A 115542-nucleotide genomic window follows, 5' to 3' on the forward strand; every position below is an offset into this window, starting at 1 on the left:
TTTAGACACTAGAGACAGAACAAAGTGAAACAGCTACGTATCCTTTTCCCCCCCAAGAACATCATATTTTACTATAGCTCCTATAGGTTAATTATCAAACTGAAGGTGTCCTTTGAGGCTTAACTTTATGATATAGTAGAAAATGTTAAAAGAAAAAAAAGTTCCTACTGACTCATTAGATGTAATTTCGCTTCTAATGAAGCTTTATAAAACAAAGTCCATTTCAGCTGGTCTCCAGTCTAATAAACTGATCTGGCTGCACCTTAAGAAATTTAATTTCTGAACTTTCTAGCAGCAAACAGCCCTGGCATTATGAACCATCCAAACCAAATGCTTATTCTTGCATTCTAAACATCATGATGCTCACATTTCCATGCACCAGATACATGTTTCATACTTGAAACATGACACAAGTTTAGGTGTTTACTAGAGTATATCTGTCATATCTTCACATTTACAGGTTCTGATTCTTATTCACAAACTAAGCTTTTAATTTTTTTGTTGTTGTTAATACCAAATCATTCCTGTAGAATTTAAATTCATGGCTCTTACTGGAATGTCCTTCCCCAAGATCTAGTTTCTTTTCAGAGTGCAGGTTTGTTTCCACTTCACTGAAATGCTACTAATAATATTCTGAAAGCAAATCCCCAGTGATAGAGTTCCAAGCTGATATTCTGCTACCTTACTAAGAAGAGTCTAGGAAAAGGAATAGCTCTGTCAGCGGCAATTTAGGTTCCAAGTGTTTCTTAGAATTTTGGTGAATCCCTTTTGTTTCAGAAGAAGTTCCTTCTTGTGGTCTAACCCCAGCCAGCAACCCACACAGCTGCTTGCTCACAACCCCATGGTGGGATGGGGGAGAGAATCAGAAGAGTAAAACTTGTGGGTTGAGATAAAGACAGTTTAATAGGTAAAGCAAAAGCCAAACGCACAAGCAAAGCAAAATAAGGGATCCGTTCACTCCTCCCCATGGCAGGCAGGTGTGCAGCCATCCCCAGGACAGCCAGGCTCCATCGCGCCTAAGGGTTACTTGGGAAGACAGACACCATCACTCCAAACATATCCCCTCTTCCTTTTTCTTCCCCCAGCTTTTTACTGCTGAGGATGACGTCCCATGGTGTGGAATATCCCTTTGCCAGTTGTCCCCGCTGTGCCCCCCGAGCCCAATCATCAGTGGGCAGTGTGAGTGGCAGAAAAGCCCTTGGCTCAGGGTAAGCACCTCTCAGCGACATCAGAAATATCCCTGACTTATCAGCACTGTTTCCAGCACAAACCCAAACCACAGCCCCAAACTGGCTACTAGGGAGAAAATTATCCCAGGCACAACCAGCACACTCTGGAATCACTTTGTGCAGCAAGCATAAGCATTATTTCTCAAACGACTTTATGTACTATTGCAAAGTGACATTCATTGTTCCATGCAAATATATTAAGACTATATTAAGCACTAATGTGGAAAAACTGTCAGGAATACAAAATAACTTCTTTTCAAACTTCTCATAGACAAAAAAGATTTTTTTTTTTTTTTACAAAAGCTAGCTCAATACAGTAAACATATGTGAGAATCTTTGGTTCTCATATATATCGATATTGCACACACTGTGTAACAGAAATATAGGCAATCTTGGAAATTAACACAAAGGTTTCTTTCCTAATTAACATTTTAAACAACTGTATAACCAACAGCAAACTACTGCTAGATATTTCTAAGTAAGTATATTTAATATTTTTTAAAGAGTATTTATAATAATATCTTGATGCTCTAGGTTTTTTATTTTAACATTGCATGGATTTCATTCTGATTCCTGGTGTCATATCACAACTCCAATTTCTTCAGCTCAGCCAGCGGCAAGTGCTTAGGTCTTGAAAAAACCCACAAATCACATCATGAGTGGAGGTACGGATCACTAAGCTCGCTTTTCTTACGCATCTGTTGAAAATGCGGTGTGCAAACCTCCCAGGATTCCACAACTTGCAGGTGGAAAGTCACCAATATTAAGAAGGTATCTGCTCTGTTATTGCTTCCTTTTCTTATTTAGCTTGGCCGGATAAGTAGTTACGGCTCAAACTGGCCTAAGCAAATCTGGCAAACCCAGGCCTCTGTCGCACACGTTTGCTGACAGAGGAGGGTCACTCCGGATATAAATTCCTGGATTTCTAAGCAAGCACCCAGCATCCTTTTTAAGATAATAATTTTGGCTTAGAAGCCACCTTGCTGGGACATCTCACCAAGTAATATGAGTAAAAGCATTTTTTTCCAAAGCCTATACATACGCTGGGGGGATTTGATACTTTAACAACAGCGTACAGCACTCATCAACAAGAAACTGGAAGGGCTTTTAGGAAGAAAGTCTGTATCACCAGGACTTCTCTGCACCCCTGTAAACATTCCGAATAAGGCTACGCTGGCTGCCCTTCGCACCCCAGGCAGCTCATTCCAAAGAAACTTGGCTGCTGTGCTTCTCCACTCCCAGCGCAACAGATTCTCACCACAACCACCAAATTTTGTAGTCAACAGTCACCACCTGCAAAACATAAGTTTGCCCAAACAAATCTGTACAGAACAGAAATCTGTGGTCTCGAGGCTGGGACCTCCACTGCCCGGATGGGCTTCTCCCAGTACTGCCAGTGGAATTCCCCACTGGTGCAGGGATCTGTCAAATGGAACGTTTGTTGCAGGACACGGGCCAAAGTGTAACACCTGAACAATGCCAGCTTGCTTTCCATTACTCTTTGAAGTCCAAAACAATTGGCACTGATACTTTTTTTTTTTTAGCACAATAAGGATCTTTCCTCCCTGAAGTTACTAAATATATACTGCTGGTGTCACAATAGCACAGATCTGCCAGTGCTTCCTTTGAAATCTCTTGCTTCATAAATTTGACTTGACAAAGAAAAGCATTAAGTGAAACGTAACCTCTCTCAGAAGAAATAATACCAATTGTGATTTGTTTTTACTGAACACATATCTGCTGAAAAAATAAATCAAGTGAGGAAGTTATTTGTTCCCATTTTATCTTCCAATAGCTTCATCACCAGGGATTCTAAGTGCATTTGCTGGCTGGTGGGTTTTTTGGTTTGTTTGTTTTCCTCACAACTGCAGATAACTCCACAGAATGTCATCTGGTAAATACTATTCAGAACATAACCTCTTTACAGCCATGGTCTCCACATTCTCCTTTTAAAAATTGTCTAATTACAGTGTAGTCTATTTTGTTCTATTTGATAATCTACCCTCTAAATCTACACAATAAGCCTTTCTGCACTATATACTCAATAAAAATCAATGCATTTTGAGTGCATATTTACAAAATAAGCGGTAAAGTCTTCTTCAAAATTCCCTCCTAAGTCAAGCAATTACTTTAAGCTACATGCAAATACAGCTTAAGATCTGAAGCAGATCTATTAACATTTTGCTTCTCCAAAAGTTTCTGAAGGCCTTAACATGCACTTATGCAACCCAATGTTTAAACTACCTGCAATTATCTGGGAGAGTCAGCTAACGATCGGAGCACAGACCCAGCGGACAGGATGGCTGGATTCCATTATTGCGAACTCTGTCACTGACACTCATGACCTTGAGCAAGTTAGTTAACCTCACCTCGCTTTGCTAATCTATGAAGGCACATATTCTGCAAAGTATTTAAGTAGGCGGATAGTCACGTTTAAACTGGCAGAACAACTCTGACACTTTGCAAGGCCCAGGCTAAAATATGCTACTGTTTACCTCTTTACAGGGTGATCAGACATGTAACCCATAACTGTCTTCAGGATGCTGTAAAATGAAATAGTCTCAGAGCATTACCTATTAGCATAGATGACTACAGCATGCGTAAATCTTGCTGATACTGACAGCAAAACTTATTAGAACCACATTATTTTTTTCCTTTATTTTTTCAAATGCTGAAAAGGTGACAGTAACAAAAAAATTATTCAAATGCAACTAAGAGACATGCAAAAGCAGGGCAAAATTAAATAACAGCTGTGCATTGCTTCTGATCCATTCTACTACATGGTTCAGAAGAACCCCACAGAAGACTTTCAAGGGCACATCTCCTTTAGTCTTTATTTTCTGACTTTCAGGTTGTGTTCAATGCACTGAACTGGCTGGTCTTTAAACGTGTATTCTGCTCATTAGCGCTACGTCGCTTTTTTTCCCGTCTCAGAGCAGCTCCAAACACTTGGCTCAAACGCCAAGATGCCACAGACCGAGGAAAACACTTTTTCCCCGGAGAACCGGGGCAAGACGGGCGTTCCGACCTCCCTCTCGGAGCGCACCTACCGAAGGCAGAGAAACAGCGATAACTGCAACACGCTTAATTGATCCTCTTTGTTCTCCGGCACGGAGCAGCAGATAAAGGCTGAGGCACCCGCGCTCTAACGGCCTCTCCGCAGCCCGGCCCGATAACGCAGCCGGTCCCTCCGCCCCGGGGGCAGCTCGGAGCGCGGTCAAGCGAGCCCCGGCCCCGCGGCTGAGAGGGCCCGGGCCGGGCAGGCGGCGCCGCCGGGGCCTCGGAGCGCGGCCACCGCCCCGCTGTTCCTCACGGCCCCGCCGAAGGGACAGGCCACGGGGGCCGGGCCCCGCCAGCGCTCCCGCCCGGGCCGGCAGAGCGAGGGCTGCCGGGGGAGAGCCCCGCGCTCCCCGCCGGCGGGGAGGGGCGGCCCGTCCCGCCAGGGCCCGTCGCTGCCCGCCCCGGGAACTGGGGTGTCCCGCCGCTCCTCCCCGCTATCCCGTCCCCGCCGGCCCGGGGCTGTCGCGCGGCGCCCCCCGCCCCGCACTCACCGCTCGGGGCCGCTGGGTGCGGGCTCGCGCGGCGCCCCCTTTGTCCGCCCCCCCCGCCTGCTCCCGTCACTGCAGGTAGCGTCGTCGCTATGGCTGCCGGGATCGCGGCGGACTCGCTCCTTCCCTCCCTCCCGCCATAGCCGCACGTCACGGGGCCCCGCCCCCCGCGCCGCCATGTCGGGCCGAGGCAGCGCTGAGGTGAGCGGTGTTCGGCTCTCGGCTGCCCCTGCAACCGGCTGGCCTGTCCCGGCCGGTAGCGCGGGGCCGGGCCGCTCCTCGGGGCATCACCGGCGCTGTGTGGGGGGCGTGAGGAGCAGCAAAGCCAGGGGAGGCCCAGTGGCGGGAATCTCAGGAGGTCGCAGCGGCCCGCGGCTTCTCTCCTACGGGAAGTCGTTTTTTATTAAGAACTCTACCTCATCTGATTGTTTCTGAGGCCTGGTCCCTTCCCGAAAGGGTTCCTGGTCCCCCTCTCTGCTTTCGTTGCCCTTGAGGCTGCTCCGTTTCCTGGGCCCCAACCCAGCTTCAGCTTCGCTTCAGCCGCGGCCCTGGAGCCCCAGCCCCGACCGGCCTCCGGTGACTGACTCGGCTGAAGGGTCAGGGTGTCTCACCTGCTCCCAATGCAGAATGAAACTGGTAACAAGTAGAGTGTAACATTCATGGTCATCTAATCACACAGTAGCATAGATGAAATAGTGTATGGTGTCTCGGTAGACTGTTCCTATTGTTACCTTTGTTCTGTATTCCTCTTTTAATCGAAGTAATAGTGAATTTAAACTTATTTTATGCAATAGCTACCTTTTTTTCTTTTTTCTGACTAGGGCCTTTAAGCCCAGTATAATAATAATTTTAAAAAGTGGCAGCGTAATCACCACCTAAGATCATTCCCAACTTGAAGATTATTAATGCAGCAAAATGTTTTTGTTGCAAGTCAAGTGGATAATTAAGATTTACATTAAGTCATCCAGTCAGCAGGATTGCAAAACCTTTTTCCTATTACCAGGCTTTACCCACCAGTGAAATGAAGACACTTCCATGGTGAAACAAACACAGCAGGCATTAGTATTTCACAATAACATCATGAAACAATTCAGAACAGGAAGCAGGAAGTAACATATTTTGTCTATTTTAGATTGTGGAAGACATTAAAGAAGTTTTTAAAAACCCTTCTTTTTGTAATTTAGCCAAGATGTGTGTTAGCGCTCATCTTTTTCCAAATACTTCCTTCTTCAGGTCTCCTAGTTGTTAGTAGTTCATCAACAGTTTCAGTCTTATAGCCACAAATTACATATTACACTTTAGTTATTGTATATAGAAATAATAATCCTGTCAGAGTTTCCAAAAATGTATGCAGTGAAAACTGGTAAAATATATTTTGTTTCTTGACAGGTGTCAATCAGCTCATAGAGTTTAATGCTTATGTTCAAAAATAAACTGCAGTTCTTGTTTTTAAGCAGACTATCAGACTTAAACCTTCAGGATACATTAGAAAGTTATGTTTTTATTGAGTATTAATCAAATGTAGGATGTTCCTGATTTTGGAAATCTGTTTAAGGAGAAACAGAAGACATAAACATGCTTCAGAGATATTAATCATAAAGAGAATGATCAGATTAGAAAAGATAGAATTTTAAATGGCTGGACTTAGAAGCACATTAATTAGCCAAGCTGATATTTTCCAGTTAATCCGTCTCATTTACAAAGCAAGCTCAGGATCTGTAAAAGTGGGGTTTAGATCTCCTTTTAGAAGTTTCCCAGAATTCAACTTTGTTTTTTCTATCACACGTTTAGTAACATTTACATCCACTGGCCACCTGTTAACAACCAGAAATAGTGTTGGTCTTGTTCCTCTTCCACCCATCTATTGCTGCAGCTTATTTACAGGTTATTTGGTTATTTTAAAAGCCCTGTGTTAACTCCTTAACTCCAGTTAAGTGTGAAAACTATTGTATGCATACAAGCAGGAGTCAGTGCTCTTCCCTCCTTGTCACTTGTGCCTGATGCTTCAGAGCGCCTGAACCCCTTGTCACTGACAATTGTGCAACAATATGCCCTTGAGAGAGATCATGCCCCATCCCAGACATTATTAAAGGTACATACGTGCCATCACTATTTACCCAGCACTGACATGTGCAAAAATATTACAGAGCTGCTTGATAAATCCCCTGGTGCCTAGCTTTTTGGTTCAGGATGTGCTCAAAGCCTGGTTTGGCACAGTCCCTCTGCCTTTGCCAGCGAGGCTCTGTGCTTTAAGTGGACGAAAAAATACGGAGGGGATGTCTATGAGTGTGCCCATGTGCCGTGAGCTGTGGGTAGACTGCTCATCTGCAGTGTGGGAGATGGAGACTACGGTCATGTGTGGCAGTAACCAGAATTATCTCAGATCTGTGGGAAGTTCTCTATCATTGGGTTATTGTTTCTTTTGCTTTTTCCTTCTCAGGCTACTTTATTTTGTCTGAATAATTAATCACTTCTGGGATCAGAGGCAGATTGCGATTGCAGTCCTTGTTATGATGGTGATAGAGCATGGAAAAGATGAGAGGAAAAAATGTGGGTGAAGAAGACAGAAATGCAGATGCAAAGAAGCAAAGACATAAGATGCAGTAGAGAATCTGCAACAAGTTTGTCAGGTCACTTTAAGTGTAATCTGAGGTGTAAAAAAATTCTGTTCCTATAGCTAATGTTTGGCTCTCTGATTTTTTACCTACCTTGGAAACCACTGCGAGTTACCTAAAAGTATTGGCTGGACTTCTGTTACATAAAATACTGCCTCCTTGCAGCACGAAACCTGAGACTGGAGACTGCTGATGCAGAATGCTCCTGAATGACTCTGTCGTGGTTTTGGTTGCTGTGGTGATTATCCATCTGTTTAAATACTTTATATGGGAGATTGTCAACTCGTTTATCATGTAGAAGATTTCCTTAAGTTGTGGGAAACACAGCATTATGCTGGATTCTTTTGATTTTCACACTTGACTAGCAAAAAATTCCCCTTTATCTGCCATGGCATAAGGACATTGTGCGATATTTAGATACAGAGGGCACAGCACTCGTGTTCTGGGTTCACTGCTAGCCCAGTCTGCCTGTAACACGTTTGACAGAGGATGACTGTGAACACTTTATGAGGGGGTCTCCTTTAATGAATCCTCAGTCTGAAGCAGTCACACAAATTGTATTTTAATGAAGTCTAATAGGAAAAGAACTAGTGTGCAGACAGGAGAGAGCTAAACATTTTCTATATCTGAGTCTTAACTATAGCTATTAATGCATTTAATTCCTAATAGTGAATATTCTTAATGTGATCTTTTGAGGTTTTTGACAGCTGCCTACTCCATGACACAACATGGCAGATCCTCTCTGACTTTGAAGGAACTCAGGAAATGGAGTGATGTATCTGCATTTCCATTCACACCCATGCTGTGTTGTTTTTATCTTGTCCCTCTGTAGAAAATTATTTGAGTTTTCTTCCTGATTAATACCAATTCATAAAAAGTCTTCATAAAAGATGGTTTTTTAATTTTAAAACAAAATACTGCATTCAAAATACCACCTTAAAGCAGCGTACATGTTCTGAATTACAGTAGAAACAAGAATTGCTCAGCCTAAACTGTCCAAGCTGTTCTTGTAACTTTAATTCACCAGTAAAAGTTGTTTTGTTTTGGTGTTGTGGGGTTTTTTTTGTCTTTTGTTTTGGTTTGGTTTTGGTTTTGTTTTGTGGGGGACTTGCTTATGTGGCAGCTTTTCAAATTTTCCCCCCCCCAGTGGTAGCACGCTGTATTCCCATTTTGTGTCACTAGGGACTTAAACGTACCAGCGTGTATTTTTTTGTGTCAGAGGTTAGGCTGTTTGCTTTTATGACTAATAACTGGACCTTGAGAGCCACATATCTGAGCACCGTTGAGGAAATATCTAGACCTCTGTTAAAGTGTAATCCCTTTCGGGGCATGTCTATACAGGAGAGGAAAGGCAGCTCGGAGCTCTCTCTGCCCATGTTCCACACTGGCTGGAGGCAAGCCAGTTCTACCCTGGAAGTCCATTAGCTCGGCTCTCTGCCTGTGGTAATGGGTCCCTGAGATGTGCCTGTGGACACGGTGAACACAGCGTGCCAGTGAGCCACGTTCGCTGCAGAACAGATAAAATTATTTTTTGCCTAAAACGCAGAGGTTTCTAAAATACAGGGCAGGTTTCATGCATGCTCATTCTTGATCAGTGTAAGATCTAAGAAATCATTCAAGTCCCTCTCAGGCCTTGTACGGACTGAATTTTGCCTAAAGTATGCTTGTGTTGCACTTCAGACAGGTATCAGTGTCCACTTCCTTGTGCTTGGTGTCTTACGGTTCTTCAAGTGGGAGCTCCTGATGCGTGCTCTGCTCCGTGAAGCTGTATGAAAGAAGCCATAATTGAGTCTTAGACACCATGGTATTTATAATCATTTAGAAACCTCAGAGAGAGGAAACATTTAGAGTTTTAGAGACAGTCATCATCTTTATGAAGTGTAGGATCTATTTCTGCTTTGTCTGTAAGACCCTGCTGAGAATCTCCATTGTCCTGCTCGTTGGAAAGCTGCAAACCCAGCATGGGCTCTGCTTTTTGCAAGGATGTGCACATACATCTCCTATAAATAAGCAGTTGTGGTTGTTTCATTAGACCTCTAATAACATCTCTATTTCATTTTCCTTCCAAAGATGTTTACTTCGGTGTTGACACATATTTATAACGTCATCTCAAAAGTAAGAGGCCATCTTGCCAGATTTACAGCTATTATAAAATATGATGCTATCTGCATATAAATGGACAGTAGGAGCCTTACAGACATTTCCCCTATTATTACTGCCTAAGGAAGCAATAAAAATTTAACATTTACCATTGGGAAACACCTGCAGAGATTAAATTAAAACTAGATTATATGCTTATCAGTTAAATGTTACAAAAGCAAACTCTTTGGAGATGAACATAAAAATCATTGTTATCAAAATCTTATTAAAAGCTTCACTTAATATAACCCATTTTGCACCTCCACTGCTCAAGCGTTCTACATGTGCAACTTATTAAGTCTTTGTGCAGCCATACAGAGGAGAGGCAGGGCAGCCTCACTGACAGCTTTGCTGTCGTGTTAGCAAATGCCTATACTGATATCTGGATTTGTCTTTAAATCTGACCACAAGTACCATTTGTCCTTCTCCTTCTGGTCCTGGCCCCTCTCTGAAGGGCTCTCCACACCGCACGCTGTTTCTTGAGCATGGCGTCAAGGCATCCTCCAGGCTCCCTCATGGAATTCTGCTGGGAATCGCTCTGGAACCCACTTGTCCTTCCTGTGGAACTCACTCCTAATGGCCAATAGGACAAAGACAAAGGATTTAGAAAAGGCTAGAAGTTGAGAACAAGAAACTGTTTGTTGCTGCTTAGCAGATGGTCTTGTGCCGAGTTTGTGCAGCCTTTGGTGAACATCCTGCAGAAAAGAGGGATCTGGGAGGCAAATGTGCCAGAGTTGATCTCTGACCTGAAAATTCAAAAAGCTTCTGAATTTGGGCTTTGTTACCCCCAACAAGTGGGAAGTTTACAGTGCAGATAATCTACGTGTGCTGACTTACACACCATCAGCACAGAACCAGCCTGTACTAGATTTGCACACACAGTAGTGGAGTTTATTTCTCCGCCTGGTATTACAGTGACTCCTTTGACACAAGGCATTAGAAACAATCTGCCTTGAGCATATTCTGAGCTGTGTATGGGACGGTACAACTCAGCAGCAGCCACATCCTGAATTACTTACATGGAGGCCAAAAAAACCCTTTGATTGTGGAGATCCTACTGAGTTTAGTGGATCTGGAGAGTGTAACACTAACAAGAGATTGAGATCATTGATGAAATGATTGTAAAATAACTTGATTCATGTAGTTTACCAGAAGCCAGATTCAGAGGGGGATTAGGGAGTATCAGACCCCACTTTCACAAGCATTTATCCTGAAGACAAATTTGATGTAGGCATCTCCTGGTGATTTTTTCCAACCTCATGCCATCTCTGTTGTGTTGGCATGGATTCTAACATTTAGTTAGGTGAATCAGAGGCATGGGGGGAATCCAACCTAAAAACCCCCAATCATTTAGGTTTATAAAAACAGACAAAATAGAGCATAGACCAGTGGGTGGGGGATGCAGAGCTAAATCCTAGCTGAAGGTTAGGGGAGTAGAAATAGCTGGGGTTTGCTTTGCAGGGAATTAAAAATGCCTGTGCAACCATGGACTAACATTCTAAGTAATTGCTGGCCCAGCTGATTTTCACTGAAATAGGTTAGGGAGTGTTCAAACAAGTATATCCAGATCAGAGGGGTGGTAACCTATTGTAGGGTGATGCTCACCAGCCTCTGGGCAGACTGGGGGAGGACTCTGCTGTCAACACAGCTGGATTTGGGAGGAGACACGTGTCCACAGGCAGACTCTCAGCACTGTCACAGCCTAAACCAGTCTTGCTGTACCCCTCCCTTGCCTTCCCATGTGCCTGAAGGGGCGAGTTGTACATCAGCATTTTCATAACGAGCTTTCCTTTGAGAAGAGGTAATGGACATACCTAGTAACTTCAGCAGAAGCCATGGGTGCATCCGAATACTGGGTGTAAGCCTGAGTTCTGTCATTTTATTTGGATAAATTACAGTATTTAACTTGGAAGGGCCTGCTCATGTCTCAGCTTTTGGGCTCTGAGCAGTATGAATTACCGACAAGGAGATTTAAGATTTCATTTTTCAAAAATGACGCACATATTTGTATGTACATACCTGTATCCAAGATGTAGAAACTACTTAACTGTAGCCTGAATTTTCCATAGTCGTTATGCTAAGTAATTTACTTCTGCTGCCGCTAGAGGTATAACATTCACTTGAGCAAATACCAAAGGAAACATTTAGTTGGAAGCCTTGCCCATATTAATATTTCATTTTTCAAATAATATTTTTGATCTGGGTTTTTTTGGAGGCCTCAGCCTACTGCCTATTCCTGTTGGGCAGTGTTTCTTTTATTGAACTAGAGCTGACTACTCATGAGATGAAATGCCACTTTGTGATTAAAGGGTACAGAATTGAGTGCTCATTTAAACTGCATAAAAAGCTAAATTATAGTATCAGTCATCGTATCAATCATCTGTGACTGCCTCATGTGCCAGCTTGTACCAACACAATTGTAAGTCTCATTTTGCATTGCTTGTTGTTCTGGTGCAAATATACATTTATTCTGAAATGCAAATGTGACAAAATTTATTTTAAATTAATTTCCTTTTTTTTTTTTGGTGTGATGGCCAGCTCTCAGGTATAACCTCCTTTTTGAAACTCATGAAAACATCAGGGTGGACAAGGATAACCATGAAGCTCCCATAGCTCAGCTTGAGCTGCAAAGCTCTTCATGGAGAGCGAGCCACAGAACAGCCACACTGCCACATTCTCCTTGCGGGGCTGCATCCACCTCACTCCAAAGAGAAATGGGAAAAAAACCCAAACAAACAGGAAGTTTCATGATGAACGCTGGGGACAGAGATCCCTTTCACTGGTTTTGTGAAGTTGAGTTTGTTATCTGGGCTAAAATTGCAGCATTCAGGAAATAAAGGCATGATGGATAGATTGAAATGTCTGGTTTGATTTAGAATCTAATGCACTACGGTATGGTATATGCCGTATTTATAGGCACTATGCTACATGTCACCATACTGAGAAATTATTTTGAAAATACTGAAATGAGGCACCAGATGCTCTCAGAATTTTTGCTTTTCCCCTAAAATGCAATTTTCACAAAATTACTGATCTCTTGAAGAATTAATTAGAGTAAAAGTGGGCTTTTGATGGGAAACATGTTTCCAGTGTAAGTGGAGCACAAATCCTCATAAAACTTCTGGTGTTGTGCAACATTTGGGTTGCTCCTTTTTCCAGCACAATGCTACAGACAACATATATACAGCACTTGGTGTATTCTTATTTTTAGTTTCTTTGTACTTGTAGTACTGATAAGTTCACTAGAGTCTTATTACACTCACAGTAAATTTTTGACTAGGAGAAACAATGTAGAGTTGGGATACTTTGGATTATATTAGGATAAAAGTCAATAAAGTAATATCGCTGAAATTATAGCAAGCAAGAAAAAATCAGATCCACTGAATTTATTGAAAACAACATCAGTGCTATCCGACCTTGCTTCTGCCCTATACACAGTCATTAGCAAGACTGTGCCATTTATTTACAGCTTCCCACTATTGCACACACCATCTTAGCCAGTAAATTCAATTGCAGAAGTATTTTGAGTGCAGTTCACTGGAGCAGTTGTGTTTAGAATAATGTTACCAACATGCCATCTCCCAAAAATCAAGAAAATGGGTGGTACCCCTTTATGGTTTGTCCACAATTTTGATAACTCTTCCCAATGATACAGTTTAAGGTCAAGTTGGCCTTTATGGTTTTCACAGGTAAGGCAACAGTTACATAGAAGGGGGGAATGAGCAACAACAAAAGAAGGAGGCTGGGATCATATAATCTGAAAACTGGAACCGCCTGCATTGATACTTTACTATTTCAGTAAGGGAGGCAACACCGGCAGTTACTGCTCATGACTGGAAGAGAGGAAATAGAGGTTCTGATCTCATTTCTGCCTTGTATTCCCTGTATTTCCCTGTGTAAGGCATTTAAGACCAGACTAGAAGTGTCACCTAATTTAAATTAAAAAGGCTGAAAGTATGTGTTTAAAAATAAATAAATGAAAAAGAACTTTTAACAAATATTCAAAATTATGCCTACTGGTGAAGAAAAGGAGGCACACAGCAGTCAAGGTGTTTTTCAGTGACAAAAGTGCTTTTGGCTCCTACAGATTTGACTTTGATTTCTCCGTCAGTGAATGAGAATAAAACACACCACATGAAGCATGTTGGATGTGAGTTAGTTTTTATGACTATTAACAGTTGGGATTAATATTTGTCACTAAACCAAAATATTGGCAAGTGTGCAAGTAATACGAAAGCGTCACTGTTCCTCAGTCTTGCTGGTTGTTTATGCTCCCCTCTTTGGTTTTTGCTGAGATACAAAAGCTTTGATTTTCACACAAAGTAATAAGTTTAATCATTATTAGAGCTGCATAACATGCCAATAACTGGAGGCTTTTACTTTGTTATGATCCTATGATCTGGGCTCTTCCAGAGAGGTTCTTCCAATCCGGCAATCCTGGGATTTAACTGGGATTTAATTCTGGTCCCCTTGAGGGAGCAGCAAATAGTCCCTAGACTTTGAGGCCAGAAATTCATGCTTTCTTCACTAAGTTCTCTGAAAATTGCCGTGTATGTTTGTCCCTCCCTCCCAAGATTTAAAAGGCAGGGAAATCTGTTGGAGAAGCATCAGGTTGGCCTTGATGCCACTGAGTTTTTGTTCAGGTGCTTTATTTGAGGCCTGCCTACTTCTGATTTTAACCATTCTACAAATACCTTCAGAACTAACAGTGGAGAGTATCCACATATGTAAATCTGTGGGGTTTGCTAAGGCAGTTTGTTTATAGTTTTCATGGAGCTTGGCAGCAACGTTTTCAGAGGGAGGACTGAGTTTCTCTGTATGTTTGTCATCCTAGTTCTTGGTTCAGGATTTTCCCCACTATTGTCTGTTAAAATGCGCTTTATGGCCTATGTGACACAGTGGCTGATGCTGAAATCCTCCAATGTTCTTTTGGAAATGCAACAGAAGCAATTTCCAGCCCATGTCACAGGAAATTTGCATGTTCCCGTGAATAAAAATTAAGATGAAAACAGGGTGTGTGGGAAGACCTGGTTGTGACAGAATCATTCCCGGCTGCTTTCTTGGTTGGAGAGCAATCATAAAATGAGGATTTTTACCAAGCTGGTTTAGATCCTCGTAAGTGGATTTTGGCAGGAGGCAGGACGTGGCCACTGCCAGCTGCCTTGCTGAGTTATGTGTATGTTCCATACCTCTGTAAAACTAATAATTAGTCTACGATGAGAAAATAAATCTCAGTAGGAAAGAACAGTTAGCAAAACCCGAAAGTCCATTGTCTGCAAGCAGTTACATTTCTTAGATGGGCTTGCCTTATTTTAATGACGGGGTGAAAAGCTCCATTTTGAGAGAAAAGACATAATGTAGACTTTGTTTTAGGAAATTAGATAGCACTCTTTGCCTATCAACTGGGAAAGGAGCAGCTGAATATAACGCTTGTGCACAGGCAGCCCTGTATAGGATTTCCCAGAAAGCTTTGAAAAAGATAAGCTTATTGGTTTGTACTTTGACAAAGAGTTGCACTGACTACAAGAGTTGCTGTGTTACAGTTGCAGCAAGAGCAGCAGTTTCCTGTGCCATTGCTGCAGCGCTGCACTGCCAGGTTTTCTTGCCCTCCCTGCTTGCCACGTCACCAGCTCCCAGTAGCCAGGGGTGCTATGGATGTGCTGGGCCTGGATCTTAGAAGCAAAGGGTCCACGGGAGAACTTTCTGATTCTTTCCAAGCGAGCTGCAGCTCTGCAAGATGGGAAGTAAGAGCCCAGCTTGATAACAGATATGCTTTGTTGCTTTCATTTTGAAAATAGTAAACGAGTAAGAAAAATATTGTGGTTGTACCTAGTACACAGCAAGGCTTTAAATTTGAGTTTACTTACTTTCTAAGCTCCCCACTTATCCCTTCTGGGACCAGAGGTTTGCAAACGTGGCTATGGGAGGGTTGCAGGGGTAATTGGCTTGCAGCCTGGGGACTGCATTTAATTAGCAAGGAATGCACAGGCCATGGCTGCATTCCCTGTAGGAGCTGCAACCCACATAGCTACAGGTGCTGCCCTGCTCTGTCTTCAGGCCCAGGGAGGGCTCTTCATGCAGCAATGATATATGTTGCCTATAGAAAATAATATGTTTGGATATCACTATCAGAACAAAGGTGTATTTTCTGTTTATTATTTATACTGCTAGTGATGCAGGCAGTATCCTTGGATTTGGGGTCCTGCTGCAGGACCTTATTACAGATGAATCCCTGGTTATCTAAACCTTGGTGGATTCACATTTTTTTCTGCCTGTTTGATTAACTATTTCAGTGCAGCTGGGCCTGACTCTAGACTAGCATCAGCTGCTGAGCTTACTGAGCTCCTCTGGACTTTCAAGTGATTGATACCTCTGAGAATTAAGCTCAAAGTGCACCAGGTTAAACTGCCTAAAGCTAAAATACCCCCAGTCAAAGCTCATTAACTGAAATGCCTGTGTTTCACTGAAATTCTCTTTAGAAGGGCAAGGCTAGTTTTTTTTTTGTTGCTACTGTTCTGGAATGTTGTGCCTTGATACACTGAGATGTGCTATGTTGTTATGATTTGTAAAGTTGTTGGGTTTTGGTTTTGTTTGCTTGTCTTTTTAAATAGTTTGATAGGTAAATAACTTCTTTATTACTAATTTTTAAATCAAAAAAGTTAACGTATTTTTATGCTCATTTTAGTTTTATCAGGTGGCTGTGGTTGCCAGGGTCGTGGTTAGGTAAGCTCCTGTTATCCTGTTATGTGTATCAAAATGTAATTTATGGTTTCAGTTTATTTATTTATCCAGTTTGTGTGATTGTGGCTCTTGCTAAAGAACAACAGGAGCCCTATTAGAATTAGGCTTCTCTCTGTGCTTGTTTTCCTTCTGACCTGCACTTGTTTCCAAGACTACTTTTCAAAGTTTGGTTGGTTGGGTTTTTTTGTGTGTTTGGTTGTTGGTTTTCTCCCCCTCCCGCCACTTTGTTTCTGTATATCCACTCTCCTCCCATTTTCATTTCTCTCCTGTGTTCCTCGGTGTCTGAGCACCCAGGAGAGCTGAGCATTTGGAGAGGGCCAAAGGGGCTGTGAGCTCTTGGTAGGGAACTCCTAAGCGTTGGCACTGAGATACAAACCCTTGAAGGGCACAGTCTAGTATCAGGGTGTCTCTTCCCAGAAGAACCACATTAGCAGGGGTGTCAAACAACTTAAGAATCCCCTGCCTTAGTGGAAATATTCTGCTTGCCTTATAGTGTTTGTTTAATGTGCTCCAAAGGTGAGAATACCAGTGATATGGAAACTCTGAGTCATCAGTAGCTGATCACAGGCATTTGTGGTCATCTCTGTTGAATTTTCAATCCTGTTTCCTTTCTTGTAAGTGAGATCTGTGCTCAGCACGGATCACCCACCCCATCCTATTCCCTTTCCCTTCCCTGCTGCTTTCTCCTTTTTAGATTTGCTGCTGGATGGTGAAATGAAGGAGCAGGAGGTGTTGGGAGGGACGGGGGTGGTGGGAGAGGACAGGGCTGCTAGGGGTGAGGGACGAGCGGCCAGGCCTTGGCTCAGGGATGCTGCAGTGTGTGTTGTGCAAGGCCAGAACAGCGCTGGGGTGATGAATGAGCATGTTGTGACATGGGAGAGAGCTGGCACAAACTCCTAGTTCAGTTGGATTTTCCTTGCAAACACAATGGGTTTAGCTGAATAGGGAATAGTTGAAGTTTGAAAATGTTTTTTTACTCTGTTCTGAAATTGTTTGGAAGAGAACTGGCATTAGTATAGCTTGGCTTTTTTTTTTTTTTCTTTTCTAAGGCTGGGCATAATCATAATTGGAAATTCTTTCCTTTTATAAATGCTGCATATAAAATATTTTATTGCTGTTACTATTTTAGAAAATGAAGCTGAGTAACTTCTGGGTGGAGTTTCTGTTTTTTGTTTTTAGTTTGTTTTTCCTTGCTGTTTGAGGTAAATTGTTACTTTCAGTTGGCTACAGAGAGCAGTTGTTTGTTTGCCTTGTCTGTCTTCTTTTTTTGTAGCTAGTACCAAATCGTTATTGGGGACTTATGACCAAGAATGGAGGACAGCTGCATTTTCTGTCCTTTGAATATAAGATTCAAAGACTACAATTAATTTTTTCCTTGTTTTAACCTGAGATTTACCCTTCACTAGTTACCGCAATATTGTGTCTCCGCACAATTATAAGTGTGGTTGCTGTAGGGGAAAATGGAGGGGAGGGTTGGATTGTGAAGATCTGCCAGAAGCATCTCCTGCCCTGGGAAGCAGCCTGCTGAAAGACGGAGAATTGCTGAGCAGGAGAACACAGAGAACGTTCACTGCTCGTTACTGATGTGCAACACTCGGCCTTGTAGCTGAGTGCTGAGCAATGGGAACTGCCCGGCTGTTTCCCAGAACCGCCAGCAGCAGATGCTTAGCAGTGAAGAAAAAGGCCACATGCCGAATCATCTTGACTTGGTGTCTCCTCACAGCTTTGGGAAATCAACTGGGTAAGGGTTTGAGCCCCAAAAGTTTTGTCTAAGCTACTGTGTTTATTTGCTGTTGATCACACTGGCCCCCATCAATTCATTTAATGCCTTTAAAAATCCATTTTCTGACTGCCGCAATGCAATTATGGGCGGTATGAAAGAATACTTGCTTTTGGGTGTGTTTGTTTTAAACCTATTGCTTAATGACTTTGTTGGATGCCCCTTCAGCTTTTGTATCGTAAGTGAACAATTATTCTGTATTTACCTTCTCTATTCAGCATTTTATAGACTATCATTTCCCTCTACAGTCATCTTTTTTTTTCCCAACCTGAAGAGCTCTTGTCTATTTAATTTCTTCTTGTAGTGAAGCTGTTCTGTATCTCAAAAAAGATAAATGTGGGCTTTTTATTACTCCTTTTTTCCTCTCAGACAAAAGTGTCAAGCAAACCTTATACAGGAATGCCAGAGTTAAAAGATTCTTTGGTGCCAATATAATTAGCTTTCAGCTCTTGGAAATTGCCAAAAGCTGCTGAAAGGAAGTGAAAACTTTGGGCTTTTAACCCTCTCCAGTTTGAGGTCGCATTCATTCCCAAAACTAGGTAAGAGCACGCAGCAAGTAAACAGAAGTGTCTGGATTTGAAGTTCTCCTTTGCGGCCAAAAAACCTTCAAACTTAATACAGAGAAATGGAGTGAGTGCAAGGAAGTGACGAAATCGAGACCCAAGCGATCAGGAAGTTCAGTAACTCAGTCTGTATTGAGCAAGGTCAGCAGTGCTGAACAGGAACAAAGACACCAACTCCAGCGGGAGCTTGGTATTTTTCTTTACTGCTTAGTCCAGAACAAGCACAATATCTTCTATTAAGTGTAAATCTTCAGAGACAGAGGAGTAAAAGGGAGAGCATGTTTTTATTTTAAGTATGTGTTCCTATCTGGCATAAATACCCAGTTTGAGAGAGGCAAATGTCTTCAGATACAGGCGCAAGCATCTGTGGGGAGCACCTTGCTGCCCTTCCAGTCCAGCAAAGTCACGCAGCTCTTCTACCTCGTGCCCTTTTTTCCTCTCCTGTCATATGCAAGCTGACTCTTCAAGAGTCTTGCTTGCTGTTGTGTCTCAGTTCTCTGGATTTCCCATCTGGTCTGTGCTGCACTGCACTATCAGCTCCTGCCATCTCCTTTGTTTTTATGCCACTACACAGAGAGCTGGTCTTGCAAGATGAGGTTGTGTCCCTGCCTACGCTCTTCCTGGAAACTTGTTTCTTCAGAACACCTATGAGATACCTCAGGAAATGAGTCTTTGCTTCCTCTTCCTCATTGTTTATCATTAAAAAAAATACATATATTGAAGAATGAAAGGATCTTTGTTTAATTCTCCTGTGCACTTGCTTTTTGCCGAGTTTACTTCTAACCCCAACAGTGCTGCTTGGGCCTTTCACGCCTCTCCTGCCGTGCTGTCTTGTTACCACCCACTCATTAGATCATGTCTGAAATTAGCTTGCGAGAGCTACAGGGCAGGGTTGATTATCTTGCCTCTTTCATGAGGGCTTGGGACAGTTCTGAGTGATTTTGAAAGAATAGTAAAACCAACAAAATAAGCCCTTGTGCAGCTGGGGAAACCAAAGCAGGAAGGTCAGGTACCCATGGAAGGTGCTGGTGAAGGTCTGTGGCAGAGCCAGCGAGAGAGTTCATGTGGCACCACAGCTTGAGCTCCGCTTCTGTAACTGTCCTCTTGAACATTCATTGGCGTGAAATATTGGATTCCTTTGGGGTAGAATATATATATATACACACACATATATTTTGCAAGGAATGCTTGTGGTAAAATGGAAAACTTCTATTGCACAGTGTTGTCTGTAGTAGCTTTGGGGTTTTTTGACAAATAATAATAAATGTACTGATGCTGTGAAAGAATTCAGTTTCAGTCAGGTGATGATGATTATCTGTTAAGGTGATGTCAGAAATGTTAATATTAATTCCTAAGTAATACATCAGATTTCCGGTTTGGGACCACAAACTCAATTTTAGGTGCTCTGAGCACAGAGTTAACATCCCCCAGTGTATTGTCCCTCAATATCCTGGAGACTGTCCCTAACTTTTTATTTTTGAGACACAAGTTGCCATGCCAGCGGGGAGCAGCGGGTGTTCCCGCTGGAGTGAAATGATGCTGAGGGATAAAAAGTGACTTGCAGAATGGAAATCGGAGACTGATGGGGTCTACACAGGGGCTGAAGCTCCCTGAGGCTCGCAGCAGGGTCTGCTCTGCTTTGGGTCAGGTAAAAGCAGAATGTGGAGTGCAGGGTCAGGTCAGGTAAACTTTCTCTGTGGGAGACACTTTGAACTCTGTAAGGGAGAATTTCTGTTACAGGCGGGACATGTATATAGTAAAAAAAAAATCATAACTATGTCCTGTAATGAAACAGCCAAGCGTGGCTTTCCCTTTATGATGAATCCTGTTGGTTCTGAGCAGGTCCCCAGTCTACATGTGTATTCCTTGTCATAAAATGAATGCTGATATGTAATAGATGAAGCAATGTTCACTTCTCAGTTGGCAGCGCAAATCTATGTACTGTAGCCTAGGAAAATGACTTTTCCTAATCAGACCCTGTTGGCTCCAGTCTATTTAAAAATGTGTGGTTTTAGGTGTCAGCTCTGGTAATGACACACTGTGTTTATGACACACTTCCTCTCAGAAACCCAGGCAGAAGGATGTAGTTTTCCTCAGAAGCAGCAATTTTTTTAGTCTGTCTTTACATTTTACTTTGTAGAACGTAATAAAACCCAAATCCTGCTACATTACACATTCATCTAATTCACATTGTTGCTTTCCACATGGGTAATACTCTATTTTTTTATTTTTTTTTATAATGCCTTTCATCCAAAGATCCCAAGCTGATTTGGCTGGATTCCCAGGTACAGCTTAGCAACACTTCGCATAAGACCAGTAAAAGGAAGTAACAGGGAATTTCACGCGGTTCTTGGCTGCCTGTCAATTCAAACGCATCTACAGGTCGGAGCATCCCCAGCCCGTGAGCCCCGCGGCTGTGACTGCCTGGCACACATGTCTCCTGTCTCAGCCAGAAATCCCACTCGCGTTCCATCCTCCTTCCCCCAAGAACAAGCTCTGCTGTCTCCCAGCATTTATAAGAGAGAGATGATAAATCTTTATATGGGGAGTACTTGATGAGGCATTACAGGGTCTTGGAGCTGGGGGATCCACCCCATTAATCTGCAGTTTGATCACAAACATGCATGAAACCAGAGCACACACTTTCAGTTTTGTATCTCCCTGCACAGGTATGTGCATGCTTTTAATTTCTTTTTCTCATCTTCACATTTAGAGTAATTCACTTCTCCAGTCTGCGAAATTTACTAAGAGGGTTTCAGTTTCTTTTTCAGTAGCCAGAATGTTTTTCAAACTTTTATTCTGAATGTTGTCTCTTCTTTGGACACACTCTTGGACTTTGAAACCAGCTCACATATGCCTGTCTGAAAATTTGTTCCAGCTTGGTTTGCTGTTCAAAGTGCTGCATATTATGTCTCCTCTGAGACATTTTGTCAGGATTTTGCTTATCTACCATTATTGCAAAATGATCCACCATCTTAGGCAACCAATCACTTCCTCATCCCCTTTTCATTGGTCTTTAAATCAAAATGGAAATTAAATGGTTATGCAGGCTGCAGTGATCTGGCTTTCACCTTTGGACCACAGGCAGTATTAGCTGTGCTCGCATAAAAACCTTGCAGAAAGAGGAGAGGTACTCAGTACCGCGCACAGCAAAGGGTTAACCCACGTGTTGGGGAGAGGGGGAGAAAATCATGATGGTCAGACTCTGCCCCTTTGCTAATAGGCCTCTTTTTCTGAAGTGCATGGAAGACAGATGAAAATCTCAGAGTTGCCCTGAATTATTTTCCTCAGCATACAGCTTTGTCTTTTTGTGGTTAAATATGACAGCTATAGTGCAGTATTTATGCACAGTCAATAAATCAGCAGCAAACGTGCTGCAGTCAGGGCATGTGTCTGTAGTTTGTTCCTTATACTTCAGCTGAAAATGGAATTTTTGGATTCACTGAAGCCTGTGAAAACACATTCAGGTGTGTGTCTCCATGGGAGCCTTACACAAAGTCTGACGGCCCACCGTATGTGGGATTTGTACCTCAGCTTCCATTACCGCCTCCAATCTGCAAAGCCAGACTTCTGAAAGGCAAGTTTTGGATCAGACTCCTAAACGCTTCCTTGTCTTTAGTGGAACGATTGCAGAAAAGACATGGAACAAGTGAAAGGGACAGAAATCTTCAAGGAGTGAGTTACAATTTTGTGGAAGTTTCTAGTGTAGTTACAAAATAGCAAACAAACCCCAAAACAAATGACCAAAAACTCCTCACCCAAACAAACAAAAAACCCAAAGTGCTGCTGAGCATTATCCTGGAAAATACTGGTTTGCTTTTTCTGCTTTTTTTTCGGAAGAGGTTGTATGACACCAGCAGAGGCAGGCTGGCCTTTTCTAGTGTCTGGCTGAAGAGCAGCTAACTGCTGACGGGTGAGAATATTTAGCCCTGATACAACACATGATACCAAAGGATTTGGTTTTCCTTGGCTTCTGCCATCTTTAATATAATTCTCTATTCTCGCTGTACTGTATAGTTACTGGAGCTGTGAAGGAGAATTTATAATTTAGCACCGTTTCTTACCTTTCATGCTGGAGTTGAGCTGTGCAGAAATACTTTATAGGAGAATCTGTCTTCCTGGAAGGGAGAATATAGATGGGCTAAGAGCTAAACACTTCTGAATTCTCACTGTGGTACTGAAAAATTGCATCTTGTGTGGTACTAAGCAAGTCCCTTAGCTCTGGTGGCAGCCGCTTTTCTGTATGATGGGGATGATGCCTCCCAGCTCATGGGATGGATTAATCAGTATTTTTGTAGTGATGTACCAGTGTGGGCATTTCTGCTCTGCCTTGAAGCCTTTTAAATCAAGCAGGAAAGTCACCAGGGCAGCTGTATTACAAGACCAAGGCAGGGAGCCACAGAAGCAGAGGGCGGTTTGAAGGGTTTAGCTGTTGATCCAGATTTTAAGTAGATTTGTTTTTTTCTGGCTAAGGTATCAAGTGTGCTCCAAATTCAGATGGCTTATTGGTACCAAAAATGGCCTCCTTCAGTGCCTAAAGTAGCATGGCTAGTGTCTCACAGGTGTATTATTTGTTCAGGTCAGAAAGCACCTAAGTGAGAGGGGAAAAAAACCCAACCCCTCACTCCCCCCCAAACCAAACAGATGAAGCAATACAAAAGTGTTGAGAAGGAAGACTGTTAGAGCTAAAATCTTGTTAGAGGCAACATCTTGGATGTTAAACTGTGTTAGGACAAGGAACAGAAAAATAATAACTTATCAGCCCAATAGGGGAAAAATACCGCTGATTTATTTGGTCAGAAATTGACTGAAATGATTCTTCCAGAATTATGTTCCTTTTTACTGGGGGACAGGATATCTACACAGGAACTATTTGAAAATATTTAATTACAGGAGAGTTTAATCTGCAGTAGTTGTTCTGATTAACTTCCCATAGAGACAATTTCTTTAACTGTTGCAGTTGAGGAAATGTAGATTAATGTAATTTCAATTAAAAACCAAGAAAACTTTCAGTTTTATAGATGTGGCAAACATCTGCTGCCATAGCTGCCAGGTGGGCAGCACTGCAAACAGAAACTGTATGGAGGGGCAGTAAAGAACCACTCACTTGAGCTGCATTTATGCACATTAGCGACCATGGTATCTGTTATTTTCAGGAATAAAAAAATCTTATTAAACTAAATAAATGTTTTGCATTGTGCCCAGAAAATGCTGACTTCAGCTCTTGTGATGTCCAGCAGGAGGAGGGTCCAAAAGCCAAAATCCTCAACAGAGAGGTAGAGTGTGTGAACCTTGCCTGCTGTTGCTGCCCTTGGAAAGGTCAACCTTGGAAACTGGAAACGAGAGTTTCATCTTGACCTTTAAATACTCAGTTCGGTTGTAAGAGAAGTAGCTTTTAGGTGTCTGGAGTGAAAAAAAAAAAATAAAGGTGAGGGTATGAGCTTGTAATTGTTTAGCATTTCGTATAGTCTGGCTTGAGGACACTTCAGGACACGGAGCCCCTAGGTTGCCAGTTGGAATTGGTTGAGGTCAGCTGGAGTCAAAAGTTAGTGTCTGACCTCATCAGGTTGGTGTGAGAGAAATGCATAGGTGGCCTCATCAAGTTCTTGGTGTGGGGACCTCGTGGTATCAGCTGGCATCTTCTACCAACATTTAGTTTCCATTCAGTCCTTAGAAAATCCATTCCTCTCCAGGAGCTGCCTTTGCAGACTAACATGAAGCGGGACAAAAATATGGCATCTGCATTTTTCTCTTATCTATAGAGATTTAAATCACATTTATTTCAGTCTGGCTCCATTCATGTGTACTGATCACTTGCATGAAAAATATTTGTCTCTTTATTCCTCCTGGCATTTCTGCTATGACTGCTAAGATCCAGAAAACTTGATCACAGTTGCACTTGCATATACACAACTTATGGAGAGGGCCTGGATAACCGAGAGTCTCCAACTTTGGCAGTATTTGTTTCCAAAATGAGCTGTTTTCAACCATGAATTTATCAGTGTATGGTTCACTAAAATTAAATACATTCATCATTTAATCTGAAAAATGGTTGCAGAAGCTGAAATTTTTGAAAAAGCAAACCCCTTTCTAAAACCAATTTGCCACTGTCCTGTATTCAGATGTTGGTTTGTGTTTTTGTTGTTGTTGGGTTTTTTTTTTTGTGACAAAAGGGACAAATACATCCCTGAATTAAATAGATTTACATCTTGGAATATTTTGATGGAGATGGGTAATGATATCTTTACAAACATTCATATTTTGTAGTGCTTTGTAACAGGGATTTTAGAACTCACCTGTGGTGGTGTGAAACAACAGTATTGTCCAAATGCTTCACAGAAACAGTGAAAACTGAAACCAACTCTTTGCCTATTGTTCAAATGAAAGGCAAAAAAAGCTGCAAAAAAGCGCCTTTGAATTTAAGTGTTGGAAAATAGTATCAGTTACTTTAAACAATTATTTTAAAACGAAGATTCATGTTGACAGTGCTGCTTTTGTGTTTTTTGGACTCGATCCTGGAAGCAAGCAAGCATTTACGAGCAGACATAGCACTAAGTACTTCCCCAGTCTCATAGCACTGCTCCAGTTACAGTGGGCAGTAGCTGCTGGGGCCTGTGTGTGCATGGCCCAGCACAGCTGCTCCAGGCCTGAGCCTTTGGGTTTTTTTCCTCAGAGCAGGACACCTTCATCCCTTCTTTTCAAGCTGAGACTTTTTTTCTTTCTTCACCAGTAGGAACTAATGCAGGGTTTCACGTGTTTTCACATTTGCCACAGGTAATTTGTAGCCACACTGCCTTCACCCATATACGTGTGAGCACGCTGGGATGGTATGTGACACCTGCACCCCACTCTGCTGTTGGAAAATGGCCGTTACCTGACTGGAAAACCACCGCACATGCAGGGCTGAGCATTTAGTACTCAAGCGAAACCTCTGAAGACCAGAAATGGAACGACTGTATCGCCGGGGGGTTAGCAGAGCTGCTTTGCTCGGTTCCCCAGGGCCAGCCTATTGCTCCTCTCAGTTCCCCCAGGGCTCCCCGGCCGTCTCCGGCCGTGCGGGTACTGCGGCCGGGCTGCGGACAGGGTAGGCCGCGGCGGGCAGGTGTGAGGCAGCGACTCGGCCTGGGGGCGCCTGCGCGCCCCGCTGCCGTGTGGTGACTCAGCCGCGGGCAGCGGCTGCAGCGGCGGGACCGGCACCGTGAGGCGGCCCCTGTGCCGAGGGGCGGGGAACCCCGCGGAGGGGCGGAGCGGGGCGACAGGTGCGGCGCGCGCGCGGAGGGGTCCGGCAGCGGCACCTCCCGCGTCCCCCCCCTCCACCATGAATATGCAAATATGGGTATAATTGGCAGCCAATGGCGTGCGCGCTGGTCACATGGTGCTGGTGGAAGCTCAGGGAAGAGAAGTTGAGTCTCGGCGAACACAGGCAGCTCAGTAACCAGCCGCAGCGGCCGGAGCGGGCGGCCGGGCAGGGGAGTGAGTGAGCCGCTCCCCCACCCTCCCTCCTCCCCGCAGGGTGCCCGGCGGGCCGGGGCTCTGCCTGGACCATGCCGATCCTCCTCTTCCTCATAGACACGTCCGCCTCCATGAACCAGCGGGCGTATCTAGGCACCAGCTACCTAGACATCGCCAAGGGCGCTGTGGAGATCTTCATGAAGGTGAGTGCGGGGCCCGGGGGGACCGCCGCCCCGCCCGCCCCCTTCGCCCGCTCACGCCGCTTCTCTCCGCTCTTTCCACAGCTGCGGGCCCGGGACCCGGCCAGCCGCGGCGACAGGTACATGCTGGTTACCTTCGACGAGCCGCCCTACTGCATCAAGGTAATAACCCCCCTGCGGCCGCCCCGGGCCCCCCGCGGCCGCCCCGGCTACGCCGCGGGGCCGCCCTTGCCGTGGTGGCGGCGCAGCCCCGTCTGGCCCGGCGGCGGCAGCAGCAGCCTGTGAAGATGGCGGACATTTTGCTTTTGTATGGAGGAGAGAGACTGAGGGCGCTGCTGAGATGGAGGAGGGGGGAGGAGGAGGAGACGGACGGGAGCGTGATTCACCGCCCCGGCGTGCCGAGGGGGGCGGGCGGCCGGCTGCGCTCCGCCTCCCGGCCCGTTGGTCGCCCGCCTCTCGTGAGGCGGTGGCTCCGGCGGGGGCTGCGCCTCGGCCTCAGCCCTGAGGCGAGGGTCCCGGCGCCTCTCGCTGCCGTTTTACCCCCCGTCAGCGGAGGTCGTGTCTCGGACGGGCTGCGGGGACACGGGGTTGGGGCGGGAGGCAGCGCCCTCCCCGCGCCTGTGGGACCCCGGTCCGGCAGCGGGGGCAGGGGAGTCCCCGGCAGCCTCCCCGCCGCCCCCAGCACGGCTGTGTTTTTTGGGACGGAGGTGCCAAGAGCTGTTAACCGCCTCTGCGAGGCAAGAAGCAGCAGCAAGTGTGGGTGTTGGGGGTTCCCCCCCACTCCTTTCTCCGTCTGTGCACTGTAGCCCGCACAGGTTTTGAGGAAGGTGCCGGTAATTGCGATTTGGGTAGTCATCTACATACAGGGCTGTGGTGAGCTGGACGTGGAAGTCTGCCCGGCTGCCTTTTCTTGTCCCTCTTTTCACGTGCTTCAAGGTTCATGCAAGTAGGACCATGCCATTTATCACGTCAGCTGCACCACGAGGTTATGGAAGGAGGAAGAGAAATCGGGGCTCTGTGTCCCTTAAACTGTAGCCTTCGACCTGCTGATAGAAAGGTCTAATTTAATTGAAAATGTTTAAATACAGCAGAAAACATCATTGCTATGGGAGTATTAGAATCCTCCTGAATAGTCCTGGATTAGGAAGGTATTTGCAATGACTAATATAGTAGCTATCATAACTCTTGGGGCTTAGACCCATACTATAAAGGCCAAAGAAGTTCATATAAAAATTTGTTGCTGGTCATCCCAGAGAAAAAGAGCCCTCTCTAGATCCCAAAACACAAACTTTTTGAAAAGAAGTTGTAAAAATAATTGTGCTCACTGATGCTGTCTGCTCACAGCTTTGATAATGAAGAAACCTAATTATCAAGAGCTGTTAATCTTGACTCCTTTCATCAGCTATATGTTTACATAGCTAAAAAGTACAGCCTGCTTTGTGAAATGAGAGCAGTGATTTAGTGAGTCAATATTTTTGTTGGTTATTGCACCTTTCTCTTTTCTCGGAAGAAGGGGCAAAAGTCGTCCTGTTTCAGTGAATTGAAACCATCCTTTTTGAGTTACAGAAACCCATCCGTGTTTGTTGCTGGATGCAAAAAACAGGGCTTTGTTATGCCCCTGTTAACTGTAGATTTATTATGTTAAATGTTTTTCCTCCTAGTTGTGTGTCAGGTATTTTACAAGTAGACCTTTTAAGTTTGAGGAAGAAACCTCTCCACTGCAGTAGTAGTGAACATACTGGTGATTTAATAAAAAAATTACTTCCCTGCTGGAGATTTGTGTGGTAATGCTGCAGGTTATTGCCACATATATAGTCGGATTTGATGAAGAAGATCCTTATGTTTAATGAGCATCTTGTGTACCTCCTAATGTGCTAATGAGCGTCTGATGTGTTCCCAGTTTTAGTAAACAGTAATTGAAATAAATGGGACTGTGTGATACCCATCGTACTATTGAGTTGTGTTTGACATACAATAAATAGCCAAGGGGAGAAAAAAAAAGGTATTATTTTTCATGTTATGTGCTAATATATGTTTTTAGAAATGTATTTTTCTACCTTTAGCATTCTGATTTTTAGATTGGACCTTTAAACAATTTTAAAACATTTTTTCAAAGCTTAGTAACTTACGTAGGAGCAGGTTGCAGATCAAATAAATACATGTTTATAATAATTACGATCACAACTTCAGTTTAACTACTACATAAAGAATTCATGGCATAAATTAATATGGTTAGGCTGTCATCCTGTCTTTTACTTGAGTAGAGAAAACATCACAGCAACAACATGATTCTTCTACCATCTGAAGACATTTATCAAGACCTTTTACTGGTACTTATGATGCCACTGTTGTGTTTTCTAACAACCATAGTTATGCCAGGAGAGCTTTCTGGTCTAGGCCAGATTCCGTACATCTTACAAAGCATGCTTGTATAAGAAATAAAATGTAGTTTCTTTGCTAGTGCTGCTGTAGTTAGATACTTTATATCTTTTCATTTAGAGAAGGAGAAACAGAAGTTTACAAGTAGATGTATTTCGCAAGTCTGCTTTCTGAGTATGCGCAGTAGTGGTAGGTTTTGGTTAGTGGGTGCTCTGTCTTGTTTTCTTTGATTTACACTAATTAAATTCTATAATCTCACAGGTAGTTCTTAACATTACCAGTGAAGCAATTCAGGTAAATGGTCTTGTGGAGTTGAGACCACCCAGGAGGTAGAGGCATTAGGGGAACTTCAGCTTGGAGCAGGGGTGACTGAGATGAGCACGTCTGGTTTGTTTGTTTCAGAATTTGTTTACATGTAGCCTTAGAGTATTTTAAAATCAACAGCACTGGTTCACTGTTGATGAACAGAGTATATCTCAAGAAAACATCACACATACAGTGATATTCTGCTAAGTGAAAAGATCCTGGTATTGCACAAATTATTTGCTAAAATCTGTGTGAGATGATGTTTTTGGAACTGTCTTCAGTATAGTTTTTGAAATAATTTACAAGATGTGTGGCTCCTCTCCCTGTTGCTTCTGTTTTTAATTGCTCATAGCTCTGTGCTGCTTTTAAAAATGGGATTATTTAATCTCAGAGTTCCAGTGTGGCTCTGCAATGGCATGTGTCTGAAGAGGAGGCAGGGTGCTGTCCTGGGAGAGGGACAGCAGGAACCTCAGCTCCTCTCCCACAGAAAACGCCTTTGGAACCTTGTCAGCTGCTTGCTCCTGTTCCTTACGTAATGTATAGCTGGTGATTTGTGACAATAATTATGATGCAGCTGTTTACAACTCTTCGCTTCTAAAATATTCTCCAATAAGAGACAAATATTTAATATCTTAAAAGCATGTTATGAAATGTATAGACCTGTGGTTGTCTGATGATGTGATCCTGTGTAGGTCGATGGAACGATACCTGTAAGTTCTGTTGAACGTTGTGTCAGACTCTCATTTTATTGACTAGGAGGGGAAAACCAGAATGTTACTTCATGAAGAAAGAATGTTCAAGCTTATGTTTATAGTGTGCTTTTCCTCTGCTGTTTTTAGATTAAAATTGTAATAGGATGCTGTCAAGTGGGTCTGTCTCAGGTTAGTGGCATGTTAGCAACACTGAAGTGAGTCAGTCCATTCTGATTTGGGGTATTTGGCACAGTTGGGAAGCTGATGATACCTGTAGTATAAAACCCCTTTGTAACCAGCAGCACGTGGCAGTTGTCTTATTACAATTAAAACGCTAGTGCTTAGATCTAGGTATTGAAGGAATTTACTCTCTCATTTGACCTGCTATGTCTTTGTTTTGAAGCCATTATATTAACAGGTTGTTAGAACTTGGGCCTTGCTCCATCCCAATCTGTGCTTTGACCTGGTGTTGCAGTACCTCCAAGACTTGTGCTTTTATGTGTTTTTTCCTGAAGCAGTGGTGCTAGAGTAAGAATATGGGGAGAGGGGAGCAGCCCTCTCACCTGTCCCCTTCTCCCAAGCATTTCCTTTGCAGTTATGCAGAAAAGAGAGAGGAAGGTTTCTGCAAGACCTACCTGGATTTCTCTGTACATGGAGCTCATAGCAAAGTCTCTGCCTTAAAAAAAAAAGGCAAAGTTTAACTCTTTTTTTTTTTTTTTTTTTTTTTTTTTGTCTTTTCCATTCTTGATTTTTGGTAAGCCTCACATTCCGCAGTTTGTGGTCTACTTGTGGATTTATTCAGGCCCAGACAAAAAAAAAAAAAAGGTGGTTTTAGGTGAAGTTATTGATTAACTGGACTGCTGTATTCCCTTGTGGCTGCTGTCTGGCTGCTGGCAGTGATGTGACCTTTCATAAGTGCTTGAGGAATATTATTTGTGATAGGGTCATAGAAACATGGCTTTTGTTTTATGTACGTGTGAGCCTCTGTAGTATGACCTTCATGAATGATCAGGTTACAAGAACTTAAGTTTACTCTGCTCAATCTGAAATGTGTATTTTCCTCTGTTGTGTTATACTGAATTCAAGAATCGGTGTGACTGCTCTACAAAAATAGACTCCCTGAATTAGAGTGTAGAAATATGTATGTAGCTGTCTGAGAAGTAGCTTGAAATCCTTAATACATGCAATGTATGTGAAATGCTTTACTGTTTGAGAAATGCAAACTGGGAGTGATAGACAGGATGCCTTCCAGTTCTGCTGTTCCCTGCTAGTCTGAACATGGTTCGGTGCTAAAGGGCTCTTGTGTGGGAGCAACGCTTGGCGGTGGACTCAGAGCAACCTCTTATCTTTCCCTGAAATTCTCATAAGGGGTTCAGCTTGATGACCTTTGGTTTTTGTGTTGGATTGGGATACCTTAGTGGCTATAATAGGAATTTATAGAAGGCTCTTCTAAGTGTCTATCAAAGAGTAGTCACTGTTTGTAAATAACATGTTCATAACGTAAACTGTACTAAAATAGTGCTTCAAAACTGGGAGTTCATGAGGACAGGCTCAGAGAGACTGTCTTTGCTACCTTATTTTTTCAATTGCACAAAAGTTTTTGCCTGCATTTTAAAATTCTGCTTTCACATAGAAGCTGTGCTGGTGTAGAATGTAACCAAGAACCACTGAGTCTGCAAAGGGGGGTGGCAAATGGAAAGGTTGTGCTGCAAAACAGAGATGTCAGATCTATTTGTCTGTTTCTGGAAGAAATACAGTGGGAGCTCCTGACCCTGAGCTGCGGGGAGGAAGAGAAACCCAGCTGTGAAACCTGTTGGGTATGAGGCAAATCTTCAGGAAAGCTGCCTGAGGTGATGGGAAACTCATTTGCTTGCATTTTAACTTTTGTCAAGGAAGAAAACCAGAGGAATACCTAGGAAGCTAACTTGCAGCGAATCCACAGAATAATCTTGAATTGAATAGGCTTTTACAGGAACCTGAAGACACCAAAAGCCATCAGTTATACATGTAAAAGGTCCGTTTTCTGGCAAATGCAAGTACTTGGTGGTCTGACCTGTGCTCTGGAAAAAGATGTATTATATGAGCAGCTGGAAATATGGTTGGAGGTTTAAAAGTTGGTAGTGAGGTCTGCAGGCAGAACTGCTTGGTTCGAGGCTGATAGCAGCTGCAGGGGCAGGGGGGAAGCTGATATCGGAGGGATGCAAAAGGGAAAGAAAACTGAGCTAAATGGGAGAGGTCTATCTTTCTCTCCAGATATGCTGTAAATAATGTGCGAACTTACTGAACCTACTGGCCAAGCATTATTGGAAGGGTAAAAAAAAATGCAGAATATAGTACTGAGGAACTAGCTGAAATGTATGTGGGATATGCAGCGTCTGTATTCTGTGTCTAACAGAGAGAGATAGCCATTCGTATTTTACCGCCCTACACGTTTTGAGTCAGTCATAGCAATATTTTTATTTCTGAACACCAACATCTTCCATTGCCTGTGAAGTACTAAGCAGAGCTCTCCTCTGGTCTTGGAATACATCTTCCACTGTGCTTGCTTTGGGTCCTGTCATGGAATTTGTGTATTCTCAGAAGGCTGACTTTGAGCATGTGTGACTGGCAGGTTAAAGCCAACAATTGCCCTTCCTCTGTTAAACACAATGAATTTAAGAAATTGCTGAATTGTTTAAGGAGCACTCATGCCAATCCTGATTGTCTCGTTCTTTTTGAGGACAAAGCAAAATCCATGTAATATTGTTTGAGAATCCCCTGCTTCTTTCTATTTAACTGCCTTATCACTTAAGCCTTTGAATGAGGGGTGTGTGCTGTGTGCATGCATGCATCTCGTTTGGAATTAGACAAGTAAGCCCAAAGACAGTTAAAAGGTTCTTGTTGGTGCAAGTGGCAGGGTTGTATTTTTATGCTGCACTCTGTGTGTCTCAAAATCTAAAAAAAATTTAAAAATCTAAAAATCTATTTTATTAGAAACTTACAAATTATCAGTTGACATCTCTGTAGCAAGCATGCAATAACGTATCATTGCTCCTTTTAGCTTATAAAGGTACTAAATGGATTTGAATAGAGAGTATCCTTTAAAAAGCACATTTCCTTTCCTAAGACACAACATTGAGTAGTGTAAAGCATGTTAAAATACTTTTAAATGTGTGTAAGTATGCTACTCTTACTGCTTTCTCCCTGTCTGAGTGACTGTTTCTTGCTGTGTGCCTTTTGTGATCTGTAGTGAACATCTTTTGCAGGAACAGATGTGTCAAGGAGAAAGCACTATACTAAAGAACTTTGTGCATAGTAATGTACTGTTGCCTTAAAAAACAAAACAAAAGCAACAACAAACCACAAAACAACCCAAAGCAGTAATAATCAATGTGATTAAGTTTTATAAAATAGGTTGGTCCATTCTGAAATTGAGGTCTCTTGTAAACGTTCAAATTCGTGCAAGAAGGAGGTGATTAAGTTTTTGAAAGGGATTGATTTTAAATGGAAGGGCAATTCAGAAATAACTACTTGGTAGATCTGATGGACTGAACTCTGCTTGGCTGTCATTTTTATCATTACTTTTGGAAGTGAGTTAAATACTTGAACTTGTGCTTTCAGCTGCTACCTGCTTTCACAGGAGGGGAGAGTCTCTGTAGCTAGGTTAATTCTTAATGAAAATATTTTAACCAGTTCTCTTTCTACAGGAATTTGCAAACTGAAAGCTTGCTTTTTCATCTGAAGTGGGTTACTATTGAGGAGATGCCAGATGCTTTGAATAGAAACCAAAATCTGTTGTTCATAGCCACTGTAGCAATTTATTTTTTCCTCTTTTTATTTGGTTCTTTATTTGATCTTGGACACGTTCAAAGATGTAAGCCCTTAAGACTACAGGATAAACTAGACAAAAGTAGATATGTTTGCAGTAAGAGGCTTAGCTCATCCTCAGTGCAAAGGTCACTTTTATTTTAAAAATAGAAGCCCAAAATGTGTGATCAGACAGTTGAGTTGGATCTCTCTAGTTGTGCTTTTGTTGTGAGGTCTGTGAGCAAAAGGGGCTTTGTGAGGTTGGTGGTTCCTGCCACGTGTAATCTTTATCGGCTGCTTTCTCCCCTTTTGTACTGTTAGTATTGGAGTTTCACATGTGGGGTTTTTAAAAATACTTCTTTTTTGTTTATACTTACAGAAGAACCTTGTAACCTGGCTTTGTGGTGTGGCTAAAAATGTGCACAAAATACTGCTGTGATATCTTGAAAATAGGCATTTGTTCTTTTTAGACTTAAAGAAAACCTAATGTGTTATTAAATGCTGATTCTCTCACACTGTAACAATAGAAAATGGTACTTAAGGTTGCAGACGTTTCTACAATTCACCTTTGTATATATTTTAAAAAAGCTTGTTGGAAAGAACTGTGGTTTGCAGCAATGGTGCAAGAATGATGTTCTGAACCTATTGTGAACAAGAAAAGACAAAACCTACTGCTCTCTTCTGCCGTGTTTTCGTATTTCAGACAGCTGGAATAAAATGGGGGAAAGAGTAATTTCTGTACCGTGTGACTTGTCTTGTGGGGGGAGCCTTGTGAGTCTGAGGGCCCTATGAGAAGATTCTGGATGTCTCCAGTCTTTAGTGATTCTCTTCTTCACTTTCTATGTTTTGAATGTTTCTACCACTGATTTTGTTTAATAATGTAGGCTACAAAGCATCAGTGGAAAGAACAATTGCTGCTGTTCTGAATTTTAAACGCAGATTGTTATTTAAGTAATTCAATTTTGTACATTTCGAGTCTTGGAATTTGTTCTTCCTCCTTAAACTTTATCCTTGCAGTGTGCCACTCAATAGATAACTCTTTGTGCTTCTATCCCCCCCGTCTCCAGAAAAAGTATAACATGTAGTAATTTAAAGGAATCTTTTGCTTTGCATCTTTCTTGCTAATTTTGGAATAGTCATAAAGTAGTTGTGTAGTAATCTACTTCAGCTGTAAGCTGCATGTTCTAGGGTTAAAGTGAAAAAGTACATTCTTGTAATGAGACTCAATTATCGTGCAGATCAGAATCTCTGCCCATAGGCTTGTATTGATCTGTGTATTCACTCTGCATAGTGTTTGAAAGACAAGTTTTCTTTTGGTGTAAGATCTGGCATTTACAAATATATCTGAAACTTGAACTACTTATTACCAGATAAGATTCTTCCACTCCCCCCACCATCCCTGCCCTGTATTATTTTCTAACTAAAGGGCCAATCTCACATTTTACCCAGTTACTGTGATTCTTTTGCTTGGGCTCTTAGGCAAGCACTCCAGGAAAAGCAGCACTAGATATGTTAAATGTTGTTCTAGGCTACCAAGCAGATGCTTCAGAACTCCTTGATCTTGCTTTTTGAAGAGCAAAATGATTGTTGATTTGACTGTCTTTTCAAAGATGCTTTTAAAAATGTAAAAATAGTATTAAAAAAACCTACAAATCTTCATAAGATGGATGTTGCTGAACAACTAATTTGACTGAAAACAGATCTACGGCATGGTTAAGCTGGTGTTGCTATGCTCTGCTTATTAGTGAGAATAATGCATTAGTATTGGTCTTCATAGCACGTTAGTGGTAGAGCTAGTAGGTTTTTATGGGGGGGAAAGTTCAACTCTGCGTTGTGGGAAAATGCGCATCTGTTGAGGCAGAACACTTGGTGCCTTTAGCTGCTGCCAGGCGTCCTGAGGGCGCGGGCTGGGAGTGACCCGCTGGGCACCGTGGTCCTCAGCGGGACACCAGGCAGGGTGAAAGGTGCTGCGAGACAGAGAGCTGGACCTGAGGTGGCTACTTTGAATCGCAGGGCTCGAGAGGAAAGCTGAGACTTGCTCTCCTCTAAAATAAAAATTACTGCAAAAACTACTTTTTAATGAGACTTGAAGTTAACATCATTTGCTAGACTAGTTAGTTGAGGTTTCTCAATTTATCTTCCTTCAGTAAGTATATTAATTTGCGATCTAAAATATTCTGTTTTCCCCAGCAATCCCATGGATATTCTTTCAGATGTGAAGAGAGTTGTTGATTAGAAGACCTCATCTAGATTTGTTCCCTTCCTGAGACTCAAAGTAAACTTGCAATACATGTAGCGCTCTGGTGTGCTGCACTAGTTCAGTGATGTGCTGTTGGAAGGGGCGGGGAGGAACGTGACAGTTTTCAAAATTAGCATCGTGCTGTGTTGTCAACCTAGAGGATCATCAGTAATTTTCTTCCACTTGATTTCCAAAGAGGTGCCATGAAGAATCCCTTGAAGGACTGATAACACACTCTGCAACCTTTTAGCTAATCCCTTGATTCCTTGTGACTTTTCCAGCTGTGCTTTGGGCAGGAAGAGCCAGGAGGACAGAGCTGGGGGCTGATTGGCATTGAAGGTGTGTTTGGTGGTCTGGAAGGGCAACGGGCGCTATGAGTAAATGTAGATTTCTGATTGAAACCTCAGTGTTTCAGCTGTTGCCCTCTCTACAGTGTTTGTTTTAAATGCACCTATAATGGTATTTCTAAAATGACTGCTATGCTGCTGAACAGAAGCACATAGCCTCTTGTTTAGCTTACTGTACTAGAGCTGCAAATAGTATGATTACATCTGTGTTCCCTCTCCATTAAGCTATTGTGTGAAATGCAAGTCTAGTTCAACTCTGTGCTGAAATATTCTAGCTTATCGAGTGTTTTTCAGAAACACTCCATTTTTAATTGGATAATGTTCCTTTATTTAAATAACAGTGTTTTTTTAAACAAGGTAATACTATGATCTCTCTGGTTTTTATGCTTCCCTTTGTTCATGTGTAGTCTTCTCATCCTTGTGCAGCAAAAAGTGTAGTGAGTGTAACTGTCAAAACACGTGAAATATTGTTGACCAAAAACCTAAATCCAGAGATGAATTAAAGCAGGAGCAGCAGGTAATAAATGAAAGGTAGTGTAGGCTTTTTAATTTTTTCTTGGCATTATTATTATCCCTTGATTCCAAGAATAGTTTCAGCTTTGAGCATCTCTGACATGTCTAACAGCTGAAGGTGCTGCTAAATGCCCACATTAACAGAGAGCCCCAGTACTCATTTTGTAACTGGAGCCTAAGAACCTCTCTACTAGTGTTTTCCATGGATACTATGCTTAAATATTAATACGAGTTGTTCTTCTATAAACATCTTGAATTCTTCTTGATGGAAAAGCATTTCTAGATCTTGTTTAATGTTGAAGTAATCTTAAAAGAACAATGAACCACATGATGTGTTCTTCCTTGCACTAAAGCTGTTTCCAGTTGTGTAGGAAAAAATAATTTGAGTGAGAGGAAGAGAGACTGTGGTTTTCATCAAAGTGCATAGTCTGCCCAGAGCTGGAGAGAAGGGAAGAATGGTGGTGCCTGGAAATGGATGGAGATGGAGGCCAAGCAGTGATAGTTTCTAGTAAAAAAATCTGGTGTGAAGATGTCTCAGCTGAGTGGGGTTAAAGGAATCATCTACTCCAATGTCTCTTTTTTTCCTGAAGATGTATTTTTTCCTAAAGAGGTATTAGAGCAGTTTATGCTTCTCTGTTGTTCTCTGAGATGTTTTACCTATATGAAACTTCTATTTTTATTTGACTGGGACTTGTTCAAATGTTCTTTAAAAAAATAAAGTTTATAAAAGTACACTCTGGATTTAAAGAAGTACTTGACTACTAGGTTTTGGTTTGACTGTCCTACAAAACCAACAGAAATAACTTGACAGGAAGAAACAATTGGCTCACTATTCACAACACTTTATCCTTAAAACACTAACCTGCTGCCCGCTTTCTCTAATATGAGGAGGACCAAGTGATGCTCTTGCAGTGTCTTCACTGTACTTGAATGCTCTGGGCTTATTGAGGAAGTAGCTTAAACCTGTGCATTTACTATCCATTAAAATATTCCTCAGATGAGAACTAAGAAGGTGGGTTTTTGTTAGGCTGGTCTTGGTAAGCAGCGACATATACCTGCTTGAGCAACCTGGCCTTGCTTCTCCTGTGCCTGCAGTAACATCATGTCTAAGTTTTACCCTGAAACTCTGTTCCCTGTTCTGCTTTGCAAAACCAGATTTACATGTAAAAAGCTAAAGACAGGATCCCCTGGCTTGTTAACCGAGATGTATTTGTCTTCCCATCCATCCTTGCCCTAGAATCTTACTTTCTTACAGCAAAGGATAAGGGGTAGCAGCTGTGTTTCAAACCCTTATTTAAGGCAAGGGGAGACTGGAAGAGTGAGGAATCAAAACAATAAATGATCTGCTGCCTGCTGGAGAGCCTAACACTGTGATAGCAATTGCACACAGCTGGCTTGGTCCCATCAAACCTTCCTCCTCTCCCCATGAGCTTTGCCTGAGAGCAGGAGGATGTGCTGATGTATCTCCAGCAGCACTCGCTGCTCCTCCAGGTCCAGACCAGCAGAGCTTGGATCCATGCTGGCTCATTGTGTTCAACTCTGCCCTGATGATAAGCTGATTTCAGGCCTGTGTGCCAGTATCATTCTGTGCTGGAGGGATGCTAATCTCGTATCCAAGAGGTGGGTGTTGTGACGCTCTCCTGTGCCAAGAACAGAAAATAATTGATCTTGTGAGTTTCTTTACTAAGGGCTTTTTGATATTGTGCAGTGACAGGACTAGGATGTTGCATAAAAGTAACAAGAGCACACAGGTACTGAAATGAGAGAGGAGTTATTCTGCTGCCAAGGTACAGATAGAACCTGAGAGCTCTTTTGCCTCAAAAATGGCATTCATGAGAGTTTGGAAGGGAGTCAATGTCTGTAAGCGTCTGTTAGAACTGTTCTTTCTGCCCCATTTGCTCAGTGCAGAGAAACCCGTGTGAGGATGAAATTAGGGGGTGATGTAGGTTGTGTGGTGTTGACTTATTTTAGGACTTTTAAATGTTAAATAAAAATATACACAATGTTTATAGCATAGTCAGTACCCTTCTTCTACTGTACTTTTTAGGTAGTACATCCCTGAACATCAAATAAAAACTGGGGGTGTGGGTAGTGTAGACATTGACCCTTCTGTACTGAGAAGCAGCATTAGGGAATGTGGTACCAGGACCTTTTCTGCTCTCCCCCTTTGATAGGTCTTGTTGTGGCAAAACCGGGTTGACCAACATTGGTCTCTCTGTGAGAATTTCTGTTCCAGAGTTGCAGGGAAGCTCTCGGTTACAGGGGAGGGTATTCCGTGCTGCAGAATCCACTGGGAAATGCTGGGGCTGCGTTCAGGAGATGACAAAGAGGTGAAGGTATTTTGGTATTTGAGAAGCAATCTCTGGCACTATGGGGTGTTCAAAAGAAATATCTGCTCTGTTCTCATACAGGCATGAACAGGTTTGAGTGGTGATGACATGTACAGTTACCAGTGAACAGAAAAGTAGCTTAAAAATTAACCATTCTGATGATTTGGAAGTCAAAATGCTCTGTTTTCACTGTCTTCAGACAGTACTTGTAAATTCCACAGCAGGAACGGTTTCAGATTTCAACAGCTGGATTTTTTTCTTACCTTATTTTTTCCAAATGGATGTCACTGACAACCCAATATGCCATAGGCATGTTATCCTGAAGTAGTCTCTGTTTTCCTAAGGTGGATGCATTTAATGATAGCTTGAATTATTGAGAAACTTAAATACTTCAAACAAGTTGTAATATCTAAACATCCAATTCTTCTTTCTAGGGAAACATTAGCAGAACTCTAAAAATCTGTATGTTTAAATAAATATTGAGTGCTTACTCTAAGGCAGACTGTTGTGATTGCTGTACTAGATTGCAAACGGGTCTTTTTACTTGGAAGATTATTTTTAGTTATGTTATAATTTTTGAGTCAGATCTGAAAGCAATCCAGTGAACAATAGACTCTCCAGTTCTGTCTTTTGGCACGGCCTGTAGAAGCACTGAAGATGAAGACTTGCAGCCTCAGAAGCACCAGCTCCCTGGATTTCATGGGGCTGCTGAGATGGGGAGGGATTGCTTTGGAGCTGGAATTGTTGTGCTCCAATGCCTGGTCTCCAGGTCTGCCCCTGTAGGCTTACTAAATGGGGCTAAAAATAATCGAATGCAACCATACTGCCTAAAAAAACCACTAATACAGTAAACATGACAGGCCAGTGTAGCTGAGATTACAGCACGTATGTGCTACACATATTCAAAACTTGGTAATGTTTTACTTGTACTTTGATATTTCTGTCTTCTGTGTGATAAAGGTACTTTTTTTCCTCCAGCAAAGCATTTTATAAGATTTTCTTTCTGGCCTGTTGCAACTGGAATGTCCTTCTGTTGCTTCTCCTAAGTCTTGAAGGTCTTTTTAAGCTGCTGATTCTGAACGAGTTTTTCTTTTGCTGCTCAACTCTGTTCCTTTTGATCTTCAGTTAGTTCCGGTTGGTGTAAATAAGACCTTCTCTTCTCCACTAGGTTTTTCACCTTGGCATTTGTCTGAATTCTAGATCATCTGGGCCTGTCTACCACCAAAATAACCTATTGTGACCTTACTTGCTTCTTGAAGCAGCTGAAATACTTGTATAGTTTTATGGTGAAATAGAACAGGGCATGGATTTGTCCCAAAACTAAGTCACCAGAAAAACATGTTACTAAGTACATTATTTTTTTTTTGTATGATTTACTTGCAAAGGCTGAAGCCAGGAGCTGGAAGGTGGGATGCTGCTTCCAAAGCTTAGGGTTTTGTAGGATGATATCCAAAGCTTGCACTTGTCAACACAGACGCCTCAATGACACTGCAGTTTTGCCTGGTTTTGGCATAAGCAAGCAAGGTGACATTTTTTGCTTATAATACTTTCATTTTTTTTCTCCCTCACTATCTTTGAAAGTTTTTTGGTAGGTGTATACAGGCTAAAATTGTTCAGATAAATTATCAAAGGAGAAGCTGGTAACATAGTGGCAAGGTGAAGGCTGCTCAGATTGCTATTAATAAATTCTGCACATAAAAGTAAGAATGTAACATTGAAAATTATGAGGAATTCCTCTCAGTGTTAGGGACTGGCTCATAAACAACTAAAATAATGTTTAGTATTGACTTCATAATTACTGACTTGTAGAGGATACAGATTTTTTGTTGAATGCGCTTGACACGCTAACGTTGTGGGAGTTTGGTTGTTTTTTGGTTGATGGTTTTTTGGTCCCAGTGTTTCTGCTGGCAAATGGAAGTAGTGCTACATAAAAGCAGTACTTTTTTCTAAGCAGCATTAGTTGGCAGTATTTTGAATTTAGGAAGGATTATTATTTAATCACTTTAAAGTGCTTTGTTGAACTCATCATGCATATGCTGTGTGTTTTGTACTTGACTCCTTTATTTTGCTCTAAGAATGATCTTGCTGTGTATATGGAGAGGAGAATATGCAGATTTCTTTGGGGCTTGAGTCCCTGAAATACATTTTTGATTATATACATTGGCTTGAGTTATTCTGGAAAAAACATTTTACAGAAGTAGACCTTGTCATTAATTCTGGTGGCTTTGATTCAAGAAGCTTGTTTTGAGGTACATAAGGTAGAGAATGTAGTACATTAACTAATCAGATGTTTATTTAAAATTGGATATGGTATTAGGAAATCTTGCATTTGCTGCCCTTGTTCTCTTAATGAGAAGTTCTTTGGTATTACTCTTCCTATTTAAAAGATCCTGTGAGAGGCTGTAAGATGAAAGAATTTTCTTAGAAGGCAAACCAGTGGTGATCAGCTGCTCCTTGTACCTGCAGATTACTTTATGCCTGGGGAAAAAAGGCATTTTGTATATTTTGTATTTGTATTTCATATTGTGTATTTTGTAGGCAGTTGACCACGTTACAGCTACATCAAACACAGTAGAAGTTGGAAGCTGAGCAGACATTTTCAGAATGGGAAAATAGCATCTCCAGATATTGGTGAAGAATGTTACTGTTTATTTTACAAAGAAATACTCTGAAATTCATTAGAGCTCAAGTCAAGAGTTGTAATCTGGGAATAGTGTTTCCTTTGTAAATGTTTTATTCCCACATGTGCTTTTGCAACAAAGTAACTCAAAGAGCAGTCTTTGGAAAACACTTTATCAACTACAGCCTGGACTTGGTTTGATTGGTGTTTTTACCAGGCAAAATGAAGCGGTTTCACCTACATCTGAGGTTTCATAGAATTCATGTTAAAAGATTTTTGTAATTGTTCACTTAAATTGTTTTAAGACAAACTTTTTTTAGGATAACACAAATCATCTTGTTGGGATTTGGTGTTCTCTTACTCAGAAAAAAAGATCATTAACTAAGTCGCTCTTCCTCCAAAGCAGTGACCCCATGATTGCACTTTATTCCTGCCTTGGGCTGCGAGCATGTGTGAGGAATTACTGTGGCTCAGTCGATGAGATGCTGTATTTTGTTGTATTTTCTTAAGCCGTGGTTCGGAGTGGGTGTTGTTGGGGTTTTATTGAGAATTACCCAGCTGATCCAACTGGACTGTTCCTTTGAGCTTTAAGTGCCATTTGATGATAAAGCCGGGCCAGTCCGGCTGAAAGTGTTCTTTCTTTGCTAGATTACAGGCTGTTTGTCTCCCATGTACTTCTCTAAAGCTTGAAGAACTGGTTCAGGGAGCTAAGCTTCACCAAAAAGTGGTTTTGTTGTATCTTTGTACGATAATTCGTCATTGGGAAAGGAAGCCCTCTTTACTTAGGCCTGAGAACTCAGCAGAGATACAGTCTCATTTTTTCCAACGCCTCCAAGATTTCAAGCGGTGATACTGAGACACTCTGAATAGTGATTTGGTTCTGTGTTCTGTGGGATGTTTGCAGCTGCTCCATGGAGAGCTGTATGTTGGGTAGTAAAGGACAGAAGAATGTAGCTAGAGGGCTGGCATGAAATACCAAGGAGGGGTTTGTAAAGCAGCAGTGACAGAGGGTGCTTGGTAGTTTAATAAATGGCATGAACTGAGTTTGGGGGTGCTGGGCTGGGAGGAGGTACAAGAAAAGTGGAAAAGTTGAGCAAGAGTCATGTACTGTTAAATACAGCTGATAATGGTATTTTTTTTCCCTACTAAATTGATATGCTTGCATGCTTCCTGCTTGGGGCAGTTGTGGGAAGGGGAGGTTATGACCAGGGAGCAAAGATGGTAGTCACACTTACTATTACATCTTTATTTTTCTTCTTTTTAACTGTTGCTGTTAGGTTTTTAACTCCTGTGTTAGTACACGTTGCAAGTGCATCCATTCTTTCACTCCAACCTCAGTTTATGGAGGCAAGGATGATAGGAGAATGGGTATAGGTCAGAAGAAGCAGCACTGTTATGCTGCTTGTATCTTGATTTTATTATTGCTGTTACTTTGGCAGCTGCATTTCTGATTCCCAGATTTGACAGTTTTGTCTAATATGCACATGCTAAATCCAAATACTTCTATTAAATGCATCACAACTACAGCAGTTTTTATGGTAAGAGATGGGTATTTGCAATTTTTTTTTTTCACATGCTAGACAGTGTGTTTTGTGAGTCTCCTCTTGTGGACTTAACTGTGTGTTTCACATCAAGTTGTGCATACATGGATTAGGTGTGTGTAGCATGTATGTGATGCAGTGTATCTGATCAGGAATATAATATAATTTTTGGTGAGAAGAGATCAGTGACAACAGTTGATTGCAGTTTGTTGCTAAAATAACTAATAAGCTTTTTTTGTTTTATGTAACAGGCTGGATGGAAGGAAAACCATGCAACGTTTATGAATGAACTGAAAAATCTTCAGGCTTCAGGACTAACAACCCTTGGTCAGGCACTTAGGTCATCGTTTGACTTGTTAAATCTCAATAGATTAGTGTCTGGAATAGACAACTATGGACAGGTAACGAATCTGTTTATAGTTTTCTGTCTTATTTTTCTGTGTCTTTTGAAACTATAGGGAGGGATTTTGGTGGTTCGAGGTTGGTTTTGTGTTTTACTTTTTCCTGTTTTTTTTCAAATGTTGGGTAGCTGTGTGTTAAAAGTCAAACTGAATTGGTTTTTTTGGTCTTTCTTACTATGTGTACTGGACATACCCTGGAATATACTAGCACTTTTTTCCCTTATTGAGCTACAAAGAAGGCAGTCCTATAAACAACCCTGACCATAGACACACAGTTGCTGTATGGGAGTATGTATGATGGATGGCAGTGAATCTGCTTTGCAGTTGTGTGGTGTCTGTATTGAACATCCTGACTTCCCCTCTCCCACATTTGAAGGGCCCAGTTAAAAGTACTCTGTTTCTTGCCCCGCTGTTGCCATGATATTATTACCAATTTATGTACTGCTTTTGTGGGCTAGAGTGGTTTCACACCTACTGGAGGAAAAAAGACTAATAATTCTAAAAATGTCTTTAGGGTGTGTGTGAATGCCCAGAGTAGCATACTTTGTGTGGTTCTGTATGGCTCCACAGCTATTGAAAGAAAATTACAGGATTATTTTGAAAGATTGCTCATCTTGTTGTTTATTTTATAATGACAAAAATATAAGTCTTTAACTGAGCATTAAGGTTACTCTTGGCGTTCCTGTGCTTTTGTTTCTAGGGAAGGAATCCATTCTTTTTGGAGCCATCTATTTTGATTACTATCACAGACGGAAACAAACTGACAAATACCGCTGGAGTTCAAGAGGAGGTAAACTTGCAATAAATTCTTTCAAGTTATGATCTTGCAAGTTGACGCTATGCTGAAATAAAGATGTTTTTTTCCCGCTAATAGTACTTCTGCTTCATTAACCTGTTTTATAGAGAACAGAAACTAACTATACTGTCATTGCCCAGCCCCTAAATTCATAGCCTATATATGGGGTTTCAGACTATAAATTAGGGGATAGGAGAGAAATGGAGTCCTTTGCAGAGTTACGAATGAGTTTGGATATTATGTTTTTAGACGGTTTGTCAAATACTTGAGGATGTTCTTCAATCTTTTTTGACTAGCTTCATCTTCCTTTGAATTCTCCTTTGCCTGGAAGTGAACTAACCAAAGAACCGTTTCGTTGGGATCAAAGGCTGTTCGCTCTGGTGCTGCGTTTGCCAGGAGCTGCAGCTGCTGAACCGGAGCAGCTGGGGAGTGTGCCCACCGATGAATCCGCCATCACACAGATGTGTGAAGTTACAGGAGGTAACTGCATGTTACTGATTGGTTCACATATAAAATATTTCTTTTCCTTTTGATTCAGCTTCACCTCTTGCTTTTTTTCCCCATCTGAATTGGTGTGTCTGTGAACGTGTGTGGTGCTTTTTGTGCTTAGTTTCCAGTAGCACAGGAAAACTTCAGAACAAAACAACATTCCTATTTCACATCTTGAAGGTGTGAGAGCATTTTCTTAATACACCAGTAAGATGGATTGGAAAATGTCCTTCCAGAGGTTGGCTTTGCTCAGTCATGAGATTTTTTTTTAAATTTAAATGTTGAATTGAGTAGGACAGGTATTATTGAGTAGTTAATTCTGCTGGAGGACAAACAAGCTACATTGAATCGTAGAAGAACTAATTCTGAAGCCTGTCCTGTGGGATGTTGATCAGAATTTTTTTTAATGCTCAAAGAAGATGTTGTGTGGGAGAGGGAGGTTCCGGTGTGTACAGGAGTTAGTAAGGTTTGGGTAGACAAAAGCAGATAAATTACATTGTCTTGGTGAAATCAGGCATTCTCAAGGGCCTTTATGAACTTGGACCAGCCCGATTTAGCCTTAATGGCCTTTTTTACTAATGAATAAAAGCTCAGCAGGTTGGTGTGGTGTTTTGTTTTGGTTTTTTTTTGTGGGTTTTTGTTTGTTTTTGTGAGGTTTTGTTTTTTTGGTTGTATTGCATTTGAGAAGTATGTTTACATAAACTTGTACAAAGTATGGTGGTGTTTTGAATAAGACTGAAAGCTTTGGCAGTGTGACTTAAGTAATAAAACACCTTTGATCATTAAGATTACTCCAAACTTGCTCTCATATTTTCCCTGTGCAATTTATGTCTTGAATAGGTCGTTCTTACTGCGTTCGGACACAAAGAATGTTGAATCAATGTTTAGAATCTCTAGTTCAAAAAGTCCAAAGTGGAGTTGTTATTAACTTTGAAAAGTCAGGACCAGATCCAGCTCCTATTGGAGAAGGTACAGTAACTGTTGTGTTTTTCCTCCCCAGTATTCAAGAAATAATGTTTTGTATGCATGCACATGTCCTTAAATGTCTTTGGTGTCCTTCCTGCCAGCTTTTCACTGTAGTGTACAGAATGTATTGAGTGCCTAATATATTCTAAAAAAGCAATTAAGTGGTGAAGCTTATATGCTTCAGTGATGGTGCTCTGATATCCCTTTAAATGCCCCAAATCATAATGGGTGTGCTGTTCATAGCTTTTGAGTAGTTTTACGTTTATGATTAGTCTTTGTTGTATTTTTAGAAGCGGTAGTTTGCACATATTTATATGGATGATCTACCCGCTTGCTAGCTCTGCCTTTTTCGGGGTGCTGAGGGAAGTGGATGTTTGCAGGAAGTAGTGAAGTTTGAATTAGTGTTGTCAAAATGTGGGTTTAAAATAATTAAATCCAGGACTAGTGTATTTAAACACTTCAGCCTCTCTAATCCCAATGCTTAATCTTCTGTACATTTTCATTCTGCTAATGATGACAGCACAGGAAGTTTCAGTTGGATGTTCTCAGGTGTAAGTGAAAAATTGTGTGCAAAGAACAAGGAATCGTTTTGCTAGCTGTAAGTAAAGTACATAACAGGAAAGGGGAGGATGCACTCTTAATGTGGAGCAGTTTTTCACATTTGCAGAAATTCGTGGCTGAAAGGAAGGAGAGAGAGCTGACCAGTTCATATTTAGGAAATGAGGATGTTCTTGGAATGTCAGAAACATAATAGCTTTTAGGCTCCCCTGAGCAGCCCAGCACAGCCAGCTTCATTCCTCCTTTCATTTTTGAACCACCTTTTTCTTGCTGTCTGTATTTTCTTCTCCTTTTGCTTATTGAAATGTAATTTTATTGGAAGGCATTGCTATAATGTTGCACAGGACAGCACCTCAGCAAATTCCTGTGTCTCTTGGCCCAAATGTTTTCCTGTGTGGCAGAAAGATGAGTGAAATTTGTGTGGTTGGTTGGTTTGGTTTTTAATTTTATTTTATAAAGACTGGAAGTGCAAATTATCAGTCTTTACAGGTGCAGCGGAACTGAAAATATTAGGCTTGCTGTCACCTATCAGTTCTATGTCAAAGTACTAAGCTTAAGCAGATGTTTTCCATAGTATGTGAGTATTCCTTGGTGGATGAATTACCTAATGGCTGTGCCACAGGAGCAGAAGGGGAGATGTAGGAAAATGGAAAGTGTTATTATTTGTCAGATGATGCTGTTCTACATTTTAATATATAGGTTTTATCAACCACTGATGTAAAGATCTGTACATCTTGGAAACAATTGTAATGAAACATTGTATTGGTTGCTAGTACATAAATTTTTCTAGGAGAAAAATGCATGCATGTAGCTTTTTATTTTCTTTCTTTAATTTTGCTTTGTTTAAATTTTAGATGGACTTGTTGATTCATCCAGGCCCATCAATTCATTTGCTTCTCAGCCGTGGCATAGTTGTCATAAACTCATTTATGTCCGGCCTAACCCTAAAACGGGTGTTCCTGTTGGGCATTGGCCAATCCCAGAATCTTTTTGGCCTGATCAGAATTCACCAACACTGGTAAGTAAAATAAGAACTGAAAAAAGGATTCTACACCTAATTAAACAGACTAAAAATGAATGCTACTATAGTTTTTTACCTTGTTTATTGATGGGATCTGACGTTGATTTAAAAGGGTAATTAAAGCTGTTTTTAAACACAGAATGGTATAATCTAATGTAGATACTGTATGCTGTGATGTTTTTTGCATCCGGAAGGTTTATTTCCATATAATTAATTTGGTAAATGGTTTTTAAAAGATCATAAAATTTAACTATAAATTACTTGACACACCACAAATCATAGTGAGCTAATTAAATTTTAATCAAAGATTTATAAAATGCATTTACATGGGAAAAGAGCATTTGGTTTTGATAGATCAACCATGTTTTCTCTGCGAAGTGTTAGTTCATGTATGGACTCTTCCTTCACTAGCAGGAAGAATTAAAACTGAAACACGAGCTACCCCATCCAGAAAATTAGGAGCAAACAGCATTAATTTCTCCTTTTCTTACTGAAATGATCATACATTTGGTGTGCCATACTGGGCCGTTCTAACCATCTCTTTTGTTAGGAACATTCTGTTTCTATACTTTCTAAGTCCTCAAGGTACAGTCCGGCCATTCCCCAAACCCCCAATTCAAGACGGGGGTAGAAAAAATCAGACTTGCAGGGAATATCTTGTGATACCCTTTGTGAAGTGAGCGCGGTTTCACATCTCTAGTCCTGTGAACATCAAGCTGGAAAGCCGAGTTGAAGTTTTCTTTAAACTTATTTGTGTTATTATAGCTTGACATATAGAGGCTTTTAAATATGAATAGAAATAGTTGAATGTTAACAATGTTTTTCTCTTGGTGGTAAGAATGTGTGTATCAGTGTGTGGCCTTTTTTAAGTTAAATATTTAGTTAATCTATATTGTGTGAGCTTGTATCTTTTCTCTTTTAAAGTAAATTGTGGGAACTTGAGTTTAAGTCTGTGGAATGGTAAAATATCTACTTATGAGTCTTCTTAATAGAATTAATTTGCTTACCGTGAATACTAGACCACTGATACTCTTTTCCCCCTTCCTTTTAGCCTCCGCGCACAGCTCACCCTGTTGTGAGGTTCTCCTGTGTCGATTGTGAGCCAATGGTGATAGACAAGCTTCCATTTGACAAGTATGAGCTTGAGCCTTCACCCTTAACACAGTACATCTTGGAACGAAAGTCTCCCCATACCTGCTGGCAGGTATTTGCCCTTTATTTGATTCTAGAAATGTAATGGTGATCCTAAGGTACTTCAGTCTTGGTAAGCCTGGAGAATTGGGGTCTGGTTGCAGACTCTGCAGTTGATGAGGAGAAACGTATCAAGGTTTCAGTTACCTCCTTTCTAGCAGAATTATCACGAGTCAATTAGTGATCCCTCTACAGGCTCATTTAATTCTGTTTCTAGGTCCATCTCATTTTGCTAAGAAATGTGTCCCGCTGGTTTCTTTCTTGGCTAAATTGAAATTCTTTGTAGGCTTCCATTTGCTTACAGGGAAAGCCTAGCACTAGTTTCCATCATTTTACCTAATCAACAGCTGCAAATAATTTCCACTAGATGGCTGAAGCTGCTGATGGGAATTGGATGGCAGCTGTAGATCTTGTTGACTAGACTGGCCTTGAAGAGGTCCAAGTTCTGTTGCTGAAATCCTTTTTCACACACTCCTTTTGTGATTTTTGGATAAGTGACTTGTTTTTGTATCCTCTGTAAAATAAGGCTTGTAATTCCCTTCTCAATGGTGTTCTTGTAAAGAATAACTTAATATGTATGCCAGCAGTCTGCTTAATATGATACTTTAGCTGTAAAGATGAGTGTGGAGGTGTCTGTTTCATTCCCCTAATAAATATTACAACTTAACTGAAAATACAACAAACATATTCAGCATAAAAATTGAAGTTACTTTAATAAGCTAATTTCAAAAATGTCCTTTTAAGCAGTCATAGGTACGTTATTTGCCACCTAAGTTATTAAATTACTCTGCTGTTTTTCCAAAATTGCTTTTCTTCCAGCTATATATGAGAAACAAACTAGAGAAATAGGCTCATTGTCATAGAAACTGTGTAGCAAACCCTGTTCCTTATGCTCTATTTCCTTTTTACTGCAAGGTTTACTTTTTTTTAGAAAAACTGATTGGTTAGGTATAGGTTATTTTGACTGTCTCACTAAGAATATGTGCCATCTTTATCCTGTTGAAATAATTGTTTGCGTGGATTGCTTTTCAAAGTTAATACCCCCATATGTATACTTTAAAAAAAAGAGTCAATGCTAAGAATGTTGGTGCTTGGCATAATTAAAAGACGTTTCTTGAATATTTGTTTGTTTTGCTTAATTTTTCTGCTTAAAAAGCTTCAGTTTTCTTTTACCAGTGTTGTACATTTTAGTCATGGTATTTCGTGAGTCAGAAGACTAACTTCAAATAGATTGTTTTTTAGCATACCTTCAACAAATATCCCCTATCCTATTTTAAACTATTTCAAAAAACTTCAGAGCATCTCTTCAAAGGAGTTTCAATAAACAACTAAGGATTATACTGTGAAGAGCGTGTGCACACTGAGGGATGCGTTAAATGCATGTCAGAGTTTTGTGACTGGGGAATGTAAGTGTGTGTTCGTCCTGATGCGTACACCCCCAAACTCGGCTCTTCTTGTAACTTGCTGTCTTAATGCTCTTGCGTTCAGAGTGATTTTAATTTTGAAATGCCCCATGCTTAATATTCTTCATATTCTTCTAACACAGTGATATCTCTTATTCTTTATCAGGTATTTGTGAGTAGCAGTGGAAAATACAGCGAACTTGGCCATCCGTTTGGGTATTTAAAAGCAAGCACTACTTTAACCTGTGTAAACCTCTTTGTGATGCCTTACAACTATCCTGTTTTACTTCCGTTGTTAGGTAGGTAACGCATTTACGTTGGATGGCCAATGCAGCTACTTCAGAGTAAAAGAAAAGCAATAATGGTTGGTGTTCTGCCTTAGTTTGAGACATTATAAAATAATGGAGATCAGAGAGTAGAGAATGTTGCAAACTCTTTAACATAATTTGGGAGGAGAGGATTTTCATACCCCCTCTCCCTTTTTTTCTCTCCAGCAGAGGAGGAGAGCTACCTGCTTCCAGTGCATGTTTGATGCTGTTCACCTCCTAGACACGTAGCCTCTTCCTTAACCTGGAGTAAGCTTCAACCTCCATTCTTTTCCCTCATTTAGGGTGTGGTGTATCCAGGTTTTGCAGTTGCTCTTGTAGCAGCTAATTTTTTACTGGAAGATCAGATGCAGTGTTTGTCATGGGTGTTGGGAAGAGGGAATTCCCTGACGCAGTTTAGAGCAGTAAGAAGGAACTGAGTGGTGAAACAGTCTACATCTCTTCCCTGCCCAAAGGACCAGTGTTTGGTTGTGTTTATTTTTTTCACTCTCACAATGAAATTACTTGCTACAGGAAAGATGGTGTGAAAAGGTGCTGTGTCAATAGCTGCCATAACAATAGTGGCTGTTGGGGTTCTGATGTAAAGGTAATGGCAGAGAGAAGAGTTTCCTGGGGTGCTATGAACCCTTTCAGTTGTAGATGCTGTAAGCCTTTTTCGGTTTTGGTTTTTGTGGGTGTGTTTAGTGATAGAGAATAACAGTGAAGATCAAGAGAATTAACATTGACTCCTACTGTCTTACACAGGATTTTTATGTTAATTTCTAGAAAAAAACCGCAGTTCAGGAATGCTTTTCCATGATCCTGGTTATAAAATAAAGAAGAAATTTGGGCTTGCTGATAATTTGAATGTCATATAGTCATCCATGTAGCCTAATAATTGTCCTAAAGTGTGCAATAGGATACTACTAGACTAATTTAGAGTTTCTGTGAGTTTGTGTGTACTGAATTACTGCAGCAGGTCCACTAGCTGAAAAAGCCATCACTGACACTAAATTGATTGCCCTCTTCATTTTGATGTTGACATCTGCAGTTCTGCTGTGTCTTCCCTGGCAGCTCTTGTCTTCCCCCTACCTTTTTTTTGCAGGGGCATAAAGCTCTTCCTACTCTTTTGAGAAAGGCATTTTTCGGTCTATGTAGCTCTGTTCTGCAGTTTACTCACCTGGTATGCCACATCTTCAATTTCTGAAGGCTCTTTAAAGGAAAATGCAGAGCTTCCATGTTGCCTGAGCTGTAAAGCGGATGTTTTCTCTAGAACACAAATTCCATATTGTTAATACACATACACGAAGGGTTATGTTCAAATCTTGTTCCAGGACTTTGTTTATCCTCAGTCTTTAAGGCATGGTGGAATTAAGTTTTGTGGAATATACATAAAACAGGAAAGCAGATCTGGCCCCTTTTCTGCTAAGCGGTAGTACAGAAAATGACTATGATGATAAGCAGCGTTTGTAGATGTTTTAAAAAAATACTGAGTCCGTGTCAGTCTCTGTGGTAGGTAGGGGTTGTTTCTGTTTTTAACCCTTCCTCATGTCTGTCTTAGTGCATACCAACCGTGGCTACTGATGGTTCAGCAGAGGACTGTGATTTGCCTGTGTAAAACCAATCTTTCATTACTCTCACCCGGATTATAAAGGATGTGAGAACTCCCAAACCCAGAAGTCTGCTCTGTTCAGCCACTGCTACCCATACTGGTGCATCAGTGAGGTTCTAGTGGCTGCTGCCCTATGGTAGAACATTGTATTGGAGGACAGGACTTGTTTTGGGGTAGTACTGCAGATAGTCTCTCTCCCTTCCTTCTAGTGACTCTTGGAGACAAATCCAAAGCCACTTTACAACTGTATTACGTGTAATGGCTTATCAAGTGGCTTATGTGTGTTCAGCTTTGTAAACAGATAGCGAGATGGTTAAGAAATTTTTTCATGCATTTTTGTGTTCTTTCTGCATTTTTGAGCAAGGGAAGTTTTAATTCTGTGACTGGAAAATAATGTAAGAGACAGGTGAGAGAGGCATGCATGAGGAAGCTTGCAGAGCAAACTGAAAGAAGTTGTAAGGGTCTGTGACTGGAGAAGGTAAATTGTACCACATCCTGTAGATCTAGTGATTTATATCTCAGTTTCTGCAGTAATGGATTTGGCAATGCTGTAGCCTCTTCTAGCTTATAACATAATGGGTCTGCTTTTAGAATGTGCAGCTTTGTAGAGAAAGGAGCCGGTTGCTGAGACTTCATAAAACAGTGAAACCGCACAGTCCGTGTGTTAACCTGACCCATGTGCTATGGTAAACTGGTTGTCTGACAAAAATTGTGATTTCTAGATGTTTTGTAGAGATGAGACAGACCATGTGTGATGTGCTGCTGCAGCTGAGCAGCTCCCTATTGCTCTCTCAGGAAAGGCTGGGGAGGCGTCAGGACCAGCTGGGGCTGGTGCTCTGCAGCTCTTGTCCTTTCGGTCAATGGGAGGCAAGCTTCTGGAGACGGAACTGCACAGATACTGACAGACTTGGGTGCTGAATATGTTTGGCCCATGGATTATAGAAATTTCCTCTTGAAGGATTGTTGGCTTTATCTGATGCTAGCAAAGCTATTGTGCTTCAGACATTCTTCTATCTAGAAACAATTGTACAGCCAGGTTCATAAAGTAGAAGTCAGATGAGGGATCAGAGCGAGAGCTTAGCAAAGGTGAGGTGTACTGAATGCTCCGGCCTTGCCCAGGATGTTTCTTTGGCTGACCCGAGGAGATCTGCATTAGTGGGAGAGCAGGCACTGCTGCGCAGTAGGAGTGAGTGATTATTCATTTAATAGCCTTTCTCTGTGTGTCTAAATATGCAGAAGGATGAGCATTTAGAAAACATCTACCTGTGAAGGACTGCAGCATGGACAGTTTCCTTTGCTTTTACAGGCTCCTTGAGAGAACCTGAAAGTAATGATTTTATATATTGGAAACCAAAAGCTGCCTTTCTTACAGATGTGGACATAGCAAGCTGTGGCACTGGGAGGCAGAGCCAGACATTTTGCATCAGCAGAAAAACATCACAATACCTTTTTTTAATGGTGGATGCTATTTTGCGTTGTAGTGCTGTATTTTTGGCGAGGTTGGTTGTTTGCAGGGAAGGATGCTGCTTTCCATGAATGTAAGATCCTGAGTCTCAACTGCTTACAACAAAGGGCTGTCTCTATTAGTGCAGAGGAATTAGAAAGCTTGGAGAATTACAGGAGTCAGCAGGGAATGGTGGTGTACTTACTCAGGTGGAATTTACTGTGAGTGGTGATTTAAAAAGTTTAAGTTTTTACTTTGGGTTACATGGTGCAAGTTATCACAACTAGACTGTTGTTGCATGAGTGGTTTGTCTAATTAGGCTCCAGATTAACTACTAAAATTACCTGCTGACCATTCTCTCTCTCATGCTATTTTTTTTTTTGTTGTTCATATACTGTTCATCAAGCTTGAAAGTGCATCAAGCCCCCATACGTGGTACTGGCTGCTAAAGATGTGTGTTGGTATCCTGTTTGTCGCAATTTGGTTGTTGTGTATGTTAACCTGAAGTGGATAAAGACTTTGCAACACGGTTTTAAATTAACTGGTCTGTCTGTAGTTTTACCTGATCTCTTGAATTGTTGCAGCTTGTGGCCCTTTCCTAGAGTGTTCCAAATTATCCAGTGCTTTTAGCTTCCTCCGAGTTTAGAATCAAAAAGAATTCTGCATTAAATTGATTGTACAGAGAGTGGTATCTGAAAATGAATAGATTAAATTAAAACTAAATCTCCAAAAGTTTGGGACTTAATCTGTGAAAGACATAGTTAACTGGATTACTGTCTGGTTGCTTATTTACGTCAGTGATTGGTGATGTGCAGCCCATGGCACAATGGAGAAAATACATTTCAAGTGCCTGTGTTGCAATCTGCTGACCATGTGTCTCAAAACTCTTGCGACAGGCAGGTAAGATGGTGACACTGATGTTTGCTCTGAAACTTGTGCCTGTACCACCATGACCGTCTACCTTTTAGAGGGTCGAGTTCCTGCAGCGAGTTTGTGCTGTGGGGAGGCTCTCATTTTAAATAGACAAATCTTTGAAGATCTACGTCAATTTGAGAAATTCTTACTTGTATAACAAAGATCAGGGAGGTGCTTCTGCATTTGAATTCTCAGACTACGGCTCTGCTGTGGATTAAGAATTATAACTAGCTGAGCATTATGAAGGTCTGTGCCGTTCAAGAGTGGTTGTGCAGTCCAACCGTAGGGGTTATAAACTGGTGCAGCCTTCCCAGTGCAAGAGCTGAGACAGTAATAAAGTGCTGATAAGGGGTTTAAGGTTCAAGCTGTACTCATAACCAGCTCTTTAAAGTATTAGAACATACATAATACCAAACATTTTACATTTCAGTTTTTTTTTTGCTTTGAATTTTGAGAGAGGGATATAGTTTAACTTCCATTTTACTGCAAAAAGCTGATAGACCTATAAGATAAGAACTGTTGTTATTTTATATTTGCCATATGTCATGATATCATCACGGGTTCTTTTGGATAATAGTGCTAAGCATGTGGTATATAGAGATTTTAAATGGAGCTCTAACTTGTCCTCTCAAACTTCCCCCCACTTCCTTCAGGCCAGAAAAGAGAACAATTAGCATCTGTAGTGTGGATTTTATGTGTGATACAGATTTCATTTAGTTTGGAAAATACCTGTAATTAAGTGTCATTTGGCTATGAGAACTTGGAAAACCCTATCTTAACATCTGTTCGATTTGTGCAGAATACCACGCAAGTTAAATTTTCTCCTCCAAATACATATTCCTGAAAGCTCAATCTGGAGAAAACAACTTTCTTGCTGCATCTGTCTTTCGCACACCCTCTTCTGTGCATCTCTGTCTCCTACAGCTCTCTCCAGTTAATTTTTGGACATCCCTTCCCCCAGTCCTGCAGATCCTTCTATTAGCCTCATTTTACCAGTATGCTACAGCCTTACTAAGGAGAAACTTGATCTAAACTGGTAATTCATAATTTAAAATGACAAATTGCAGGATATTGTGTTCATTTTTGATGTTTAGAGATCACTGCCACAGTTTATAGCATGCATGGCAAATGCTTCAACTCGGTGACTCCTAAATGGCTGTATGCACACCTGTAGTGCGAGCAAGGGATTTCTAAAACAGTATCCAAAGGAAATAATCTGTCTGGTTGCCCTTCTCTTAAACAGCAGCAGTTTTTGTAGCTGATGACTGTCTCTTGTCTCTGCCTGTGCGAGAGTTTGCTACTGCGGCAGGAGGCAGCCAGGGCTGTTGTCAGCGCAGTCCAGCAAAGCTGACCAGAAGGGTTCCCTGCTCTCATTTCTTTTTCTTTCCCTTTGGTGCTCAAGAATGTGTTCATTGGAGACCAGAATTCATCATACAGCCTAAACAAAAAAATGGAAATAAAAATGAATGAATGTAGTTGGTTTGATCAGGTACAGGGAGTCCCTGATGATGCGAGGGGGGTGAAACTCTTACCAGGTGGACCTGTTGCACCTTCCATGCTGTTAGTAGTTGCGTGCGGTATTTGTCTGGTGTATCTTCTAAGTTTGTCTCTGACGAGGACTTGTTCTGGATTGTCCACTGTGGCTAGGACTGGGGATTCACAATCCTTCAAACCTGAGGCTAAGCACAGTTTTTATGGGGAAGCCCCACTGGGAGATGGGTGGAGGGAGATGAAAAGTGGGGGGAAACTTGGCACGGTGAATTTTGGATAATGCTGATGATCTGGAACTATATAATTGAAACCTCCTTTTGTTGTTTTCATTGTTGCAGATGACTTGTTTAAGGTTCACAAACTTAAGCCAAATCTGAAGTGGCGACAGGCTTTTGACAACTACTTAAAAACAATGCCTCCCTACTACTTACTGGTATGTTCCTTTTCTCATTCCATCCTGCTGGGTATAATGGCTGGTGTGACCAGTCCTGTGCATCATACCTCTTCCTAGGACATTTTGTTTACTTAATTATGATGATGTTTTAGGTAGCAAACATTTTGCTTTGCAGAGGTATGTAGATCAGGCCAAGCATTTTTAAGAAGTTAATTTCTAGTAATACTGAGTAATAGTAACTTTATTAAGATACTAAATGTGTTTTCTGTTCATTAAATAAGCTTTGATCTAAAGTACTATAGATTCTTCAGAGAAACTGAAATTGGCGTTGTATTTGTAACTTGATAAAGAAAATGCATCTTTGTCTGTTTACTAATGTGGGTGAAGTGCTAGAACTTGGGAAGCTGATGCTAAGAGAACTGGCTGGGCCAAACAAAGGCCGGGGGGAGGCACCATGTCACCTCTTACATGTAGCTTGGACAATGCACCTCAATATGGACTTGCATCATCCCGGCTATTCTGGTACTGAGCCTTTGAGTGGAAATTGCCAGCGGCACTGCGCTGTGTGGTGTCGTGGGAATGTGGCAAAATGTCTGTTGCGAGCTAGTTAGACTGCCAAACTCATGTCACACGTTATCTAAATAGACTTGAATTTTAGTGGCCAAAAGTGAAAAAGCTAGAGCACTAATCTATGTGCCTTAGCTTCCTGTAATTGATCTTATAAATTTTTTTTTTGAAGACTTATTCTCTTACTATTGTGTATTTTGTTTTCCTTATAGCCATTAAAGAAAGCCCTAAGGATGATGGGAGCTCCAAATCTGATATCAGATAATTTAGATTGTGGACTTAGTTACAGTGTTATCTCTTACCTTAAAAAACTCAGCCAACAGGTAGTATTGATAAAACCTTTGCCATTAGAAGTGCGTTGCTATTTAGTTTGTGGTAATCTCATTACAAAGCAGTTAATCCCTGTGGGAGTTCATATGGGTGTACAGCGTAATTGAAGATTGAGCATTTCCACCGCAAATATGGATGAATCCAGAGTGGTTCTGTAGCCAGAGATTGTGCCTTCTGTAAGTGGAGGGGAGTGCAAAGGAGACCTCTTCAGCTCTATTTTAAGTATCTACTAGACATTTAAACTGTAAAGTTTGTCACTAATTGGATGTATGGCTACTCTTGCCGTTGTTCTTCCCAGCTGAAGGCAGAGGCTTGCTCTCAGTCTCGTGTTTATTTCCATGTGTGCCTTGGCAATGTGTATGTTCCCCAAAAAAGTGTATGTTCTTGTTCACAGGGAACAAAATCATAGTCCAAGCTTGCTATCTGAGCATCCTTCAGGTCAAATCCATTTCATGTGTTAAGAGTGATCTGGTGGGAAATAGTCCTGGATACCGTTTTCTCTTTGTCGAGACTGCCGTTTCTGGAGTAACTGTCTGAAAGCCGTGCCTCCGTAGCACGATGGTTCTTACAACAGTAGTTCAATATCTGGAAGTCAGTGGGGAAGCAGCGCAGCCTTTAAAATTACCAAGAAAAAAATCCTCTTCCTTAAAGAATGCACAAAATAAATTCCAAAAGCCCCCGAATGACCGAGCATCTATCTAGCCATAAAACTTCCTGTGGTATTTCAGTAGCTTAATGATATACAAATTCATATTATTTATCTCCAATATGAACTTAGAATGGCTTGAGATGGCTACTGTGGTTTTCACAGACATTCTCGGCACATAAAAGAGGTAAATGTGTTGAATGCATTATAAGCTCCTGCATTAGGGACGAGCAATTCCAGAGTTCTGCTGTGTTCCTGCCGTCCTTAAATTCAGAATTTCCCACAGATAATGAAGCAAACTCCGCAGAGGATGAGATCTGGGGGAAGCGGGTTGCAGTCATGTGGGGGTTGGTTGGTTGGGATTTTTTTAGAGGTATTGCAAGTGTGTGAAAATCTTACTTTGAATACAGTTAAAGCTTAATACAGTGAAATTATCTGTAGCTATGAGAAGAAATCTGTGCTAATTACAGAAGTAATGTGTTTTTGGAAACTTGCTGATGAAGCTAATTTCTCTCACAACTTCTTGTTGCAAATATATACTGCAAACCTTAGTTAGTAGGTTGCTTCAAAAATAAAATCTGAAATTGTGTTACTGTATCTAAATAATACTGTTGTTTTAGATGCAACTTTACAGTAACCTAAGGCATCCCACTTTCCATTTCTTATTTTTTCCCTTTAAAGATTATTTTTCAGGGACACAAAAGAGTCACAGACCTGCAGCAAAATCAGGGTTGTTCACAGATGTCCTACTGGCATATAAATTTAGATACACTGGCTACATATTTTTTCCATATGCTAGCACTTTAGGATTTCTTTCTTGAGATTTAATCTATGTAATCAAATATATCCCTGGGTAGGTAGTTCTCCCATTTGTTAGGTAGTTGGGAAGTACATCTGTGGTTTTATTCTGTTAATGTACTATGTGTTTTGTACTGGAAATCTGCAATGCCTGCTGATTCTTTAACTCATGGTGTGATTCCATTTTAGACAAAAATAGAGTCGGAACGGATAATAGGTTCAGTGGGTAAGAAAGTTCCACAAGAAATTGGAATAAAAGTGAAAAATCACTCCAGTGGCCTCTCCTTGGTACACAGTAGGGATTTTAAGCAACTGCTGCAAGGGATCACTGGGGAATCTCCACTGAGACTGGCGGAAATGAATGTAAAAGAATTTGCTGGCTTCCACATAGGACTTTTGAACAAGGTAAACAACATAGTGATCTTGTATGATTAAGCAGTCGTTCTCATCTGTTTTAAACGGGTAACTTTTATATGGACTTAGTGTAGAAGGAAGTGCCTTCACGCTGAACTGTGAAGAGTGCAGCATATCCATGAACAGTAAGAAGAATAAATGCAAGTTTTTGCATTTGATTTTGGGACACTGTTTAAAAATCCTATGGTAGTAAACAGAGATTACTGTGTTTTAAGTGACAATCTCTGCAAAAGACAGCTAGTGGTGTTTGTCCAGGAATTAACATGCTTAGTCTTAATGGAGCTGAAAGCACTAATGCCGAATAAGGTCTTGTTGAAAAGACAGTCACTGAGTCTGCTGTATCCAGTTACAGAGCTCGGAAATTACTTCAGAATAATTTTCTTTTAATAGTTAAAATTATTGCAGTTCAGAAAGGAATTCTCTGTGCATGAGAACTGATGAGTTAACTGAAAGTTATTTGTTTTATTATAAAACTAGGATTTGAAGCCACAGGCATTCAGAAATGCATATGATATTCCTCGTCGCAGTCTTCTAGACCAGCTAACTAGAATGAGAACCAATCTTCTGAAAACACACAGGTTTATCTTGGGGCAGGATGAAGGTAAGGAGCCACTGTTCTTCATTAGCAGTTTGGAGAGAGTACAGCTATTTTTGTTATTCCCTGAAGTAGTATTTTCTGTCCTAGATGTGGGAGCAGAAGGGGCCATTGCATCAGTTGTTGAGTCAGTCAGTGTCATTTTCTTGACTCTGAAGGGGAAAGAAGGAAATTTTTGCCTTCTGTTGTGCGAAATGTCAGACTTGCTTTGAATTTTAAAAATAAGTTTCATGGGACACCTTTCCCATTCATTGAGTTTCAGTTGATATGGTTTTCATAGCAATATTGGCTTAAAGCAGAGAGGGGGCTTATTTTATTTTACCCTTGTTAGGTGCTGGTGATGTAAAGATACAGTTGTTAGCATAGAGATTAAACTTGCTTATTTTTCATTCTTCTTCTGCTAATTAAGCTCAGCTCTTGCCAGCCTTATTTCCAAAATCATGGTCTTCAGCTCTTCCTCTGTGGTGAAAAGAAATAATGATTTCTAGTTCTTAGATGCTAAGACTTGCAAGTGAAATGTGCGAACTTTGTATTGCCTTAGTTTTAAGGAAGTCTAAATTAGATCTCTTGCTCTGTTGCAGACAGCCTTCATAGTGTTCCTGTTGCTCAAATGGGAAATTATCAGGAATACCTGAAAATGATGCCTTCACCCCTTCGGGAGATTGACCCAGATCAACCAAAAAGACTTCATACATTTGGCAATCCGTTTAAACAGGATAAGAAGGTAGGAGGAACCATGCTGTCTGCTGTGTCTTTATGTTTAGCATGGCTTGAAATAATTTGTGAGTACAGTTTTGCTCCCACAACTGCCGTATGTTACTGGCCTGTGCTGTCACGTGTGGAAAGGTGCGCTGTCTTCCACGTGGTCCAAGAGAAACGCGTAAAGAATCCTGCTGATGTACAGAGTGGCACTGGTCTGTCTCTGCTTGCAGTGTACATTAGGTATCTCTATTCTGAGAGCTGTGAAGTTTTTTGAGGCCACCTGAACTTTAACACAGAGGGACTTGCTCCATCAATGAATTGATGAAACAATTTCTATTTTGTAATGTTTTGTTTTGTTTTTTAAATGTGTTTTCTTTCCAGGGTATGATGATAGATGAAGCAGATGAATTTGTCGCTGGGCCTCAGAATAAGATTAAGCGTCCTGGAGAGCTCAATACTCCAGCGTCACTGAAGAGAAGGCGCAGCATGTCACCACTGTTGAGACGGCCACAGTCACCACCGGTCGTGACAAATCATGTTGGTGGGAAAGGGCCACCATCCGCTTCTGGATCCCCATCGTATCTGAACCTCAAAGGCGTCCCAGCAAATAAAGGTATAACAACTTGTAGTACAGCAACCTGCGTGGTCACAAGTGGGGATATCTGTGTAAAACAACAAGAAAACAAAAACACACCAAAGAAAAGCCTCTCTGTGCTTTGCGAGTTGATTCAAAAGGGTTTATCACCATGTACATGTGCTTTATGTGGGACTGAATTTCTTTTGTTGGCCTAGATAAACAGGCTGCTGCTGTAGCTAATGAAGTCTGGGATAAAAAATAATTTTGAACTGTTTCTTCAAAAAAAAATACTGAAACCTTTCACCAGGATGGTTTTGGCTGTAGCAAGGATTTCAGATCAGCTTTTAGTTCTCGTTTGTGTATTCTGTGGTGGGGAAGGAAAGTTAAAATATGGTTCTGTTTTCATTTCCCACAAATACTGATTTTTCTCACACGCCCATTGTAGCAAATGGAGTCAGAAGAAAACTCTGGTAGCTGGAATTGGGGGAAGGAAGGAAAACATTAGTTTACTTAAGTCATAACACTGCAATAGGAATACAGAAAATGGTGACTTGATGATAGTGAAGCAGGATGGTAACAGTCCAAGGTATTGCCTTGGTCACATCAAAGGAGATTGGTTCAGCACTGTCGTATCACTACACAGTACTTCAAACAAGGAAAGTTACGGAACTATTTCTGTTTGGCTTTTTGATACTGTAGTTAGGCACTAGTAAGATACATATTTTTAATTTGTAGATATCAATAACAGTATTGTCCAAGATGGTAATGGAGAGAAGAAAGCAGAAGATGGTCAGTCACTGGAAAAGCAAATTGATGGCTTGCCTGTGCAAATGGCTCCTTCGGTTCCAGCTGCTTTGGGAGAGGATGAAATGTTACCGAATGACTTGGACTCTCTACCTGTTGAATTCAATTGTTTAAGTGAAGATGGGTTGGATCATAAACCTGATACCAATGCACTTGTTCGAGGGCCTCTAAATTACGGCGTGGCTGGAGATGACCAAAAACGAGTGATGGAGTCTACTTCCGAATCTGTGCCAAATTCATTTAAAATAACACCGACGATGTTGGAGGGAAACAATGCTGATATCAAAATTAAGGTGATGAAAGAGGTTCGCAAACCTGGAAGAAGTAAGTTTTGTGTGTGTTTTGTGGTTTTTTAAATTATTATTAGTATCTTGTACACAGTGCTAGAGAGAAGATTTTTCCTTGAAATAAAGAGCTATTTTCAATACACGTACAACTTTAGATTTTGAGTAATTGAATAATTTCTGATGGCTTGCATATGAACAATGGAGGGACAAAAAAAAAGGAAGAAAGTTTTTACATGCTGGGCAGGTGAGTTGAAGTTTAGACAGCAGTATTTAGGAAGCTGAGTGTCAAGTGTCCTTGTTTGCCCCTGAAGATGGGTTAACTGCTATAAGAAGTGCCCTGTGAAGGCACCTTTCAGAGGTTTTGCCTTTGTAGCTGTACGAAGGTGTTACAAATGATCTAATGACTCCAGATAGACTTTGCCTTGTGCTGCGCTGCTCCCTGCAGAATACATCAACAGTATCAGTTCAGATTATTTGCGTCACCTCTCTGTGCATAAAGCTAATTAAATGTGAAACTCTGGACTTCGTTTTTTCTTTCGGCAGTTAGGTCTTATTCAAAATGCATTTGCAAGACTTACTTTTAATATATAGGGTTTTTTCTCTTTTTTTAGATTATGAAAAAATTTTCTCTCTTCTTGAGGAGGTGCAAGGACCTATGGAAATTCAGAAGTATTTCATTGAATTTGCTATCAAGGAAGCAGCAAGGTTTGTATAGTTATAAGTAATGCAGAGTCATAAATGTTACTTTAGAATTATGATAGTAAATCACAAAATTTTCCAGTACTAGGATTTTCTGTTTTCCTTTTTGGCATATTTTAATTATTATAGTTGGTTTGGTGGTCAAACTACCATTATATCTTTATGGAATTTAAATGTAAAATAGAAAGACAGGTCATTATTGAAGACCAACCCAAAATTTGGGTGGGTTGGGGAAGGGTGGCTGTATTAAATTTTTCTGGTCATTCTTATACTAGAAATAAAGCAAGCTCTTCCATACTGGAAACAGAGAGCACTGGTGATGTGATTTGTCATGGCTGAATAATTTTGAGTTGTGGAAGTGTATTTTTGGAAGAAAGAAATTACGTTGTGCTCTGTCTCTCTTCCGTAGGTTTAAAAAACGAGTCTTAATACAACACTTAGAGAGAATACTAGAGGAACTAGAGTTCAACAGCCTACCCAACAGAGTTAATCATGTCAACAGTAGATAATAATGTACCGGCCAGACGAATACGGACCAGGAATGAGTGCTGTGCCACAGAAGAGTGGAAGAGGATGTAGCTGCTGCCCTCACCATCTTGGCAGCCAAGTGATTTTACTGTCACAGTCTGAGAAGAAGCAGTGGAGCTTTAACTTTAAGAACCTCTATCGGCAGAAGCTGGGCTATAACCTTAAGGATTTGCTATGAAAGGTGTGGCTTTTTTCCTGTGGAGGGTGCTATTTGCTCAACAGGCTGAAGAAAATAAGCATTGCTGCCCCTCCTGCAGGTGATGAGAATTTACTCAGTTGAACGCTGTCGTTAGACATTTACGTGCTATAGGCAGCAGGTTGCACTAAAATGGGGCACTGTCAAATGCACACACTGTCTGCATCGTGGAGAGAGCCCGTGTGTTCCCAAAAATAAAAAAAAACCTCCCAGAAACACCTGCACTGGTAAAAATTGCATGTGGCCACCACAGAGACAAGGGTCTTGTTCCCGAGAACTGCTAGCCATGCCTTTAAACTTGAGATTCAGTGTAGATTGAGAGTAAAGAAACTGCTATTGTGTTAATGAAAGCTAAAGACAGCCCTGTGACTGTTACCACCCGATGGTCACTAAACAATCTACCTCAGACTCTCTTCTGTTTTGTCTGCAGACATTATGAAAGTGCACCTGAGGCTTCCCAGGTCCCCGACTTCAGTTCTCTTTCATCCTGTGAGGAGGACGGAGATTCTTCAGGTGGCCTTGGCACACGCTGTGCTTTGGAAGCACTAAAAGGAAACGCTTTTAAAAACGTGTATTTTAATGTTCATACAAAAGAGATTATTTTGAACAGTATTGTTACCAGATCACTAATTTGATATTTTAACTGTATAATTTTTTTTGGAACATATGTATATATAAAATAAACCATTTTATTAATTTTTAATAAGTGCTAATCTGAGGAGTCTGTAACGGGCAGCACTGAGTGCCTCCAGTTGTCTGTTACCAACAGACTGTTCATATTTTTGTAAAACCAGTGAGCAGTGGAGCTGTACTGCAGCAGCACCCGATCTGCACAGCCTCAAACACAGCTTGTGGTGGTAGTTGCAGAATGTGCTTGTACCCTGGAGCACCTGCCCCATCCCTCAGCTCAGCCTGTGTGGGGTGCACGTTTTTACTCAGTAGTATTAAATCCACGAAGTTCCAATTTACCAAATCCTTGGTTACCTGAGCTGGTATCCTCTGTTCTTCTTACTATATTTTGTCCAAAGGTAATTTTATATTTCACAAAACATACAAAGAAGACTGAAGCACCTACATGTAATTTTTTTTTCCCTTTAAAGCAGTACTAATAATGTGCCAGTAGCAAGCGGCTCTTCTAATAATTGTGTATTTTCAGGTGTTCATATGTAACATCCTCTGATCCTCTAACAGTTTTCTTCTGAAAACAGGTTGAAGTTGTGCTCGTGTTAACTAGCTCTCTACTTCGTACTGCAACTATCCTGGCGATTCTGGTTCACCAGCCAACACGTAAGAGGCAGGGAAACATATTTTAGCTGATGATCCTGTACTTCTCTGTTCCTACTGGTATTTTTAGTACTAGCCAGCCTGTGAGACATCTTTTCCATCTGCCCTGAAGCAGTGGCCTTGTCTTTCTGGAAGATGCAGTTTGACCATTGGAATTACACCAGTGAAATTCAAGAAGGAAACAAAATCCAGCAACAGCAAATCTCTGTCACAGTATTAAATGAATTAATTGGCACAAGGAAAGGCATTACTATAAATGTATGACTGAGCATTTAAAATCCAGAAATACCTTGGAATGATACAAAAGGGGGATCCACTCCTTCAAAATTGTTACTTGAAGCTGTGTGTCACCATGATGGACCTCCCATGCCTAGTATTGTACCCTTAAAAGGGAAGTCATTTACAGAAAGTCAGATGTATTGTGCGTACCTTGTTTTAAAATGGCCTGGTTGCATGCATCAAGTTGTATGTAATATGCTATTTCTGAAGTCGCAGGTGGCAAGAGGAGACAGTTCTCTTCTATCTAGTTAGTGGTGATTTAATTTTCTTTCCTGGTTCCAGGGGCCGTGACTTGATCATAATGTGTCTGAGCAGGGGCTGAGTTTTTAACTAGTGACCTTGTTAGTGTGTAAACCCAATCTTTTGATGTGATGCGGTTGGCTGCTGAATGAGCTACAGGAACCTGGTGACTTTCATTCACTTTTGGAATCTTACACCTCAGAAAATGCACAGGAAAGTCAAAATAGGCCAAGTTCAAGCAGTGAGAATTTTCCCTCACCGTTACTTTATCTGAATAAACTGACTTTGGATTAGATTATAAGAGGGGAACTAGACTTGAGTCTTCGTAGAACGGAAGATGTACCATCCTGGCAAGTCCCATCACTTGAAGAGGTGAAGAACAAGGAGTGACAATAACCCAGCTGAGAGCACACAGCCCTGCATCCCAAACAGCACAAGATGTACGTTGCTTCCTTCAGAAACAGTAAACGCTCCGTGACTGTTGAGAATCTTAACGGAGATAACTCGTGAGACAAACAGCCATGATGGATGTAGGGAGAACCTGCACGGAACAAAAGCAGCGAGAGGTCTTGAATGTCACACTTAACTTTGGGTGCAACTGGGACAGCCCGGAGCATCGTGCTGGTGCGCAACCTCCCCTTCTCAGCAGAGACCGTGAGCCCAGCAGCAGTGGCTGCGTTACCGAGAGCGTTACCGTCTGCTCTCTGCGCCGGAGGAGGCTCCGCATGGCGGGACCGCGCCTGGGCAGTGTGCGGGAGACAGCGCAGGTCCGGGAACCCAGGTGGATGGAATCGGGAAAGCTGGCCGTGCTTTGCTCCAGCTTATGTTTCTGAGGCCTTATCTAAGGTTGAAATAATGCAGCACAGTTAAATTGGGATGTTAGAAATTGAGGGAAAAAAATGTGGCTTGCTTTGGTTCCTGTAAGGAGCATTTTATCACAATCTGAATTAAAAAATTAAGCGCTTATCTTTCTGCCCTGGGTAGCAAAGCTGTGTGGTGCTTTGGATACCTGAGCCCTTTCTGCCTCTTCTGTTTCCTGGACGTGTCTTAACGAGGCATCCTTTTTGCTCTTTGTGTTTTTTCCCTTGTAAACACCAAGGAATGTTCCTAAAATGGGCCCGTGGCCACGGGGCTCGCAGTCCGGTCCGGACAGCAGGTGTGTGTTGGGCGCTGCTGTTCACAGTTTGTGCACACAGCACTTTTATGATGGGCAAGTGTATTCTTGCCTGGGTTTAACCAGCATTAGGAAGCGATTGCCATCTTCCAGAATAAAAGCAGCAGAGGCTGTAACTGTGCTATGCTTGACTTTACGGTGGTATCTTTCTTTACAGGAAGCTATAAAAAAACCCACTCAAACCCTATTTTTTTTTCTCTGTTTTTCTTCTGATGGAAAAATACAAGTGGAAATGCACTGGCTAACAAAAACAATGCTAAACAACAGTATTTCATACCAATGACATGGTGACCTCACGCCCTTAGCAAATGGACTCTAGAGCACTTGTCTTGAATATGCAACCTAGTTAAGCTGAAAACAAGGCCAAAGACACTTCAAATCTGGCAGAAACGAGGTTTGGCAGAGATCTGAAGGAAGGATGTTAGTCACTGGATTTAAAAGGAGCTGCTGCTTTCAGGTCTGCAAAAACAAACTGGAGTCTGTCTAAAGTAGAAAAGGAAGAAACTGGAGAGGGATAACGCCTTGGGATTTAGCAAAAATCTTGTGGCCTGCAGGAATTGTTAAGCTTCACTTCTAAATGTGAGCCTTGTGATCATTTTGGGAAGGGAGGACTAAACCAAGAAGGCTGGACTTGTCTGCTTTTCTCCATCCCTGGTCAGCTGCAACCTGGCGTGTTGTTCCATCCTTGAAAGCAGACTGTTGGCTCGGCTTGAGCGTCGGTGTTTTTCTGCTCTCGTTCTGCGTCGACGGTGTTTGCAGCTGTCTCTCGGTAGTGGCTAGAAGCCCGTGGCAGTTTTTCGGGAACCCTGTTGTCCTGGAGCAGGGAGCACAGGCAGGGGCAGGGGCTGGGAAAGCTCGTTCATCTGTTCCACTTTAGAGCCTGTGTGAGATGCTTCTCAGGGCTGGTAGTGCAAATCTGGTAGCTTCTGCAGCTGATTACTCAGAGTTCAGAAGAAGAAAGCACCGAGGAAGGAGTTAAACCATCAGTACAGCCTCATGCTAAACTCACCAGAGGGTATTTTCATATGCAGTGGAAGAGCATAGAAGAACATAGCTGCCCTGAGGTGGCAGCCACGTGGGTTTGCCACAAATGGTGGCTGCTGGTGCCATGTGAAGAACATGAAATGACCCTTTCCTGTGAGTTGGGAAGCTATCGAAGAAGCTGCATATTTCTTCAGATTTTTAGATTGGGCTCTTAAGCAATTTATGGTGAAGTCCAAAAGAGCAATTTGCCCTGGGAAAGGCAGTGGGAGTGGAAAACCCCAACTGGACTTTTGCTGGAAATTTCTTTTTTGGGAGCTTGGGGAAGTTCATGTTCACATCTGCAATGGGAATTTCACGGCTGTTTCCTAGCCCTGGATCAGCTCCAGCAGCAGTGGAAGTAGCCGGATCCTTGGCGTTTATATATGCTTGCTGTCGTCTCCATCACTGTCACTCCCCTAATCCAGGCAGTCTTGCATAATGTCCCTTAAAACACTGGGCACCTCTGGCAATTTGCTGTGTCCCAGTGCTCCGCTCGCCGCTGCTGAGCAGCTGCCAGGAGGGACAGAGCTATTTGCAAAGTGTCCTCATGGTGCCTGCCCATTTGCAAAATGCTCGCAGCCTCAGTGCGGTGAAACGGGAGGAGAGGTTTATAAAGCGTTTTGGTAGTTAGAAAGGCCAAGCTCTGTTTGCATGGTCAGCCTGTTTCTTGTCATTTTCTCCAAAGTACGCACGTGTTTTAATGTTACATTTGATTTGTAAATATTTAATAGGTAGAATATATCAAAGAGCAGTTCAGCCTTTTGTAATGGATGGAGGGGAAAGGCTTGCTTTCTTTCCGAATTGTTGCTGGGTTTGTGGAAATGCACATCATGTTTCTGGAGGTGGTGGTAGTGGTGTGAGCAGTTGCTGTCTGAGCGCAACATTTCGAGCTTAGGAACCTGTCGATGTATTTGGGGTTCGCTCATGGACGCTTGAAGGTGTTTTGATCAATCTGCGCTGCTGGAGTGGCTGCCTGGTGTCTGGGTTGTGGGTGCCTCAGGATTCAAGGGTGCTTTCCTAAGTAGGACAGAAATAAAAATGAGCCCTCTTCCCAAGACTAAAATGTGATTTAAAAAAAAAAAGGCTTTTTGCTGATTGCAGATGATTATAATGCAGCTGCTCGACACTGACATCCCAGCCATGGAAAAATAACATTGGTTCTTTGAGCTGTTTTCCAGTCTGTGCGGCGTATTAAAATCCTTCATGCACAGCTGGCACGTTTAACTTTGATTGCGTTGTTGAAGTGACTGATCTGAGAGCAGCCTGGATCCCAGTTGCTTGCAGAATTTGAAAATGAGGTTGTTCCAATTCATCTGCAGTTGGTTATTTTGGAAGAGAGACAAACTATCTTGAGTACTTTTAGGGCTGCTAATTAAAGTTTTGTGGCACTACTCTGAGAGAGTCTTTAAAGATGGATGGAGGGACTTACCCAAGGTCGTCTAGTGTGTCGCTAACAAAGATCATTACAAAATCCATGCCCTAATTTGGTCTTGTACAGCGAATTATTTCCCTGGTGTTGAAAATCCCACTGCAGTTGTGTCGATGGGCCCAGCCTGGCTCTGGCCCGGGATGGGATGCGCAGAGGTGGCTGAAGCGGGTGCCTTTTGCTGGATTCGCGCTTCTGGGGCTGGAAAAAAGCGAGAGCTTGGAAAGAGGGAGGCAGGAGAAGTTGCCCAAGCCTGTAGGTGCTTGTGGTGGGACTGGCTCTGCTTTATAAAGTCAAGTTCTGGCTTCTGACCTGAGCTGCTCTGATGCCTTTTCTTCCTCAGCCACCTGAAAGTGTATTTTTAAGTTCCGTTGGCATCGCTGGCTTCAGCGCTCCCCCCCTCTGCACAGGAGCAGCCAGGGCACGGAAACCGTTGTGCGCAGTGGGCAGTGAAGAGGCGGCGGTGGGGCACTGGTGAGCTCTGGGAGAGGCTGTTTCAAGTGCATCACATCCAGCAAATCCTTCTGCGGGAGTGCGGTGAGAGCGCAGGAGCGGGGCTGTGCTGTGCGGGGCCGGGCACGGGGAAGGCTGCTTGCCAAGCGGCCACTGGCGCTGGTGAAACGGGGCGACACCGACTGCTGGGAACCAGCCCTGAGTTCCCCTGGGGAAAGACGTTTTTTGATGAGTCACGGCCTGGGCTGTGATGGGAAATGCTGGATAATAGGCTGAGCCGCGGCTGGTTGAAGGATGGCTCATTCCAGAAGTGCACGCAACAGGACCCCGAGGTGGCTCTGACCCCGCGGGGCGGCCGAAACCTGTCCCTTGTCTGTCTGATGGCCAAATCCTGCGTTCCTGCAGGTGTACAGAGCAGGTTCTGGTTCGCAGTGTCTGCCTGCACCCCTGGGCTCCACATGCCCGCACTGTCGAGGTGAGAAGGGGCTGTGAAAGCATGAAAATAAGAGGGGCCGCTCTTGTTATGATTAAAAAAAAACAGCCAGAGGTTGAAAATACCAATGAAAGCCTTGTCCTGTTCATCCTCTGGCACAGACGTGTGGATAGGGAGCTCCTCGGAAGTCAGAAAGCTGCACCAAGATGGAGTTTTTGGGGAGGCCACCACGTGTGTGTGCTCAGCGTTTGGCCGGAGTTGGTGCCTCGCAAGCGGGTGTCGCGGTGCCGGACGTCTGCTCCGCTCCTGAACCGCCTCTGGCGTCACTCACCTCTCTCCTTCCATTCTGCCCGAGCCTGTGCGTTAGCCGATGTCTGCTGAGCATCCCGTTGCTCCGCTCCCCACAACGCGGTGGGGCTGAGCCGCGTTTCTGGCCCTTTCAAGCTCTGCAGTTCCTGCTCTAGTGCGAGAAGCGAAGGCAGAGAGCGGTGTGTGCCGTGCATAGCCCTGAGTGCCGTCCGCATTGTGCCAGTGGGGAGGGCTCAGCCCGTCCCTGTCAGACGTTGTCCTCTCCTGGCAGCCCTGGCCAGCCCAAGCATGGCTGGACTTGCAGCAAACCTGGGGTTTATTAACTAGCCCTGGGCAGAGATCTGTATGTGGTGAGGGGGTGCAAACCAGATGCAGCGCGGTGGTTTTGGAGATAGAAGGAGGATTATTTGGCACAGGGCTGTGGGTGCCTTGGAGGCTCTGGTCATATTGTGGGGAGCAACAGCTTTGTGTGGACATGGGCAAGTGAGCTGCTCTTTGGAGTGCCTGCTGAACAGGCTCCTCCAAAACTGCTTTTTGATGCAATTGTCTTGTTTTTTTGTACTTCTGCAGCCAGGACAGGGGAGTGAATCGCTGCTTCAGCATTTACTGTGCACACCGGGCACTGTTCCCACGTCCTGCGCTGCCACAGAGACTTCCCGGGGATGGGATGCTGGGGCAGCCAGGGGCTTGGAAGACATCGGTGCTGGCCCTGAACTGCTCTAAGTATACAGCAGAAACACCTTGAGGGGAGGAGGGACCATTTTTTCTTTCCTTTTATTTTATTTTTTTAAATTATTTTATAATCCCAAGTGAAGTCGGTGTGCAGCACGCCATGCCGCCGGCTTGTCCCCAGGAAACCGGCTCAGCCAGCACTGGTGCGGGCAGGGAGGGCACTGCCAGCGCCGGCTGCTCCGCTCGGGGTAGGAACTGGGAGCAAATAGCCACGTCTGTCTGTGTGTGGGTCTCTGGATTCCCCGGGACCACTACCATAGGATGAGCTATTGGTTTGATAATCCAAATGCTACCATTTTTTAATTTTTATATATTTTTCTCCCATTTCGTTTTAGAAGGGCCTGGTAAGCCCTGACACCGCACGGCCTGGGCTCCAGCCAGAGAGCCCTGGGGCTTGTGTTCCTGCTCGCGCTGCCAGGCTCCTGCTGCCTCGTGAACTCCCGTTTGCCTTTCTTGGCTGGAAAAAGGATTAAGTTGGCAGGACAGGAAAATTAATCAGCTGCCATTTTAAGGATGTAGGTTTTGTTGCAGTCCGAAGTGGTTTGAAATGACATTCTATCACTGAGACCAACCTGGGGCTGATTAAAAGGCTTTTTACCTGCCGGAATACCAGATTTATTTCTGCCGTGGTGCTCCGCCAGGTGATTACAGCTTCAAGGTGAACCTCAAGGCCAAATGAAAGGAGTGTTTTACCTTCACTACTAGTGGAAAAGCTGGTACCAAGTTTTTATTTTCTGCTTGTTTAACATTCAAAATGGCCTTTCCTTGCCCTTCTGCTCTGCGCGGGCAGCCTGCCAGCTCGGCACGGGCACTGTAGAGTGAGCCGGGGGTGCGTGATGGGGGAGCTCGGGGCAGCACCGCGACCCCTGGGTGCTGCGGGGTGAGCCTCAGCCTTCCCCAGTCATCTGGGGGAAATTTGCTGCCTTTTGGTGCAGGTGACCCCCAAAAAGGAGCAGTAACGGTGCTGCTCTTGGAGCGGGGGTGCCAGATCCATCTGGAGTATATCCCCATACCTAATGTCCTCGCTGAAGGTGATGGAGAAGGGCGGCTCTGCCACAGCGCAGGGAAGAGTGAGAGAACCCGAAGCATGGGAAGTGAGTGATAAGGAAGCCAAAAACCATTTTAGAGCAGAAAGTATTTGCCATTCCCTGCTGTCTCCAGGGACAGTGCCGTGTTGGTGCTGCACAGCTCCGGGAAGCAGCCATTAGCCGCCAGCTTTCTCCACAAAGCTTTAATCCCGCTGAACTGGGAATACTGGGCACATTGGTCTCATCCCGTACTGGTCCCCCAGCGGCACTCGGCTTCCCAGCACCTGAGCGATGGCGCCAGCACAGGGGGCGGCACAGAGCTCCTCTGTCGCTGTTGGACACGTGTGAGCTGGAGTGACCTTCTCAAGCGATGCTGCGGATCAGCCCTTGCTGAGCTCTCCAGGAAAACAAGATTTCTGCCAGGTGTGCTTCCAGCCCAGCAGCACTGAACTATCTCCAACACAAACCACGGTCGCTGTGTCCTCACCTTGTGACGGTCTAAATGATTCCTGCCCCCCCCAAACAGCTTCAAACAAACAGAAACTCCCCACCGAACTCTCACTGGCTGGTGAGGACATGTAGAAAAAAAACCCAGTGAAATTAATACAGATTAAATTTGCTATGCCAGCAACAAATGCAAATTATCAGCTTTTTCTTTTTTTAGTATTTAACATAGTAGAAACATCACATCCTGCAGCCAAAGCAATTCGAGGTGTTGGTGGCAGCAAATGCACACTGGGGGCTCTTTGCTCTAATGCAGGAAGCTCTCAGTTTTGAAGAAGGGAAGCTCACCTGCGATGCCAGCACATTGCAAGGTAAGCACAAGGCAGCTTTGGGAGCTGGTTAAGGTGCCCCTTCCTTAAAACACTGATTATTGTTTGTTTTACAGCCTCCTGTTCAGTGCGACGGGCAGCCGACGGGCGAGCCTGCTGCTCCATGGTGTAATCACGACAGATGCTGGAGTTAAGCAAATCCCTCCAGTTCTTTGCTGACTTTTCAGCCGCCCCCAACAGAAAAGCAGAACAGGGCGTAAGAGGTGACTCCTGCTCGAGTCCAAAATCTTAACTATCTTCCTCCAGCCCCACGAGCAGGCCGAGCGTTTCCCCAGCAGCTATTGCAACACCAGACCCGGGGGCTGGCGGGAGATCAACACATGGTACAAAAGCCTTTACTGTGATTAAACAGAAGACAAGAAAATATATCAGAGCAGCCAGATACGTTGACCAGGAATCTCAAAGGCAGGCAGACCCCCAGGCTAGTCATTTTTCCATCCTAAACATTTTGCTTAGCTACTTGGAGCATGCTATTTTGATTCTGATCTTATCTCACAATCGTGAAGACCAGGCCAGGCACGCGCCTTCTCACAGAACTGCTGTAATTAAGGCAAGATCACTTCTTGTGGATACCAGGCAGGCACTTGTAAATATTCAGTCATCAGGGATTTGCTGCAGCAGGCTCCAGGGTGGTCAGAAATAAACTCCCAAACACTTCAAGGATATCAATGTTTATTGGACATTGCGAGATCAATAAGAAAAAATAAGTTGTACAGCTTTTTGATATAACCATTGCTGCTGAAGAGTAAGGCTACTTGTCACGAGAAGACCCGATGCAGCCAACAAGGTGCTTATACAGCAGGACCTGCTTGGAGCAGCAGGCGACGTTCTCCGCTCCCCCCGTCCCGCAGCAGCACCTTCTGCCTCGGGAAGGTCCACGTAGCCTTACGGTAGCACAAATGGGGCTTCTTAGCCATGAGGGGTGAGCAACCCCGCTCTAAGAGACCCTTGCTGCCAACCACACCGCAGGGTCAGCCTGGTGCGGTGTTACCGACCTTCTGCCTCCCCCAGTTCTGCCCTGTGCCTCACAAGTTCACCTGGCTGATGTTCAGCTGCATCCTGCAAGGAACCAGCTCTGTCTGCAGTGGAGCTGACCTGATACTTGCTATTTTTGAGGCCTTTGGTGGCATCAGCTGGTGTGAGCTGATTTGTGACACCAGCTAGGGGGGAACCAGGACACTTTAGGAAGTAATCCAGCAGCTCAGGTGCTTTCAGCTGGCAGAGTAACCCTTTCCAACCAAACCCAGACGCTTACGAGTGATTGTGGAGCAGCAGCTACAGATATTGCTCTAGCACTGGGGCACCCACTCCATAGGACGGGCAGAGCTAGAAAAAGAGGCTTCGGTTTACACAGTATTTTTGCTAAGCTTTTTGCCTTTGACAGTTCTTTGCAGTTTAAACAAACAAACAAACAAAACAGGTGCTAGGACAAAAGGCTGAATTTCCATGGCAGCCATGAGACATCTTCAGATTAGGCAAAATTCTAGTTTGGCCCCATCAGTATCTCAAACTACCACCTTTGCTATGGCAGGTAGGTGAAATGCCAGACTGAGAGAAATTTTAGCATCGACTCAGCCCCTAAGGGGAGATCAGAATTTAGACGTCAGTGAGAGTTAAGGACCGTATATCTGTCCCAATACATGAAATCAAGACAGAAATCTTGGATCAGCTGAGGGCTCAGCTGACAAAAAAGAAATCAAACTGAAAGGCTGTGTTGGCAGAAAAGGGGGTGGTTGTACCGGGTGACAACCTGCACTGTCCTAGTGCCAGCAAACAGACCTGGCTGCTGCACCCAGACCCTGGACCACAGAGAGAACAGGTATTTCTTACTGACACTCAAATACTTCTCATAGGAGATGACTCAGGAACTTGTATCCGGTGCCATTTGGAGGAACCAACACAGTGTCCAGCCGCCTGATGAACATTCCCGTATTCGCAACCCAAGAGAACTGAAATACAGTGGGTGAAGGAGCTGAGCAGGGTAGATTATCTATGTGATCAGACGTGAGCTGCCTCCCACCACATGCACCACAACCTGGGGCAACAGAGGACAGTTTACATTTAAACGAAGGAGGGCAACGAGGAAATAACGTGATAACGAAAACGTAGAACAAGAAAAAAATCAAAACAAAACCCTTCACACAACTATTTTTCAGCATTGTAAAAAAATAAAAATGAAAGCAACCTTTGTGACTTCCTGTGCCTAAAACTTGCAGGTCTCCTCAGCGTTCTAGGAACAGGAGACGCTGCCCCTTTTTCTGCTGTTAAGTGGTGCAGTGCACACAGTATTTCTGAAGGAGTTCCACAAACTGTTGTGCAAGCAAACAGAGAAAATAAATAGCACTCAAACATTCTCTCTTGTCAAAGAACATGAATTGCAGTAAAAAGGAGCTTGCTTTTTGTTTTAACTGAAGTCAGCTGCAACTTGTTTTAATGTATGAAAATTTGAAGATGTGTTTCACAGCATAACTGTAGAATAATTTACACTGTGTTGCCAATTCACAATTCATTTTCATTAACAGTGTACAAAGAAGGTCCTTAGTTTATATATATCTACTTTATAAAGTCTGGAAGATCAATATAAATACTGCTCCAGAAATTAAAAAAATGTTTACATCCCCGACTTCAATATTACATCTCAGTGTCCTGGATTATTATTATAATCTGTAAAAGTCTTAGCGGCGCAGAGGTTCAAGTTTTCGAAATTTCAGTGACGAGCTGGATGACAAAGCATCTTGGTTTGAAGAAGAATTCACTGTGTCTGGGGACTGGAACAATACTCTACCACGATGATTAAATACATAAAAAGACGGATGGTTCCTTAATGTGTCAAACGTCCTTCAAAATAAATGTAAAAAGTCAACATTAATACTGCTTGAGAACAGTTTAGAAGAGTCAGTCTAGGGTACAGCAACTTTTACAGACATGGAAATGCAATTTTTGAATCCAAAACTCTTCCTAAACTAAAATATGGAGGAAATATAAAGCCAAGCGTTAAAAATATTGACTGCTCAACAGGCCGAGGCTTCCACCCCCCCGCCAAACCTCACTCAGGGCAGGCCCGGGGGTCACTGCATACAAACCTACCCGATGTGCCAGCCTTAGTTCAGTTGTCCCTTGTGTTAATGCCTTGATGCTGTCTACTGTCAGCTTTCTGTCCCTTTCTGTGCCTGATGCTAAGGGGTTTAGGTAAGCGCTATGAAATATAACAGCATCAACTTGTTCACTTCCCATACTCCCCTGCATTTTGGGGAATGGCTGGAGAAGCCGTGTTTGCCTATCCACCCTCATCTAATTTCAAAATCTCAGTTCAAAATACCTTATTTTATTAAAATCTTTCAGATATTCTGTCTTGAATATTCAAATAATTCAGACTCTTGTAAAGAAGGAATGGGAAACAGAGGGTGGTGAGCCCCACATACTGCCCTGTTGTCTGTGAGACCATCTCACAACAGCAGTTTGTGACCACGGAGCTCACACAGACTTCTTATTCCTCTACCAACTCTGCACAGCAGGATTTTGGACAAGGAAAAGAAAGAAGCTTATCTAATTTCTTCCAGTTATCTATCTTTCTCTGAAATTCAATACATTGCTGGCTTTCCCAGGTGTGACTGTTCCTCCCAGAGTCACTGTTTGCAACACACATTTACAAAGACCCAAGCTAAAGAACGAGCTACCCCGGAGATGTGCTCAGTTTGTAGAAAGAGTAGCAGATATATGTTTATGAAAAGAAATAAAACATACTTATTTTTTAGTTCTGAAGTGGCATCCATGTCTCTAAACTCTCCTGCGATATGTACTATCCCATAGCAGGTAACCGCAAAGGCTAACAGAGTCTGAAGAACTATCTGTAACAGAGGGAAGCACAACGCAACATACACATTACTGAATATTCTTAATATCTTTTTTAAAATATCACCTCTCAAACAGTGTCTCTTGCATTTTTCATTCACTAAGTGCTTTACAGATGTGGGCAATTCAACAGCAGGGAAACTGAGGCACAGGAAGATTAAATACCCCGACTATTTAGCACGGCAGAATGGTGGCAGAGCTGAGAAGAGCTTCAGCTGCCCGACATCAGTCTGTGTTGCATAAACTGAATTGATTCACATGGCTCCTCAGCAAGATCCTCAGAACAAAACACCGTGTTCTTAAGGACCTGATTCTCCCTCTGAGAAACGAGCTGGCTGCCAACACACGCTGTGCAGCGGTGGCAGCTGCAGCTTGGTCCGAATGCCATGCCTGGTCGTCATGGGTATTTGATCTCCTTCCCTTCCCGATTAAACAGAAATGGAACAAATAATAATTGAAGTGGAATTTAAAACCCAAGCAAATAGAACAAATAAAAGAAAAGCCCTTCTGAAGCAGGTCGTGCTGGGATCAAATGGGCACACAGCCAGGCTGGATAAACAAATGTCAGCCAACAAAAGCCAGAGGGAGGAGGATGTTTATGCTGCAAAGGAGGAGGTGAATGCAAAAGCTCTCTGAGCTATGTTCAGGGGATTCCTGGACAAGGTCCTTCAGAGTAGCTCTAAAGGAGAGGGAGGGCTGGAGCTGGGGTTTGTTCCCTCTGACAGATGTAACACACCAGAAAGTTGGGATAGAAAACATGGTTCTTTTTAACAGAAGGAGCTCAAATGCAAGTACAATTTAAAACCTACTTTACCCTTTATTCTTGCTTAGAGCATTAAAAAAGCAAAACAAAAAAGGAAAAAAAAAAAAGCCAAAAACCAAACAAACCAAAAGCAACTAAGACTAAAATATCCACACAGCATTAAACCTTTCGAACTTTGCAAAAAGTTAAACTTACATCTATGGGCAACGTTTCATCTTCCTTTTCCGTTAACCTCATATAAGAACGATCTACAAAACAGAAACACACACGCATCAAACCTTCCGCAGAAGCGAACAAACGCAGGAGCGACGCAAACCCCCGGCGATTCGCTGCAGGGACGTGTCGGTCGCGCCGCCCCGGGACCCGCTCCCGCAGCCACGGCCGGTCCAGCCCGGGCAGCCGGCGGCGGCAACGGCGCAGGCGAGCAGCGAACCCACGACCCGGCGGCCTCGTCCGCCCGTCCATCCCGGGACTGCGGCGCCGCCCGGGCCGAGCCCCGCGCTCCTCCCGCTCCGCTCCCCGGCCCACAAGGGCAAGGCCGCCCCAGGGCTGGTGCCGGTGATGCCGTCGCGGCCCGGTCCCCGCCCCGGGAGCTCCTCCGGCGGCGGTGACTGGGCCCGCCGGGCCTCCCCGCTCCACAACCCCCCTTCAGGCGGCGGCGCCGGCCCGGGCCCCCCCGCCCGCTCACTCACGCTGCGCCGCCGAGAAGGCCGCGTGTGCCAGCGCGAACAGGCCGAGCCCCACCAGCCCCTTCCACACCGAGCCGGCCGCCATCGCCGCCCGTCCCACCGCCAGGGGCGCCCGTCACCCCCCGGCGCTCGCTGATGGCGTCACGAAGAGGGCGGTGCCAGGCCGCGTCCGAAGAGGGGCGTGGTCTGCCCGGGGGGCGTGGCCGCGGCACCACTTTCCCACGGGGAGCAAGGCCAGTAGAGAAAGTCCGACGGGTCGGGTGGGATCCTGGGAGACGGGTTTGTCGCCTTTTGAGGGGGACAGCTGAGGTAGGAATGAGCCGCAGCGGGGCAGGCTGGTTCCCTCCCTGCAGAAAGCAGAGTGTGGGGCCACCAGCGGCCTGGGGTAATTGCCACTTTGCACGTGTTTAAACTCAAAACTTGAGGAGGAACCCGTACAAGGAAAAATGGTGTCGAGAGATCCACAGCATCTGCAGGGCCAGGCACCCCAACCTCTAGCCAAGCAAGGCCTGGGGCAAAGCAAGGAAAATGCTGACTGTTTTGCAGGGCCAAACCTCCCTCCCCTTGCCTCCCTGCATCCTGGGGCTTCCATGCCCCCAAGGCACAAAGATAAGGGGCATAGAAGCAATTCTTGAGGGTGTTTTCTGTAAAACAAGCTGATCGCTGTGGCATTTATTGCAGCCATCACCCTACCAGCTGCACAAAACCACCCTGTTTATTGGTAAACAGGATGGGAGGGTTATTCTGATCCTACTTCAGGGCTGACTGCGGCTCCTGGCCTCAGGCACACGCCTTGCACGGTGTGAAGGCACCATGTCCCTCCAGGTTTGCCCCAGCTCTGGGGAGCAGCACGCGCTGGTGCTGTCCCCACACGCAGGGCCATGACCCCCAGCAGCCTGGGCGGGCTGCAGCACAGCCCCCCGAGCACCCCACGCACAACACCCGGCAGCCCCAGCCGCCCCTGTGCAAAACGTCTTCGTTGCAGCAAGTCTGCTTGGGGAATTTCTGTTCCTCTTGCAAACCTCCTTGCAGTCTGGAAACCTTTTCCCTTAGAACCCACTTTTGCAATCTGTTTTTTCCCTTGCAACCCCTTCCCCAGCACTCCTGCGAGCCTGCCCTTGCAGTCCCTTACACCCCCGGGACCTGATTCCCCCCTCCCACTTTGCACTCTCGCACCTCCCTTCACGACCAGCCAACCTTGCCTCTTGCAAACCTCGTTTGCTCCCTTGCAACACGTTTGCGAGATCCCGCCTCACCTCCACCCCAACCCGCCCCCCTTCGGCCCTTCGCCTTCAGTGATTTAAAAGATGAAATAAACCCCGTTTCTCCGCGGCAAAGCTCCCAGCCCGGCGGCGCCGCTCTCCCGCCCCAGTCCCGTCCCTATCCGGGCTCCCGGCAGCGCTGTCCCCGCCCCGCAGCGCCTGCGCCCAGCGCCGCTTCCTGGTGGTGGCGCCGGGGCCGGTACCGGGGCGATGGCGGGGCCGGTGCTGGCGGCGTTGGCCGGGCTGTGGGCGCGGGGGGCGGCGGGCGGGGAGGTGTTGGCGGCGCGTCCCGGGGCGCTGGAGGAGGAGATCGTGTCGGAGAAGGCGGCGGAGGAAAGCCACCGGCAGGACAGCCTCAACCTGCTCGTCTTCATCCTGCTGCTCACCCTCACCATCCTCACCATCTGGCTCTTCAAGCACCGCCGCGCCCGCTTCCTCCACGAAACCGGCCTGGCCATGATCTACGGTGAGGGGCGCGGGGACCCCCACGCACCCCCTTACCCCGTCACCGACCCGCCCCCCTCCGTGGGAAACCCGTGTGGGGAGGAATGAGCCTTGCCCTGAGCACTGGGAGCCCCGTCCAAACCAGTCCCGGGGCTGTGCTGGGCCACCAGCAGCCCCACTGCTCCCTTTTTCTGTGCCCGGTGGCCCTTTGGTCAGGAGCTGCAGCAGGGCTCGTTTTGTGGGTGTCCCCATGGGTGTGGGGACTGGGGGGACACGCTGTACCCCCTTGCAGAGGCTCCTCTCTTGCTGGCACAGCTGGGCTGCACGCCCCGTCTTGCCTTGCCCCGTGCCGAGTGTTATCTGCGTGTCACTGGAGGGAAGGTTGGTTGTTCTCCAAACTCGAGATGTCAAGGGCTCTTGAAGACAGCGTCACTCCAAAGTCTCCAGCAGCAAGGAGCTGGTTGGGTTTTCCCAGGCTGGTTTTCACCCAGCATGAGTGAGGCTGGTGGGGTCAAGGGCTACCGTGTCCCAAGCGAGCTCAAAACCATGCCACCGAGCACCAGCAAGTCCTGCTCCCCTGCTCCAGGGCTGAGACTGGGGACACTGGTCTGTGTAGACAGGCTTTGTGCTGGCCAGGACCCTTATGTCCCACACACTGAGGCCAGAGGTTGTGTCTCCACCCCATGTTTAGAGCACCTGAATTTCCAGAAGCTGGGAAGAGGGGAGAGACCATATGGGGAGAAGCTCCCACCCTTTGCCATGCTCAGGGACTCGGGGGACCAACAGCCTTATGTCCTGCTGCTCGGGGACAAGCTCCTACTTTTGGGGTTCCTCCTCCTACTGTGACAAGACCTCTTGATGAGATGCCCCGTGTGTGTTCCCACAAGAAGTGGAGTGAGACTGTTGAGTCAGGGGAACAGGTCCATAGCTGGTTGGATTTTAATGGTGGCCTGTGATTTAGTGAGGTGACATGGCGCATGAAGTGGCCTGAACTATACTATGGAGGTGCCATACCTGGCTCTCCCTGGGTTATCATGCATGACTTGGAGTTCAACCAAAGTAGGTCTGGGAGTTCTGCTGGAGGAGTGGTTAACGCAGCCGTGGATCTTTATCTAGACAAGATTTGTAGAGCTTAGGATTGAAAAGGTGTCTTCTGCTGTGGGTAGTGTCTCTTCTCTGTGCTGTCCTTGCTTGTGCTCATTGTGGGTGATGTGTGACCAAGCAACGTGGCCGAGTCCCCCACCCAGCAGAAAGCTTTGCTCGGAAGGCTCTGACTTGAGCCATTCACTCCCGTTGGCTTTTGTGATCCTAAGCTTCAGTTAACTGGAAGTGTCCTTCCAAACGAAGGGGTGGAGACACCCGCGTCAGCCCAGAGGCACAAAATACTGCTCTGCCCTTTTGGATTCCTGCAAGCCACGGGGAGGTGCAGGCGTTGCTGGGTTGCTGGCCTGGCAGGGTGCTCACCTCCCTGGGACGGGAGCTGTGCTGTGGGAGGTCGTCCTTCTCCTCCTGCCCTGGAGCTCACCAGCACATGGACTTTCTATTCCTTTCGTGCTTTCCAACTTGATCTCAAACTTGTTCTTCTTCTCCTGGAGTTTTCTTCATCTTGATGCTCCATTCTCCCTGACCCACCTGAGTGCTCTCCTTGTTCTTCAGAGTATGACCCGGGTCATTTTGGCCCCCTGCCAATCTGTAAAATGCATCTTTTGGGTCTGCTCTTAGGGAGTTGTTGGCAAAATCTGTAACATCACCTGTCTGGTCATGCATAAAATCAGAGTTTTTCCCGCTGTCGAGGTGTTTGGCATTTGCTCCTCAGGTTGTGGGAGCTGCTGTAGGAACAGGGATGTGTAGTTTCCCAAGGAGTGGTGAGATGCTGTTGTTTTACAGCGACAAAAGCTGCAGGGAGCAAAGCAGGTGCCGCTTCTGCTTGGCTCTTGCCAGCCCCCTGCGATGCTTTCAGCCCTGGGGAAGTCTGCTGAAAATGTGGAAGGGCTGTGGCAGGCAGGCTGCAAAACAGACCCTGAAATCTGGGCAAGACCAGCAATTCATAAAAGCTTGTCTTTTTCTAATTAAAAAAACCCCAACAACTAAGTCAGATAAATCTTTTGCATACATCTCTTCTTCCTGAAATACATCAGAGTTTCCTTGGTGTCTGTGTTTTTATTGTAAGCTATAAGCTTTTGCTCCAGGTGGATTTATGTCTTACGAATCACGCTGTCAGCTCAGAGTTGATGTTCAAGAGCGAGATGCAGGCTGGAGTCATTTCATGGTGTTTAGTAGCCCCTAAACTTCATTTCAATGTTTAAAATGAGGTTCCCACACCCAAGGTATTCAACATACAGGACGATTATTTAAACAGTCTTGTTTCGGTTCTTCTCAAGGTCTGATGGTGGATGTGGCAGGAGCTTCTCTAAAAGTTTAGTTTCCTTGTACTTGTTCCCACTTGGCCCCTGGATTGCGTATGTCTGAATTGCTTGTTGTCAGGATGTCTTCACTTGCCTACTACATTTTTCTTTCCTTTTGGTGTCCAGATTAATGCTTGCCTGGGGATCCTGTGTGCTTCCATTGTTGTTAAGTGCTCGAATGGTAATATATTAGTCTTCATTTAAAACCTTACCTCGGAAATGTTCAACAGCACCTAAAAAAAAAAAAAGCCCATGGGCTTTTGTTCTTTTTAATGAAGTTGGGAGAAATGCAATGAGAATAATCTCTTGCACTTTGCATAAAATAACTCAATTAATTTACCGGCTTTGCCTTTAGCTTCTCTACTCCTTGCTGCTTTTGGCTGGCAGCTCCCTTGGTGTTGGGTTCCTTCTGCTCTGCTCCCTCCCAGGGCCCGGTTTTGTAAAACTTTGGGCTGCCAAAGCATGTCGATACTGGCAGAGCTGCTCACGGGTTGCTGCTAGGATGGCCGTTCAAGTGCCAAGAGAGTTTGAACCATTTCCTACGAGAGTTTCAGAACCAGGAGGACCTACATGGTCCTCTGGACTTGGTCCAGGTAGCCTGAGCCCAGGGCTGGGTGTTGGTGTCTGAAAGAACTTGCTGTCCGAGTCAGGTTTGTTCCAGATGCCTCCAGCGAGCATCGCGAGGTGAGGGGGGTTGATTTAGGGATCCAGTGTTGGGCATGGGGGGGTCAATGGGGGTGTTTTCTCAATGTTGGCAGAGGAATTGGCTTTAAGCAGAGCAGCAGCACAGTTTGCCCGTCAGTGACTCGGATGGTGTCTCTGTGTCAGGGACATTACTGGCAGGTTCTCACTCGGTGCCCGGAGCTCTGTGTGCAGGTGTTTGTTTGCATGGGGACATCTCTTCCAACCCTGGTCCAGAGAGCTCTGGGAGCCTCCCAGGCAGCGCGTTACAGGGCAGGATAAAAGGGCTGATTTTTGAAGCCCCAAGCACAGTGGCCTTGGCAGATATTGTAGGTTTATACGTTCCCTTTTCCCTTATCTCATTCCTGACCAGAGTGGGAATTTGGCTGCAGCCAGAGTGTGGGGCCAGGGAACAGCTGCCTGGGTAAGTGAGACGGTGAGGACGAGCCAGGGGGTTATCAGATGTAGCGCTGCTTTGAGACCGGGATTAAGAGCCGAGAGGTGGGCGAGTCAGGATCCCTTCTGAATTAGCAGCAGTGATGTCCGTCTGTCCCTCTTCCCACCTGCAAGGCCACCCACCTCAAAGCATTGAGTCTGGGCATCTAAAGGGCTCGCTGGATGGGTTTGCAGCTGAGGAAAGCCAGGCAGCTCCTGCTGCTGGAGGTTTCTGACCCCCACATGAAGCTCTAAAATAAACCTGTGTTTTGGGTTTTTTTTAATAGTTTTTAAAAGCCAGCCCAGGTCGCTCTGGAGGGCTGCAGAGCGCAGTGTACCTGGTGCTGCCTGCTCCGCAGGAGTGGAGGAGCAGTTGCGAGGGTGGACGAGCTCTCCAGCCTGGCTCACCTCCCTTTCCTTTCATCTGAATTCTCACTGTAACTGTTTAAAGCTGCTTAACAGAATCATAGAATCATTTTGGTTGGAAGAGACCCTTAAGATCACTGAGTCCAACCATAACCTAACTCTGGCACTAAACCATGTCCCTAAGAACCTCATCTGTGTGTTTTATAAACCCCTCCAGGGATGGTGACTCCACCACTGCCCTGGGCAGATGTAAATGACTCTCTGAAGCTTGCTGTATCCCAGGGAAGTTTGTCTCCTATGGTACCTCAGGGGTCATCCTCTTTGGGGTGAAAGGGGACCTGGGTGTTTTGTCCCAGTGCTGTGGTGCCATGTATCCCCCGCCACATACTCACATAAGGACTTGCTGTGGCATCTCAGTTTTCTTGACGTCTTCATTTCCATACTTATATTTCCAGAGCACTGGAAGATCACAGGAGCTAGGAGGCTAGCAGAAGAGTGAGCCAAAGGATTCCTCTTTGGTGTCCTCAGTTGTTAGTGATGCTGGTGTGAAAGCAGCTCTCGGATGCTCTGCACAGTGTGGTGTTCCCTGAAGCACCTTGCTGGAGCTGAGCGTGCCTGGTTGTGCACTGAGAGAGCTTTTCTGTTACTGTTGGGGCAATTCTGCATCAGTGGTGCAGTGCAGGATAGAGCCCGAGGAAGATGGTGAGCCCAGTTGTCTGTGCAGGGCTTAAAACCATCAGTAGCTTTGTGAGAGCAGCTCAGCTGCACTGCAGAAGTGCCGCATTTGGCCAGGGGCTGGGTTTTGGGTGCTGCTCCAGGGTCAGTCAGCCTGGTCCGTGACATGGGACATCAGTGTCACTGGTGCGATGAGTTAGCAGCAGTGAGTCTCTGCAGCGAATTCTTCTGCCTCTGCTCATGGCCTGGCTGTGTGCTTGGGTGGCCTGGCTCTGTGTGACATCCTCTGGGATGGGAGGTGGGGGCTTTTCTTCAGAATGAGCAAATCTCATCCTGGAAAGCAGCTGGCAAAGGAAGAGAAGGCAAAAAGCGGGCAGCAGATCGGGAGCTCGCTGGCTGTGCTGGGACCCCGCGGTCTCCTGCCCAGGCTCTGCTGCCGTGAGATGGCAGTGGGGGAAGAGTTTGGTGTTCGCTTCGGTCAGGGTTGTGCCCTGCCTGTAGGAAAGCTCAGAGCAAGATCTTAATTAAGGCAACAGCAAAGAACTGGTAGTGTCCTGGGAGACAAACGGAGAAGCCTTCCAAGTGTTGCGGTCTCTGTTTTAGTTCCCACGTGTCTGAAAGCTTTTCATGAATGTGTGGTTCAGAGATGGGTTTAAGATTCCAGATTTCTGTGGTGGCTCAGCGCTGCCTTAATCAAGGAGTTTCCAAACCCTTTTGTGCTGAAGGCTACGTGGAAAGCTGTTTTGTGGGACACCCCTCCTCCCCAGCCTGCAGATGTCGAAAAGCTCTGCCCGGAGAGTGCTTGGCACAGCATGCGGGTGAGCAGGAGCCGGAGCAGCCTGCGCCGTGTGAATGCCGTTAGTCTGGATGCGAGACCTCGGAGCGCAGCTCGTCAGCTGTGTTGCAAACGAAAAGTGGCGTATAAACTGCTGACTTGCAAATTAACCCCACGATACTCCCGTGCAGGAGTGGAACCGGAGGCAGCGTTGGCTCCCAGGGCTGCCCTGGGGCTGCTGCTCCTGATGCAGAGCTGGGGCTTGCAGGGGGTGAGGGGCAGACCCGGGTGGTCGGCCTGCATTGGGAAACTTCCACGGTTGTTTATAAAATGAGGATCAGTGCTGTGCGCTGCCAAGGTTCCCAAGTGTGGGAAAAGGCTGTGTGGTGCTGCAGCATCTTAGGAAGGATGCTTGCTGTCCTCAGAGTGTCGGTGATGGTTGCTTGGTACCTTTTTTAATCCCCTACGAAGACGAAGGGTTTAATGTATTTCTGTAGTGGCAAAATGTGATGCTGTCAGGTTTCCAGGTGTAACTTGCATAGTTCGGGCACGTGAGCAGCACCTTGCCCAGGTCCCCAGCTGTGTGTCACCAATGCCAGTGTGCTCACCATCAGAAAACCAGTGAGCCCTCGATGTCAGCCGTTTGCTGCACTAGGGTGAGGGTCTGACTGATGGCTGAGTAATTAAAAACCTTCAGGACAAGTCCATGCCTGGTGTTAGAAAGTCAGCACGAGCACAAAGCGTTTCCATGGCTCATGAGAGGATGAGGGTGTTTTAATATACCATGGGCAGTTATTTGGATGGCAGTTGTGCTCAGCAGCTGAGGAGAGGGTCAGGATGCTGGAGTGCCTGATGTCACATCTGTGCTCGAAGAGATTGTCCCGGGAGTTCGCTGTGGCTCATCTCACTGATGTGTCTCTCCCCAGGAGTCCTGGTTGGCGTGGTCCTGCGCTACGGCATCCACGTCCCCAGCGATGTCAACAACGTGACGATGAGCTGCCAAGTGCAGACCAGCCCTGCCACGCTGCTGGTGAACGTCAGCGGGAAGTACTACGAGTACACCCTGAAGGGGGAAATCAGCGCCCAGGAGCTCAATAACGTCCAGGATAATGAGATGCTGAGAAAGGTAAGGGGGTTGGTGACTAGAGAGGCAAGTGATGCTCCCCACTCCTTCCATGGAGATGAGTCCTGTATCTGCTGCATTATGTGATTTTAATTCTTAACTTTGGTCAGACCGTAATCAGTTATCATTTATAAGTTGAACACAATGTAATGAAACTCTAGTTTCAGCTGAACTTAATTTGAGCTGTGTGGACTCTGGGCTGTGTCTCCAAAAGATCCCAGGCACGTCCCATTGTTCACCCGACAGCATTTGATCTGGCCAGGGTACAGGGTTTTCTCCATATATTTTATATAACATTCTTCTTTGTGTTTTACCTTGCAAGGTCTTAACAAACCATTTTACCATTGTGTTGTGGTTTTTTTTTTTCTTAACAGGTGACTTTTGATCCTGAAGTATTTTTCAACATTTTGCTTCCTCCAATTATATTTTATGCAGGCTACAGCTTGAAAAGGGTACGTGCCTTTACAGCACCTACGTTTTTAGTTCCTCTGCCTGCAGAGCATTTTTAATACTTGAGAGTGCTTTAATGCTTGCTCAGCAGGCCAGGGCGGCGGAGCTGGATACGCTTTTCCCCAGTACATGTGGGGTTGCAGGAAACAGGGCCGAGTGTCTCAGTCAGTCTCATCCATCCCCCTGCCCCAGGAAGGGTCAGAGACCTCAACCATTTCCAGCATGGGTTTGCACAGGGGTTTTTGAGGTCAGCTGGGCCATTCCAGGCATCCTTACTTTCCAAACACATGGGAGGGTGGGAGGTTTTTAGAAAGCTGCAGCTCTCTGAAATGCTGATTTGGAAGGAGAGGGAAATGATCCTGTTTAGCTGGTGGGAGAAGGAAGGAGGAGTGCTGCTGGGTTAGGACATCGGTTCCCAGCGTACAAGAAGATGATATGTTCGTGTTTATTAATGCTGCGTGAACGTCAGTGTAGACCACTGTGGTGGGCACTGTTCAGCCGTGCGTGTCCAGCTCGTGGTGTCTGAGCTAAGTTCCAATTCATGACAGACACTGTGTGGGTGCCTGTGCGGGCTTGAAATACATTGTTAGAAAAATATAATTCAGCGTGTTTTGTTTTTTTTTTTATCTCCTCCTCCTAGAGGCACTTCTTCAGAAACTTGGGATCCATCCTAGCGTACGCCTTTCTCGGCACTGCAATTTCCTGCCTGGTGATCGGGTGAGTAGCTGGAGCCCGTCTGGTTCTTCTGCGGGGATTTAAGCCATGCTGGGAGGCAGCGCTCTGAGCCCCGAGCTGCAGCTGCTAATCCCAGCCCTGAAAGATCACATGGGCTCTCTGCACCTCTGCTTGGCAGCAGCAAATGATACCATTGACTGTCCAAACTTTTGCTGGGTGGACGGGGCGATTGCTGTCTAATTGCATAGTGCTTTCTCAGCATCCCATACAGAATATTTATGTACATGCCAGGGAAAGTTTCACACTTCTCTGAAGATTGTCTTGAAAAAACAGACAGTAGCTTGAAGTTATTAAAAGCACAGCTTGGACAAGCATGAGACACAGGAGGGGCAGGATCGTAAATGCGTGTCCTGTCCTTACTTGCTGGAAGCAGGTGCCCAGTGAGCACAGATTATGTTTCAAATTATTTATCCCTCTGTGCAGAGGGAGCGAGATGATTCCTGCTCTGAATAGCAGCACGCAGGCTGGCGTAGGGTGTTTTCCACTGGAGAGTCCAGTGAATTCAAGCAAATTCAGTATCTGCATTATATGTTCCTCACTGAAAGTTTCAGCTGTACCAAAGTCAGGCCACGATCATCCCACTGAAATGTGTTAAATGTGAAACACTGCAGAGTGACCACAGGAGCCCATGAGCCTGGCTGCTGCTTTTCTTTGGCTGTGTTATGCTCGTGGAGGAGTTTCGGTCCTGGTTCCTCACCAGCACCGTGTTTGTGGTCTGCTGTGGTGGGTGCTTTGGTGTGCGTGGTCCTGGGCTTCACCAGGCACAGCTTACACGCTGCAGTTCTTCGGTGTTCCTGCGTTTGGGTAACTTCAGGGGTTAATCTGGCAAATTCAGGGGAATTGAGCCCAACTGAATGTCGTTTTAATGCACTGCAGAGATGAGTAATTGCCTCTTCTAATCACCAGCTCTGTTGTGTATGGCTGTGTGGCGCTGATGAAAGTCACTGGGCAGCTCGGGGGAGACTTCTACTTCACTGACTGCCTCCTGTTTGGTGCCATCGTATCAGCTACTGACCCAGGTATGTTAGATGGTTATTTTTTTTCCCTCATTTTACCTACATTTTGATCTGTTTTGGGTTCTGGCAAAGGGGTGAAGAAGTTTCCTCCTGAATTTTGGAGTTTAATTTATTTGTGACATTCTTAGAGGTGAAGTTTGTCTCCATCCCTTTTTATTTCCTTCCGGTTACATGTAATATATCTTCCAAACCTCTGCTTTCCTGAATCCTTGTTTGCAGTGAGGTTCTAGGCAGTTTCTCTCTCGGCTTTGCTGGGCTTGGGGACGGGTCCATTGTGTCTCCGCCATCCTGTGCCAACAGGTGATGCAGAACAAGACGTGTAATGTGGGGTTCAGCTGATAGTTTTAGTTAGTTTAGTGATTTTCTTCAGCTTCCATTTGGGTGGGATTTCGAAAGGTACTAATCTAATTTAAAGTTCATCTTACTGAGCAGTACTGAGGACAGTAGTGACATCTTGGTCTACTGATGCACTTTATAAGTCAATAAATGTGCCTTATCCAATGGAATTTTACTTAGTTCATGATTGCTTCTACATGGTAGCTGTTTATTTGCATGTTCCACCTTCACCTGAAAACACAGGACCACAAAAAGACCTCTCTTTCCTCCTGCCCTTTGCTGAACAGGGCTTGAATTTCTTCTTTCGCAGCCTGGCTACTATGTTTGAGACCAGTGTGGTGGGGCTGGGGGATGGCAGCATCGCCCACCTCCCAATGTTACGGGAGCTTTGGCGGACCTTTTTAAATGCAGATATTGGTCAGTTTTGCTTGGAAGGGAGATATTGAACACTTGGATAAGCCAAGTCTTCTGGCCTTTTGAAACAAGTGCCAGGGGCTGTCATTTCCAGATGAACTGGGACTTTTACCTGCTTATCTTAACAACGAGTGATTTCTGTTTTTAAAGGCAAAATGAGGAGTATTGTATGTATATGCATATATGCAAGAATAACGCTGCAGTACATAACCTGCAGCATAACGTGGCAATGACCACATCTGTCTGCCAGGTGGAGGTGCAAGATGTGTGTTTCCCATGTGTTTTTACTAACTGATTTTTTTATGTGTGCTTATTACTGCTGACATTCGTATTAAAAAAAAACCCCAAACCCTTTAAAAATAAGCTAAAATTATTTTGCAGCTTTTCCGAGTGTATCTTGGGTGGGTGTGTGTTCAGGCCACAGGTTCCTTTAGTGGGGAGTTGTTCCCATGTGGCTGTGAGGTTGAGCATCCTCCCTATAATTTGCTAGGGTGTCAACATCGAGGTGGGGAACATATTTGCAAAGCGGGGAGCACCTCAGAGATGTGATGATGGTGTGGTAGATCTGGTGGCAGGTGGGCAGAGGCTGTACATGAAAGTGATGCTTAAAAACATTGCGGATGAGCCGTTGGCATCGCACCCCTTCTTCAGGCTTTGAAGGTGAAAACGGAGCATTTCCCTGTGCATAAATGGATTAAACCCCTGTCAGTGTGTACAGATGAGTCCCTGAATGCTGTTTTACAGGACTTGTGGAGTTGATTGGAATGAGCTCAGCCCTCCACAGCTGCTTGGGCAGTGCATGATGCACCATGTGTTACATCTTGCTTCTTTAGATGTTGTGATGTTTTTGCAAGGCTGATAAGCAAAACCTTCTGCGTTTTTATTATTAATATCTTCTTGGAGCCACTGGATCGTGGAAGGGCTTGAGAGTACTCTGATCTATGCCCTGTGGCTGTAAATCACAACAAACCCCCAGCTGGGGTTCGAGCCAGTGCCTGGATTTCTCCAGTTAGGTCTGAAACATTAGCACATCTGTGCTGGCATTTCCAGTGTGGCAACCTGTGTTGAATTACGAGTATTCCTCTCAGAGTATTAGGGATGGGAGGAAAAGACAGCCATTGTCTTGGACAAGGCTGCATCCTCCTGAACTTCAGCAGGTGGAGGAAGGCTCTCCCCGATGCTTCAAGCTAACAGCATCCCAAAAGCTTGTGTCAGTGTGGTACTGGTGGTCCAGCCCATGAGCTCAGACCCCCAGGAAGCTCAGAGTAGAGTTTGCTCATCATTCAATAGAGCTAAAGCCCAGGATGGGTTTTCAGAAAAGGAGGAGGAGGCAAATGATAAAGTAAATTCAAATCTCAAAGGGCAGAAGGAAGAGTTTCAAAGGGATCACAGGGGGCGGCTGGCACCATCACAGCAGAGTGGCACTGACATGCAGGAAGGCAGCTTTCTAAAAAGGGGCATTTTGTCTTTGATTACACCAAAATAACAGCACCTTTTTGAATGTCTCTCTATTTTTCTATTTGTCAGTGACTGTTCTTGCCATATTCCATGAACTCCAGGTTGATGTTGAGCTGTATGCCCTTCTCTTTGGCGAAAGCGTCCTCAATGATGCCGTTGCCATAGTGCTGTCTTCGTAAGTGTGTTCTGTTTTTATTTTTAACTGTTATGTATGTTACATGTCAGGTGTTGGGGGGCACCACCTGGCCTTGCTTCTGTAAAATAGGAGCACTGATGTTTGCAAGCGCAGATTTACATATTAAGTGTCACGAAAAGCTGTAGTGACCTTCTGATGCATCTCCTCCTTGCAAACCGCAGCCTGGGACTGTGGGTTGTCCCTACAGCTTTCTCCTGCATGATGGATAGTTCTGTTTTGCTTTTATGGCCGGCTGACCCAGCCAGAAGGAGGTTTCTTATGTCCCTCTGAAATGGGAAAAGCACCATGTCTGCTTTTCAGCCACAGGGTTCCACTGCAATCCCTTGCTGATGGCTTTGCTCTTACCTGCCTTCCCATCCACAAATAGCTGCTTTTCTTTAGGTGGAAATAGTTGGTAAAGCAGCTGTTTCCTTTCTCTCCACACTTTCTGTGCATCAAGATGGTATTTCTTACAGCTGGAGTTAATACCCTGGATTGAACACATGGGAAACTTGCTGGCTTTCTAAAGAATGTTTTATATTCTTAAATATTTTATGTCCTCTGCATCTAGGATGTATTTTATCTGCGTTTCCACTGTGTTGTCATCACGGGAATTTGTTTGGCGATATATAATGTCTGCAATGGTGACAGGTTAACATATAGCTAAGACTCATGCAGAAAATATTTCTGGAATACTTGTCACTCCGGCGTGCCGGTTGTGTGGGTCTTACTAAGGTGGAGGCAGCAAGGAACATATTGTGAGCTGTATATCTGCCCGCATGAGTTGTATTTACCAAACTGAGTGTTTCTGTTGAGGTTTCTGGAACTGTTTGTGTTGCTCGCTCTGGCTTTTATGCTGGATTTGTCACTGCTGGCGCGAGAACAAATGCTGCGCATCCAGGTCGGGTTTAAGAAATGATCCAGAGTGAGGAAGGGATGGGATGGGATGGAATGGGATGAAATGGGATCTTCCAGCCTGTGCTGGGAGGTTCTGTGTGGGAGTGGGTGGGTTCAGCATTAGAGTAATGAAATTTGTGTTGAATCTCCTCACACATGGGTGACTATACTGTTCACGGTGATTTGCCTCTTTTCCTGTTTCAGTACCAGCTTTGTAGCTCTGATTTCCTGCCTTCCTCTTTTCTCAGGCTGAGTTTACCCACCCCCTGCCCTGAAATAGGATAATTTGCACCAAAACAGCAGCCCCGAGCTGCAGGCAGCAGTTATTTTGCTGCAAGGCTTTTGTGCATGCCAGCCCAGCAGCATGCTGACTTCTCAAGGGCTTCTCAGCAGTTAACCCGAACCAGTTTTAAAGCTTGTTGTGGTCTTTGTCCTCATGGTCACTGCCAGCAGCATCAGGCGGCCCCGGTCGGCAAGGCGGGTATTGCTCAGTGCAGGTGTCTCAAGGGCAACCTCAAGTCACCTGGACACAAGACATCTTGGGTACAAGGAAGAGGTGGAGGCCTCTTGCTCCAGGGATGAGAGCTCCTCCAAGAGCAGCCCAGAGACCTTACTTATGGTTCCGCTTTTTAAATTTAGTTTGGTGTTTGCCTTTTTTACAGCAGAGGTGTAAGTGGGGGAACTGCGTGGGGATGGTTCTGCTCCCGCAGTCAGAAGCCCCACTCCCCGGTGTAGGAGATGCAGATGAGTTGGAAGATGGAGAATCAGGGGCTTTCTGGGCAGATGGGGTGTGTTGGTGGAGGTGGGTCCCACCTCATCCCGGAGGTGAAGAGGGGCTCCAGCGCAGCCAGCTGAGTGTGCAGGTTTTGCGATTGCCCTGAGAAGAACCATCAGCTCCTTGCACGTAGTGGGGGTGAGCGCTGCGGGCACCGTCCCCGCGCCAGGGGAGGATGAGGAGCTGGGACTCCTCCGTGGTTCCTGCCGGGAGCTGGGTGCTCCTCAGGCTCCTCTCCTGCCCGCTTTCAGTCACAGAATCGTAGAATGATTTTGGTTGGAAGAGACCCTCAAGATCATCAAGTCCAACTGTTAACCTAATACTGGCACTAAACCATGTCCCTAAGAACCTCATCTATGCATCTTTTAAACCTCTCCAGGGATGGTGACTCCACCACTGCCCTGGACAGCCTGTTCTAATGCCTGACAACCCTTTCTGGAAAGAAACTTTTCCCAATATCCAATCTGAGCCTTCCTTGGTACAACTTGAGGCCATTTCCTCTCGTCCTGTCACTTGTTACTTGGGAGAAGAGACCAACCCCCTCCATGCTCCAACCTCCTTTCAGGCAGTTGCAGACAGTGAGAAGGTCTCCCCTCAGCCTCCTTGAGGCTCCCCAAATCCCAGACAAATTTCCATCTCCCTGCCTGGGGAGCAGATCTGTGCCATTCTGTGCCTGTCTCATGCCGGCCTGGCTGGGCTCAGGGCAGGGAACTGATTCCAGGATGAAGGAGAATTGAACCCAGAACTGAAACCAGCGGTGGACAGTGAGGTGCCAGGGCTGCGGTTTGGGAACATTTACCCAAATGGAGCCTGTACCTGCTTCTTCTGAAGGGAGGTTTCACAGGGGCTAAAAGCCCTGGGGAGCCCAATGGGCAGGGAGAGGGAAATAAACCACACAAAGGGCAGCTGGTAATAATGTCTGATTAGTGATGCAAAAATCAAAACCACAAGGAAAACTGTAAGAGGTTAAAATGTTAAACCAACATCCAAACAGTCAGGTATAGACGGGAAATGAAACCAGTATGGGTTTAAAAAAACCCGAGCCTCCAAACCCCAGAATAAGAACACATTGGTGAATGGGAAGTAGAGGATGGGACTGACGAAAGAAATTAAACCACAGGGAGAAATTTGCAGCTTGCAGTGTAAAAGGCGATGCCGAAAGATGAAATATATTAAAAGCAGGGAAGTTTAGCAAGGGAAGTGACCCGTGATGTGTTGGGAAGGGGAGGACTGTCACTCGTGTTGCAGAAGAATGTTGGTGTGTAGTTAGGGGAGGAAGCTGTGGGGTGTGTGCACAAGGCAGAAACTTTCCATTCCAGCATAACTCAGGAGGTTAAACAGCAACTATTTGAAGTTCACATCCAAGAGTTTTAATAGAGGGATTGCTAACTAGGACCTTAATGTTTTTGATAAGTTTACATGGAGTAAAGCTAATAAGTAGTTTATATTAAAATGGTGTTTAGGAGGTGGATAGGGAACCCCTGTATCTCAGGCTTTCTAAGTAAATCAGTGGAGTGGCTGTTGCAAAGCTTGGGAATGAGGAGTGAGCAGATTCAGAGATGGGATCAGTGTGGCAAAACGATTTACCACGTCATCCCAAAGATCTGCTAGAGTTTGATGGACAAAGATAACCAAAGATAACAGCGTTGCTGTTGCGAACCGGGACTGTGCCATTTGCCTTGCTACCCTGCGGTATGTCACTTCAGAGCTCACAGCAGTGCACATTCAACATAGTGCACATTAAATGTGGTAAAAAGGCATAACTTACAGTTCTCTAGGGGATATTTCATGTCAGCTGCCTCTGTGGAGTCCATGGAGAAATGTGGGCTTCCCACTGGAATGCTCTGTGGTCCAAGAGTGCCCGACTTTATACAGAGCTGATGCCAAACCCCCAAAATACCATTGCAAAAGCTGAACTGTCACCTAGCACATGCATTTGCAGGAGATCATGTGGGAGAGGGCTTTTGGTCTGATGCTCTAGTGTCCAGAAGGAGCAGATGCAAAGCTGTGCCGAGGAGCAGGACTGAGCTGTAGAAAGCCAGTGAGGGGCGCAGGGGACCCCAAACTCCCTGGGACAGGACAGGCACGCTGCTGCTGTGACCGCGGGGGGGTTGCAGTGTGGCACTTGGGTTTTGCCTCCCTGATTTCTCAGGCTCGGTGTTTGCAATGGTCGTAGCGCTTTGCAAGGCTCATGTAGCACTGTGGAGGTGCCTCTCCCTCCACACTAAGCATTGTTTTTTTCATGTGTGTGCTTTTCCTCTCTCTTTCAGTTCAATTGTTGCGTACCAGCCAGCGGGTGACAATAGCCACACGTTTGATGTCACAGCGATGTTCAAGTCTATTGGGATCTTCCTGGGGATATTCAGTGGATCTTTTGCAATGGGAGCAGCTACTGGAGTTGTGACAGCTTTAATATCCTTTTTGTTAATTTTTTCCAAGTGCTTGCATAACAGCTTCTCTTTTTGTCTGCACCCAGACCTAGTGTTTCATGATTTTGTTTAGCCTAAATTAATGAAAGTCAATGTGATAGCCTTTTTAAGGGCAAGCTATGTAGTGTTGCTGTTACACACAACTGGATTTGATATCCTCTTAGCCTACAGTTTCTCTCCAAATTGTCCTTAACCATCTGCAACGTCACCAAGTTCACCAAGCTTCGGGAGTTCCCGTTGCTGGAGACCGGCTTGTTCTTCCTGATGTCCTGGAGCACGTTCCTGCTGGCCGAGGCGTGTGGCTTTACAGGCAAGCTCCAGCACAGCCCTGTGTCCGGGATGGAGACCTGCAGGGGTGATGGGCCGGTTGAGTTTTCCTTCTCCCAGTATTGATTGCAGCCGGGGCTCTCCCTCTGCTTTCTGAACTTTAATTATTTTGGGGTTATCGCATTAAATCTCCTACAGTATTGGGGTGCAGCTCAGCTCCCTTTTCATGCCCAGGAATCTAACGTGATGCTCTGCTCCCCAGGTGTGGTGGCCGTGCTCTTCTGCGGGATCACACAGGCCCATTATACCTATAACAACTTATCTACAGAATCCCAACACAGAACTAAGCAGGTGAGAGCTCCTCAGCCTCCTTAAGCCTGTCTGAATTTCAAATTCAGTATTTTTTCCTTCCATGTAGCCAGAATTAGGTGTATCTGTCTTTCTACAGATGGATTTTACTAGGGTTGCTTCTGCAGAAGTATTTATTGCGTGATGGATGGGCTAACATGTTTTTCTTCTTAAATCTCTGTTATATCTAACTTGCTTTTAATTTGTTTTTCTTTTTCAGTTATTTGAGCTTCTGAATTTCTTGGCAGAAAACTTCATCTTCTCCTACATGGGACTTGCACTGTTCACCTTCCAGAACCACGTCTTTAACCCGACCTTTGTGGTGGGGGCTTTTGTATCCTTTGGAGCCCCTTTTATAAAACAAGAAAAGGAAGGGAGAGGCGCCTCATTCCTAAGTTATGTTTTTCATTCAAACATGTGGGGCTCTTTCCAGTCAGTCTAGCTTTATTTTTAAATGGAGATTTCTCCCATGTAGTGATGCCTTTGCCGGTTATTTTAGGAAGATGGAGATTCTTTTCTCAGCTTTTCTCTTTGGTGGTTGATGTGGTTTTTTTTGTGTTGTTTTTCCTGCCTTGTCTCCTTTCATGGGCATTTGGAGTAGCTGCTGCAGGGCCTTGGCGTTCGGTGCGAACATGGTGTTGAAGCACCCGGCTTCATCACATGCCAGCGTGGCACCAGGAGTGGCTTTGCAAACAGGAGCTACCTGGTACAGCTGTTTATTTCCTCTTTTCTCTGCTATTCCATTTGATTGACCCTGGTCAAATAGCACAGTTAAAGCCACAGTAGATGCCTCTGAGTGATGTAATGAGAAAGGATTTCCCCTTCCGCAGACTGATGCTAAGGGAAACAAGATATCGGCCCTGGTGTGTCTAGAAAAACAAAGATTTTGAAGATATTTTGTATATATCACAGGGAAAACAGTTCATATGTGCAGATTTTTTTCACCCTGTGCACTGAAGCAGGTTTATGTGGTTAAGTAAAACACTGTGATCTTTGCCATTGCTGGCACGTGGGTTTGCAGCAGGGTCTGCTGAATTCCTCCCATGAGCTTTTGCAGGGTTGTAGTGGGGTAAAGGGAGCAAAGAGCAAGGAAATGCCATGTGGGTCATTTAAATTGAAATTTTGGGATGTGCCTCTTTGGGAGGAACTTGGTGACTCACTGATGAAATAGCTCATTCATGAGAGAGATCATGAAATACGTCTCTTATGCAAATTCGTGATGTTCAGGAAAGAACATAAAAGCTGGAAGCATTTTCCATATTATTCAAGGCTGCACTGAATATTGACTCCAAGATTATTTTTGCCATCTGGGTGCTGATATTAAAAGACACAGCTTCAAAGATAAAAGCCATATGAAGGGGCTGGTCATTCTTGTATCTCGCAGGCTATGAAAACAGTATTAAGTTTTTTTTCCTTCGCAACTGCTACCACTTTCATTTTGCTGAATAATCTTTGGGAATGGGACTTGGCTCAGAGCTTCAAATCCAGCTGTGAAGTGTGGCGTGCCAGGGAATGTCAGAGGGGTTGTGGTAGCTGTGATAACTTAAGCTTTGCAGAGGACGAATAATTCTTGGGGTGCAAGACGAGCCTGGCAAGGGAGAGCATACAGTGGGAAATAGTGGGTTTTCTCTCCTCTCACTTGTCTAACCTGCCCTCTCATCATTTTCTTGTTTATTTGTGCTTGTCTCTGTGTGATATTCCTGAATTACAGTATGTGCTTTGCTTCAGTGAGACATTAGTGTGCTCTTCCCATGCTGCCGTAGCACTCAGAGCTGGGTTGTTGTTGTTATTATTATTATTATCATCATCATCATCATCTTTGCATCCATAGGACTGGTGTTTCTGAGGCTCCCCAACATTTCCGTCAGGCAGTAGAAATTGACGGTGCGTGCAGAGGTGGGATGTGAGAGGAGACATAGGAAGAGCAATTTCCTTAACATGTGCAAATACAGCTTGCTATCTTTCTAGGAAGAGCTGCCAATATTTACCCACTGTCATTTTTACTGAATTTGGGAAGAAGAAATAAGATCGGAACAAATTTACAGCATATGATGATGTTTGCTGGTATGTTATCGCATCCTTGCTTCCGACCATGTGGTCTGTCTGCACTTCCTCATCCCTGAGCACCTGGAAATATTCCTTATTCAACTCTAAACTTCTTACGGGCCATGTCTGGAGAAGAGGCTGGGTGGGAAAGGGGTCTGAGATGTAGCAGTGAGCTCCTCCTGCTTGGGTGCGTGCCATGGGGCAGGAGGAGGGTTTGCCTTTCTGGGCTGGGAAAGAGTGGTGATAATTTCAGCTTTCACAGCATATTCTCATGTTTAAATAATCGCTGTTAAAGCCCTGAAGTCTCTGCCGGTGGTGGATGTCAAATAAACCCTGTTCAAGGCCAGGCTGGATGGGGCTCTGAGCAACCTGATCTGGTGAAGATGTCCCTGCTCATGGCAGGGGTTGGACTGGATGAGCTTTGAAGGTCCCTTCCCGCCCAAAATATTCTATGATTCTGTGCCCCATCTGAGGGACAGGACCGCATGTGGGGCAGTGTGATGCCCATCCTGGGTGGTGGCAGCCGCCTGTGCCGGGGGGTAACGCAGCATCTCCGCCGTCCCTTCCCCGCAGGGCTGCGAGGAGCCATGGCGTTTGCCTTGGCCATCCGTGACACGGCCACCTACGCCCGGCAGATGATGTTCAGCACGACGCTCCTCATCGTCTTCTTTACAGTGTGGGTTTTCGGCGGGGGCACCACGGCCATGCTGTCCTGCCTGAATATCCGGTGAGCGTGGCACATGTGGGCACAGCACGTCCTCTCCCTTGCTCTGCTCTTACAGTAAGGTGCTCGGTTTTAAGAGACAAGAGGAGATCATGTACTTCTCCTCCAGATCGCAACACCCTTGGTGAAGGGTTTAGAGGGGAAGCCGTATGAGGAGCGGCTAAAGTCACTCAGTTTGTTCAGCCTGGAGGAGACCGATGGGAGACATTGTGTCTACACCTTCCTCACAAGGGGAGCAGAAGGGGCAGGAGCTCATCTGTTTTCTATGGTGACCAATGATAGAGCCCGAGGGAATGTCAGGAAGATGTGCCAGGGGAGGTTCAGGTGGGACATTAGGAAAAGGTTCTTCACCCAGAGGGTGCTGGAGCCCTGGAACAGGCTCCCCAGGGAGGTGTCACGGCCCTAAGTCCGACAGTGTTCAGGAAGCAATTGCACCACATCCTCAGACACACGGTGTGAATTTTGGGGTTGTCCTATGCAGGACATTGCATTGCTTGTGCTGACCCTGTGTTTGTTTTCTCCTTTGCAGAGTTGGTGTGGATGCGGATCAGGAGAATGTGGTGAGTTCAGCAGCCTCTGCAGAGGAATTTGCATTTGACTGTGCTGGGGTTACATCAAGACCCTGTGAATGCCCCTCTGTGCTCTGCTCCCTTCCAGCTGTAGGAGGGTTTTTAGCTCCTCTGGTGAATGAGTTTGCAGTCAGTGGGAGTCACGGCTTTTCTGTGCCCTCTGTGGCTGTCATGAGGCTTGCTTTCATTTGGTTTGAAAGAAGGGCACAGAAGTAATGCTGGACTGTCTAGTCAGTCCACATTACTGCTGCGATAGAGTCCATCTCTCCCTTGCTGGATCTGAAATAGATATAAAAATGTGCATGACATGGAGGCTTTCTGCCTCTTCCTACCATCCAGGGAAGTACAAAAATGCCATTTACTGGCCTATATTGTGTAGCATCTTCCTTCCCACTTTTTCCCGTTGGTACCCTCAACCTTTCTTTTGCCCCCAGTTTCCTTTGGGTTGTTATGTGGCAGCCCAGGAACCACCAGCTGTGCTGAGATAAATGCTGGAGCCCTGCAGCACTGGGGGTTTCCCTGCCTGGGAGCCCCGAGCTGTGTCACTTGTGTGTCTGCCTCGGTTGTGCTGTTGCTGCAGCTTGGATTGATTTCAGGATGGGTTCTGCACCTTGGAGGTTCATTTTATTCAGAACTATTTACTGGCATGTTCACCTTCTGGAGGGAAAGTGTCAAATGCTAAAGGCAGCCCAGAGCCATGCATCTGAAAGGCAAATTTCTGTGAAATACGTAATTGTATTCATAGTTCCCTCCAAACAGTTTTATGTCTTTTCTCTGACAAAAAGGAAGCGAGATGTCCCCTAACACGTGATTATTTGCACACAAAAATCTCAGGCGAGACTTGATGGAGGTTGGACATGTCAGCCACTATTAAATGTGATGTCTAGATGCAGCCACTGGCTCTGAGGCACTTTAAACCTTGGGGCCAGAAACTGGAAGGCTGTAGCAAAAAAATGGTTACCCTGTGCTTTGGTACCACCTCCCTAAGGCTGTTGTACGCTGCTAAATGCAGAGCGTGGTGCTGGCAGCACCTTCAGCCTGTCGTGGTGTTAATGTCCTTACAGTCAGTGCAACCCAAAGGCTTCTTCTGAAGAGGCCGTGGGAAGGTTTCTCTCTTCTTACATCCCCGTAGGGTTAACCAGGTGCCCCAATGGGCACTCATGGCCCTGATGAAGGTCTCGGCGTGTTGTCCTGCTGCTGTTTAACGTTTTGCTCTCCCGCAGGGCGTCCCAGAGAGCGAGAGGAGGAGTACGAAGGCAGAAAGCGCCTGGCTCTTCCGCATGTGGTACAACTTCGATCACAAGTATCCTTGGCTGGTGGTCAGATCGTGCTGGGCCAAACCTCGCCTGCTCGAGCAGCTCCGTTGCCTCAGACCATGGCTTGCTCCCTGCTTAGCAGAGGAGCCGGTGTTTGCTTTCCCACCACACTGCTGATTTTTGATTTTCACCTCCTCGTGGCTGTGGCTGCGAGAAATGGCCATTTCCACCCACTGTTAACTGGGTATACAGCGGCAGCTGAGTTCAAAGCTGGGCTCTCCAAAGCTGGAAGCCCGGAGAGTCCTCAGTCCCAACGGCAGGTGGGCAGAAAGGACAGAGCATCTTCTCATTTGTAGCCCACTTGCTAGACCTGTGCCCCTCCTGCCTTGCAAATGCTTTGTCGTGAGTTAGTGGTGGAGCAGTTTGCTGGGAGAGGCAGAGGGTGACGGGACGGGTGATGCTGCTGAGTCTTTTCTTAGCTGGACCGAGTCCTGCTCCACTCATGTCCTGCTGTATTTGGGTGAATTGAAATTGCTCATCCCTATAATATTTTGTGCTTCTAGAGACCTGAATTTCTATCCTTCCCTTGATTTCCTCGAGACACCAAGTCACTCACCGCTGCCTCTGCATCCCGCCCCTCGACTTACCGACATGGCCCTGTTCCTCTTTCTTCCTTAACCCTCCCCGTAGCTATCTGAAACCTCTGCTGACGCACAGCGGTCCTCCTCTGACCACCACGCTCCCGGGGTGCTGTGGGCCCATTGCCCGCTGCCTGACGAGCCCACAGGCATACGAAGTGAGTCCATTGGTGTCTTTTCTGTCACACTGTTGCTGGAGTTTGACCTGTTTACATTTCTGTGTAGCTTTTGGATGCTGCTCTGCAGCATTGAGCTGGGAGCCTGTGGGGAGATCAGATGGGTGAGCTAATTCCCGTGACTGTTTTGGTTTTCCAGCTGACTGTTTGGGCATGAAGGGATTCGTGCTGTATTTGTGGTGGTTCCTCAGTGACTGGCTCAATGAAGCTGTCATGTCTTTCATTCCCCAGGCCCTGTTGGGAGGACACCATTTCCCTGTCCCATGTTTCTTTCCAGCCTTGCAGCTGAAGCATTTCTGCAGCCCCTTCAGCTGCATCCCTCACAGCCAAAAAGGATGTCAGCATCAGTTGGGCTTGATGATCTTGAGGGTCTCTTCCAACCAAAATGATTCTGTGGTTCTATAGGAAATGGCCTCGAGTTGCGCCAGGGGAGGTTTAGATTGGTTATTAGGAAAAAATTCTTCATGGAAAGGGTTGTCAGGCATTGGAACAGGCTGCTCAGGGAAGTGGCTGAGTCACCATCCCTGGAGGGGTTTAAAAGATGCGTAAATGTGGTTTTTAGGGCTATGGTTTAGTGCAGAGTTAGGTTATGTTTGGACTTGATGATCTTGAGGGTCTCTTCCAACCAAAATGATTCTCAGCATTAAGTTCCTCACACAAAACAAAGATGGCTCTGGTGGGTCAGCGATGTGATTCCTGTGGTCGTGGGTATTTTGGTCCTGTTAAAGCTACTCAAAATTGCATTCCCCACATACCTGATTGTGGCATCAGAAAGAAGAGCTGAAAGAGCCTTTTCAGGCAGAGGAGTTAGTGCATCGTGTGAGTCTCCTGGGCTCGGAGGTGTGTGTGGCACACGTGGTTGTGGTCATGGTGCTGGAGAGCCTGCGATACTGTGCTGTGATCTGTTCACCGCCACTGTGTGCTTGCAATCATAGCTCTTCAGACAGAGTTAAACAATATTTTCCTCCTGTTTGTTGCCCAGAATCAAGAGCAGCTGAAGGACGATGACTCTGACCTCATTTTGAACGACGGGGACATCAGTCTGACCTACGGGGATTCCACCGTCAACACCGACTCGGTGGCATCCAGCAGCACGTCACGGCGGTTCGTGGGAAACAGCTCTGAAGATGCACTCGATCGGGAGCTGGCTTTTGGGGACCATGAACTCGTAATCCGGGGAACGCGCCTGGTCCTTCCCATGGACGATTCGGAGCCACCGTCAAATGTCCTGGATAACGCAAGACATGGCCCAGCATAAGGTTGCTCAGTTTAATTGACAGTAATATTTGCATATATGATCAAGAAATATGTACTACCTAAAGTCTAATGCATGTCTCAAAAATGTCTAAGCTGTATAAATATTATTTATATGGTGTCAGAAGAATATAAATATTCTTTGCCAAGCACTTGTAAAGAACAAGCTGCAAATTTAAGTTAAAAACTGTGTTGACTGCACTGTGTAGGTTGGAACTGTTTTAGCGTAAAAGTCTTTTGCACACAGTGAGCTTCTTTAATGTGTGATTTGACAACGGGTTTAGTTCCCAGTGGGGTAAGTAAAGGAGCTGCCTCCCTGTTCATCTTTTGAACGTGGGAGAGGAGGGTAGGGAGGTGCTGGCAAGCGGTGGAAGTCGCTTTCTAGTCAGATGAGAATTGTTGGTTTTTTTCTTTTTTGTCTTTTTTTTTTTTTTGGTCTTTGATCTCTGGATAGTCACGTTTGAAATATCAGTGAAAAATCTGCCCTCAGACCCTCTTGCCAGGCAGCGACCGGTGATAAAACTTGTTTGCTTTGTGGTAACCTGAGCTGGGATCTGGAGATTTTCCACTTTTTAGTGACCCTCTGCCCAAGCCCAGCTTTAGTGGGGTAACGGCAGGTGCCAGACAGAGCTGGTGGCAGGGACTGCGGGTGTCTGGCTGCTCGGATGTGAGCAGGAGGGATGGTTTGTGTCCATAGTCACGTTTAGAAGGAAGCGATCCCACAGAAGCTACACCAGGCATGCACAGATTTTAGGGCTGAGTCCATCTTTCGGCTGTGGCCCAAGCAGCTTTCTAGAACCAGCCGTCAGATCCTCAGTGGGCGACTAAGTTTCACGTCTGGCAAGTGACCGTGTCTTTGTGCGAGTGAATCTCTTCTCCTGCAGCGGCAGGCGCTGAGATGTGCGGAGCTCCCGCCGTCGCAGGGAGGGCTGCAGGGCCCGGCTGACCTGGGGCACAAGCTTTATGGTGACAGACTGACACGGTACCCACCGACCTCTGCGGAGGTGTCGGCAGCCGATGGTACTAAAGGGGAGAGTCCGTCCGTCCTCCTGTATAGTCAAAAACCATTGCACTTTGTTTAATAACTCCTTAGCATGCTGTGTGTCTGTAATCCCCATCCCATCTCTCTCATGTCTTTTACCATTTAATGAGAAACGTTCGTGAGTTGATTTTGTTTGTTTGTTTTAATTTTTGTTTTTCTTTTCTGAGGAAGAGCACAGAACAACTTGCGATTTCACACTAGTGTTAAAGGATTTACTCCGTAGTTGTGGGAATGGCTCAAGGAGCAGTGAAGTTGTTAACCCTGACATCCTTCTTTTTCTCCTGAAAAGGGGGAATCACAGAAATTTACTGTATGTGGTTTTATTGTCTATTTTAGCTGCAGTTTTGCTGTACAAACCTTTCAGGGTTACCGGTGCACTACAGGCCCATTCTGGAGTTAACCCTCTCCAGAGGGCTTAAACAGGAGTGTTTAAAAAGAGAATATATGAAAAAGAGCCAGGTGAGTCTGAGCACTCACAGCTCCCATTAGCTTTCCTTGGAACAAACTGCATCTCTCAGGATTCGACCTTGAGACCTCGGAGCAGTTTCCCCACAGCTGTTTTGCTCAGCACCGCCTGACAGCTGGAGGAGATGGGAAATACTGAAATTTTGAGTCTATATGTATAGTTGAGAAAATAAACTTTTTTTTTTTTCTTTTTTCATTTTCTCAGGTCTAAGTAACATTGCCTTAAATTTACGGATGTGAAACAAATTATTTTGGCAGTTTATCCCCAAGAAAATGCTTTCTGAACAAAACGTGGAAGTGTTGCCATAGGACTCCCCTAGAAGGGGAGTAACGCTCTGTTTATTTTTACATAGGGCATCTTCCTTGCACCGGTAAATGGCAGTCTCGCTGTTAACGTAGCTGTTGGATTAGCGCTAGCCTCTTTGTTTCCTGCTATGCAGGAATTCCATAAAGTGTGTGTTTTATATGATGTCTGTAACTTAACTTCATGTGTTTAAAAAAAAAAAACAAAACAAAAGTTAAAAAAAAAAAATAGGTACCTGTCGATTTTAGGTTTATTCCATCACTTCTACGTCCTGGTTTTCTGTTTGTTTTGCCTTTTTAAAGAGGTATGATAAATAACTACCTCTTGTTTTTTCCTGTATAACCTGACTATGAATTCAATTTACAAAGCTCACATTGGTGCGGTCGGAGGTGCAGAATGGTTCTGCTCCCCCCGAGCCCCCGGTCCCATCAGCCGGCCCCGTGCACCGGTGCAGCATAGGGCAAATTCCTGTGAGGTGGCCAAAGCGAAACACCCTACTGTAGCCTCAGTAGCGTTCCTCTCTCTCTCTGACCCTTCAACGTCAATAATAATTTATCCACTCTCTTTAAGCTTGCCAACACATAACCATCAGCCTCAGCTTTTGACACCAGTGACACTTCAGTTACTACATTAAAGAGAAAAAAAAAAGTTTACAAATGATGATTTTTTCGGGTTACCTGTGAACTCTTACGATCCATACATAATATAACCAGGAATGCTTTCAATAGCCTTGGTGAATGAATGAATCTAAGCTGAAATTCAGGAGTGATTTAATAAATGACTCAGATTCATCCTCAGCTGATTATTCTCTTTGTCCTGCTGCAGCAGAGAATACACGAGTGCCTGTTATCCAGACACAGAGCCCTGATGGCTTGTGTGCTGCACATGAAGTTAAGGGTACCTGGGAGAATCAGACCTCAAGACTTTTTGCCAAATAGATACGACAGCCCCAAGGAGGCGGTTTAAAACTCCCACAAAGATTTAGAGAAGGTGCCCTTCTTCTGTAAATTGAATTTTCATGGTTTTTGCACATGAAAAAGCATTGCAGGATAAGTTATGATTTGTACTAGTACTGTCAATTCGTGTGGTAACGGCATTAACCCCGTAGTTGTGGTGTTTGTGCAGCTGATCTGTGATAGCCGATGATCACTATTGGACCTTCTGTTTACACTGACTAAATCCTTTACTGTTGCGTTGTACTGTGAAAGAAGGATTATGGGCCTATAAAAGATTTCTTTTTTTTTTTTTTTCTGGAATTGTGTGTACCGTTTCATTGATTCACAAGGAAATAAATCTGTAGCAAAGTGACCATGTGCCGCTTGACCTTCTCAGACCATTTTTGTTCACGGCCTTTAGCCAACAGGCGCCGGTGCTGAACCCCAAGGGCTGGGGGGCACACTCCTGCCTGTGTCCCCCGTCCTGAGACACAGCCCTGGGGCCACCCTCCCATGTAGGAACAGGTGCTGGAGAGACACTGATGTCTGCTGAAAGCTGCTGCAGCTCCTGGGCTTCTCTGCAAGCAGCCAAACCCAGAGGCATCGCTACTGGATGTCTGCAAAAATCGAGCCTCCCAAGCTTTCATGGGCTTTTATTTCTCGTGGTTTTGCTGAATTTGGGCTCATGGCAGTGGCTCTGCTGTCCTTCAGAGGTGATTCTGCCCTCTGTTTCCTGTCTGTACCCTTGTTTTGCTGCTATGGGCTGTTGGAGCAGCTGAAGAGGTTTGTTGTTCAAACGCTTTATGATACTTCAATACAGAGGGCACCTCCAAAACTTCTGGAATCTGGTTTTGAAGGCTTTGATTCACAAAGGAGAACCTTCATCTTCTGAATGGAAGAAGGAACAAAGCAGATCCCTGCATCCTCTGGGGAGGGGACTTGCACTGCAGGTAGGTGCGTAGAGCCACCACTTGCTGAATAGCCTCCGTTTTATTAGTTCTGTTCAATTTGAGCTGATGAGATACAGCTTTCAGTCAAGCTATGGTACCACCTGGCCACGTGGGGATCAGTAAAGTGCTGGGAAATGGGCCAATGCTGGGTATCTACAGCCTAAACAACAACAACAAAATCCCAGGACTGTTTTTAGAGGAATCCTGTATTCTCATACCCAAGACAGTCCCATACACTTGGTTTTCCATCTCCATATCCTGTTGGGGAAGCGTTTGTATGAGGTGAAAGTTAAAAAAGCAAGCTTTTGATTCTTATTGCTTTCTCATTGTGGCCTGCAAGAAGCTCTTGTCCTTGCTGGGTCCTCTAGATGGCAATATTGGGAAGGACAGTCATTGTCCATCACCGCCGTGTCCCTGCGGGTCCAGGCCTGCAGAGGCTGCCAGCCCACCCCTGCTCCAGGGACCCTGTCCATCCCCTGCCATGCTCACCAGCCCTGACACTCCATCCAGCTCGAGCTTTTATCTGCAGAAAGGAGAAGAGACCCTGTTTCAACACGGACTGGTCTTACACCCTGAGCCCCTTTGCAGAAGCAAAGCACCCAGGAGTCTGGAGGCAGTTGAGGTGACCTTGTGCTCAGAGACTACATCTACCCTGCCTCTGGCTTTCCACTTTAAGGCCAGCTGCTTGTTGGCTTTTCTTTTTTCTTTTTTTCATTTTTTATCCCTGTTAGGCTTTCAGGATCAGGAGTTTAAGGCTAGTGGCCACAAGCTGGTTGCAGAATCATTTTTAGCCCCTCAGAGATGAGCTACAGCCCTTACTGGAGCTGCCAACAAGAATCAGAGCTGCTTCAACCCCCCCACAGCATCGAGCCTGCAAGAGCACATTATTCTGTGGTGCTCCTTGTTCCAGGCTCCCAGCTCAGGCATCACCTGGGCTTTAAGCCATTCCTAGCACTGGAAGTTGCTGTCATCTGCAGCCAGTTTGTGGTCACGATGGTTGTTTGCACTGTTGCAAGAGGACTTTTCTCTCTGCTTGGCACCTGCTCGTCGCAGCCCCGAAACGGTGTTTGTCACCAGATGTGGGGAGTATTCTGGAGGAAATATCTTGGTGAGATTAAGAGAGGAGGTGGGGGTGGAGATGCCTTGTGGATGCTAGTGAGCCCAAATATAGTCTCATAATACTAAATTGCAAAAAGTTTTTTGGCCACACGTGTCTGTGATTGGAGACTAATTGGAAGACAAGGCGAGTAAAAGACAAATAAAGAACTGGTGTCCTTGCTGACAATCATAACAAAATCTGCCAACCCAATGAGAGAACCCAGAGGCCATGTGGAGTATTTGTGTACTCTCTGTGTCCAGTGCAAGCGTAGCAACACTGCCCAGTGCAAACACCATGCATGCCCGCTGCTTTCCATCTCCTCTGCTCTCTGCTGAGCTGGGGGTGATGTGGGTGTCAATGTAAAGGCTTTTACAACTCACCTGGTGCCTTCAGCCACATTAACATCAGAAGCTGCTTTGCAGCTCGCTGGGAGGAGCAGCACTGGGGACAATCTGGCTCCCAGTACCCTGATTGCTCTTCCATGGCTAAAAGGAGAGCAGCACAGCAATGCGGTGGGTCTGATGTCCCTGGAGGCTCCTGGCCTTTGGATAAGCCTGGTAAGAAGTAAGGCAAAGCCTTGGCGTGTTGGCCACTGCAGAGGTGAGATGTCAGGGGTGAGTCTGTGACTGGAGAGCCCAAAGCTGGGCAAAAGCAGAATTCCAGCCCGTCACCACTCAGTGTTGCAGGATGGTACCAAAGGTGTACCAAGGTCTCAAAGTGGAATTCGGGAGCTGGGGGCTCTGGAGAATGTTACTTTGGGACACGCAACCCTCACAGTGCCCATCTTGGTGCTTTTCTTTACTCCAGCCCATGCTGGGCACTTTAAGCCTGGGTCAGAGGCTACAAGATCCTTTAATGACTGCAGGAGACTCTGTATGGTTCAGGACTCTGGGGTAGTAGAGCCTTGAATTTGTTGTCCAATATTTAGACATGCATATATACAAAAGGATTTGGTCTTTATTAATTGGCCTTTCCTAGGAAATTCCAGCAGCTGTCCTTCTCCAAGGGGTGCCAGCGATGCTCCAGCCCCAAGGAGTCCATATATGGTTGCGATCTCCTAACCCTGTGTGTTTCGCAGAATAGTGTGGTCATAGCTACTTTTAAGGATACGTGTGAACATTGCTGCCTTTTGTGTACGCATAAGCTCCCAGGAATGCAGACAAAGATAAAAAGTATATAAATTAAAGCTGTCAGCTTTATACAGCGTGTCCACTCTTCTACCCGCAGCAGTAAGGTTAGTTAGTCTAGCCTAACCACTGCGCTGAGCTGGGAAGGCACCACAGTGCAAAGGATGCTTTGGGAATAGGAAAATACCAACTAGCTGAGCATCAAAGCATACCGCAGCATAAATGTGCCTGGGCTGGGTGAGCAGCAAATATATTTTCCCTTGCCCTTCCTCCTCCTATAAGCAAAGCTAAAGTAGAGCCCACAGTTGCAGGTACCCAGCAGCAGCCTCCGAGTTCTTTTTGTTTGTAAGGGACTTCTGTGTCCTGCATTCTGCCTGATTCTTCTGCCAGGGACATTTTCCTCCTTCTCCTCTTCTCTGTTTTTGTGGTGTGGTGGCTCCTGCTCTGTTCATTCTCCAAATGCAGCAAGAGGAGCTTTTGTCCCTCTCAGTGCTGGTAGCAGTAACTGTCCTACAACCCACTGACCTCTTCCCCCATGCCAGCTGCAACCCTTTTGCCTGATTTAGGATGAGCTCATCACAGAAAATTAGCGATGGGAGCCACAGTAGGCATGTTCTGCACCTGCATCGCACCTACAGCATCCTCCTTGCCCCTCCTGTGGCACTGGTCTGTACCAAGATGCACTTTTTCTGCTTAGCACCTTCCTGGGCATAACCCTAAAGACAGCTAAGGACAGTATGTCTCCTGCATCCCTGCAGCATCCTCGTTCTCCGCTGTGCCTTGACGTGTCTCCTTTGATGACAGATGGCTAAATCTGCTCTTCTGTGATATGGCTTCCTCCTAAAGCTCCCAGAGGTACAAGAGGCAGGAGAACAACAGATGCAGCATTGCTTTCTTTTCCCAGGTGATTAATATTAATCACTAGTCTTTTGGATGTGATGTGTGAATTCTTCCAGCCTCTAAAGCTTTTGAGATCTGTAAGAGAGAATTGGAAATGCCTCTGGATTTGTGATAGAAGGGCCAGATTTAATACAAACTTCCTCCTTTCTCCAGATGCTCTGTCATATTGTTTAGTTTTGGAATAGATGTGGACATCTGAAAGCTGTTTAGCTAAAGTGCATCTGGTTGAGTGGTCTGAGGTGACTATTTGCATTGGTGCCCACTTCTGAAGGATTCCTGTGATGAGGCACATCAAGTGATACAACACTGCAGATGCACAAGGTGTGTCTGGGTTACGTTTCCTACCCTGAAACCAGAGCTGTATCTGCTGCTCACGTGAGAATGCCCAAACTGTTACAAAAGGCAAATGAATTTCCCTTGTGACTTTGTTTCTGCTCTGTATGGGCTGGTTCACCAGCTGGAGATTTGTTGCTGAGATATTTGCTGTCGATAAAATGCCTTAGTGCTGGGTCAGATGCCTTAAAGGGCTGAATGCTATTGTCCTGCTAGGGAGAAGCCAGCACCATTTGGCACAGTTACATGGCTAAACTCAACTCCCATCAGTGGCTTGTTGCTTCAGCTGGAATCTTGTCTGCGCTCTGATGACAGAGCTGATAATGGACCGATGGCACTCGTGACAAGGGTGTAGGGGTTAGGCAAAAAAAAATCCCTGGAAAAAATGCATCATCCTGGCTTCACAGATATTTAATTTGAGCTTCCATAGCCAGCACTGAGCCTCAGCGATGCTTGCAAGGCTGGATTTTGTTGCCCTAAGGAGGAGAGCCCACGTGGGGGTCAGGCTGTCATGCCCAGGGCATCGCAGCAGCTGTTTGCAGCAGCGCAGAGCTGGATGCGGTGCCCGGCTCTGCTGATCCAGGGAGTCACAGGGCAAATCTAATGCTGCAGGGACGCCAAGATTGGAGAAGGATGCGTTTACACCCTTGAGCTGGGAAGAGGAGTAACCACTTGCTTCCCTGTGAGTGGATCCGACCTGGGACACTGAGAAATTGGGGATTATGATCCAGATGAAAGTCCTGGACCACAACAAGTGGGACGGTTAATACCTGGACTTCTGTGGCTGGCCGTGCCCCTGATGCAGCAGAATGAGTAAAGCCGAGGTGCGGTGTGTAAATATTTATAACCCCGTTACCAGGTTTCGTGTTTGGCCGGTCCCGCTTGGCTCCTACTGCTTGATGTTTGTGGCCCTGAGTTGCCAAGGACACTCGCAGGGTAGCTCAAGGGGCAGAAACCTCTCTGAAGGGAGCCAGGGCCGTTGCTGCAGCTCTTCTGCAAGGCAACAGGGCCAGCCCGGCGGCGCCCGGGGCACCAGCTGGCTGGTTTTGGCAGTGAGATGTGGCTCCGGCTGCTGTCCCATCACAGCAGCACCCACTGCACCCACCCAGCCCCTACAGCTCAGCAGCTCTGGGAAGGGACACAAGGCACTGAACAGCCCCCAAAACTCAGTCTGGCACCATTTTCCTCGTGGGGAACGGCTCTGTCAGCCCTCACTGCAGTGTGTTGCTCTCCTGAGAGAGGTTCGGTCATCAAAATCTGAACAGCCTCTGCAGAAGTCTCACGTTCTTCCTCAGATCCAGCATCTTTAATGTCAGATATTTTTTCCCCGCTGTTGGTTCAGTTGCTGCTTCTGCTTCCACTTGAGCTGCTGAGGGGAAAAAAAAATAATCTCAATCTCTTTTTACTGAGGATATTTATTTCAGTTTGGAAGTCGCAGGAAGACAGCTTCTTTATATCCATGCATGTATCTGAGATCTTTCTCTTGGGTCTTTTTCAGCTTTGACTTCAAACCATCTTTAAACCACTTTTCTTCAGCAGGATTCAGCAAAGAAGTGAGCGCTCTCATTTTCATATAAGAGATGATTCCCAGAAAACTTGGTTTAAACCAAAGAGAACACACCCGTGCTCCCTTTGTGCCAGCCAAACTAAATCAGCTGCAAATCCCATCTGAACGGGAAGGAGAGCAAAAGTCCAGCACAGTCAAATCTCCTCCAGAGCCGGGTATCATGTCTAAAATCTTATGGTAGAGAAAGCTGCCCGACAGCTATTTACTGCAGCTCCTTCTGCACACTGAGCTCAGGAAATTGCATTCATAATTTCCTTAGTGCCAAACAGTTTGTAATTTTCCCATGACTATTCCTTTTTTTTTGTTGTTTGTGAAACAAAGCCTTGGAAAAGCACACACAGATTTACTTTTTGCCTAACTATGAAGCTAATGCGAAGTGTATAGGTTGAGGGGATTGTGTTCACTTGATTTGTTTGACATAGGCAATTTAAAAATTGTTTGGCACAGGGAATTAAAAAATCCCAACCTTATTTGTCACTAAGCCTTCCGTAAATAGTTGTGTAATTTTAATACAAGCTTTTTTAGCAAAAGGAAAATTGCTCTTACAGACAAAGTAAAAATGCTCCTATAGCCAGTGCTGCCAGGCACCAGGAGCAAACAGAAAGAGCAGAAAGGTGGGATCTGGCTGTTTTGTGTTATCGTCAGCGTGGGCATGAGTTGTAAGTATTAATATGATTCCCCGTGTGTTTATATATAAGGCAAGGACTTGACTCTGTCTTAGCCAGAGGCACTTGGGTCCGGTGAGCTGGATCTGTGGACTGGTCACATCCCTGTCCTTGGACAAGCTGCTTCATTCTCCGGTTTGCCCCTGGGGCAGCCATGGGCACCATGGGAGTGGTGGAGGCTGGTACCAAATTTAAGCCTCTGCATAACTTCAGATGCCATTAGCTATCTTAGTAAATTAGACTTTCACCAGCATTAATTGTGAGTCACACAAAATCACTATGCAAAGAGCCAGCAGAATGTTTATTAAGACTCCCCAGCTTGAGGCTTTGCATTCAAAGGGACGTGGCCACACTGAGAGCTGGGGGTGGAGGGGCTGGGTGCGACACCCGTGTCCCATTCCATGTCTGAGCAGGGCTGTGGTGGCAGAGGAGGTTTGGAGGCATCCTTTGCAGTGATGCCACATCTCCAGCTCTGCTTTTTGAACCTGAATCTTCTCCACAGGGGTCTTTTATGTCTGAAAGCTTATCCTCTTTCTACCTGTCTGCTGTTGTGGCAAAGCTTGCATTTTAAACAGAATTCAAGCCACTCAGAGTCTTTGATAAAACACCTCCCTAGGAAACATGTGGAAAGAAGAAAATTGCTATTATGTCTTTTTGTACAGATGTGAACCCGAGGCGCTGTGAGAAAGGTGAACCCCTCCAGCCTGGCGATGGGGACAGGGCAAAGCCAGCCCCAAACCAGCCCAGCAAGGGGCTGCAGGGGCCCAGCACAAATGCTCCTTTCTGGAGGGTGTCCCCAGTGTAGCCAGCAGCCCCAGAGCTGGGCAGGTAGCGCCTGAGGGATCAATGCTAGGTGATTCAGCCAACGTCAAGCAAGAATCTTGTATTGGGATGAAGAATTTAATTTTGGTTCCCTGAGCTGTAGGCTGATGCTGTAAGTCCCAGCCCATGCTGCGCCTATCACTTCTCATGTTCATTGCAAACATCTAATCCGCTTGCATGTGTTTCTTCATGGTCCTCAGCTTTCTAATTGATTTGATTTTAGCTGCAGACTCAAGCAAAATTAAATTTGTTATGCTTCAAAAACCTACTCCGCTATTGAACCACTTATTTTAGTTATGTTAGCCTGTGGGTACCTTGAATTAATTTTTTTTTCTTCCTGAGACTAAAATCTAAAGCTAAAATTAATAAAGGGTCTAATTTCAGTCTGATGCCTGGAAGCCGTCTTTTCAAATCTGGAACATGAAAATCCTGGTGAGTCTGACACCAATGAAAAAGACCACTGTTAGGGTAATTACGTATAGTAAGATAAAGATAAATATGTTCTAGGTGTCCATAACACGTAGCTTCACACATTACCTTTCTATGTTAGAAGTAAAACCTTATATTATAATACTATCACTTTGCCTCACTGCTATTAGTATCCTTTGTTTAATCTCTCTTGATATGTAACCACCTGGTAACTGATACGATAAAGATCAAGCTGACCAGCAAATAAAGACCAAGAACCAAACCTTGTCTCATATTTCTCATATTTTATCTTTTTTGCTTATGCGAATACTCAAATATTTGATTGATTTTGGTTTTGTTAAATGCCTGGCCAAGGTGTTTGCTGGAAGGGCCAAAGTATGGAGACACTGAAGCAAATTGTGACCCAGCAGTTGTTGAAATCAATGGAAACTTGATTTCAGCAGAGAGTGGCTGAAAAATTTTAGTCATAGCAGGAGTACAGCGGGACCAAAGTGATTTGTTTGCCCAGACTATTCTCCATGCTTCAGTTTGTGGGCTCAGCTCAGGATTAGACAGGGTTTACACAAACCATGAGACCTTCAGCAGGCAGCGGGAACAGCGGTGGGACCCAGTGTACGAATGTGGACGGAAATGCTGAGGTTCAAATGACCGTGGAGAAGAAAACCTCAAGTCCTACCCTTGGCAGAAAACCTGGTGTGTTTGAATAAACCCCTGCGGACTGCAGATAAATAGCTGTGACCGCTGCCAGCATTCCTTGAAAACTGATATTGTCGCTGGAAAGATGATTGGAAACCTTACTTTCTGTTGCCTTTTCAAAATGTAGCCTTGCTGGGGCCGGAGAGTCAACAGACGGATGCATTTTTGTGGGGCCCTGGTACATCATATTTATAAATGGGAGTCACCTTTGTAATTTTCCATGCACAGGAGGAGCAACTTGTACCAGCAGAAGCATTTTGGCCTCTGCCAAAGGACACCAAGCGGGCTGACGCGGCTGCTCCTCTTGATCTGATAGCTGAGCCACCCCTGCAGCTGCTTTTTAAAGGTGGGAACAGTCTTTAGCTCAATCCTTTCTCAGTATGTGGATTCCAGCATCACTCCGGAAAACCTGAGTAGCAGTGATGCCTCGAATAACCCAGTCACTGTAATTACTCATGGACTTATTTGATAGCAGGTGCTCATCCAGTTTTTGAAAATCTCTTTTGATCCATTGATCCAGGTTTGCTGATGGTATCGTAGGGCTATGCTACAGACATATTTTGACACTAAATGGCAGAAAGCTGAGTAGCTCTATGCATGTCACCCAATACAACCACAGCCCTCTGTTGTGTGTCTCTGTTTTGCCCACTAAATCCAGGAGAACTTCCTGCTTCACCCTCTGCTGGCTTACACAGCCACAGGCGAAGACAGATCCATTGATGCCGCTCAGCAGCAATTTAACCCCTCGCTCCCATGCGTGTGTATGATTTCAAAAGCACACTGATAGGAAGAATTACAGTGGATGCAAAGACTGAAAGCTGACTGCTGCCTGTTTTTGGCAGAGGTGTGCTTGGCAGCCTGGCTGCCCCCCATCCAGCGTTGCAGCTCCCCTGCAGTACACGGCCGACAGATTGCAATGCTCTCGTTTGCATCAACTTGGAAAGCAGCAGCTCCTGTGTTTAAACTCCACGGAAAAAGGGTTTACATCATGATGTTTTAACCACACCATTATAAAACCCCCCACAGCCCCACCCTTCCTTACTCCCCAAGAGGAATGACTCTGGCAGTTTCAGCTTTTCTGTTACTTTGCCTGGAGACGTTTTGCTAATGGCCTGGGTGGTAATTAACCACTTGCAGGAGAGCCCCAGCTGCCTGCAGGGTGGGGGTTTGATTTGGCCACAAGTTCTCCCTCATGGCAACAAAACGGTGGGATGATTCAGACGGCTGGAGATCTGCCCTATGTCTTTCCTTGTTTTTCTTTCTTTTTCCCACTCCTCCTTTTCTCTTGGAACACCTCACTGAAGGATAATCAGTCTCTCTCCGTGTATCTGGGGCTAAAAACAGCCTTTGGAGAACACAGAGGATGGCTTGAGGAGTGAGGGATCAGCTTTGCAACACAACTCTTCTTCCAGTTTTTCATCCAGGAGCCCTCTGTGGGTCATGGGTGCTTTATACGCCATTGGGAAAACAACCAGCCCAAAACAGGACACGATTCTGCCTTCCACATGAAGTTATGGACAGACAAATTGACATTGCAGGAGCACCATGGGAGCACCCAGCATGTGTGGCTGCCTCTGCCAAGAAGGTTTTGCATTCTTGGAGGCTGCTGGGAGGAGGTGGTTGTGTTTATACAAAGTCTATCAATTAGGCAAATAATGTGGCAGTGACCTCAGGGAGTCAGTGTGGATGAGGGGTGACAAGGTTCATGATGGTGCCTTGTCCCCAGAATGGTTGTGTCCCTCAGACTGCAGTGCTGGAAGGAAAAAAAGAGCCCATCCTGGCTGTTTTGAACAAAGGGGCATTGTTGCTTGTGGTAAAACAGGTGTGGAGGGGGTTAATGAGGGGGAGTGGTAATTGCCCTCACCTGGAGCTGAGGAGGGCCGGGTCAGCTTTGTGCATGGAGGAGAGAGCAGGGGGGCTCTGAAGAGCTGTGGGAGGTTGTCCATGTTGGTGTGGAGAGCAGCTGTGGCTCTGTGTGGTCATGATGTCCCACAGGTGACAGGTGAGTGTCATGTCCCCTCACATGAGCTGGTCGATACCACTGTCGGACCTGGCCTGGGAACACCACATGCAGGGTGGAAGTGGCACGTGGAAACCAGGAGGGCAGCCAAACCCACCCAAGGGGCACCTGAACCTCATTTTGCATGAACTCACCCCAAAAATGTGCGTGGCTTCCTTCTACAGAGCATCAACTTGCAAAAATGGGCCCCACTGTGTGGAAGACTTTCCTCCTCCTGTGACTGCAGAGTGATTTAATGAAAACAACGTGGAGACCTGAAGGATCATGCAAAACATGTCTATTCTCATCGGTGTGGACAAGCCCATGCTCTGAGGTGAGCCTTTTGCTTTGGGGTAGTGTCCTGTCCTGTGGGGCTTCTTGCAGAGCAGCCTCCCTGCACAGCTCCATAAGCT

At 44.8% G+C, this 115542-nt stretch overlaps 4 protein-coding genes across 9 annotated transcripts in view; 2 read left to right on the forward strand and 2 right to left on the reverse strand.

Annotated features, from left to right (window-relative positions):
* MOSPD1 (motile sperm domain containing 1) overlaps window positions 1-4898 on the reverse strand; it is a 14217-nt gene extending 9319 nt beyond the window's left edge. Inside the window, exon 1 of one of the 2 annotated variants that reach the window (XM_065846829.2) lies at window positions 4781-4898. The gene's annotated coding sequence lies outside the window, so the exon portion shown is untranslated. Of the gene's footprint in view, window positions 1-4279; window positions 4412-4780 lie in introns of those variants that run through there. The other variant, XM_071813563.1, reaches the window with a different exon arrangement.
* A 21080-nt stretch (window positions 4899-25978) lies between these two features.
* Window positions 25979-63855, forward strand: LOC136106199 (integrator complex subunit 6-like). Of its 5 annotated transcripts, XR_010652108.2 has the most exons (19): window positions 26103-26270; window positions 26352-26429; window positions 43272-43421; window positions 44122-44211; window positions 44514-44697; window positions 45547-45675; window positions 47085-47248; window positions 48303-48455; window positions 50012-50144; window positions 55951-56045; window positions 56786-56896; window positions 58537-58752; window positions 59239-59362; window positions 59938-60080; window positions 60440-60671; window positions 61371-61763; window positions 62338-62431; window positions 62835-63134; window positions 63580-63855. XR_010652108.2 is itself a non-coding variant. In XM_065846384.2 (18 exons), exons 1-18 carry the CDS (start codon window positions 26160-26162, stop codon window positions 62932-62934), a joined length of 2700 nt encoding a protein of 899 aa, XP_065702456.1. In that variant the 5' UTR covers window positions 25983-26159; the 3' UTR covers window positions 62935-63855. The 5 variants fall into 5 exon arrangements, 4 of the variants coding, with proteins under 4 accessions (XP_065702458.1, XP_065702459.1, XP_065702457.1 ...); XM_065846384.2 differs by having other exon boundaries at window positions 25983-26270; window positions 62835-63855; XM_065846385.2 differs by lacking the exon at window positions 56786-56896 and having other exon boundaries at window positions 25982-26270; window positions 62835-63855.
* Window positions 63856-73018: 9163 nt separating this feature from the next.
* Window positions 73019-77815, reverse strand: MMGT1 (membrane magnesium transporter 1). The gene is made up of 4 exons (XM_065846857.2): window positions 77671-77815; window positions 77174-77226; window positions 76108-76211; window positions 73019-75201 (listed from the first exon to the last, which is right to left on the reverse strand). The coding sequence occupies exons 1-4, from the start codon at window positions 77750-77752 to the stop codon at window positions 75039-75041; spliced, it is 402 nt and encodes a 133-aa protein (XP_065702929.1). The 5' UTR covers window positions 77753-77815; the 3' UTR covers window positions 73019-75038.
* Window positions 77816-79124: 1309 nt separating this feature from the next.
* SLC9A6 (solute carrier family 9 member A6) lies at window positions 79125-104915 on the forward strand. The gene is made up of 16 exons (XM_065846688.2): window positions 79125-79395; window positions 85637-85836; window positions 86208-86285; window positions 86924-87000; window positions 87925-88037; window positions 90312-90417; window positions 94360-94501; window positions 94723-94828; window positions 95048-95136; window positions 95354-95467; window positions 97086-97197; window positions 97753-97906; window positions 98433-98463; window positions 99696-99775; window positions 100419-100524; window positions 101525-104915. Exons 1-16 carry the CDS (start codon window positions 79140-79142, stop codon window positions 101798-101800), a joined length of 2040 nt encoding a protein of 679 aa, XP_065702760.1. The 5' UTR covers window positions 79125-79139; the 3' UTR covers window positions 101801-104915.
* Window positions 104916-115542: the final 10627 nt, after the last annotated feature.

Source organism: Patagioenas fasciata, chromosome 11 (genome assembly GCF_037038585.1).
Source record: "Patagioenas fasciata isolate bPatFas1 chromosome 11, bPatFas1.hap1, whole genome shotgun sequence".
In the NCBI taxonomy this organism is placed as follows: domain Eukaryota; kingdom Metazoa; phylum Chordata; class Aves; order Columbiformes; family Columbidae; genus Patagioenas; species Patagioenas fasciata.

Coding starts and splice junctions, on each gene's coding strand:
- LOC136106199 (XM_065846384.2), top strand. CDS start 26,160: ATGCCGATCCTCCTCTTCCTCATAGACACGTCCGCCTCCATGAACCAG. Junction 48,456..50,011: donor CTCCCCATACCTGCTGGCAG/GTATTTGCCCTT, acceptor ATTCTTTATCAG/GTATTTGTGAGTAGCAGTGG. Junction 60,672..61,370: donor AGGCGTCCCAGCAAATAAAG/GTATAACAACTT, acceptor TTTAATTTGTAG/ATATCAATAACAGTATTGTC.
- MMGT1 (XM_065846857.2), bottom strand. CDS start 77,752: ATGGCGGCCGGCTCGGTGTGGAAGGGGCTGGTGGGGCTCGGCCTGTTC. Junction 77,227..77,670: donor GGCCTTCTCGGCGGCGCAGC/GTGAGTGAGCGG, acceptor TCTGTTTTGTAG/ATCGTTCTTATATGAGGTTA. Junction 75,202..76,107: donor ACTTCAGAACTAAAAAATAA/GTATGTTTTATT, acceptor TTTATTTTGAAG/GACGTTTGACACATTAAGGA.
- SLC9A6 (XM_065846688.2), top strand. CDS start 79,140: ATGGCGGGGCCGGTGCTGGCGGCGTTGGCCGGGCTGTGGGCGCGGGGG. Junction 79,396..85,636: donor CGGCCTGGCCATGATCTACG/GTGAGGGGCGCG, acceptor GTCTCTCCCCAG/GAGTCCTGGTTGGCGTGGTC. Junction 94,829..95,047: donor CGAGGCGTGTGGCTTTACAG/GCAAGCTCCAGC, acceptor TCTGCTCCCCAG/GTGTGGTGGCCGTGCTCTTC.